The sequence below is a fragment of the Onychomys torridus genome, chromosome 9 (genome assembly GCF_903995425.1).
Source record: "Onychomys torridus chromosome 9, mOncTor1.1, whole genome shotgun sequence".
In the NCBI taxonomy this organism is placed as follows: domain Eukaryota; kingdom Metazoa; phylum Chordata; class Mammalia; order Rodentia; family Cricetidae; genus Onychomys; species Onychomys torridus.
The window spans coordinates 51,712,806-51,854,914 of NC_050451.1; the positions used below are offsets into that span (position 1 = coordinate 51,712,806).

General features: G+C 47.5%; 4 protein-coding genes across 7 annotated transcripts; 1 reads left to right on the forward strand and 3 right to left on the reverse strand.

The window, feature by feature from the left end:
• The first annotated feature begins 17,952 nt into the window (after positions 1-17,952).
• Positions 17,953-41,359, forward strand: Ctsb (cathepsin B). Of its 2 annotated transcripts, XM_036199179.1 has the most exons (10): positions 17,953-18,077; positions 31,362-31,512; positions 32,021-32,106; positions 33,501-33,615; positions 34,329-34,447; positions 36,435-36,520; positions 36,770-36,913; positions 37,396-37,512; positions 39,861-39,989; positions 40,438-41,359. In XM_036199179.1, exons 2-10 carry the CDS (start codon positions 31,387-31,389, stop codon positions 40,533-40,535), a joined length of 1,020 nt encoding a protein of 339 aa, XP_036055072.1. In that variant the 5' UTR covers positions 17,953-18,077; positions 31,362-31,386; the 3' UTR covers positions 40,536-41,359. The 2 variants fall into 2 exon arrangements, with proteins under 2 accessions (XP_036055072.1, XP_036055073.1); XM_036199180.1 differs by lacking the exons at positions 17,953-18,077; positions 31,362-31,512; positions 32,021-32,106; positions 34,329-34,447 and having other exon boundaries at positions 33,542-33,615.
• A 2,629-nt stretch (positions 41,360-43,988) lies between these two features.
• Fdft1 (farnesyl-diphosphate farnesyltransferase 1) lies at positions 43,989-68,463 on the reverse strand. The gene is made up of 8 exons (XM_036199515.1): positions 68,243-68,463; positions 59,304-59,401; positions 58,084-58,267; positions 54,325-54,453; positions 52,999-53,190; positions 50,795-50,971; positions 49,638-49,790; positions 43,989-44,566 (listed from the first exon to the last, which is right to left on the reverse strand). The coding sequence occupies exons 1-8, from the start codon at positions 68,339-68,341 to the stop codon at positions 44,345-44,347; spliced, it is 1,254 nt and encodes a 417-aa protein (XP_036055408.1). The 5' UTR covers positions 68,342-68,463; the 3' UTR covers positions 43,989-44,344.
• Positions 68,464-72,857: 4,394 nt separating this feature from the next.
• On the reverse strand, positions 72,858-84,560 carry Neil2 (nei like DNA glycosylase 2). Its single transcript, XM_036199574.1, has 6 exons — positions 84,398-84,560; positions 84,035-84,279; positions 82,036-82,175; positions 80,375-80,718; positions 77,377-77,573; positions 72,858-73,812 (listed from the first exon to the last, which is right to left on the reverse strand). The coding sequence occupies exons 3-6, from the start codon at positions 82,171-82,173 to the stop codon at positions 73,517-73,519; spliced, it is 975 nt and encodes a 324-aa protein (XP_036055467.1). The 5' UTR covers positions 82,174-82,175; positions 84,035-84,279; positions 84,398-84,560; the 3' UTR covers positions 72,858-73,516.
• Positions 84,561-90,879: 6,319 nt separating this feature from the next.
• On the reverse strand, positions 90,880-128,200 carry Gata4 (GATA binding protein 4). Of its 3 annotated transcripts, none has more exons than XM_036200073.1 (6): positions 127,588-128,200; positions 96,200-96,366; positions 95,270-95,395; positions 94,088-94,175; positions 92,002-92,156; positions 90,880-91,062 (listed from the first exon to the last, which is right to left on the reverse strand). In XM_036200073.1, exons 1-6 carry the CDS (start codon positions 128,198-128,200, stop codon positions 90,880-90,882), a joined length of 1,332 nt encoding a protein of 443 aa, XP_036055966.1. The 3 variants fall into 3 exon arrangements, with proteins under 3 accessions (XP_036055966.1, XP_036055965.1, XP_036055967.1); XM_036200072.1 differs by having other exon boundaries at positions 96,200-96,369; XM_036200074.1 differs by lacking the exons at positions 95,270-95,395; positions 127,588-128,200 and having other exon boundaries at positions 96,200-96,364.
• Positions 128,201-142,109: the final 13,909 nt, after the last annotated feature.

Consider the following 142,109-nt stretch of genomic DNA (forward strand, 5'->3'; position numbering starts at 1 on the left):
TTTTTCTAGTTTATGTGTGAGGTGGATCTGTGACTCAACTTCTGGGCAGTGAAGCAACAAGAACGAGTTTGCATCTTTTCCCATGAGTCAGTGGCTGTGCGGATTAGGCTTTCTTTTTAATTCCGTTGACCATTGAGGGAATAGGAACCACCCTGTCTAGACCCTGCTGACCTCTGTCCCACTGACCCACTTAGAAAAGGGGTTAGGAAGGCAATAAGGGCTTCTGGGGGGAAGGGCTCTATAACCTGAAAGTTTTCCCTTTTCTCTTCTACTTAAAACTATACCCAAACATCCTGTCGTAGTCTTACTTACTATGTTTAATATGGCTTTTAAAACATAAGAACATCAAGGCAAGCTGAGTGTGGTGGAGCATATCTGTAATCTCGGTGCCTTGGGAGGTAGAGGCAGGATTACCAGGAGGGGTTCTAGATAATCCTTAACTATAGACTGAGTTCAAGTTTGGCGTGGGGTATATGAGGCTTTGTTAATGATGACAATGAGTATTTAAGAAAAAATAAACACAGGCTGGAGAAATGGCTTAGCAGTTAAAAGCATTTCCTGCTCCTCCAGAGTTTAGCTCCCACCCACATTGGATGGCTCATACTGCCTGTAGCTCCAACTCCAGGGGGTCTGTGGCCTTCTTCTGGCATCTGAGGGCACCCACCCAAACATAGCATGCATGCACTCAAGCACAAATACACACACACACATGCGTTTTGTAAATAAATGAATAAATCTTTTAAAAAATAAATGAAAAATTAGACGCCTTGCGAATGGATGGCTTCTGCCCATTTCACCTAGAAGAAGGCCTAGTCTCAAGCGAATTACCACAGGTCTGTGTCTATGCCAAGTCAGCCTCCTGCCTCTGCCTCCATACCTACACCAGCCCGGCTCCACACCAGGGCATGCTGGAACCTCTCCAGATCACCTTGCCTCTGTTATTGGAGACATCTTTGAAGGATTTACTTGCCTACAACCCCAGCCAACCTTCCCTGTACTCCTGTGGGCTCTGGAGAGCACTCCTAGGTGACTGACTAGTAGAACTCCCAGGTGACTGACTAGTAGAACAGAACACAAAGTGAAAGGCTGATGTGAAGGACATTTCCTGCACCCATCTGCCATCCAAGCCCTGCCCAACTTCTATTTCGAAATCCACCAGTTTCTGACGTGTCCCGATGACTGATCTACTACGCCCTACACAGACCCAAGTGAGATGGTTAACAACAAGAAAATGCTTTATATATGCAGTCACAGACATTGCAATTAGCGGAAATCATCTTGCCTACACAGTGCTTTAGATAAACAAACAAGGATGGAAGGGCTCCCGGCAGGCAAACAGCTGGCGAAACAAATGATTTCATGTCTCCACATAGACTTCTAAAATCCAAACATATCCATCCGAATGCTGCGGTTTATAAATGATAAAAGACCAGTAAAATAATTTCTTTTTGCTGTTGTCCTGGGAATAAAGCTCAGAGCATGAGCTTTACTGATGGTCTACAAACCTATTTCCTTAAAATGAATAAATTATTGAAAATTGCTTATTGGCCATCTTCGGCATGCCTGTATGTTTCTAAAATGGATACAGTACTCAGAGCATTCTTCAAGACCGAGGGCGTAGGCGCCAGAAGAAATACTACATAATAAAATGGGGACCACTTTTTCTTATTGTTTCAGTTTTGTTTTGCTTTGAGATCTCAAACACCCCTGACTGGTCTCAAACTCACTGATGATGACCTTGAACTCCTAATCTTCCTGCCTCCACCTCCCCAGTGCTGGCACTATAGGGGTACACCACCATAGCTAGGTTTTGAAATGGGACAGTTAACTTCTTACCTTCCCTAAACAAGGTGGACCTCAGTCAAACCATTTCTGCTGGCCTGCAACCAAGAAAATTCTCCCCCATCTGCCCTGTGAGCTGGTCCGAAGTGACAAGAAACCACAGTAGATAGTCCCCTCTTGTCATCCTCTCTGGTCACAGAAGTTGCTGAAAGGACAAAGCTGTTTTTCAGAGAGCTAAGTCAATAGATCTGTCCCTAGGGGAAATTACAACCCAGGACAAAAACACTCTGGAACATTCTATATGAGCTCCAGCTAGAGGACCAAAGAAACCAGCTCAGTTCCTGTAACTCAAAACTTCCCTGCCAGCTTCTCTGAGGCCTTGGAGAGTGTCCAAAGAGCACATCATGGTAAGGTGCTGACTGTGACCTCAGCAAAAGACAGAAGAGCCAGGCTGAATCAGCAGGCCTGGCTGCTAAGAGCCTCGTGACTGGCAGCCTCTCAGCCTCTCTGGTTTTCTCATCTGTAAAGTGCCTACCTCCCGGGGATGCTAAGAAGCACAAATTAAACTGATTATGAAGATGACACTGTGTTGTAAACATTGAGGAGTTGCCTGAATGTAAGCATTCTCTCGAGGAGTTTCAGGATGGGCGGCAGCCCTCAGTATCCACAGGCTCCAAACCTCCAGATTCAACTCACCACCGATGGAAACATTCTAAAAAGCTGAGTATGCGTGCCTCAACATTTGCAAGCTAGAACAGGAGGATATCATGTTCAAGGCCAGCCTGGGCTTCATATGACCCTGTCTTTAAAAGAAAGAAGAAGGAAGGGAGAGAGAGAGGGAGGGAGGGAAGAAGAGATGGGAGAGAAGAAAGGAGGGAAGTGTAAGTCAAGCACTATAGTATACACCAATAATCCCAGCACTTGGGAGGTGGAGGCAGTGAGATCAGGAGTTCAAGGCTAGCCTCAGCTATGAGACCCAAGAAAGAAAGGAAGGAAGAAGGAAGGAAAGAAGAGAGGGAGGGAAGAAGGGAGAAAGGAAGGAAGGAAGGAGTAAGGAAAGACGAAAGGAAGGAAGGGAGGGAGGGAGGGAGGAAGGAAGGAAGGAAAGAAGGAAGGAAAGTCAACAAATCCAGCTCTATCCCTGGACAATACAGAATAGTGACCACTGATAGCATGCACAGTGAGCTCTAGTAATCTAAAACTGGTTTAAAGTCTCTGGGAGGAGCTGGGGACATGTCTCAGTGATAGAGCATAGGGCTATAGGAGACCCTGTCCCAAGAAAAGAAAAAAAGGGTGGTGGTGGCTCAGAGGTTAAGAGCACTGACTGCTCTTCCAGAGGACCTGAGTTCAATTCCCAGCACCCCCCCCCCCCCATGGAAGCTCACAACTGTCTGTAACTCCAATTCCAAGGGACCTGAGACCCTTTCTGGCCTTTTCAGGTACTGTATACATGCAAGTAAAACACATAAAAATAAAAATAAATGAATAAATAAATCTAAAAAAAAAATTAAGGGAAAAGAGTTGACAACTTCCCTAAGAGGCTGGCCTCATCACCACTATCACATTGTCAGTGAATAACATGGGCCTGGAGTTCATAAATTTGTCCAAGGCACCAAGCGAAAAGTGATGTGATCAGGATCATAAGCCTGAGGGACAGGCCAGCTAGGGGTCCCGAAGCCATGTCTTTTTTTCCTAAGCTGTAGTGAAGCCTTGTTCCCCTGCCCTGTAACATCCAAACAGATTCCAACAATGGAATGAAGCAGGAGCTTTGTAGATTCCATCTGCATCCCAGAGCAGATGATAGGGCAGGATGCTTTCCTACCCACCCTCTGCTACTGGTTTAGACCTTGTAGATAGATGTATGGCAAGAGCTGGGAAAGCAGCCTGAATCCCTCATAGACATGGAAGAGCCGAGCATCTGCAGGCTCACAGGTCTTCAGGTGAACGAGCAATTACCTGTTGTGAGGTTAAGGGTGCGGCTCAGCAGCACAACGCTTACCCTGCGTGTGAGAGGCATTGGGTGTATCTGTAGCAAAGAAAGCAAGAGGGAAAGAAGGGAGGGATTGGTATAGCAGGCCTATCATCACAACTACTAGAAAGGTTAATGCAGAAGGATCACAAGTCCAAGGGCAGTCCAGGAAACTTAGTGAGCCCCTGTCTCAAAAGAAAAAGTGAAGAAAAGAAAAAAAAAAAAAAAAAGCAGCTAAGGATATAGGTCAGTGTTAGAGTGCTTGACTGGTATATGCAAGGCCCTGACTCCAGCAGAGACAGAGAGAGACAAAGAGACAGGAGACAGAGAGAGGAGAGACTTACAAGGATTCTCGGTGGTAGAGCATTTGCCTTGCATGTAAATAGCCCTGAGTTTAGGCCCTAGTCCCCCCCCCCACCCCCCCCCATGCACATTCTATTGGGCTTGTTTGTTACACATGGTCATCACCCTTAAAAGGGACTATTGAGCCCTCTCTTGACAACAGCCACAGGCACCAGGTACTCGGGGGTGCTGTAGGAGTATGAAGTCAGCTTTAGACATCGGTGTCAAACAGGGAGCCAAAAGGCATTCTCGCTATAAAACACTCCCATAGGCTCTCTAATGATAAACCCAGAAACAACACAGCAGTACCTGCAGAGTGAGGCAGGAAAGACCACTGTGACTGCTGGTTTCCTCCAGGAGACTCCCTTTGATGTCTAAGGCCTAATCACGGGTGAGCTGCAGCAAAGTTCTCTCCTGAGCGCCCGCCCGCCACCGGTACCCAAGGCAGCGCATGTCACATGGTGGATGTTCAGTAAATATTTGTTGAAGGACTAGCAGGCCTTTGCCCCATGTGTTCCCCTCCCTGATGTAGTAAGATGTTTGCAGCCAGGAGCACCTCCTACGCCATTTTTTCTCTGGGCTATCCAAAGTCATGTTATAGACTCAACTATTATCCCTCTCAAATTCAGATGCCAAAGCCTGGCCCCCAGCACCTCAAAATGTGACTTTATTGAAGATGGGGACCCTGAAGAGGTGGTTAAAACGAAATGATGGCGGGTCCAGTGGGCTCTGATCTGATGCAACAGAGACATCCTTCTGTTTTATTTTATTATTGTGAGACAGTGTCTTACGTAGCCCAGGTTGGCCTCAAACTCCTTGGATATCTAAGGATGATCTTGAACTTCTGATTCTCTTGTATCTATCTCCTGGGTGCTGGGATTACAGATGTGAGTCACCATGCCCAGTTTACATGGCTTTGGGGATTGAACCAGGGCTTTGTGCGTGCTAGGCAAGCACTCTGCTGACTGAGCTACATCCCCAGCCCCTGGCTGGTATCTTAACACAGAGAGAAAATTCAAGCTAGGACTGGTGGCCCTAGTCTATAATGTCAGCTCCTCCAGATCCTGAGGCAAGAAGACAGCAAATTCAATGTCTGTCTGGCCTGCAGAACAAACTCCAGGCCAGCCTGGGTAGAGGGCTTGCTTAGCTTGTACAAAACCCTGTGTTTAATCCCCAGTACCACAAAAGAAGGAGGAGATAAAAGGTCCAGATGCTGTGACACCCCAGGGATCCACAAGTAGAAAAGCCTCCACCCACACGCCAAGGAGAGAGGTCTCCCTTGGAAGCAGTCACTCCTACCAGCCCCTGACTCTGGGCCTTCTGGCCTTCTGAACTTCTGAAGTTTGACATAATGAATTTGGTTGTTTCTACCCTACAGTTTATGCTATCTTGCTGTGAAAACCTGAGTGGATTAATACAGTCAGACTTACTTCACGGCTCACTTGGGGACCCAGCTGACCCTCTGCAAGCCCTGCTGAGCAACTGTGCCTCCTCAACACTTCCCAGAGAAGCATCTTTCCAAACTTAAACTGTCTCCAAAGTGCTGTACCTGAGTGTGGAAGGAAGACTCACCCAGAGCCTCAAGAATACTGGGTGCATGTGTGCCTGTGCTCTGACCAGCTAGGAGAAGTATGCCACTGACTGGAATTTGCAGAGAAAACAGCTGAGGGGCTGAGACAGCAAAACACAACACAGCCTGTGTGTATGTATGCGAGTGTGCGTGGGTCCGAGTGTGTTATGCACATGCATGCATGTGTGTGTGCTTCCCAGTGCTAAGGGGAAGGAAGGAGCTATGGAGGCCAGAGGTTGACATTAGAATGTCCTCCCCTCTTTCTTTGGCAGGATTCTCTTCACTGACCCAGAAACTTGCTGTTTCAGTCAGATTGGCTGGCTAGTGAGCCCCAAGATCCACTTGTCATCCAGGGTAATGTACTTGCCAGAGTGACATGCCCATCCTCTAAGAACAAAGCCAGAGCCCCCAGCCTTCCTGAGGTAACGCGATCCTTACTTTGTTTTTCTGTGCTTAGAGCATCCTTTTTTGGGTCAGTTCATAGCCACTGGAAGAGTTCCCCAGAGATGGATTCATCAGCTTGAGGACACTCTGGATCACAGTGGGTGACTGTGGCTGGGCAAACTTTGAGATGCACATCATATACCAACGCAGCCTGTCTTCTCAGTGGAGAAGGCTGGGGGCCTAGCCCCTGAGGATATTCAGGATAGACCTTCACACTCCAGCCCACCAGCCTTGGGTGACCTCCTGTCCATGCAGAAGCCTAAACTTGTGGCTTCAGTGCTCCACAATTCCACTTACAGACTAGGAACTTCTAAAAGCCGGCAGGCCTCCAAGAGTCACTTGAAGCTGTGTTCTTTCTTATTGTCCCACGTTTGTTTAACACAAAGTCTCACTCTGCAGTCCTGACTAGCCTGGAACTTCCTGTGCAGACGAGTGTGTGCTGGGGTGTGGTACTGCGTACCTATTGTCCTACTGGAGGTACCCAGGAAGTAAAGGTTCTCATACATACACCACACCCAGGAGAGAGCAATGGTTTGATTCTCAAAGCCCACATGAGAGCTTAGTCCAGAAGTTCAAGACTAGTCTAGATAACTGTCTCAAAAATAGAATTTTTAAAGCCATGCATGGCAGTGTATATGTGTAATCCTAGCACTTGGGAAGCTGAGGCAGGAGGATCAGGAGTTCAAAATCATCCTTGGAAAGCCCTACAGTGAATCTAAGAACAGCCTGGACTACATGAGACACTCGTCTCACCCCCCCCCCCCGAATTATTAATATAAAAATTAGAAAGCATTGCAGCTGAGTCAAAGGATACTATGAAGAGCAAGCACATTTATAAGGTAGTAACATAGCCACTCGTGAGCCAATGGCAACAGGAAGGTGCCGTGTCCCGGTGCGAGGAAAGGTACTGGGCTTAACCAGTGGTGGGGCCATGTTTAGCTGATAGGAGCCACTCTGAGTGGCTATCACTTATCTACAAATGACAGGGCTCCAGCATGGTCACAGGAATTAGAACCACACCCTGGGAGGAGGTGTTGAGGAGGCAGGGCCCTGCTCCCAGACATCTTATAGGGTAATGAGAACAGGATGGAGGGTATGATAAACACTATGGTAGTATGGATGACAAATGGGCCACAGGCCCCTAACAAGTGCCTGCCACTGTGTAATTGGACAGCTAGTCCATTGGGAGCGCAGGGGCAGGAATAACTATTAGATAACTGTCTGGGTAAAGTTTTTGGGAAAAGAGAAATTAGAGCCTACCCCCCCACCACCCCCAAGAGTAGTTTTTGTACTAACACTTCTATCCAGCACGTGCTGACCCTGAGTTCAATCTCCAGCCTGTAGTGAGGGAAAAAAGTGTGTGTGGGGGGGAGGGGGCATCAATAGATGTAAAAAACAAACACGCTAAATACACTAGTTCATCCTCTTGACCCCATCATTTGGAAGACTGAGGCAGGAGGATTTCCATGAGTATTTTATTTTATTATCGCTCTCTCGCTCTCTTTTTTTTTTCTTCTTGAAACAGATCTCATGTAGGCCTGGAACTCACAATATAGCCCAAAATGGCCTTGATCCTCTGATCCTCTTGCCATCTCCCAGATGCTAGGATTACATACATGCCAGCACATCTTGTTTATGTGGTCCTTTGGGTCAATGCCAGGGTCTCATGCATGCTAAGCAAGAACTCTATCAGCAGAGCTGCATCCCTACCCAGGTTTTATTTTAGAGTATGTTTTTGTGTCACATGCTTGTAGAATGAGACCATTATTCCGATATGATGTTATGCAATTCTTCCAAATAATGTCCCTTTGTATTCATGGAAAACTGGTCCCAAGATACCATCTTCCCCAAGGATACATGAATCCTCCAATGCAAAAGTCCCTCATGTGGTGTTTTCATAGAGCCTACATACTTCCTCCCGTATGTGTTAAATCACCTCTGAACTGCTTGTTATACCTAATGATGTGATGCTATATACGTATTTGTCATATTGCATTGTTATCAGAACACTGACATGAAAACGTTCTGTATGTGTTCAGCACAGACACATGTACTTGTGTGTGTGTGTGTGTGTGTGTGTGTGTGTGTGTATGTGTGTGTGTGTGTGGTATATGTGGGGGGTGGTGGTGTATGTGCCCATGTAGAAGTCAGAGGAGGGCTGGGTGATGGTGGCACATGCCTTTAATTCCAGCACTCAGGAGGCAGAGGCAGGCAGCTCTCTATGAGTTCGAGGTCAGCCTGGTCTACAGAGCTAGATCCAGGACAGCCAGTGCTACACATAGAGAAACTCTGTCTCAAAACAAACAAACAAAAAAAAAAAAAAATAGAAGTCAGAGGAGGATGTTGGGTCTCTTGTTCTACTAATCTCCTCCTTAATTCCTGAGACAGACTCCCTAACTAAACCTGGAGTCTGGCTGGGGGCCAGCAGGCCTCGGTAATCCCCCTGTCTCCCTCCATGGCAGTGCGGTGATTCCATGCACTATTGCAGCCAAGCCTAGCTTTTTATGTGGAAGCTGGGCATTCAAACTCGGGGGTTGGTACTTGCAGAGCGAGCATCATACCCACGGATTCATCTCCCCAGCACCAAATAGATACTTTTTTGTTGTTGTTATAGTGGGTGTGTGTGGTGTGGTGTGTGCGGCATGCATGCCCCACAGCGTTCCTGTCGAGATCAGAGGGCAACTTTCATGAGTCAGTTCTCTCCTGCCATCTTGTTGAGGCAGAATCTCACTCCTTTCGACCTTGCGGGGGTACTCCATGTTAGCTGACCTGCTGTAAAATGCATCTGTGACAAGTGTCTGTCCCACATGTACTGACATGTGTACACCTGAGGCCAGGCATAGGACATACCTGTACTCTCAGCACCTGGAAGCCTGAGGCAGGAAGATCATGAGTTTGAGACCAACTTAGGCTGTATGAAGAACTCGAGGCAGCTTGAACTAGAACAGAGATGCTGTAAACACACAAATGTGAAAAAAGAAAACATACCTAAACACCCAAGGAAGCCAAACCCTGTGGAGAAACAGCACATGAGCATCACTCTGGGAGTTTCTCTTGAGTCTGCATGTGTTCAGGTCATTCTTACTATCCTCCTCAGAGGTACCAGGGCTAGAATACCTGCTGCATCCTCAGTGAGTTTTACCTGTTCTGGAAATTCATTTGAAAGGAATCATATCATATTCTCTCTCTTTCTTCCCCTCCCCCTTTGCATTTAAAAAAGTTTTTTTAACACACACACACGTGTGTGTGTGTGTGTGTGTGTGTGTGTGTGTGTGTGTGTGTTAAATTTAATTGGTAGAATATTTCTTTGCTTTTTTTTAAAACTGTAGTTCTCAGGAAAGGCTAATTTTCATTATTAAATTATGGTGTCTCTGAAGGAAGTAGATATGTGTATGTCATCTTCTTAAAAACAACATTTGTATTTATTCTTTGAAAGTGTAGCATGTATTCCATGTAGTTTGGTTTTATCCATCTGTCCCCAGGACCTCCATCTCTACTCTGAACCTACCAGCTCCCTCCTTCCCACTTCATATTCTCTTTTTGTTGTGTGTCGATAGTTCCTTGAGTTTAGTTAAAGCTGATCACGTGCAAATGGGTTATTCTTGCTACTGGGGCCTGGAATGCCTCCTAGCAGCCACACACTCCCATAAGGGACTCTCCTTCCATTGGCTAGCCATCATCAGCCAGTAGCTCCCCAGCTAAGGATGCAAAGCGTTTTTTGTTTTGTTTTTGTTTTTGTTTTTGTTTTTGTTTGTTTGTTTGTTTTGGTTTTTCAAGACAGGGTTTCTCTGTGTAGCTTTGTACCTTTCCTGGAACTCACTTGGTAGCCCAGGCTGGCCTCGAACTCACAGAGATCCTCCTGGCTCTGCCTCCCGAGTGCTGGGATTAAAGGCATGCACCACCACTGCCCAGCTAAAGGTCAGTTCTCACTCTGAGGAAGTGAGCGTTTCTTAAAATACAGTGACTGTCCCAACAACCATCTGCAAGAGCCCCCATAGTTCCCATCTCGGCCAACATTTGGTGCATGAATGGTTTTCCCCCCAGTTCTTTAGAGAGTTATTATTCTTTATATGTTTATATGTGCCTGCATGTATGTATCAACACATGTGTGAGTATTCTTGGAGGCCGGAAGAGGTGTCAGATCCTCTGGAGCTGGAGTTGCAGGCAGTTGTGACCCACCAGACCCGAGTGCTGGGAACTGAACTCCTGGCCTCTTCAAGAGCAGCAAGCCCTCTTAACCGCGGAGTCTCTCTCCAGTCCCTGTCTTCAGTGTTTTATCTGAACAGGATTCCCAGTGCCCTGGGTTCTGGCCCATGCCTGGCCTAGGGTGTCTACCTGAAGGTTCCTTACACACCCTGTTCAGACTCTGGGAGAGTAAATGTACAAGCAGGGTTCAATTTCTGTTTTTCTCGGGCCATGCTTTGTGTTCGGTGGTTGGTTGTTGTGAGATTTCCACCCCCCCCCCCATTTGGAGAATCCTGGAAAGGGAGGCCCCTGTGTGAGGGAGTGGTGAGGAAGAGTCTTCGGAGTGTAGGTTATGGGGATGATGGTTCCTACTCGATCTGGAGTTGCTGACAAGTGAGTTTGAGTGAGTTAGGAGATGAGATAAAGGAGTGCCAAGGACAAAAAAAAAGGAAAGAAAGAAAGGAGAGAGAGAGAGAGAGAGAGAAGTCACAGCTTAAAAATCTTGGAATTGGTTTTTGTTTGTTTTTGTTTTGGTATCTTTGCTTTTGTTTTGCTGTTTTGTTTGGGGACAGGGCGTCTCTTTGTAGTCCATGAAGGCCTTGAACTTCTGATCTTCCTGCCTCAGCCTCTGGCTCTGAGATTACAGGTAGAGGATGCCTTAATTGGCTTTATTCTGTACTTCTAGAATTGGGCAGCACTTCATTTCATAAAATGAGTTGAGCAGAAACCAAAAAAGATGACTCCTGGTGAGGCCAGATCAGGTAAACTGAACAATAGGTCAACAATGGCAGTTTGAGAGCTGGCCTGTTCAGGTTACCCTTCTGTGGGAGGGTTAAGTCAGGGTCAACTTCATTATCAGTTCAATTAAACTGGCTCTTTGAGAAACATCTCAGGTCAGTTCAACAGCTTTGTTTCAGCTTGGTGATATGGAACCGTGTTTTGTTGTGGGGAATCCACCAGAAAAGACTACTTGCTCAGACATAGGCTAAGCCAATAGAAAGTCTTCATAAGCCAGCTGGTCACTACACAGGGTGTTCCGGATCCCAGTGTAGCCCTGAGCCTTTCCCAGGGAGAGCTTTTAAGCACAAAAAACATGTTCTGGGTTGACAAACTTTAGTTAACAAGAACAGTTATCCAGAAGTAGAAATACAGAAACCAAAAGGCAAAGTTAGTACATTTAGAGACTTTCCCAGATGAGTTAGGTCTCTGTTCCCATTTTGGCAGGTGGTTCTGTCTACATGCTGAGTTTTATGGCCTGAGTGGTACTTCCATCATGGAGTCAGTTGTGCTAGGGTATGGGGGCCCATCACACAAGAATCCAAGCAAATAGCCTAGAAAAGTAGCATAGGGTCCCCCTGCTAAGAATGTATCTGTCCCTTTGCTTGTGGGTCTTTTGTTCTCAGTGTCCTCTTCAGGGGCTCTGTTTTAGGACGGCTTCAAAGACTCATGTTCCAACTAGACCCACAGATGTCACATCCCACCTTAGAAGAGGTCTGCAGGGTAAAACAAAGCTGCCCCATTGAAAATATAGCTGTGTCTGGGTTCTCACAGGAAAGCATCTTGTGAGATGAAAAGTTCTGAATACCAGGCTCCAAGTAACCCCATAGCCTTGGGTCAGTTTTCTCCATCAAGAGCTGGGTAACGCTTAGAGCCCTGGCTGGCCTGGAGCTCACTATGTATACTGGACTGGCCTCGAACTTCCAAAGATCTGCCTACTTCTGACGCCAAGCCCTACTCTTCACAGTTTTTCCTTACTTCCTTTTATTGCTGTTTGGTTGTTAGCTCATTTATGGTCCAGGATGGCCTTGAACTTTTGATCCTCCTATACACTTCCAAGTGCTGGGATTATAGGCACCCACTTGGTTTATGTGGTGCTGGACACTGAACCCAGGGTTTCCTGAATACTAGGCAGAACTCTACAAACTGAGCTAGCCCAGGAGTACTTGTTTCTTAGGCTGTTGTGTGATATTTTGTGTTCTGACAAATAAAGCTTGCTTGGAGATCAGAGGGCAGAGCTAGCCACTAGTTAACCATAGAGGTCAGGTGGTGGTGGCTCACACCTTAAATTCCAGCACAATCAGGAGGTAGAGACAGGAATATAAGGCGGGTGGAGACAGGAGTCTGAGGATTTGTAGAGGTACGAAGTCTCTGGTAGCTGCTGCTCTGCGTCTCTGATCTTTCAGGTTATTACCCCCATATCTGACTCCTGGTTTTTATTAATAAGACTAATTAGGATCACACTTCATTATGTTGCATTGGTCCTCATGTTAGGGCAAAAGCAATGGATGTTCAGCATGTAGACAGAACCACCTGTCAAAATGAATAGAGACCTAATCCATCAAAGTCCATAGTTCTGGGAAAGTCTCCAAGTGTTCTAACCTTGCCTGTTGGCTTCTGTAGTTCTGCTTCTGGCTAACGGTTCTTGTTAACTGAATTATGTTGACCCAGGACATGGTTTTTGTGCTTAAAAGCTCAACCCCAAGAAGGGCTCAGGGCTACACGGGGATCCCGAACACCCCATGTAGTCACCGGCTGGTTCATAAAGACTTTCTATTGGCTTAGCCCATGTCTGACCAAGCAGTCTTCTCTGGTGGACACCCCACAACAGTTTGTTCATCTGTTTTCTTGTGGTCCTGAAGATCAACCCAGAACCTTGGGCAGGCTGAGACGTCTCCACTCCTAAGCTGTCTTTCCATCCCTCACTTTACTTTCTATTTTGCATTTGGGCCCCACTAAGCCTCAGGCTGGCCTTGACATCTCTCTTCAGTGCAGGAGGGACAGACAGCGGCACTTCAAATTTCGCCCCATGAAGATACACATGTGCTCCACGTTGTAAAATGGACCATCACACACAAGAAACAGTTTGTTCTGTGTTTGCCTAAGCCCAAACACCTACAGACGAGATGACTTGAAGAGAGAGACAGGAGGGCTGCAAGAACCTCAGTTTCACACCAATGACGCTGAGTGGGGACTTGCTGGGATTTCACCGGTGTTAATGTTGTCGTCTTTGGGGGATGGTGACAGTCTTTCCCTGTCACCTGTGCTGTTGCCCTTTTTTTGTCTTGTGGCTGTCCCCTCATCATTATTAATATTATTTCATCATTACATCCACTCTTTGCTAAAACAATTATCATTATTGTGATTATTATTATTTGCTGTATTGGGGGTCTGTAGCAAGAATCTTAAAAGATCTTATTAATTAAATCAAACCTGAGGCCAGTTATTGAGGTGAATGCTGGAAGATTAGAGAAGCAAAACAAGCCACAGACACCTCACCTTGCCAATTTCTCAGCTGTTTCCTCAGTCTGGAAGCCTCTGAGTCCTCATCCAGAATGAGTCTCATCTGAACTGCTGCTCCAAAGCCTAAAAGCTTAACCAGCCAAATGCTTCTAGTTTCTGGTCTTCACGCCTTATATATCTTTCTGCTTTCTGCCACCACTCCCTGGGATTAAAGGCGTGTGTCACCATGCCTGGCTGTTTCCAATATGGCCTTGAATTCAGGGTTCCAGACGGATCTCTGCCTCTGGAATGCTAGGATTAAAGGCGTGAGTGCCACCATTTTCTAGCCTCTGTATCTAGTGGCTGTTCTGTTCTCTGATGTCAGATAAGTTTATTAGGATGTACACTATTTTGGGGAACACAATACCACCACAGGGGTCAAACCCAGGGCCTCCTTATATAGACTGGGCAGATGTTTGTTCAAAGATCTATAGCCTCACCTCTGGAGCTTTCCTCTCCTCCTCCTATTTCCTCTTTTAATAGAGACAGGGTCTCATAATAGCCTACTCTGGCTTTGAATCCACTATGTAACCAAGGTTGGCCCTGAATTTCTGCCTCAGACTCCTCAGTGCTGAGATTACAAGCATGCACCACCACAACTAGCTATTTTTATTGTTGGGATCATGCTGGCCCCAAGTCTTGCGATCCTCCAGCCTCAGTCTCCTGAGTGCTGGGATTCCTCTTGTCTTAAGGAGTCACCTTGTGGAGTTCATACCTGTGAGACAGAACTGGCCAAAGCTAAAGCCATCAGATGCCACTGTCAACCTATGGAATAGTCTTTTGTTGTTGTTTGTTTTTTTTTGTTTGTTTGTTTTGAGATGGGATCTCACTATGTAGCAGTGGCCTGCCTGGAACCTGCTATGTAGATTAGGCTAGCTTCAAATTCACAGAGATCCATCTGTCTCTGCCTCCCAGTTGGGTGTGGTGGCACATGCCTTTAATCTCAGCAGTAGGGAGGCAGGAACAGGTGGATCTCTCTGAATTGAAGGCTAGCCTATTCTACATAGTAAGCTCCAGGACAGCCAGGACTACACATAGAGCCTTGTCTCAGAAACAACAAACAAATCCCCAAAATACTAAAAAGAAAATGAAATGTATGGGTCTATAGTTCTCAACACTACACAAGGCTGTGCAGCCCTCGCCAAGGTCTTAGAGAATTCTTATAATTGCACTAGGGTCCCTTTCCAGACTCAGATTTCTTCTCCCAAGGCTGAGGCACTACTGGTCCACTTGCTAATCTACCTGTATACTGGCTTTCTCCGGACACTTGCTATAAGTGGAAAGATACAAATGTGGTCCTTCCCCTCATTTAGCAGTCTTTGGAAGGTTTGTCCACGGTGCATTTAGCAGCACTTCATTTTGTTATGGTTGAGTAAGTCCCTGCTTTGCCATTACATGACATCTGTTTATCCAGGCATCAGTTGATGACCACGAGCTGCGTCCTCCACCTCTAGGCTCCTGTGAACAATGCTGCTGTGCACGTTTGGTAATGTTTATATGGGACCTGTGTTTTCATTTCTTCAGGGTGTGTGTCTAGTTTTCTGTCCACCTGTTCAGCAGGAAGAGACTTTTACACACTCAGGTCAAGATCCCTCTGAACATTCAGAGAACAAATCCTGAGCCCAGACATGGCAGGTGAAGCTGAAACTGTACTCCACCTTGAAGGCCCACTTCATTCTTATGAACTCTCTTTTTGTTTGTTTGTTTGTTTGTTTGTTTATTCGATACAGGGTTTCTCTGTGTAGCTTTGTGCCCTTTTCCTGGAACTCACAGAATCCGCCTGGCTCTGCTTTCCGAGTGCTGGGACTAAAGGCGTGCACCACCACTGCTCGGCTTCTTATGAACACTCTTACCCTTTAGAAGGCTGAAGATTCAATGTGGGCAATAAGGGAATTAAATATGCTGGTACAACTTCCTCTCTGAAGCTCCCCACAGCCTCCCAAGAAGGGCCAAACTCTACTCTGGTAGTATTCACTTCTTAATTTGGTTATTTGTTTGAAACATGGTCTCTTGCAACCCATGCTGGCCACAAATCACTATGGAGCTTTGAACTTCTAAAATTATTATTATTAAAGTGTGTGTGTGCTACGGCATGAGAGTGGAGGTCAGAGGTCAACTATTTGGAATGTGTTCTCTCCTTCCACTGTAGGTTGTTCCAGGGGTCAAACTGAGGTCATCAGGCTGTGTTGGAATCACTTTTAGCAGCTGAGCCATCTAACTGGTGCTGTGTGGCCTTGAATTTCTGACTTTTCTGCTTCCACCTCTGGAGTGTGTGTGCCACCATGCCAGGTTTATTTGGGGCTAGGGATGGAACCCAGGACTTCACAGAAATTAATTAGTCAAGCACTCTACCAACTGAACTATATCCATAGCCCTGTATATTGGTCATTCGAGACCGGGTCTCATGCAGCCCAGGCTGTCTTTGAATGTGCGGTATAGTTCAGACTGACCTTAAATTCTTGACCCTCTCTAGCCTGTCAACTTTCCAAGTGCCGGCACTACAGGCTTATATCATATTTGTTATTGTTTTGCATCAAAATAACTTCTCTACTAACACCCTGTGATAATGCACATACAGCCCCGGGCACATCTGAAGTACTACTCCAGAGGAAGGATTTGCTATGGTCTATGTGGCCTCCCATTTGCGCCCATGTGAAGGGTGACATGTCAAAACACTGGCTTGCAGTCTGGTGTCCTCAGTTCTCAGGACACACTCACCTGAGCAGGCAGCAGTAACATGGGAATATCTTAATGTTCTGACAGCAATCGAACCTTTTCCAGCTCCAGTAAGGTCACCCAAGCCAGAAGCTTTGGGGTTCTTGTCTCTCAACTTCAAGAAATGAAATTCATGGACCACAGAAGGTGAGTTTTAGAGGAGGGTAGGTACAAGTAGGGAGCTGAGGGAGGAAAAGAAGGCCAGCTCCTGGGCAGTGGAGGGGTCTGTGGGAGGGAGAGGGATTGCATTGTGCTTCCCTGCCTGGGAGTTAATGGGGCTTTAGTGGATGGAGAAGGGAGGGGATGAGCTGGTCAGTTTTCATTCCAGGGGTTGAGGTCACGGCAGTTAGGGTCATGTCCATCCTTAGTATGGCTTCCCTGAAAGGGGCACTGCTTTGGGGGCATCTCCAAAGAGACCCTTGGCATCTCCAGCCTTTGGCCATGGTAAAACCAGAGACACTTTTGGCTTAGACACTTCAAGAATCTCTCACCTCTGGCAAGTACAAGGCTGTGGACATGGCCAAGGACATTTTTGGTTTTTAGCCAAGAAAGACTTTTTTATTCAGGCTCTTTCCCAAAACTAGACTGCCTAGCTAGTTTTCACCTGTTATCAGCAGCTGAGACAGCTTGCCTTGGCCTTGCCTCTCCCATAAGTTTCCTGAGTTCCTGGGCATTCCACTCAGCTGGGGTTCAGTGACCACACTTCCACTCCCCTCCTTCACTTGGAGCCTACCAGCAGAGGCCTGGAATCTACCAGAGCCATAGCTTTCTTATAGTCACAGCCTGGCTATGAAATACCATGATGTCATGGGGCCATTCCTAAATTACAATGTAGACCTAAGGATTGGAGAGATCTGAAGGTGCTTGAAGGAGACCCTGGGGTGGGGGTGGGGCGATGCTATGACCTGTCAGACCAACTAGGACAATTTCTTTATTGGCTAGCTTACTCCACAGGGAGACTGATGGCCTGGCTGGTGTTTGGAATTTCATAACACACCTTGGACAAGAATTCAAGGGTTTTCAACTGGGCGGTGGTGGTGCATGCCTTTAATCCCAGCACTTCGGAGGCGGAGGCAGGAGGATCTTTGTGAATTCAAGGCCAGTCTGGTCTACAGAGTGAGATCCAGGAAAGGCGCAAAGCTATGCTGAGAAACCCTGTCTTGAAAAACGGAAAAAAATAAAATAAAATAAAATAAAATAAAGAATTCAAGGGTTTGTTGTTGTTGTTTACTTGGGATTGAACCCAGGGCCTTGGTTTTGGTAAAATAGAGCTCTACCACTGGGCTACAGCCCCATCTCAGTTCTAGTTTTAATTAACTTCCTTGGGCTGAGTATTCCTAAACCTAAGCACTAAGCCAGGATGCTCCGAGGTTCAGAATATGAGGCCAGGAGGCTCCACTGGGACGCCAGCCATTTCCAGGTCCCCGATCCCGCCGGGCCTTTCCGATGAATACGGTAGGCGATGTCACTTCTTCCCGGGTGCCAGGCTCCAGCGGGGGTCCCTGGAGAGCATCTCTGGTCCAGTGGAGAGATCAGACAGACCCACCGTCGTTTTCTTCCGGGATTACCCCAGTTGCGCGTTGCGGACCTAGGAGAAGCAGCTTGGGGAGTCCCGGGACGAAGGGGAGGAGCCAGCGACGGCGCGGGGGCGGGGGCGCGGCCGGCGGGTCACGTGGCGAATCAGCCCAGTTGCGGGCGGAGCTGCGCGGGTACTTAGTGGTGTGCCCGAGAGGCCAGGTGCGGCTCGCTTCGGCTCGGCAGCTGCAGGCCCAGGCCGTAGCGCTGCGCTCGGTGAGTGTGCCCGGGGCGCAGTGACCCCGCGAAGTCACCTTGGCTGGGGTCGGGAAGCGGGAGGCTCGCGGGTGGCGGCCACAGGCCCCTAGCTCGCCCAGGGCGCAGGCGCGGTTCCTCCGCGGCCCTGGATGCTGCGCACCGAGAGTGGTCGCGATCGGCGGTAAGAGGATTCCTGAGCTCCGGCACTGCAGGAGAGCAGCACGGGCGGCCTGCAAGCTCTTACGGCGGGACCTAGTGACCCCGCGCCGGTCGGCTTCCCTCCCGTGGCCTTGGCGCACTCTAAGGGCGGAGCTGCGGACTTCGGGGAGCTCTGAGGGAGGAGCCTGCAGGGAAGGGTTCGGTCCTGGCTCTCCTGCCAGCCGGCAGGCTCCGGGTCTCAGTAGTGCTTAGGGCGAGTATTGACCTGCATCTAGTGCAGGTTTGTGGCTTATTCTAAAGAATCTGCCCCGGCAACTTGCCACACACAAGCCCACGCAGTGCCTGGCACCCTAAAAGACCGGTCCTATTGAAAACAGAAACCTGGTAGTGGGCGGCTGGGGTGGAACCTGCATGGAGAGTTAAACCGAGAAACAGGAAGAGAAGCAGAGTGAAGTGGAGGATAGGGGTGTTTGGGGCTGCACACCCTTTCTCTGGAGGGGGATGGCCAAGATGATGGGAATGTAGAGGGGGAGAGGTAAATGCAGGGCAATCTCCTTCAGTCAGAGCCCTGCTGGCCTCGAAGAGGTGTGGGGTCAGTCTGCACGGGCAGGGTGTTGGGCATGCGGACCAGAAGATAAGTGAATTGGACTTGGTCCCCTAGGAGCCTGGAGTGAATGACTAAGCCCACCCTCACCTTACCTCCACCTGACCAGATCCCCTCAACCGTTGGGAATGGAAGTAGATTGTGGGGTTCAAAGGGAAGATGAGCACGTGGTGTCTCCTCTGGAAGGGAGTGCCGAGGAGGTATGTCCAGCTTCAGTCTCCAGAGTCAGAGGGTAGCATGTGGAAAATGTTGGTGAAGGTGCTCTCATCCTCCCTCGAAGCCAGCCCTTTAGGGGAGAATTGCTTCTCCTAAGTTCTGGCCATGGTGGCCAAAAACTCCAGAGCTTCCAGAGCCAGTCACAACACTTAGAAGGCTGAGGCAGGAGGATCACTGTGCATTGGAAACTAGTCTGGGCTACTAATGAATTCCAGGGCAGTCTGTGAGTCTAGAGAGTGAGGCAGTTTCATCTCCAAACCTTACTTCCTCCCAAAAAAAGGACATGCTTGAAAAAAGGAGGAAAATGACCTCTGCTCCTTTAAAGGCATGTGTCCCGGGCCTGTAGGGACCGCTGGGGCTTGGGGGTGGAGGGTGGGCATGTTGTTTGTGCTTCACCAGTCCAGGTGGCCTCAGGCTTCTTCCGGCACTCCTCTTGATGTGGGCTCAAGTCATCCCGGTTCCAGACTAGTCAGGCAGTGGAGGGTAGGCGCTCTCGGTCCAGGTTGGAACTGCCCCTTGGAGGCGCTGATTCAGCAGTCTAGGCTGAGGCCCTTTGTGGTATGTATGGGTGGGAACCTTTTGACTTTTGATGATCTGTTGTAATGTGTGTGAGTTTGAACTAGCTGCAGTGGAACTTTAGAAAGTCAAAAAGGAAATTAGGGACTTCAGTGTGATTGATATGATGGGAGGTGGTGGGACTGGCCAAGGTGAGGTGGGTGTATAAACGCCTGTGTTGTCTTTGCTCACTTAACAGTCCATATCCCTAGTCCCATCATCCTCTCCGGGAGCTGCCTAAGAAAGAGGAGAGGATCTATCTGGAGCCTTTTGTTGCCATAGTTTATATTCTGTCCTACATTGAGCTTTGGAAGTTCTAGGGTGTAGCCCTGCGGCACGCTGGAAGTGTCTGGTTTATCTGTGGTGCTGAAATCTAACCCAGGGCCTTGTGCATGCTAACCCTGCACTCTGCCCCTGGACTATACCATACCCCGGGTACAGCCAGCTTTAGTTTCCTCCCGTCTCCATCCTCAGCTTTTTGAAACAGGTCTTAGGCTGTAGTTCAGCCAGGCATTGAACTGGACAATCGTGCCTCAGCCCTCCCGCGTGCTAGGGTTATAGTCATGAGCTGCCATTCCTGGTTTTGTCCTTTTCTTTCTTTCTTTCTTTCTTTCTTTCTTTTTTTTTTTTTTGAGAATGGGTGTAGCATGAATCTTAAAGGTACTTATTAATAAAATCAAACCTGAGGCCGGTTATTGGGGTGAATGCTGGAAGATCAGAGAAGCAGAACAAGCTACAGCTTCCTCACCTCGCCAATTCCTCAGCTGTTCCTGTTTCCTCAGACTGGAAGCCTCTGTGTCCTCATCCAAATGGATCTCAGCTGAACTGCTTCTTGAAAGCCTGAATGCTTAACCTAGTTTTCACGCCTTATATATCTTTCTGCTTTCTGCCCTCACTTCCTGGTGTTTCCAATGTGGCCTTGAACTCACAGAGATCCAGACAGATCTCTGCCTTTGGGATGCTAGGATTAAAGGCGTGTATGTGCCACCGTTTTCTGGCCTCTGTATCTAGTGGCTGTTCTTTTCTCTGACCCCAGATAAGTTTATTAGGGTACGCAATATTTTGGGGAACATATTACCACCACAAGTGGGTCTCATCACTCACTGTGTAGTCCAGGCTAGCTTGGAACTAGGTTTGTAGACCAGGATGGACCAAGCTTGACTGAGTACACAAACTCACAGAGATAAACCTGCCACTGCCTCACCAGTGCTGGAATTAAAGGTATAGACCACCATACCTAGAGGTCCTTTTATTTTTAGCTTCAAGTCTGGACTTCCCTTTCTGCAGACCTGATGCCTCCTGGGCTCAGGTTTGGGATAGAGGTGGGTGGCTCCGAGGGGACATGTTTCTTTGTGGTCAGTTTGGCTCCTAGGCTTGCTTTGTATTTCCTGAGGACTTTGGCAGCTGTTCCTCCTTACCATTCTTTCCTGCTTCTGTGCTTGATACAATGTTTCAGTCTGTAAGTATTGTTTTATGTCACTTAATTATACTATGTGTCTTCCCCAACCCCAGCTGAGGACCAAACCCAGGGCCTTGGGCTCGCACTGAGCTAAATCCCCAACCCTGATATACTATGTATCTTGTTCACCCAGTTTCTGAGATTTGCTGATGTTGATGCCATCAGATTTAATGTGTGTGTGACAAGGTAGGTGAGGATTAGTTTGAACACCTGATCCTCCTGCCTACCTCCCAAGTGCTGCGATCCCAGGTGTGCACCCTGTCATGCCCAGGAAGTTTAGTTTATTAGTCTTTTTTTGTTGTTGTTATTTGATACAAGGACTTTCTGTGTAGTCCTGGCGGTCCTGAAACTTACTATGTAAACCAGGCTGGCCTTGGCCTCTGCCTCCTCAGTGCTGAGATTGTAGGCATGCGCCACCACGCCTGGTTTTAAACGTGAGGGATAATTAAAATTTCCTACTTCCGTTTCCCCTCCTGCCTCTTCACTCTGGCTCATAGCGGACGGCACTTTCTCTTGGGCAAGGTAGAGGGAGGATAAATTGCTGGACAGAGGCCCGCACACCTTCTGTTCTGCTTGTAACGATGACGTCCCTTCCCCTCTGTGGCTGTGTTACCTCCTCCTTGCAGTTCAGGAGCTCCTGTGCCTGTCCCGACACTAGCTCTCTCCAGACCCTAACTGTCAGTGTGATGGGTTTCAGATGGTCCCTGTGCCTTCGAAATTCGAGTTTAATTCCTGTCTGAGGAAAGCCGTGCTTGATTAGGGAAATGCTCCCTGGTTTTGCGGTTGGTCACAAGTAGCACTTGTGCTACTAATGTTCATTTTGTTGTTGTTGTTTGTGGTTTTTGTTGTTTAAATATTAGGGTTTTAGCTCAGCATGATAGTGCACTACACTTGTTTGTTTGTTTCTCTGTGTAGCTTTGCGCCTCTCCTGGAACTCACTCTGTAGATAGACCAGGCTGGCCTCGAACTCACAGAGATCCGCCTGCCTCTGCCTCCCAAGTGCTGGGATCAATAAAGGCGTGCACCACCACCGCCCAGCGATAGTGCACTACTTTAATCTCAACACTCTCTGAGTTCAAGGCCAGCCTGGTCTACATAGGGAGTTATAGGTCAGCCAGGAATACATGGCTATCAAAAAAAAAAAAAAAAAAAAAGTAATAAAAAGTTTGAGTTTTTTGGGTTTTGTTTTTGAGACAGGCTCTCATATAGCCCAGGTTAGCTTCAAACTTGATATGTAGCCAAGGATGACCTTGAACTTAAATTTTATTTCTTTGCCTATACCTTTCAGGTGCATCTACAATTGTCTGAGTTCTTTAGGTCACAAATCTGGGTAGCTGAACTTAGCTACAGTTTCTAAATAGTTGTGTGTGTATGTTTTTATGTGTTTGTGGGGGACAGAGGTTGACATTGAGCATCATCCTCAATTGTTGTTCCCTTCCTGAGGCAGGGCTACTTATACCCAGAGCTCACTGTATGACTGGTCTAGCTAGCCAGCTTGCCCCAGGAATCTTTTCTCTGACTCCCAAATGGTGGGATTACAAATGTAGGCCACCAAGTCCTCATAGTGTTTACTTGGGTATTAGGAATTCAACCCCAGGTCATCATGACTGCACAGCAATACTTTCCCCACTGAACCATGCCCTCCAATCCCTAGTTTCTAATTTTTTAAATTTAGGAGGTATGTGAGGTTGGGGGACTCTACAGATGAGAAAGTGAAGTCATCTGCAAGTCTGTAACATGGTTAGAGTCACTTAGGTAATGATGGTGGAAATTGACCTGGGATTTGATCTCCTGAAGGTTATTGATGGCTACTCAGGAATTTCCATTCAGGGCTTCCCTATGGTCTCCTTTCATGCCTTAGTTTCCCTTACCTGTGAAATAGAAGCCTTCTACAAGACAGGAGGGCTCTTTCCAGAATGGGTGTTTCATAAAAGCTGAAGGCTGGGAAGGACCTGTGATCTGTGATCTCAGCTGTTAACCTGTTTTTACTGGGTCAATAACTCTACAGTCTAGTCAAGATAATACAGCTTTTGAGCAGGCAGGGTGGAAGAGAATGGGGCTGATAAATGCCAAGTTAGTCTCCACCGAACACTAGAGAACACTTGGATAATATGTTCTCACAGAAGAGTTGGCTGCTCTCTGACCCGCTGACCCACTGATCTGGCCCAGGCAGGAGGTCCTCATGCACAGGAGTCACATGTCCTCTGGCTTGCCTAAGGTGCTGGCCAGCTTGTGCCAATGAAAAACCATATCAGGATTCAAGCAGCCTGTCACTCATTCTCGATTTACTGATCCCCTCTGGGTTTTGGGCTGTACTTTGTTTTGATAATCACATGGTAGAATATACATCAGCATATAAGGCTTTATTATAAATTGTATGATGGTCATAATTTTTTACCCCAATTAGGAGACCAATTAGGGAGAATAGGTGTTGTGAGACAGTCTCCTGTTCGAGGCTGGCCTGGGTTCACAGTATAGCCAAGGATGGCATTGAACTCATTATCCTGCCTCTTGATGAACTGGTGTTGTAGGCATATACCGTTACCCCTGGATTAATGTGCTGCTGGGGACTGAACCCAGGATGCCAGGCAAGCACTCTGCCAGCTTAAGCACATTCCTGGTCTCAAACTGGGATGCTTTTAAAGATCAAGATAAATTACCCGGGGATAGTGGGTGTTGACTGCTGTGTGCATAGAGAGCTAGATAGTCGGTTTGCAGACACTGGAGGTCATATCTGGTGGCTCTGCCTGCTGCTGGCCCCCAGCCTGGTACAGGGAGGCACTTTCCAAAAGAGTACCTCTGCCTATCATGTCTGTTAGCCATTAGATGGATTCTTCTTCCTGGGGCCCTAAGGAAGGAGAAGACGCTCAGCTCACAGACACAGCGTTTCTGTTGCTTGATTACATGTCTGCTAGGCCTCACCCTGAGCAGCCTGGAACTCAATTTATCCTGCAGATGAATTAGGGAGCAAGCTGAGAAGCATGGAACACGAAACACATTTACATCTCAAGATCTTTAAAAAGCCTTGTATGTACTGTGTATATTTTAGGAGCAGACTTGGGGAATATACTACCCCATGCATCTGGGAAGGGCTTCTGCAGGCCTTGAACAGAGCTGGAGAACAAAAGCTTCTGGGAATGTTGACTGTCAAGTCAAATTGTCTTATTTTCTACTAACAATTAAATGTGTTTCCTCTGAGGGCCTATCCTGGTTAGGGTTGCTATTGCTATGATGAAACACCATGAGCAAAAGCAAGCTGGGGAGTAAAGGGTTTGTTTGGCTTGCGTTTCCACATTGTAGTCATCATTAAAGGAAATGAGGACAGGAACTCATGCAGAGGCCATGGAGGGCTGCTGCTTACTGGCTTGCTCAGCCTGCTTTCTTATAGAACCCAGGACCACCAGCCAGGGGGGGCACCGCCCACAGTCTGATCTTAGGAGGCATTTTCTCAGTTGCCCTGGTATGTGTTCTGCTCTGAAATTACATCTGTAGCCTCCCCTTCCAGATGCGCCTTGGGTAGAAGGTAGCTGTGAATAGAACCAAGCTGTTTTTTGTTCTTAAGGATCAGCCGTGAATCAATTACACACTTTCCTAGCAAAGATGTGAAATCTGTAAGTCCACATCAAGGCTATGATTTGTAGCACGAATCTTAAAGAGTCTTATTAATGAAATCAAACCCGAGGCCAGTTATTAGGGTGATTGCTGGAAGATCAGAGACACAGAACAAGCCACAGCTATCTCACCTTGCTAGTTCCTCAGGTGACCCTTTTTCCTCAGGCTGGAAGCTTCTGAGTCCTCCTCCACATGAATCTCAGCTGAACTGTGTTGCTCCAAAGCCTGAACGCTTAACCAACCAAATGCTTAACTAACTACATTCTTTTTCCTTTAGTTCCTGGTCCTCACGCCTTATATACCTTTTTCTTTCTACCCCCACTCCCTGGGATTAAAGGCATGGGTCACCATGCTTAGCTGTTTCTAAAGTGGCCTTGAACTCAGAGATCTGGCTAGCTCTGCCTCCCAAGTGCTGGGATTAAAGGTGAGTACCACCACTGCCCAACTTCTGTTATGGCTTACTCTTCCCATTTTCTAGCCACCATTTTTGGCTTTGTTCTAGTGGCTGTCTGTTCTCTGACCCCAGATATGTTTATTTCGGGGAACACACAATATTTCAGGGAACACAATACCTATCACAGTGATTCAGACTTAGCAAAAGGGGGAGTATCCGGCCTCCTCCAGGTCTACTATGCACACCTTTGAGAGAGGATATCAGCTTCCACTGTAGCTGTCCCAGCCTGGGGAATGACTGGGCAAACTAGTCAAAAGGAAGTGAAATTCGCATGGGCTTGTTCTGTGGGTGGTCAAAGCTTGAGGAGCAGGTGCCCTTAATGATAGGTAAAGCTGAGACAAGTTTGTTTTTATGGAAGTTTTATGGAAGAGAAACTCGTAAGTACAGTGTTGAGGTCCCAGCTGGTCTCCCCATCCTGTTTCCCACCTTCCTAGTGTAAAGCCCCTCTGATGGACGGTCACAATTTGTGGCTATTGGCAAATGAAGATGTTTCATGCTTCTGATAGTTTAGAGCTGATGTGTGAGAGGTCAGTTCCATGTTCCCGGACCACTGTCAGGGAGAGCAGAAGGATACAGACTGTTTGGATGTCTGTGCACTCACCCTGTGCCCGGATGTGGCAGGTGGCCTGCAGGACTTTCAGGTCTACCTATTCTGTCTCCTTACAGCCTTTAGAATATGACGTAGACTAGAGTCTACCTGAGGCAATGCCTACCCAAGAAAGCTTTCTTTGTCAAACTTGTCCCTCCCCCACTTTTTTTTGTTTTGTTTTTGTTTTTGGAGACAGGGTTTCTCTGTGTAGTTTTGGTGCCTGACCTGGATCTTGCTCTGTAGACCAGGCTGGCCTCAAACTCACAGAGATTGCCTGCCTCTGCCTCCTGAGTGCTGGGATTATAGGCATACGCCCCCACCATCTGGCTCCCCCATTTTTCAAGGGTATCATTACATGATGCTTCCTTCACCCTGGTATCAACAACTTCTTGGATTTTCCATTTTCTCCTAGAGTCCCAGGGACTATATTTGTCCAAGGAAAGGCATCCAGCTAGTTTGGGAGATGGTTTTGTTGTTGATGGGATCACCAGTTCCCCACCCATTCTGTGCATGCGACAATGTTGTGTAGAGAGACAGCAAAGCAGGACGTTGAGACATCAACTGCTACATAGGTTTGAAAAGGAAGAGGATGGAACCCAGGACCAGCCAACCTGAGCTAGAAATAAGTTCTGCCCACAACTGCGCTGTACTTCTCCACCTGGAAGAGGAGTCTAGTTAGTGGTGAATGTACTTGTCTGTTCCAGCCCCCTTCTTTTGTGAAATAAAGACTTTCTGTTAACTAAAAATAAAAACGACAGAATTGGGAAATGAAGGGAAGTGCTTGCCAAAGTAGGGGAACTGAAAACCAGGGGCTATTTCAGGCAGAGACATGGAACCCGTGACAGGTTTAGACAGCTTAGCTTATTGTCACGGTTGGCTGTGTCACCAACGGGCCTGTGTGTGTGACCTCCGGGAAGACTGACATCCTTGGGGAATCAGTGCACTAGGTGACGACAGTCTTGGGACCCTCATTTTGGAATTCCTTTTGACAAGGCTTGTGGGTTTTCCTGAGGGTGGAAGCTTGTTTGACTTCAGACTCCTGCCACAGGCAGGCTTTGAGAGTGGGTTTGGAACAACTGGAATTAGCCAGCACAAGCTGGAAGGGAGACTTGCCTGAGGTGAGGGTGGGGCATGTGCACTGATGCAGGGTGTCCCTAACCTCCGCTGCTCCTCACATCACCTGGGAACATGGTGCTTGTTACCACCACAGAGGTACAGGATCTGAGGCTCCGGGAGGGGCAGTGTCCACGGGTAGCAGTGTGGAACCAGGGTCTAGACATTGGTGTCCAGTTTCCAGCAGAACCTGGCCTCCTCAGCAGTTAGTGGCCAAGTGAGGAGTGGAGAATCTGGGGATTTGGGGGTTCATCTTGGTATAAGTGGGGTTAGACATTGAGCCACTGTACCTCAGTTCCTAGGTTTGCAACTGGGCAGAGCCCTGATGGTAGGGAAAATAAGTCCAATGGTCAGGGGTGGGCTGCAGAACCAGTGGAAACTGAGTTTCCCAGAAAGTGTCCTACACCTGCAGTGGCCAGGGGCTGTGGGCCAGGGGACCTGGGAACCCTTGTGGGGCGTGAGAGGACCTGCCAGACAGAAATCAAAGACATCTTGTTTAAAATTTCCAGTTGCCATGGAAATGCGCCTCTCTACTCAGCTTATATTTAACAGCTCAACAGATGCCAAGTCCCTAAGGGTATCTGGGGACACCCCTATTCTCCACATACAGTATAGTGAGACCCCAAGGGGTCAGTACTTCAGCATAGGAGATCCTAACATACTTACAGACCCTTCCTTAGTCCAGACTCCTACCTAGGGAGTGGACATGCCGGTGTTTCTGTAATTGGCCTCCTGTCTTGGAAGAAAGGTTCAGATGCCCGGCTTTGGAGGTGACTTAGTTGGTAAAGGGTTTGCACAAGGGTCTGAATTTGATTCCCAGGACCTGAGTAATCTCCAGAACCACATGAAAGAAGCCAGGCATGTTGGTGCATACTTGTAATCCCAGGACCAGGAAGGCAGAGATAAGCTCTTTGGGTAGCCAGCCCCGCCTGTTTGGTAAGGTCCAAGCATTGAGAGACCTTGTTTGGAAATAAGCTGGATGTTGTCCTGGTTGGTGTCCAGAGGCATGGACATATATTGTACTTGCATACACTTGAACATGCGTGCACACAGAAACGCACAAAAAGGTTAAGATGCCAAATACAAGTCAGGGTGGTTTGGAGGCCATGTGATGGCTGACACATGGTCATGTGAAACAGGCTTCCCGTGAGTCACTGGAAATGGGGGCAGGAAGTGTTGGATAAGTTGTACATATATATATGTGTGGCAGTCCATTTTTCACTATTGTAGTGCGATTCTCAAAGCTGGGCACTGTAAAGAAGGGCTTTATTATAGCTCAGTGTCTGGGAGGCTGAAAGCGCAAGGCCAGGCAGCCCACAGATTTGGCTTCGTGCCGGTGCCATGGCAGAGATGCCTGTGATAGGTAGAAGGGAAAACAAAAATGAGGTGAGGCACACCAAGACCTCCCACCAGGCCCAACCTCTTGAAAGCCCACCTGTTTCAACTGAGAACCGAGTGCTCTCTGCACATAACCTTTGTGGGACGCTCAGATGCATCATAGCCATAGAAGACCGAGAAGGCGTCTTCAAGGTGCGGTCACCACCTTTGTGTGTTCTCCCTACGACAAGACTGCGTCTGTGTGCCTGGCTTGCCTGCTTAGTAGACACAGCCCCTATGTTCCTCGGCCTTCTGCGTTTTCACTTACCTGTGGCCTGCAGGGCCAGTTCCTTCAGCTAGTTTATTTTTGGTGGCTGTTTTGAACTCTTTAGCTACTTGCAATGATTTATCAGTTACTGTGCCATTGGACATTTGTCTCACTTAGGGGCTTGTGTTCATACAAAATGTTTGGTGGACATTGATTCATGGACTTTAGCGGATCCATCACAGTCATCTTTCAGTGTGCTTGTGTCATTGTGTTTTGGGGTCACTGTCTATGGGGGTACATGTCTAGTGTCCAGATGCAGACCCCATGTGGATAGGTTTTAGTTGACAGGTCTAGGCTGGCCTCTGTGGTTCCAAGGCCCCTCTCCCTTCTCTCTTATCGCTCTGAGAAGCAAACTGCTTTGGCCTCTGGATCTGAAGCTTCTCCATTTTACCTGTGCCTCTCTGAGACTGAACACGTTCCTATCTGCATTGGCCATTTGCACTGTTTCTGTAGTCACTGTATATCCATTTTCCCATCCTGCTTTCCCCATGTTTCTGAGAGTGTGTGGTGCTGGGGTTGGAATCCAGAGTCTCATGTATGCTAAACCTGTGTTCTACTGAGCTGCATTTCAGCTCAAGTCTTCTGCCTTTCAAGTCTTTTTTTTTATCGAGGACACACAGTTTTAATGGGAGCACTGTTTTTCATATATCTTGGTTGCTGTTTTTAGTATGAAGACTTGTTTGTTTATTGTGTGTGTGCATGTGGAGGTCAGAGGATAACTTTTAAGAGTCAGTCAGTTTTCTCCTTCATCAGACAGGGGATCGAACTCAGGTCACTGGGCTTGGCAGCAAGCACCTTTACTTACAGAGCCATCCCACCAGTGTAAGACTCCTGATTTTAATGTGACACCTAACAGGTTTTTGTTTATGCCAATTCTAGACTTTCCAGGGAGTTAGTTTTGTTTGGAGCTTTTCACTTGTTTTGTTTCGTGTATCGTAGCGTAGCCCAGGCTAGCCTTGAGCCCTTGCTCCTCAGGTCTCAGCCTCTTGAGCCCTAGCGTGACAACCGTGTCTCACAACCTGCTCAGACTTGCGTGGTTTTGAGGCCTCCTTCCATGAAGCACTTTTGCGTGGGGGAGCCAGGTGTGCAGAGTTGGCTCTCCTCGTCTTCCCAGGACAGGCAGCCAGCTGTGCAAGCACATCTGCAGGAGTGTGTCACTTCCTCTTTCCCTGCTCCCCCCCCCCCCACTTTTCCCATACCCAAGATGGGTTTTGTGTGGTCTGACTTTTTTTTTAATTTAAATGGAACTTTTCTGAGCCAGTATCACCAGGCATTTTATCATACATCATGATGTTCCAGGTCTCCCTGGGAGCTTTTCTGGAATAATCTTTCTGTATGGTGATGTTTTATTTGTGCTAAAATGTGATTTTATTTGTATGTTAATAAATAAAGTTGCCTGGGGGTCAGAGCTAATAGCAAGCCAAAGCAGAAGCCAGGCAGTGATGGCACACACCTTTAATCCCGATCACATGACAGGCAGATCTCTGTGTGTTCAAGGATACAGCCAGCATGGAGACACACCTTTAATCCCAGCACCAACCATAGAGACCTAGAGGTCTGTATAGATAGGCAGTGATGAGGAAGTCACGTGGTTGGGTTTACAATCAATGAGAAGGCAGAACAGAAAGTCAATAAAATGACAGATACACAGGAAGTAGGCCTCTTTCTGAGGGGAAGGACGGCAGTGGCAGCGAAGGGTAAGAAAGGGTTTTTAGTATCAGCTCTTAGCTACTGCTCTGACCTTGGGCTTTTAACTCTCATTTGGCTCTGTGTTTCTTATTTAATAAGATTGTTACATCTACGTGTAAGTCTGGGTTCTAGTGTCCTTTGACCCTGACGTGGTGCACTTGCTTCCTAAGCCCTACAGTCAAGACAGGGTCCCAGCTCTACCCATACATACTGCTGTTCCTACTAGGCCCAGCCCCAATTGTCAGCACCTAAAGAAAGACCTGGCCTTTATTAGCTACTTGGCCAGGAGGGTGACTCATGGGTTGAGCTGGAAATGACTGGTCTCCTGACTCTGGAGCCAGTTGACAAGGTCCAGAGGCCAAGGTATTGATGTAATAGTTTTCCTTCCCAGAAGCCGGAAGCAGAGCCCTTGGTTGACAGGAAAAACCAGAGGGGCTCCTGGGAGCCTGGTGCCCCAGGCACATTCAGTGTGGTTCCTTAATTCTCAGCAACTGACATCAGCCCAGCTTCTGTTGGCTTGAAATGTGCCCGGGATGGTGCTCGCAGAACCGGGGAGATGACTCAGGCCTGAAGTAGGAGGAAAGAACTGGTTCCCAGAAGTTGTCCTCTGCACATGGTCGCACATACATACAAACAAAACAATTGAAAATGTTTTTAAAGCCCGGCGGTGGTGGCGCACGCCTTCAATCCCAGCACTTGGGAGGCAGAGCCAGGCAGATCACTGAGTTCAGGGCCAGCCTGGGCTACCAAGTGAGTTCCAGGAAAAGGCGCAAAGCTACACAGAGAAACCCTGTCTCAAAAAAAAAAAAAAAAAAAAAAAAAAAGTTTTTAAGTGAGGCTTATGAACATTACTTCTTTTAGTTTTCTTATCCATACACAGACATCCACAGATTAACTGGGGTTTTTTGAGGCAGGTTGTAGCTACATGGTCAGGCTGAACTCTAACACCCCTGACTTCCCCAGTGCAGGGTTTACACCACATCCAGCTTCAGGCTAACTGTCCTAGAACACTGAACGAATCTCTTAAACCTAGTTCATCAGGTACGTAAGGTTTTAAAATAGCCGGGAGGGGACATGCATACTGTCATGTGTTGTGTTACAGGGTCCCATCAAACCAGGCTTCATATTGGGGCCATAAAGGCAGCCAGGAGGCCTGAGCAGTGTCCTTGTGTGGAAATGGTTTTGATGCCACCTCTGTTCTTTTTAGGTGGGTGCAGGATCCAGCTTCCAGAATGTGGTGGTCCTTGGTCCCTCTCTCTTGCCTGCTGGCACTGGCGAGTGCCCACAGCAAGCCTTCCTTCCACCCCCTGTCGGATGACCTGATCAACTATATCAACAAACAGAATACGACATGGCAGGTGGGCAGTGCTGCTGTTTCCTGTCGTCTGTCTTTGTGGGTCCCTGCTTTGAGTCACCTTGTGCACACTGCTTTTGAGGTGACTAACTAGCCATAGGACATTCTTTTCTGGAAGCTGAAGCTTATGAACCACACCAGCTTCCTCTCTGATCTCCACATTGTGTGCATGGGAGGGAGTACACATATGTGTGAACACTTTGTACATGGAGCTGTGTGGAGGGATAAGAGAGCTCCAACACCAGGTGGACCCCAGGGAAACTGCCATGGAAGGTGAGGTGGTTCCTTCCTGAGTGCTTCTTACCATCATTTCCTCTGTGTCCGGCAGGTCTCCTGCTAACAGCTGACAGCAGACCAGAGAATGCATGATGGTCTGAGAGCTATGCTCTGACCTGAATCCCTCTGCCTGTTCCCCTAGCTCCTAGCATTGGGCAGGGCCCTTGGCCTACCCATCCCTTTCCTGGGAAATCCCTTGGTCAGTGGCTGACTGTCCTGCTGTGACCCTCTTCCAGGCTGGACGAAACTTCTACAATGTTGACATAAGCTATCTGAAGAGGCTGTGTGGTACCATCCTGGGTGGACCCAAGCTGCCTGAAAGGTGAGTGGAGCAGTAGTGCTAGTGTTGGGGTGGAGGTGGAGGTGGAGGACCTTCTCCTTATTTTTCTGTAAAACTGCAGTGGACATACTCATGCAGAAATTGTTCTTAGCAAGGATTAGGGGTGTCTGTCCAAGGATGAGGTAATCAAGTGTTGATACATGATGGTGGTGATGTTGTCTGACTCAAGTCAGGCTGTAGGCAAGGCACAGTTTAATGTTTTTAAAATTCCAGGTCAGAAAGGTGGAGAAAGATTAAAAGCATTGGTTTAGAATCTGGCAAGATACATACAGGATCAAAGCCCATACTACAGCACTGTGCTTGGCTCTCTTCTGATGATAGCCCTACAGGATGTCAGATGCACTGTGCCCTGGGGGGTCTTGCTGTGGCCTTGAACTTATGATCTTTCTGCAGATGAGCACCTCTATATCCAGCCATGACACCAGTCCTGGCCATCAAGCTGAGGACTTACACATGCTTGACAGGTGCTCAGCTGCTGAGCTACATCTGCAGATTTAGTGAGAGAATTTAAATGTTTTCTGTAGGTGGCTGTAGTGCATTGCTAAATGTCTCTTCAAGGAAAATAAAATAAAGTCCCAGGGCTGAATCTCAGGGCTGGAGAGATGGCTTGGCAGTTAAGAACACTTGTTGGTCTTGCGGAGGATCTGGGTTCAAATCCTAGCGTCCATATGGTGGCTCAGATGCATCTGTAACTCCAGTTCTAGGGGATCTGATGCCTTCTGACCTCTGAGAGCACCAGGCATGCATGGGCACCTGGAATGCACAGACATACATGTAGGCAAACCAGTTGTACACTAAATAAATCAAAGAAAAGGCTGAATCAAAGATGCTCTCCCTGCATATCTACTACACCAACATAAAAATAAACCTGAAGGATTATTCTTGTCTAAGTGGTTTGAATGAGACACGATGGGGTATGTTTGTAATTCCAGCATTCACTAAGGACTTGGTCAAGGTAGGAGGATGAAGAGTTCCAGGCTAGCCTGGGCTACATAGTCAGACCTTATCTTTAAAAAAAAAAAAAAAAAAAAGACTGGAGGTACCAGGGCATGTATCTGTGACGGGGGCAAAAACAACAACAAAACCAAACAAAAAAAGTATCCCGTGTGTAGAATGTTTGAAAAAAATACCCATTAAATAAGTGTGTGTGTGTGTGTGTGTGTGTGTGTGTGTGTGTGTGTATGTGTATGTACACGCACGCGCGCACAATGCTGAACCAATCACACTGAACAGTGTAAAGTGGTAAAGGATACCTCCTGCCTGTGTCTCGCCACCTCTCTAGGAAGTACAGCCCAGTCCAGAGCCAGCTGCTCTTTACCAGCCCTTTGAAGGGTAGGGGAGTGAATTGTAGTTTGTAACAGAGTCCTTTTACTCAGGGTTGGGTTCGCTGAGGACATGGATCTACCTGAAACTTTTGATGCACGGGAACAGTGGCCCAACTGCCCAACTATCAAACAGATTAGAGACCAGGGGTCCTGCGGCTCTTGTTGGGTAAGACCTTGCTGGTGGGGAGGGCTTCCTGAAGAAGTCTGGTTGGGATGTGATCGGAGTATCTAGGGAGCGGCCAGATGGGACAAGGCAAATGAGGAAAGGTTTGGAGTCCGTTTCTTTCATACGACAGTGTATGATCCTTGTGGTTGGGAATTGCTGCAAGGGTGAAGTGGATGATGGACATACAATGGTGGACACACGGTGGGTCCTGTAGATCAAGGTCCATGTATAGGCTGTGGAGCCATTTTCCCGCAGTAAACACAGCAGCTCTGATGCTACACAGCCTCAGGAGCGTTCTGTGTCTGTTAGTGAGTGATTCTGTGGTTTTTGAATTGTGGCAAAATACAAATGACAGAGAATGCAACCTTCTCAACTAAGTATGTAGTGGCATCAAGTATGTTCCCAGTGTTGGGTGGCCATTCCTCCTACCTGTCCACACAGTCCTTTCCTCCCCCTCAGATGAACCAATTCAGTCACACTGACTCCCTGTGGCTTTCCTGTGCCCATGGTGGCTCCTGTCTGCTCTCTGCCTTTGAATTTGCTCCTTGTGAGCTAAGGCCCTAGGTAGAAGCTTGGATCGGTCTCTTTATCGCTAAACATGAGCACAGAAGCTTCACCTGCCATCGAAAGGGTCTACCCATTTAGAAGGTCCAGGGCCCTGTCTGCTTCAGGTAAGGTAGGCTCCTCACCAGTGGGACTTACTATTCCTACAGGCATTTGGAGCAACGGAAGCCATGTCTGACCGACTCTGCATCCACACCCATGGCCATGTCAATGTGGAGGTGTCTGCTGAGGACCTGCTTACCTGCTGTGGTATCCAGTGTGGGGATGGGTAAGTGCTGGCACCTCTTCCTGGAGAGCCTAGCCCCTTCCTCCTTTGTACTTAGTAACTCAGGCTCCCCGGGGAAGGGAAAGCTGCTTTCATGGCTGAGACAGAGTGACATGGGAGTCTGCAGGCAGTGTAACTGCTCGGGACCAGGCTGGCCTCAGCTCAGTGGGGATAGAGTCTTGGTAGAACATGGTCTCCCAAAGTTTTGCTTACTTTCTGTTCCCTGTCTGGCTTTTGCCCGACTTGTCCCCCCATCACTTCCCCCACCCCCACCCCCAACTCAGGGAAATATGCTGTCTGCTCTATAAGGGTGACAGATCCCAACTTGGGTGGGGGAGGGGTCACCTGGCCCTTAGTCTATCACAGTGGTGCAGGTTAGACATTTCTGAGAGTTTCAGAAGAGATGTTGTGGGTCCCACACCAATAGTGTAGGAGCAGCAGGAAGAAGAAAGGTACTTCCTGCCTCTTCCCAGATAGAGCCCCACACTTCCACATTCTGCCTAGTGAGTTGGAGCTGCACCACACCTCATTTTACAAGGGGTTCTGCTAAATACAGCTCCCCTCCTCCAGCAGATGCCTTCGGCCAGGGTTATTCACTGTGGCCATAACTCTGTAGACTCCAACGGGTGGCAGCAGAGCCAACCTGAATCCCTCTTTCTTCATAATTTAAGGCGTAGAAGAGTCGTTCTTACTGTACATCTTGGTCGCCTCAGTTTATGATTTTCTTCTTCCCATTAAGTCCAGAACTTTTCACATGAAGAAGGCACTTAGAGCTTCCGTTTGGCACGTCTGAGCTGCTAGCATTACCACTCTTAGAGTTAGCCATCAAGGATTACCTGAACCCACACTGCAGCGTCACAGCTGTTGTTGGCTTTTTACTCTTCGCTCTTTAAGGGCCCGCCGCCGCCTAGCTCCCAAATAAATAGAGACTTATTCATACTTACGAATGCCCGGCCTTAGCTTGGCTTGTTTCTAGTCAGCTTTGCTAACTTAAAATTACCCCTTCTACCTTTTGCTTCTGGGCTTTTACCTTTCTTTATTCTATATCTTTCTTTCCTTTTTACTCCGTGGCTGGCTGTGTTATTGGGTGGCTGGCCCCTGGCATCCTTCTCTTTTCTTGCTCTTGCTATTCATTCTCTCTGCCTGGCAGCCTGGTCTGTCCTTTCGCTCCTGTCTACTTATTGGCCGTTCAGCTCTTTATTAGACCAGTCAGGTGTTTTAGGCAGGCACAGTAAACAGTTAAACAAATGCAGTGTAAGAGAATGCAGCACATCTTTGCATCATAAAACAAATATTCCACGGCATAAACAAATGTAACACATCTTCAACTAATATTCCACAACACATAGCTGTGGATTTGATGACCAAGATGACTCTCAATTGACTAGAGATAGTAGCATATACAGCATGGATACTCTGAATAGAGATGATTGATATTCTATGCTGAATGGACCATAGCGTGTGAGATTTCGTCTTGCTACTCAGAACAGTATACAATTTAAAATTGAGGAATTAATTCTGGAATTTTCTACTTAATGTGTTTGGACCTTAGTTAATGGTATAACTAAAGCCTCAGAAATCAAACTACCCAGGTGTGGTGGTGTGTGTCTTTCTTTAGTCAGGCAGAGGAATCTCAGCCTGGTCTACAGAATGAGTGCCAGGACTACATAGAGACACACTGTCTCAAACAAAAGAGAAAGAAAATCAAGCTACAGATAAGGGAGGGGGGCTACTCTACTCAGGGTTTATAACATACTGTGCAGGTGAGGGCCACTGATCCAGAAAGAGGGGAGCTTTGAAGGTCAATTTGACATGGACATGAAAAAGAGTCCTTGTGGACAGAGAGGGGGCTGGGTTGAGTCCCTGGTGGGGAGACAGTGGGGAGAGGATTCTTGTGAGGATGGTGTATTCCCAGGGGTGACCTTGGTATTTGTAGCCATGTGTGGGAACAGCTGGGGTTAGCTCAACATTGATAGAAGTGTTTTTCCAGCTGTAACGGTGGCTATCCCTCTGGAGCATGGAACTTCTGGGTAAAAAAAGGCCTGGTTTCTGGTGGACTCTACAACTCCCATGTCGGTGAGTGTGTGCCCACAACCCTGTCTCACAATACTTTCATGGGCAAGTATTGGTGGCTTCCTTTTCTATTGTAAAGGGAAGGTCAATGGTAGAGGCCAGCTGACCACCTTCAATACAGGAACAGCCGCCACAGGAAGTAGACATAGTCTGGCTGCATCCCAGCTCTACCTAGTGGTGGCAGGGTGGGGGAGTGTCTTGCATTGGGGGTCCGTAGGCTGATGATGTCATCTTGTCCCCTCCATCTGTCAGGCTGCTTACCGTACACCATCCCTCCCTGTGAACACCATGTCAATGGTTCCCGACCCCAGTGCAGTGGAGAGGGAGACACTCCCAGGTGTACCAAGAGCTGTGAGCCTGGCTATTCCCCATCCTACAAAGAAGATAAGCACTACGGTAAGCTGGGGCCTGCTGAGGGAGGAAGAAGCCAGTGTCCTTGAGTGTTAAGGAGCCTAGCACCGGGTGGTGATAGTTAGTGCACCTTTTAATCCCAACACTTGGGAGACAGAGGCGGGTGGATTTATGAGTCCAAGGCCAGCCTGGTGTACAGACAGAGTTCCAGGACAGCCAGAACCACACAGAGAAACCACAGGAGCAGCAGGAAGAAAGGAAGCTGAGTAATTCACACCTGTCTCACTGGACCGAGCTGCACACACCATACTCTATCTGGCCCACGCTCTGTCCTGCCTCAGCCCATTTGGGCTCCAGGGGACCAGACAGACCATTGTTTTGCAAGGGGTTAAAACCTGGTTTTAAACCTTAGGGTCTTCTTGGCCTCTTCTAGGACTGTAGCTCTGCTCCCTTCTTACTTAGGGAAGCCTTCCTTGGCCTCTTCTGGAGGCCCCTTCTCACCCTGCCCAGCTTTGTTCCTTCTGCAGGGTATACTTCCTACAGCGTGTCTAACAGTGAGAAGGAGATCATGGCGGAAATCTACAAAAATGGCCCAGTGGAGGGTGCCTTCACCGTGTTTTCAGACTTCTTGACTTACAAATCAGGTACCTATTGACTCCAATGGCAGCCAGGGTTGTAAAGTCAGAGCTCACGGGCCCAGGGTCTTCATAAGCCAGCAGGTCTCACTGGGAAGAAGGCAGAGGCTTTGGAGAGCAGAGCACTGGGGACTCAACCTCCTTGCCCACACTCTCTCCTCTGGGCAGATATCAGCCTGTGGTGCTGGTCCCAGCTTCCCACCTGCTGTGCTCACTGGCTCCCTCTCAGCGTGGTCTCCAGAGCCTCTCCTAGGGGTTCCCTTTTCAACCCTGCCAACCCAGCTCAGCTCCCTGTTCTGCGGATTTTTCTTCCTTAGCAATCACCCTCATCCTCATTTGACAATGGTTGTTCTTTATCTTTACAAAGGCCTGGATCACCTCAGCCTTCCACTCAGTTGTGACTTGTGATTAGCAAGCAGCTCATAGTATCTGTATAGTCAGGGTCCGGTAGAGCAGTGGTTCTCAACATGGGTCATGGACCCCTTTGGGTCAGTTTGTAACAATCAATGAAAATGCATCCTTCATATCAGATATTTATATTGTGATTTGTAACAGCAAAATTACACTTAAGTAGAAACAAAAATAATTTATGGTTGGGGTCACCACAACATGAGGGAACTGTATTAAATAAGGATTGCAGCATTAGGAAGGCTGAGGACCACTGCTCCAGAGGAACAGAACTTAAAGAATGAAATCTGTCTGTCTATCTGCCTACCTACCTATCGTCCATCCATCCATCCATCCATCCACCCACCCACCCTCCTTTCTTCCTTCCTTCCTTCCTATCTATCTATCAATCTATCTAATCTATCTAACCTATCTAATCTATCTAATGGGGATTTATTAGAATGGCTTATAGGCTGTGGTCTACATAGTCCAACAATGGCTGCCTATCAACGGAAGGTCCAAGAATCCAGTAGTTGTTCAGTCCACAAAACTGGATGTCTCAGTTGGTCTCAGTATTCACTGACTCCCAAAGAAGTAGGTTGTAATTCGTGAAGGATGGACTTGCTGTTGAGTGCAGGCTGGCAGAGAGAGAGAGAGAGAGAGAGAGAGAGAGAGAGAGAGAGAGAGAGAGAGAGAGAGAGCTTTCTTTTTTCATGTCCTTTATAAAGGCTGCGAGCAGATTAAAGGTGGATTTTCCCACTTCAGAAGATCAGAATTAAAGGTCTGTCTTCCCACTTCAAAGATCCAGAGTAGAGGTGGATCATCCCACTTGCAGTGATTTAGCTAACAGCCCTCACAGGTGTGCCTCGCCTTTGGGTTTGATTCCAGATGTAGTCAAGTCAAGTCGACAACCAAGAATAGCCACCACAGCACTTGTACACACATCACCTGAGGATGCATTTCAGTTTGAAAAAGGAGTCACCCTCAAGTGGAAGGCCTGGTATTTAATCACTTAAGTATTAAATATTTAAGTGTGGTGGGCTTCCAAAATATTTTTACAGTGCCAGGCATGGCGGTACACACCATTAATTCCAGCATTCCGAAGGTAGAGGCAGGCCTCTTGAGTTTGAGATTAGCTTGGTCTACACAGTGGGTTTCAAGCCAGCTAGGGCTATTTAAGACCCTTTCTCAAACGCGCGCGCGCGCACACACACACACACACACACACACACACACACACACACACACACACACAATGTCTCCCTTAGTCAGGTATACTGGTATCCATATACAATCCCAGCGTTCAGGAAGCAGAGGCAGGATTGTGAGTTTGAGATCAACTCAGGCCTCTTAATCCCTTGCTCAAACACACGCACACACACACTTCCATACATATATCCACATGCATACACATGTGTATAGTTACATAATCTCCTAACACTGTGGCTCCCCCTTGTCGCAGTCACTGCTCTACTGCTGTGAAGAGACTCTACTTTTCTTAGGAAAGAAAGCATTTAATGGGAGCTTGCTTACAGCTTTAGAGGCTTTGTCCATTATTATGGCAGGCAGGGAGCTTGGTGGCACACATGCTGGAGCTGAGAGCTTCATCTTGGTCCACAGGCAGACAGGGGGGAGTGAGAGTGTGGGACAGGCTAGAGACAGACAGACAGACAGACAGACAGACTAGGCCTGGCTTTTGAAACCTCAGTCTCCATCCCCACTGACACATAAGGCCACATCCCTCATCCTTCTGATCCCTTCAGATAGTGCTATTCCCTGGTACTCCATGGCCTTGCTGTGCTAAAAAGTGCTCATCCTGAGCCCTTCTCTAGCCTTCTAGAGATTTCTGTGTAGGAGAGTAGTTGGTTCCTGTCAGCCTGTTGCCTCTGACTGGGTGGCTAGCTGTCTTAGGGGACTTTCTGGGCAGGCAGTGGCCAGTGTCTAGTTAGAACTGCCTTTTTCTTCCTCAGGAGTATACAAGCATGAGGCCGGTGACATGATGGGTGGTCACGCCATCCGCATACTGGGCTGGGGAGTAGAGAACGGAGTCCCCTACTGGCTGGTAGCCAACTCTTGGAACGTTGACTGGGGTGACAATGGTGAGTAGCAGTCCCCTTCCTCAGCTTGCATAAGGAGCGGTGAGCCAGAGCATCATGGCCCCTTTGCTCCACTGTGGACTGAGGCGTGGTCCTGACTGCCTCAGTGTATAGATACTTTGGTCTAGAGCCGTCTCTGAGCCCTAGAGCTCTACATGGTTGTGTATACAGTTCCCATTGTATGGGCAGCATGTGTCTCAGATGATGCTGGGGGTCACATGACTTACCCTTAGGTTTAGATGAATCTGAGTACACACAAGGTTCAAGGCTGAAGGCCACTGGACATGGAGGGAGGCTCTAACCCTGCACACCTGTAGCCGTAGCACTCAGGATGCTGAGGCTGAAGTTGGTGGCCAGCCTTGGTTACAGAGTGGAACACCATCTAAAAACAAGGGTTAGACCAAACCCAGAGCATACTTTGAAAGAACCTTTTTTTTTTTTTTCTCCTCAGGTCTCTTTAAAATCCTCAGAGGAGAGGACCACTGTGGAATTGAATCAGAAATTGTGGCTGGAATCCCTCGCACTGACCAGTACTGGGGAAAGTTCTAATGTGCTGTGGCCTGGTTGGCCAGTCCTTAGGGAATCTTTCCCTAAATTCAGCTACCCAGGCTGGGAGTGAGGCAGACAGGAAAGTTTTTGATTCTTTGAATTCACCTAAGATACACGAAGCATTCAGCAAGGCTTGAGTGATTGGACCAGAGCTGCCCGCCCTCAGAGCCGTCCTCCATTTTCTCCTTCCCTGGCTCCCTCGCAGCCTATTCCAGCAGTGATCACAGCCTGCATCCTAGCCTCCCTTAGACTAGTGCTGTTTGTAGTGTCTGCTGCTGCTGCTGCGGCTCTGCCTGCCACCCCATCTCCAGAGCAGGAGAGACCCAAGGGCTTTAGCTGCAGGTTTTCCAAAAGAACGGAGCGCCAACTTCATGATGAGGACAAATGCCAGCTGTCAGCTGCACCTTGAAGCCAGTCACTTCCTAGGTCTGTGGCAGGCACTGATGGCCCAGTGCAGTTCTCTGGAGAAACCTACCTTTTTCCAAGGTACCTACATCCATCGCCCTTGGTAACGTGGCAAGCCCTGCCTGGTCTTGTCCTCAGCCAATGCTTTTTCAATAGTTTTATTTTTTTGTGCACCTCAACTGAATATGTGAAATGAACAGGTCTGATTAGCTGAAGTTCTGTACTGGTTTTACAGATTGTCTCCTAAGTGTATGGCTTCAAACAAGCTAAGTGGTCCTGCTTTGCTGGGTGACCTACTGACCTCAGACACCACAGTGAAGCTAGTCTGGGAAAAAGCCTCTTATGTTGTAGACACCACTTCACCCTGTTAGTTTAACAAGGAATGACTGTGCCAATAAACCAGTTCTCCCTCTGCTCGATGTCTGCTCTCATGGCCTCCTGGAGGCAGGGTGAACAATCTCGTGCTGCATTTTCAAGCCCCCTGTAGTGCCTCTCCCTAGTTTTCTGAAACCCTTCTCTAAGCCATGCCCAGGACTGTGCTCAGAGATAAGGGAGCTGCACATTAACCAAGCCCGTTTGCCTGTGTGTATTTCTTTCATATAAAAGTAGGCTGTGGGCTGGGGATTTGGATTTGGCTCAATGGTAGAGCACTTGCCTAGCAAGCGTAAAGTCCTGGGTTTGATCCTCAGCTTAAAAAAAAAAAAAAAGAGTAGGCTGTTACCTTCTTAGAGGGCCACATCTCCCTTGGGTGGAGCCAAAGCTTGTGTACTATGTTTTAAGTTTTCTTGGTCACTGAATTACTGGCTGGTCAAGAGATTCATTTATAAAAATCATATATAATGAATAGTTGGTAGGGAATAGCAGACCTTACTAATCAGCACTCACTTTATTGGCCTATTGATCTATTACTTTCCTTCCTGCTAAATGGGAAGGGGGCTGGTTCTAGAAGTTGAGGAAGCTTACCTTCCCATAAGTTGGAATCAGAACTCTATCAAGCTCTTTTAAAGCCTGGTGAGTGCTGGAAATATAACTCAGAGGTTAAGGCAACCTGGCTTGGGTACCGGGGCTTCAGTACTGCAAGGCATCTCTTGTTACTAAACTACATCAAATAGTTCCCCCCTCAACTGCCTTTTTTGCCTCACCTCATGCCCACCTGCAACTCCCTAGAGCTAGTGGAGATGGCTAAATTAAGAGAAGGACCTGGGGCATCCTCACAGTTGCTGGGATTAATGTAAGCATTAAGACCTTTGTGCTTCTATGAGAACACAAGTTAACCATGTAACCTGGTACTTTGACTGGTTTCAACAGGGTGATATTTGCCCAAAGCAAGGCTGAGTTGCAAATGACCAATTAAATGAAGGCTCCCTGCCCCCCCCCTCCCCGTGGTCCCCGGTAGTCACAGTGAGGAAATCTGCTTGCATACAATGCTGCATGGACCGCCATGCTGGCTGAAGTACCTCAGGGATGAAGTCAGCATACCCAGTAGGCTGGACAGGGGAGCAGACTGCACTCTACGTGTCTCTGTGGTTTGAGTGTCCCTCAAAGGTTCATACGCTGGAAGCTTGGGCCACAGTTGGCAGTGAGGTGGCTGGGGCCCAGTGCAAGGTGATTAGGTTCTGGAGGCACTGTCCTCAAAGCAGCGCAATGCTTGTCTTCCAGAGTTAGTTCTTCTGAGACCAAGCTCCAAGGACAAGAATGGAATGGCTCATGTCTGTAACCCTTGCACTCAGAAGGCTGAGGCAGGGGGACTGCCATTAAGTTCAAGGCTATAGACTTCCAGGCCAGCCTGAGCTAGTTTAAGACTGTCAGCATGCCTGGGTTTTGACCCTCTTGCTTCCTGTCACATGTGCTCGCTCCTACATGTTCTCTTACCAGTGTGCCGTCATTACCCATGAGGCCCCCCGGAGGCTAAAGACGGGGGGGGGGGGGGGGGGGAATCTCAGGTCTTCATCCTCCTAGGTTGTAAAAGAAATAAACCTCTTTTCTTGGTAAAGCAGTTGGCCTCAGGTATCGTGTTCTAATGGGAAACATCAGCATGTTGCCTAGAGCCTATCCACTGCCTCAACCGCTGGCTTTCAGATACATGGGTAGCCAGGGGCCATCACGACAACATAGCAGACCAGCCATGCTAGAAATACCAAGAGGAGAGCTCATCTTCCTGCCCGCCATCCTTTGACTTGAGATATGAGCATAAAAATGTGGAGGGAAAGCCAGAACAGATGGCTATAGAGGTGGCTGGTAGGGTAAATGCAAGGTGATGCCGCTGCCTGCCACGCTCCAGCAGCAGCACCGGGCAGCCATCAAGCCTTTCCCAGTGCTTACTAACTGGCTTCGTTGCGGTGACAGGTGACCGCATCTTAGGATCACTATACCTGGCTTTCAGGTAAATTGCTGTTGACAAATTCGGTCATTATGAGGGATTTTTAAGTTTGTTGCCTTGTGGTGCTGGGGAACAAATCTAGGGCCTTATGGTAGTTTGAATGTAATTGGCCCCTTAATCCCAAAGGGAGTGGTACTAATAGGTATGGCCTTGATGGAGGAGGAATGTCACTGGGTGGGGTGGGGTCTCTTGCTCTAGTTTCACTCAGTGTCACAGTCCACCTTCTGTTGCCTTCTGATCAAGATGTAGCCAGCACCATGTCTGCGTGCATGCTGCCAGGCTCCCTGCCATGCTAATGAACTGAGCCTCTAAACTGTAAGCAGCTGCCTCAATTGAGTGTTTTCCTTTATAAGAGTTGCTGTGGTCATGGTGCCTCTTCACAGCAACAGAACCCTAACTAAAACAAGCCTTGTGCGTATTAGGCAAATGTTCTACCACCAGTTCTATTCCAGCCCTTACATGCTATTATAAAACCCCAAGATCAAAAGCTTTTACTGGAGGCCACGCTCCTGACAAGAACAAAGGTACCAATGACTACTTAAGCTCCCTTTGAGTGAGAAAGACACACCTGCACTCTTGGGAGGCTTGGCAGCGTGACCTAGAAATGATGATGATGATGAACACTTTCCACAGTCAGACTGATGGGAAAAGCAGGAAGGAGACGGAAGGAAAAGTCACCTCATGTTCTATTATGATAGGTATTCAAAGGTTGTTTCAAATTAAATAAGTTCAATTATAACTCTAGCCGGGTTCACTAGGATCTTGTGACCATCCCATGTGGTCACCCCTTCTAAAGGGCAGCAGTAAGCATGCTGCCAATGGCTACAAGAGGCAGAGGAATCCCACACGACCCAACAAGCACCAGGCTGCTGACGGCAAAGTGTCCTTTCCTCTGCACGGTTTCTAAAGGTCCCACACAGTTCTCCGAGAGATAAAAGTAGGAAAAACGAAGGGGAAGTCAAAATCCACCTGGAGGAAAAGGTAAACCCATTTCATGTGAACTTCGGCTTCCAGCCAAATCCAATCAGTGTTCTCCTGTCTGTACATAGTCTTCTGTGACCTGGGACAGGGTGCTCAGGCACTGCCAGCTCAGGGCGGCCAGGAGCATGACAAATGACAGGTAGATGGGGGAGTAGTGGCTTCGGGAGATGAGCTGACAGTTGGGAAGGTTCTGTGTCCGGATGGTGGAGATGACCTGCTTGGTTTCGCTAGAAGACGGGTCTGAGTTGGGGATCCGGTGATAAATCTGTTAGGGAAAGAACAAAAGCTACTTAGTACTGTCTTGAGGACGCCACTTGCAGACATTTTCCATGGTTGGTTCTACTTGTTCTCAACATGTCGCCATGGAGAAGGAGAAAGCTGAAGTTCTGAGAACAGGAGTGACTTGCTACTCTGATAAAGCAGAAGTGCCACCTAGGCGTGTCCTGTTGACGAGGAAGCACAGTGCAGTGCACACCCCACCAAGGAGCACTAAGTGCCTGGAGAGCGGCCACTGCACCACTTCAGATCCCCATACCTCACGGTGCCCGCATGTTAGGATGATGCAGTCACACCGACCAAAGGCATGGTTTGGATGGGGAGACTCTAATTAGCCCAGCAGCAGGGCAAAAGTAGCTCAGGCAAATAGGGCCTAACGTAGCAGGACCAGCAGGGATCGCCATGCAGTCCTGCCAGGACCTCCTCAGCGCTGTTCCTTACAGGAACCTCCTGCACATCTGCAGAGTCCTACTCTCCTTCCACACCCATGCCACCACTGACGAGTCATGCCCTTGGTGACTCATATCTGAGCCCCAAATCCACTCACCTGTTCACAAGGTCAACAGAGATGGACAACCTCTTTTCAGTAACTCCTGTGCCCTCCCCATTACCTGCAGACTATCTGAGCTCCTTGCTGTGGACATGAAGCGACTTGGGCCATACCTTCTCCAACTGCATACATTCTCTTCACACAAGCAACACCACTTCTTTTTCCCCACCACACCTTCCACACTGCACCTCCAGGTACCGTCTCCAGTCTCTTGACTATCCCCCAAGTCTCAACTGAATCCAACTGACAGCTCACCAGCAACAGGGATGGCAATCGGAGCCAGAACTGGGGCATGAGGTGGAGGATGGCATTTATAGATGTTTAGCCAGGCACATGGTGTTCATTTCATCATTTAAGCACTCGGGAAGATGTGAGTTGAGCACAGCCTGGGCTATAGAGTGAGATCATTTAAAAATAAACAGGACCCAGGGCTGGAGAGATGGCTCAGCAGTTAAGAGATCTGTTCACATCATCCATATGGAGGCTCACAGCCCCCTGCAACCCTAGTTCCAGAGTTCCTGGTAATGCAGGATTACCTCTAACCCAGTAATGCAGGACTTCATTCTACAGAAGAAGGGTGAATGCAGGTTGTAAGCATTTTGTTTTGACAGCTCATTGGCAGACATAGCAGCTTTCCATCACTATAATGGACTATCCAAATTAACTTTCAAAGAGAATGGGTTATTTTGGCTGAGTGTTGGAGGTTCCAGGCCATGACTGACCACCCCACTATTTGGGGCCTGTGGCAAGGCAACACCATGCAAGTGCATAGTGATGTAAATCCTCTATATCCTGAACTGGAGTAAAATGGAGACCGGCCCTGTCCTCTTCAAGGCACACCCTTGCCATGCATTCCATGTCCTGGCCTTTATGGGCAGGGAGAGAGACCTGGGAGGCCTGGCCCCAGCCTGTGGGTAAGAAGTAGAGCATGTGGGGTTTTTATTCATGTTTTCTAGTGCTGTTATAAGCAGAATATTTTTTTAATCTAAAATAAGTTTTAAATTATTATTTTTTTTGCATATGTGTGTTTATCTGTGTGAGTGTATGACATGTGAATGCAGGTGCCTGCAGAGGCTAGAAGTGAGTGTTTGATCCCCTGGAGCTGGAATCATAGGTGGCTGTGAGCCTCTTCGTGGGGGGCTGAACCCTCAGCTCTCTTCATAAGCCGTAAACATTCTTAACCACTAAGCCCCTACACTTAACTTTAAAAATAATAGATAGGGCCTGGAGAGATGGCTCAGCAATTAAGTACATTTGCTCTTCCAGAGGACCTGGGTTTAGTTCCCAGCACCCACATAGCAGCTCACAACCATCTCTAATTCCAGGACTTGAGATTCAAAATGCTCCCTCTGACCTCCACAGACATCAGGTACACACATAGTGCACATACACACAGGCAAAACATTCATAACACAAAAAAATTAATCTTTAAAAAAAAAGTACAGTATCATATACATATAATCCTAGCATGTGGAAGGCTGAGGTAAAAAGACCAGGCATTCAAGGCCAGCCTGGGCAGCAAAGCCAAGCCGTGGCTTTAAAGAAAAAAATTAAAGAACTAATGATACTAAAAAATTTAGTATCACCTCTTTCTGATTTCTCTGTTATTTCCCTATATTAATTCTATTTGGGTTTCTTTTGAGGGGCAGGGTAAGAGTGGTAAAAACATCCACTATATAATGAAAACTTGAGATAAAATTATTTATTATTACTATTGCTGTTTTATTGATTACATATTTATGTGTGTGAGCACATACATGCCATTGCACAAGTGTTGATTATCTCGTTCCATCAAGTGGGTTCTGTTTTTATAATGAAGACTTGCAGCCTGGAAATGTAACTCGGCAGGTAGTGTTGGCCTATCATGCACAAAGCCCTAGGTTTGATTCCTAACACCCACCATATAAAGTGGCCATGGTGGGACATGGTGGCAGGTGCTTTTTATCCACCAAGATATTTCTCTGGTCCTGTCTACTTATTTATTATGATTATTATTAAAATTATTGTTATTAAATTTTTTAAGATTTATTTGCTTTATGTGTATCAATGCTTTGCCTACGTGCATGCATATGCACCATGTATGTGCCTGTTGGATCCCTTGGAACTGGTGTTACAGATGGTTGTGAGCCACCACATAGGTGCTGGGAATCAAATCTGGGTCCCCTTAATAGCAGCAAGTGCTCCTAACCACTTAGTCACCTCTCCGGCCCCAGTCCTTTGTATTTTTATTTTAAAAGATTTATTTTTATTTTATATGCATGGGTGCTTTGCTTACATGTATGTCTGTGTACCGTGTCTGTGCAGTGCCCATGAAGACCAGAGAGGGTTTGATCTCCCGGTATGTGAGGACTCTGTGATGTCCCAGGGAGTCCATGATTAAGGTAGATGGCAAAGTCATTAACAACTAGAGTGCATGTCCAAGGCATTAGCTGGGTAATAGCCATTAAACATCTACATGATAGGAAAATAAACGAAATCAAGACAGACTGCAAAGCAATCCAACATCTAAAGGATAAGTAGAAGAGGCAGAAAGGCTCAGAGCAGGAAGAGGAGGGGTCAAAGAGGAGACAAGCATCACTGAAGATGGGAAAGCAAAGGGCTCCAAGGAGAAAAGAGTCACTGTGTGACTTGGGGGGTGAGGGGTGGGGGTGGGGAGAGCAGGATTTAAAACAAACTGGTTTTCCAGTTTATCATCAAAGGCCATCAAATTATTTCTTCCTCTTCTAGGTTATACACACCCAAGTGCTAATCTGTACAATTAAGAAGGACCCAAGAGCAGCCACACGGAGGCACAGAAACATGAAAACAATGGCCCTTGCCAAGGAATTCAGTTGGTAGAGTAGGGGATGGAAGTTTCCAGGTGTTTGCCTACACATTACTTCTCAAAATAGCAGGAAGAGTTCCCTGGCTGACAGGTTCGCAGGTTGCTCTGAGCCAGGCTGCTCTGGCTACTTCTGATCTGTCTGTCCACTTGCTCAGGAGGACATGGGCCATCACTGCACCTCTCTGTAGGCATTAGTGGCCTCTGGGAAGCCTTTCTCTGGTACATTCTCAGTACAACTGAGGAGACAGACAGCAGAAGAGACATGCCTTCCTTCCTACAAGGGCAGAAGCGAACTGTGAGGAGAAACAGGATCGGCCGCAGCTGGCATCTAGACACCAGCAGGTCAGCCTACCTGTAGACCTCATCTAAGTCTTAACTGACTGATTTTGAGACAGTCTCTTGTAGCTCAGGCTGGCCTCAAACCTGCGATGAAGGTGAGGATGACCTTGAACTCCTGATCCTCCTGCCTCCACCTCCCTAGTTCTGAGATTATAGCCATGCCCCACCATGGCCACTTTATATGGTGGGTGCTGGGAATCAAACATATGGCTTTGTGCATGATAGGCCAACACTACCTGCTGAGTTACATTTCCAGGCTGCAAGTCTTCATTATAAAAACAGCATTGGGAAATTTTCCATAAGGCTGACATAAGAGCTCAGATTTTAATGTCTGAACTATACAATTTAAATTTTTTTTCTGTATCAAATCAACTTAAATACTAATACAGACTTTACTTTGCATTTCATTGGAATAACTTTACAGAACATTAGAAAACCTAGATTAGAGGTCAGCAAGCTTTCTGTTACAGGCCCAGAGCTATTTTTAGCTATCTGGGCTCTTCTGTTGTAACTACTCAACTCTGCCCTGAAGTTGCAAAAGCAGTCAACAAGGAGGGAACACAGTGGCTGAGTTACAGCTGTGGTGTTCACAAAAGCAACTGTGCCACCTTTGGCCACAAACTCAACCCACCAGCAGTATTGAATCCTAATAGTCAATAAAAACACAAAATAAAAAAATGAATTTTAGTGCCCGTGAAAGTTTTCAAAAATGATTTTCTAAAATTAGTAATCAGTGAACCAGGTAATTCCCAAATCACACCCAGCACTTGGGGAGTTGAGGAGGGAGGGATTAGAGTGAGTTCAAGACCAGCCTGAGCAGACACTATGCTCCAGTCACATATTGCCTGCTATGCATGCTGGCACAGCCCGGCGAGGTATGATTTGCTGAATAAAGTGGTTTTGGCATTTGAAATGAGAGTTGCACAAACTAACAAACAAAATACTTAACAATTGATTGCAAATAACAGTCTTACTTTGTCTACATCCCTACTGGAGATTTTCAAGTAAGACCCGTGATATGATAAAACATACTATACTGAGTGTCAGGACATGAGCATTTCAAACATGAAATTCACTCAGCCATGCTCTACATTAGCTTCCACCTCATATCCTTCACCCATCTCTCACAGCCTTCAGAGTACAGCCTTGATTCTTCTATGTCATCATAGGAACTGCAGGGCGGGCTCTGTGTGTGTTTTCTGGTAAGGGATACCAACGACTCTCTTTAGGCTGTAACACTAAGTAGTGAGGACCATCTACTATCTAAATATGATCTGGTTCATCAGTGACATGATTTAATGCATAAAAACAGCCTCAAATTACCTAGGAAACTGACTAAAAACCCACCTCTTCTATATACTGGTGTATGATAGCTTTGACAGCTGGCATGTTGGTGGCATCCATCATAAGGGTAACTGCTTGCCCCTTCCGAATCTTCACTACCCCTTTGAAAACCTGCTGATTGTTGTAACAGGCAGCCAGTGTAGCAATGGCCATTACCTACAGGTAACAGGAGAGGGAGGAATCTCAGTTCATGAAGATATAACAAAAGGCACTATATGCACTCAGAGAGTTATTATAACAGAAATATATTTCAAAATAGTATCTGGAAAGAATGTTCTAGTTTATCCTATTACAAATATAATCATTATCCATTAAAAACTGTGAGATGAAAACAAGGGGAGGGTATGTGATCAAAAGTAAATGATTCTTATCCTGATGGAAACCTAAGCTGGGTATACAGACTTAGCTGAGCACCATTCAGAGCTATCAGTACCACATAAAACCAAGCTTTTGAGAAATTATAGAAATAACTGGTAAAGGAAATTAATAAATGTAAGAAAATAGAGGCTGGGCTGGACAGATGGCTCCGTGGTTAAGAGCACTAGCTGCTCTTCCAGAGGACCTGGGTTCAATTCCCAGCACCCACATGGCAGCTCACAACTGTAACTCCAGTTCCAGGGGATCTGGTACTCTTACACAGACATACATGAAGGCAAAGCACCAATGCACATAAAAGAAAAACAAACTTTAAAAAATATACAGAGGCTAGATCTATATTGCTATCTTGAGTACAGAAAAGGATAAAAATACTTAGGTATTTAATAAAGAAGTTAATACATTTATTTATTCTTTTCATGTATGTAGGCAATGTGGGATGCTAGGAATCTAACTCAGGTGGTCACTTAGTGGCAAGCGCCATGACCTCCTAAGATGCCTCATGTAACAGCCTTACTGGGTTTTAACAGCATGCTGGCCATGTAGGCTGAGGCAAATTCTTACTTATTAACATAATGATCTAGCTAGTTTAGAACAGATAATGGTAAAAGGGTAAAATCTAGATAGAAGGAAGGTTCTGGAAAAGTTGACTTTGTTCTTGAATGCTGTAACTCACTACTCCTGAGCAAAAAAGAACCCACCAGAGTCACTTACTTAAGAAACCATGACCCTGAAGAGCAAGACAGAACCTGTGTTCTACTCAGCCCAAGCACGACACTCCGTACCTGTGGAATGGCACAGAAGTTAAACACGCTTTGGTTCCGGAGCCTTGACAGGTAGGTGATGACGTGGGGGATGTGGTGCAGGGTGTTGGTTATGAGTTCATTCAAGCACTGCACGGCCACATCTATGTTTTCTGGCTTAGCAAAGTCTTCCAGCTTCTTAACATATCTGCTCCACACCTAATCAGTCAAGAAAGTACAGAACAAGTCAAGAGGGGCACAAGTAGAGAATTTACATGTCTTAGGTTTCCCCGGGGGTTGGAAGGGGCTCAGCATAGACCATTTAGCATGCAATGGGTGAGACCTGGGGCAGGCTTCTTGCTATCTGTTCTTATATCTTAAATGAACCCATTTCTATAAATCTGTATCTTGCTACGTAGCTTGTGGCTTATCGGTATCTTACATCATGTTTCTCATGGTGGTGGCTGGCAGCGTCTCCTCTGCCTCAGCCTTCCACTTCCCAGAATTCTCCCCTCTCTTTGTCCCACCTATACTTCCTGCCTGGCTACTGGCCAATCAGCATTTTATTTATTAACCAATCAGAGCAACACATTCACAGCACAGAGAACATACCACAGCACTTCCCCCCACCTTTTTTTTCAAAAAGGAAGGTTTTAACTTTTACATAGTAAAATTACATATAACAAAACAAATGTAGATGGAATTCTAAACAGTCTTATTAAATAAGAAACACAGAGCCAAATAAAGAGTTAAAAGCCCAGAGATGAGAGCAGTAGCCAAGAGCTAAGACCACCTTATCTTACCATTTTGCTGCTGTCCTTCCCCTCAAAGAGAGACCTTCTCCTGTGTGACCCGTCTTTTTATTGCCTTTCTGTTCTACCTTCTCATTGGCTTTAAACCCAACCACATGATTTCCTCGTCACTGCCTATCTATACAGACCTCCAGGTCTCTATGGTTGGTACTGAGATTAAAGGTTCAGGTCACTGCTTGGCTGTGTCCTTGAACACACAGACTCTGTCTGCCAAGAGATCAGATTAAGGGCGTGTGCCATCAGCAGACTTCTGCTAAATGGCTTGCTGCTAGCTCTGACCCCCAGGCAACTTTATTTATTAACATACAAATAAAATCACATTTCAGCACAAATAAAATAACACCATAGTTCCCCCTTCTATTCTAATAAAAAGAAAAAAGGAAAAAAGTTATAACTAATATAAGAAAAACCATATACAATAAGTACACTAACTATATACAATATATAGAACAGAAAGGCAATAAAGACAGGACACAGGACGAAGGTCTCTCTCTGAGGGGAAGGACAGCAGCAAGTGGTATAAGATAAGGTGGTCTCAGCTCTTGGCTACTGCTCTGATCTCTGCTTTTAACTCTGCATTTGGCTCTGTGTTTCTTATTTATTTAATAAGACCGTTTAGAATTTCATCTACAACCAAAGGACAGAGCTAGGCAGGAGCCTTTCTCAAGTCTGTCTGCCCAAGTATAAATACCCTACAGGCTCATTTTTCCACAAGATGGCTGGTCTCTTTGTTGCAACCCCAGCACCCTCAAGGCTGGGCTGGAAAATCCTGAGTTCAAGGCTAGCCTGGGCAAATACTCAAACTTTAGACTTCGAGATTTTTAATAAAATAGTTCCTTAGAATATTAGAATATAAATTTTTGCATCTGTTATATGCATTGCAAATGCATTTTCCTCACTTTGTGACATCCTTTTATTTTTATTCTAAAAGCACTTGGCTTTAGAACATTTTATGAAAAGTAGGAAGAAAATCCTGGAGGGATCTCAATAGTCACTGAATTTTCAAGCTTTTGTTCAAGGTTTAATTAAATCAGGTCTTGTATAGTAGACATTCTGTAGTTTTTTTTTTCCACCCAGCACCCCCTGGGTCCAATCCATCCCACTTGTGTTGGCAAACCTACTGAAGGTCTGCAGTCAGAGAGCTCAGGTTGTGGCTACAGGACTACATTCAGGGGAAAGTCCAGCCCTGAGAGCTTGAGTTGGTTTGCCCAGGATGTATCTATGATTTGGAGGAAGTCTGCCAGAGACAGAAAAGGGTCAAAGCTATTCATTCATAAAGCCTGAGTTCCCCGGATGCAGCCAGTCTAGCCAAAGCAAATAACCTAATGGACTCCATCCATTCTGATGCTGCCAGGGTTATTTTGACTTAGTCAGTTGCAACCATTGGATTCAATGATTCATTTTTCAGAGTCTAAAACATCTCATATCAGTTACCTCTTGAGGCCAAAACTCTCTTCCTTCATGTTGGTCTTCCAGATAATCACGAATGATATTTGTTTTCTGCAGGAACAGACCCATTGAGTTGGCACACTCTGTGTCCTCACCAACTAAGGGGTCTTCAAACTCTGAGGCCGAGAACAGACGAGAAAGGCCAATTCCTACCAGCCCAGCAACGTAGTGGCAATACTGCAAAAGATTACAGTGTAAAGACTTTAATGACACAGAAACGTCTTGCCAGGCATCACTAGCCACGACAGAGGGAGTCCGGAGCACAATGTCTGAGCTGTCCTTTTGATTAAAACCCAAGCACATGAAAAGACAATCAAGATGTAACTACACCGTGTTCCTGACTCCTTGTGAGCACTCTGCATGCCTTCAATCCACAAACACACAAGACCTACTATTAGCCCCCCATTGCATAGATGACAAAACTCAGAAAGAGGTCAGTTACCTTGCCCATGGTGACTCATCTGCAAAGCCTAGGGCCACGACCCAGAGGTGTGTGTGTGTTTTAAAATATTTATTTATTTATTATTATGTATACAGTGTTCTGTCTGCACATATCCCTGCAGGCCAGAAGAGAGTGCCAGATCTCATTATAGATGGTTGTGAGCCACCATGTGGTGGCTGAGAATTGAACTCAGGACCTTTGGAAGAGCAAGCAGTGCTCTTAACCTCTGAGCTATCTCTCCAGCACCCCTCCAGGTGTTTATTTTTATTTTATTTCTTCTCTTTTCGTATTAGGGTTTGAACTGCAGAGCTTTGCTTTTTGTTTTGTTTTTCTGAGACAGGGTTTTTCTGTGTAGCTCTAGCTGTCCTGGAACTTCCTATGTAGCCCAGGCTGGCCTTAAACTCACAGAGATCCACCTGCCTCTGCCTCCTGAGGGCTAGGATTAAAGGCATGCGTCAGGCAGGATCTTACTCCCTTTATTTTTGCCATATTCTGTAGACCAGGAAGGCCTCAACCTTGTGACCCCCCCCCCCTCACCATCCAACAAGCATTGTTTTTAAAATCTGAAAAGCACTGTTACTTCTGCATTATAGAAAATGATTTGGTCATTTACCTAAAATTTCACAGCATCTCAGGGATAATGTTACAATTCCCTTTGGCAACAGTAAGCCCCCTAGGGTATGCATTGTCATTGACAAGAGGATTCAACTTTAAGCTAAGTGGGTATGAGGACAGTCAACTGCAACAGATGTTGGTTAACCCAGAAAACCCAGATCTGGAGGCTATGCTGTCCTTGCTCTGAGCTTCACCATGGTGACAGCTGGCTATCTAACTTAGCAGATGTGGACCCTGCTTACAGAGACACTGACCTTGTCCCAGTCCTTCTTGGAGGTTACATGCTTGTCCACAAATTCTGCCATCCCACATCCCATTTTCTGGCAGATGTCAGCAATCACTGTTTGATATTTCTCAGCCAAATTTCTAAACTCCAGGGAGATCTGAAATGGAGGCCATAAAAAAAACAAAACACAAGATTACACACTTCATGCTACCAAACAGCAATGCACAACCCCGTAGAGCTCACAAGCCAGATCAGACAGCTACTTCCCTTCATCAGGCAGGTTCCCCAAGTACTTCTTTCTTGAGGCTAGTGTCTTTAATTCAAGCAAATGAAAACAAAAAGTATCCAGTAAAACAAGGAAGAATTCTGTCTTTCTGGAAACCTGAGGGAAGGTCTGCATTTTTCTTCAGGCTCTACTGTGGGACACACCCAGGAGGGCTTCTCCCACCCTTAGGGAACCAAGTCACAGCTATGGCACACTCCCAGGTCCCAGTATCACTTGCTGGCCATTCCAAGGGCATGAAGGCACATTATGGTGATAAGTCTCCTGGGACAATAAACGCAAATCCCAAACAGGGCCAGAGGCTCATGGCACTTTTAACTTTCAAAGATAAACTCCTCCCCTTATAAGTGGCCTTGGACAGATTACGATTAAGACACTGGCTGATTTGTTTTTCTAAGCCCCACCCTCCTTTTGAGACAGGTTCTCATGATATTCAGAACTGACTTAAACTCTTGTCCCCCTACCTTAGCTTCTCTGGAATTACTGATGTGTGCTGACATGCCTGGCTGTTTTAACCTTTTCTTGTCATTTGGGTTTTTGTTGTTTTTCAGACAAGTTTACATATAATCTGGCCTCAAACTCACTATGTAGCTGAGGCTAGTCTTGAGCTCCTAATCCTCCTGCCTCCACTGCCCTCACCTCACCCAGCTACAAAAAGGCAGCAGAAAAGATGCAGAGTCAGCACTGGGGTTCTGGGGCCAGGTACCCTAGGTTCCAATCTTGACTCCCAGTTAGGCAAGGGACTTTAATTTCTCCATACCTCAGTTTCCTCATATGCAAAAATGTAGAAAGGACAGATACACCACAGATGGTATAATATAAGCCAGGAGTGGTGGCACATTGCAAAGGCTGAGGCAAACGTGGTGGTGATAGCATACTCCCATAACGCAGGCAGATCTCTCTGAGTTCAAGGCCAGCCTGGTCTATACAGCAAATTCCAGAATAGCCTAGGCTACACAGAAAAACCCTGTCTTGAAAAAACAAAACCAACCAAACAAAAAACCCTAAAGGCTGAGGCAGACAAACACGAGGCAGCATGCTCATACACACACTGTGTATCAAGTAAAGAGAGTTCACTTGGCTTATTCGCAGAACAAGAATGTACGCAAATGGAGGTCTGCACAGCATATGTAGCAAAAACTTTTAAATTTATCAACTGAGCTAAGAAATTGATCTTTAAAGTACATTCTATCTACCCTGCCTTGATAAGCATATTTTATAAGGACTAGAACCTTTTAGATTTGAATTTAAAATGCCTGATACCTTACAGGTTTTTCAAACCCAACACCACCTTACTCTGCTCCTTTCCCTCCCTGCCACAGCTCTGTCCAGCTCTGGGACAGCACCTTTACTCCTAAAGAAAGGTGTCCCAGGGCCAGACTTCCTCTACAGCCCTTCTGAACACACCTTTGCCACGCATTCCTGTCCTAAGCTGATTCCCAGAAATGAGAGGGTCTCCCATTCAGATAAAAACATGGCTTCACGTCCACCAGGATATCAACAGCTCACAATCACAAGCGACTTCTTTCTTTCTGGCCTATACTTTCAGCTCCCTTTTTTTCTACCTGGGACAATTCGCTGTTTCCTAACCTTCCTGTTCAAACAGGAAAAGATCAATTTGCCAATTTGCCGCTCACCTTTGAAGCCTTCTAAAGCCAAACATACCCTTCCCGTAGGACTGCCACATGCATCAAGGAAGACACTGGGGCTGGGGATTTAGCTCAGAGGTAGAGCGCTTGCCTAGCAAACACAGGGCCCTGGGTTTGATCCTCAGCTCCGGGGGGTGGGGGGAAAGACATGGACTTTCCAAATGTACTAGATGAGGATCTGAAAATTATCTATCTCCCCTAAATTACTTTAACATTCTCACATTTTTGTATTCTTTCTGCTGGGCAGATGAGGCTATACTAAATTTGTATGATCCATATAAGAAAATTATCCCACAACCAGAAAGCATTTAAAGGTTATAATGTCCCAGCATGAAAAGTAGTTTGGGCTGGGTATGGTAGCCCTTAATCCCAGCACCAGGGAAACAGAGGCAGGTAGGTCTCTGTGAGCTCCAAACCAACCTAGTCTACACAGCCACCTCCAGGCCAGCCAAGGCAACACAGTAAAATCCTGCTTCAAAAAAAAAAAAAAAAAAAAAAAAAAAAAGCAAAATGAATTTTGGGAGGCAAGTTGTGTTCCTCAGGAGGTTGGGGTAGGAGGGTTACAAGTTCAAGGGCAGCTTAAAACACAAAGTGAATTCATGGTCAGCCTGGGCAAATTATTGAGAAACTATCTGAGTGGGGGTGGGGGGTTGGGGTTGGCTGAGGATCTAGAGTAGTAATAAATAAGAGTAGCTAATGATCGTAGATTCCTGGGTTCCATACCTAGTATAAAGAGAAAAACAAAACCCATTTCTGTTACTAAAAAGGTGCAACCAGGTGACTCACAGCATTTCATCCCTGTTAAGCAAGGCTCAAAGGCTCACAGTAAGTTTCAGAGGAAACACATTCACTGGCTGTCAGGTACCTGAAGGACACCAATGCCCCAGGTCCTTCCCTATGTCAGAGCTCTAACAGCTCACTCATTTCTCCAGACTTTCTCAGAGTCAGAGTACAGCATACCATATTTTGGGCTTTGGCCCTGAAAACATGATCTCAGTAAGTGGGAACAGACCTTTCCCAAAAGGAGTCTTTCTCACACCTGGCTGCACTCCTCTCTATTTACCTGACTCTCTCTCACTAGATTTCTTCACTGTCAAAGTCATATAAGGACTGTTCTCCAAAACTCTAGCAAATATGCACAAAATGAATATGCTCATTGGGGTATCAGGAACCCCATGACTTTGCTAAACACGAAAATTCTAGAAAAAGAAGTGAGGTCCATGGACAACATGAACTTTAGGACTCCTAAAGCTTAGGGCTTTAACTATAATCCACCTCAAGAGCTAATACCTACAGAACACTTAGTATGCATCAGGCACGCCTAAGAACTTTATACCTAAGAAACTACCTAACTCTTGCAGCTCTACCCATGCAGATTGGGATACTGAGTCACAACTCAGGGAAAGTGCCAAGGATCTCACCCCGGCTGCTGCAGGAGCCCAGACCCCACCCACAGGTGAAACCCATGCTAAACAGCAATCTCAGAATTCCAGCCTCACTACAGGCAACAAGTCTGTGTGAGCCAGTCTGGAAATTCATTTTTTTAAAAAATATTTTGAGAGTCTATTTTTTAGAAGCCTGAAATGTGAATGCATCTTTCTGTAAGAACAGACTAGGGACTTCTCAACAACACCCTGTAGTATAGAATTGGAGAGCTGTTATCGTCTCTACCATACAGAGAGAAATCGAGGTAGGGAGGGGGTATACATCTCATTACCAGTTAGTAAACTGGGATTCTAACCAGAAAGGTCTGCCTCTGGACTCTCAGCTGCCAGAGGTCTTAGCCATCCCATCCGGCTGCCCTCCAGCTGTCCTACCAATTGTCACCATAGGTACCCAGAGGAGAGTCCACTACCGTGGGGAAGTCCTCCAGCACTTGGCGGTCCTTCTCCTTGCTCTCCATGAACCGCCACTCTGGCACGTAGAGGAAAGTGTGGAAGTTGCGCAGTATCGGGATCTTCTTCTCCACACTGATGGTCATGTCATCCTCCACAGTGTCCAGAGCTCGGAGAACCAGGTAAAACACACATACTGCGTGGCTGTGACAAAGGAAAGGCTGTTAGCAAGGCAACAAGCATGTGCTTTTCAACATTTATCTATTTTGAGTGTGTGTGTCGATGTGTCTGTGAACATGAATATACCTCAGCACATGTGTGATACCACCTCAGGGAATCAGTCCTCCCTTAGCACCATGTGAGTTCTGGGGACAGAATTCAGGTCACCAGGCTTGGCAGCAGGTGCCTTTACCTGCTAAACTATTTCATCAGCCTCTTTTCGAAAACATTTATTTTTAAATAACATTTAAAGCAGAACGGCACTTCATGCCTGTAATCTCAGCTCTGGGGAGGCTGAGACAAGAGGATCTTGAGTTCAGGACAACCAGGGCTACAAAGTGAGACCCTCTCTCAATAACTGTCATTTAACTTGTTCCAAGCCATTTTCTAAGGTGTCTTACCAGTAGCTTTCCAGAGCTAGAAAGTGATCTCCAAAGCCTAGCATAGTTCCCCTGTCTGAATGGGAGAAATGAACTCTACAGTCTGTTTATTAAAAAGTAAAATGAAATGCTAAGCAGGTGGATGCCATACCACCCCTAGAATGCTTTATGTTTAACCAATGCACGTCAGGGACCAACAGGCAAATGTTTAGAGGGAACGAGTATTTTGCAGACACAAAACTTTTCAGCATGAACGCTGTCACAGTAACTGGTGTAAACTTGTGTGCTATGTGCACAAGAGGAAGCTTCTGAAGACTCAGTATATTTAAAATGTAAGGTGACAAGCAGGCCAAGAAAAACACCGGGCCTGCTCACTGACAGATGCAGGTGCCAGGACTGAAAGTAATAAACATGGCTGCCCCACCCCCTTCTCTGAAAGGGCTGGCCAGAAAGGACGTTGGTACATGGCCAGGTGCCTGGAAGGGCATTTGCAAGTAAACACGTGGGCGTAGTGGAGGGGGGTTAGTCCTGCCTAAGCCACAACAAGGAGCCCATAATTCTAAGCAGCGAGTCACCGTGGCTGCAGTGACTCAAAGTCCCCTGGAAAAGCGGACCTCCCCCAGTCAGGGCTCTCCACTAACCGCATTTCCCCATCCAGCGCCTGGATGACGGCAGCAAAGCTGCGACTGGTTTGATTCAGATACTTGTAGCAGGTCTTCAAGCTGCTGCTGAGGGAGTCCTGTGGGCAGAGAAGACACACCGTGGTGACAGACGTGCAGCAGGAGTGGGGCTGGGGCAGGCAGCTGGCAGCTGGGCTCCGTGCCCGGGACCAATCCTTGCAAGGCCAGGAGGTCGGGGGCCAGGAGCAGCCCCGGGAGGGCGAGCCCGGAGTCCTGGGCGCGGCGACCGGGCTAAGTACCAAGGTGCGCTTGACCAGGGCCATGGCCTTGGTGCTGCCGGTGGCTGCCATGGGGAGTGCTGCGGAGCCCTTCCTCCATAGGCGCCCACCTCAGAGCGGGGATCCGACAGGGCTAGCTCTGGCCAGAGTGGAGGAGCCTCACTGAACAACACGACACGACACGTGCAAGTCCTGGCCACGCCCCCTGCCGCCTCTGACCACGCCCCCACCGGCGCGAACCCCTAGCCCACCCTTACTCTGTGCCTCTCTCCTCTACAAACTTGTCCGGAGAAGGAGGCGCGGACCTGGTGCGTCTTGGAGAGGCTTGATTTCCCTCCTTGTGACCGGGGTTTTTCCTAGACAAAACTGTCAATGCAGGCTCCTCTGAATCCTCTTAACTAGGCTGGCCTTTGGTAAACTGAAGTGCTCTGTGTTTGAGGCCAGTCTTACTACCCAGCTCTGACTGGCTCGGAAATCACTATGTAGACCAAGCTGGCCTCGAACTTGATTGTGCAACCCTTCTACCTCTAAGTGAGTGCTGGGATTACACGTATGGACCACCAAACCCAGTGTCTGTCTTTGCACTGCCCAGTTTCAGTTGAAATTGCCCAACCTAAACTAAACACGTGACCACACTGGCCCACCTGAACAATAACCCGTTACCCTCTGAGTTTCTCTTAATAATCAGGACTGAGCCCATTTCTACCCCAGGCTTCTTTACCCCCACTGCAATCGCTTTCTTCTGCAGAGAATCTGGCATTCCACAACTGCTGCACTGCTTTCCTGCCCCCCCCCCCCCCCCCCCCCCAGTTAAGACCGCCAGAAACCTTACAATCGCTGCTCTTAGAAGCTTAGAGATGTGCTGGTCTTCGCAAAGAAAAACAAGGAAGGACTATAAACACTTTGCAAAGAACTAGAGTTTTGGAAGATGCCTTACTTACAAATGCCAACACAAAACTGCTGTACTGTGTGTGCGTTTTATATGAACGTTTATGATCAGTAAAACCGAGCTGAAGGTACAGAATTTCCCTGTGCCCCTTGCATACAATCTAAGAAATGGGAAACACAATTACCTCATGAGGGAGTCATTTTTGAAATACAGCATATCTGCTAGTAGGCAATCCACAGTTGCACTGGAATGTTAGAGAACCTTGGACCCTGGTGGGTCTGTGAGCTATGTCCTTTTTTATTTGTATTTCCTACATTTCCTAATATAGATACACATTATTTTGTCCAAAGAGTAAGGCTTTCTTTTAAAGAAATAAAAAGATATATAACCCTGAGTTTCATTTTATTGCCATTTCCAATAACATATATTAGTGAAAAACAATACTTAATGATCAGCATATTTAAGTAAAATTCATAGTCAAGTACATGAAAATAACCCATAGTTTCCATGAATAAAGCAATACATTCACGGACAATTTTAAAACAATACACTCTTTCAAAATGTAGAAAGATAAAATTTCATAGGGAAAAAACTAAATAACTGCTCTCTTTTGAGACACTGTCTTATTATTCTTGTAGCCCAGGAAGGCATGGAATTCATGGCAATCCTCCTGCCTCAGCCTCTTCACTGCTCTCACATTACAGCTGTGATCCACACTCAGGACCAGCAGCAGCTCTTTGCGCAGTTCACTGTCATCACGCTCCATGAGTTTCACCTGCAGTGATAATGGTCTGGGGGTGCCTCTCACCAGGACTTGCAGTGAATACAAAGGGACAGTGCCACTGGCTTTGCAGAGCAATCTTAGGGACACAAGCCATAGGCCTTGCTTCCTTTGTTCCCTCCACATCCCTTCTGTTTTTGTTTCTGGTTTCAGTCCATCACCCTGAACAATAAGCCCATGAAATGACCAAGAATAATCTTATTAAGAACTGTACTGCTCTCTGAACATTGGGCAAGACCTCATGGCTGTGGACTTCTGGTTAAGTATGCCATAGCTACTGTCCCTGCTGCTTGAGGCTAAGTACACACCCAGAACTCTCCAATGAGGGAAACAGTGCTCAAGGGCATTCAGGACAAGGGTGCCCAGACGACTAAGGACGGCTGAACTCCCAAGACTTAGGCTCTAGTTGACAGCTACCAGCACCACCCCTACTTCCCCACCCCTGCCATAGCCTCCTCCCTACCCCTTTTTTTGGGTTTTTCGAGATCCGGTTTCTCTGTGTGGTCCTGGCTGTCCTTGAACTCAATCTGTAGGCTGGCCTCGAACTCAGAGAGTCGCCTGCCTCTGACTCCCTAGTGCTAGGATTAAAGACACGCACCACCACTGCCCAGCCTTCTTCCCTTATTTTTAAGATTTATTTATGTATTATGTACACAGAAGAGGGCACCAGATCTCATTACAGATGGTTGTAAGCCACCATGTGGGTGGCTGGGAATTGAACTCAGGACCTCTAGAAAAGTAGTCGGTGCTCTTAACCTCTGAGCCATCTCTCCAGCCCCATCTTCCCTTATTTGTAGTAAGACATATTTGCTTAAGACAAGAAAAACAAAACCTCAAAATCCCATGAACCTCAGAACTGGACTCAACAGCAAGATTAACAACTGCCATTTAATAGGCACCTACCGCATGCCAAACACAATACAAACATTACCTTTAACCCTTCCAAAATGTTTAAGGAAGATGTAACAGGCTTCAGTCCATGCCACACAGGTAGCAGAGATCATACTTTTTAGTGTTTTATAAAACCATAAAGTGTGCGTATAGCCAATAATGTTGAGTTGTTTTGTTTTGTTTTGTTTTGTTTTTCGAGACAGGGTTTCTCCATGTAGTTTTGCGCCTTCTCGCTCTGTAGCACAGGATGGCCTCGAACTCACAGAGATCCGCCTGCCTCTGCCCCCCAAGTGCTGGGATTACAGGCATGTGCCACCACCACCCAGCTAATGTTGAGTCTTAAGAAAAAAAAAAACTTTCAGTTAGCCAGGCATGGTGGGCATAGCTGTGACTTAGTACTTGGAAGGCTGGGGTGAAGGGTTAAAAAGTAGGAGCCATCTGGGCTACACCCCAAGACCTCTTGGCATAAAGGAAAACAACAAAAAATAAAACAAAACCCTTTCATTGCCAGCCTGGAGCTGGCAGGCTGTGGCTAAGGCACTGTACCTCTGTGTACTATCTTACTGATGATAAAGAAACATGGAGATTAAGTTACTGACAAGAACATGTATGTCTAAAGAGTAAGAGTTAGACTCGACAGAAGCCAGATCTTAGAAAACGTTGGCTTCTTCTACTGTGTGGCCTCTGAGTAATGTCATACAATCTGCATATGGGAGAATGCATTTAGATGCACTAATATGCTCAGTGGAAGACCAATTATTTGAACTTAATTTTTTTTTAAGGGTACTGTCTCAATGTGTAGCCCTGGCTGGCCTGGAACTCTCAGGGATCTGCCTCCCTGTTCAAAGATTAAAAGCAGGCACCACTATGTCTGGCCTAAACCACATTTATTCTTTGTTGCCGAAATAATCAGCCCTCAATATTGTTCAGGGTACATTTCCCTCAGGGTTTTCTTATTGTTGTTACTTAAGAAAGAAAGAAATGTTAAATAAATGAAGGGAATTTAATTTTCCTGTTTGTTTCCCCTAATTAAAGGTACATTCAACTACCCCTATTTACTTATGTATCGACTTGAGATATTACTATGGCATTTGGGGGGGCCTTTAAAATTCTGGGCTCACATGAGCCCCCTGCCTCCACTTCTGGAATAGCATCCACCACAGCATGCACTTCAGTGGTAGCACTTGGCGAGCATGCATGAAGCTTTGGGTTCAATTCTCAACACTGGGGGGCTGAGGGGGGCTACAAAGTGCTCAGCAAACACACTGGTCCTCAAAATCCTTGAAGGAAAAGGGATAGCCCACACCTCACTTTCTTTGCCCCTGACCATGGACACCCACAGTGTTCAAGAGTCTCCTTTTATAGAGGAGAGAGAGAAACAGTCCCTTGCTTCAGATCACAACCCTAAAATCTGCCATCCCCTGACCTCACCCCTCCGACCTCTTGCGACTATGCTTTTTGATAATTTCTGCTTGAAACTCTGGGTATTTGTCCTACCTCCCTCTCCCACCAGAACAAGTTTGACAAAAGCCAAGTCTCTGCCTAGATTTTTTGTTTTGTTTTTAAATTACATATACCAGTCTGGCCTGCTAACTGGGTAACTGAGCTTTTCAAGCTGACTAGCCTCCAAGCTAGAAAGAAGCAGAGGTGCCTGTGTGACCAGGCCTGGCTGGGTATTGCAGAGACACCTGTAATCTGCAAAATGGCAGCAACAGTATTTGTCCCTTTCAGATTAAGACTGACAAAGTGCACTACATTGTAAACATGGCCACAAAAGTTAGTGAATCTTCCCATCACAAGGGATTCTTTTTTTCTCTTCCCTCATACCTGGCTCCTCTGGTGACATTTGGGGTCTGACTGGACAGTAACAGATGTGACACATGCAGAAGTCTGAAAAGTGTGTGGGTATTGTGGTCTGCTCCCTGCAGGCTGGTGAGATGGGTGTCTCCCCTATCCTGGCTGTACCCTGCTACCCACCCCTTCTTACAGCCACAAGCTGCCTGTCAGCTGAGCAGGCCATGGAGAAATGGACACAGCTGTCCCAAACCAGAAGCCCCAGCTGTCCCAGACAACTGTGAACTAAGTAACAGTTGTTCCTTTAAATCACTAAGGTTGACTTCCTAAAATTAGGACAAATATACACATAGCATATTTCACACTTAGCCATCTTTTAGTCGTTCACTAGCATTAGGAAGCAGTACATGTTTCTACAATCCCAGCCCTAAGCTTTGGGATGGTTTGCCTTCAGTAAAAGCTAAATGAAAAGCTGGCAAGATGTCTCAGAGGATCAGGATGCTTGCTGAACAAGACTGGCGACCTGAGTTCAATTCCTGGAACCCACATAAAGACAGATGGTGGAGAGAACCAACTCCACAAAGCTGTCCTGTGTGTGTGCAGTGGTATATGCTAGAACTCACAGAAATCCACCTGCCTCTGCCTCCCAAGCGCTGCGATTAAAGTCTTTACAGGGTTTCTCTGTAGCTTTGGAGCCTGTCCTGGAACTTACTTTGTAGACCATGCTGGTCTTGAACTCATAGAAATCTGCCTGCCTCTGCCTCCTAAGTGTTGGATTAAAGGCGTGTGCCACCACCGCCCATCAGGATTAAAGTCTTGTCAGAAAAAAAAAAAATTCTTTTACTATTTATTTACTTACTTATTTTTGTAGAGGGTAGTGTGTGCCACAGCAGGTATGTGGAGGTCAGAGCTATGCTCTGTTTCTACCATGTGGGGCTGGGGAATTGAACTCCGGTTGTTAGGCTTGATGGCCGCTGCCCACTGCTGTGCTACCTTGCCAGTCAGGCTACATGGTAGTTCCTAAGTTCCTTTACTTTGTAAAGCCTCTGAACCACTTAGGATTGGCATTCGTGTGCATCAAGCTGGTGTGTCCACCTCTTAGCTGGCCTTGGACGGGCTGCTTCATGTACCTCTGTGCTTCATTACCCTAAGCATATCTGGGGAAAGAGAGCTCTGGAAGGGATGGAGAGACAACTCAGTGGTTAAGAGCAAGTACTGCTCTTGCAGAGGACTGTAGTTCAGTTCCCAGAATTGGTATCAGACAGTTCACAACCACCCCTAACTCTAGCTCCAGGAGAATTGATGCTCTCTTCTGGACTCCACAGGTACTGTGCTCACCTCCACAAAGCCGCACAGACACTGTCACAGACACAATTAAAAAATAAAAGTGAATCTGTTGTAAGAGAGAGTGAACAAGCTCTGTACTCAGACTGAGTCAAAACCCAGCTTCCACGCCATAGCTACAGCTAACTTACTAACCTCTCTGAGCCCCACCTACAGAACAGGAAAACAGTAGATCGGCAAAGGGAGGCTGGATGTTTATGTAACAACAGATAGGAGGTATGTAAAATAGTGTTTGGCACATACCAAGAGCTAAATAAACTCTCTAACTAAAAGGCACACATTTCAGATTCAAAAGTCTTTCAGCAAGGTACAATGATGGAGAAAAAAGTGCCAGACAAGTGTCATTACAGATCTGGGGTGTTCACAGTTGTAAGCCCACAGCGTGAGGAGACTGCCTGAAACAGCAGGTGAACACTGGCAAGGGGTGAAGATCAGACGCAGAAGCGCCTTGTCTGCAGGTATGGTCCACTTCCTGCTGTCAACAAGTGTGTTCAGCTCTGAGCTAGATCTGGACAGCCTACTGCTTTAGTTGTTGCTGAATATTTAATTTCTTAATAAAAATAAATGAAGAGAATGAAGTAAATATGACAAAAAGAATACATGTTGAACCTCAGGTACAGTTTGATATATACTTTTGGTATTTTTTTTTTTGCATGAACTATCTTGTAATGAAAATGAATTTTTAATTGGGCTTGGAGGCTCACACCTGCAATCCCAGCACTCTGGAGGCTCAGAGTTCAAAGCCAGCCTGAGTGAGTTCCAGATCAGCTTACACACTGTCTCAAAAAACAAAAAGCCCAGAGTGTTATCAGTTAATGCCATCTTAAGGTATGAGAACTAGAAAGAACGGTATCAATAAGAAAGAAATGTAAAGTTCTGAAGCAGCCAGACCAAAACTGCCCAAGTACCGTGTAATCATGGAAACTGAACTTTAAGGGAAAAGGAGGAGCTGGGACATGGCCTGGGAAGAGTACCATCCTATAAGTAACTAAAAGGACACAGCTTTGTAGTAATACTTTTTGGTCTGTTGTTGTTCAAAACGCTCTCACTATGTATCCACGGCTAGCCACGGAACTCAATATGCAGATCAGGCTGACCGTGATCTCCTAGAGATCCACCTTCATCTTCTTCCTTTATGGTGGGCTTAAAGGCATGTGTACCACCACCCCTGGCTGTGAATCAGTATTCTTAGAGACCATGAGAGAGTTTCTTAATACTTCAAGGTCTGTATTCCAAATCAAAGATGAATCTCCCTTTGGCTCTAAAAGCAGAGCAAAGGGTAGAAGTTCAGTCTAAGAGTTTCTAACACTTGAACTTCCTGGAACAGAGGAGGTAGTGAATACACCTCCCCAGAGGGTGAATTACCATCACCAGAGGTGTCAGGAGACCAAACAACCTGGACTGTAAGCAGACATTCTTTATCTTAGGTTCCAGATCCCTGTGACTACAAGGCCAGCCTGGTCTACACAGTAAGTTCCAAGGCAGCAACAACTACACAGTGACAAGGGTAGATCAAAGAGAGAATCTTACATCCCAACGAGGCTAAAATATAGACTCTTACATCTGAAAGTGAGTTTGAGAGCTAACTACTAGACTACAGGATCTCTGTAAGTTAGACAGTACTAGAGACAGCAGGTAAGTGAACTTCACGTCAGAAAGCCGTCTTCAGATTTCTACAATACAAAACAATGTGTGACACTTTATAAAGGTCCTGACAAGATGAAACTGGCAGTGACTGGAAAAGGCAGAAGTGAACTGCCTGTCACTGGAGCTGTCACAGACCAAGTGTGTGTGTGTGTGTGTGTGTGTGTGTGTGTGTGTGTGACAAAGCAGAGAAGCTTTGCTTTTGGTCACTTATCCTTGCAAGAATCTAACAACTGTGTATCCTTCTCTTTGCATTTACTTCTTCAACGGTATTACCTGTCTATACTGTTGACTACACTGCCATCCATGCTTTACCCAACACAGCACCTACTTATCACAGTGCAGGTGTCCCCTAAATAAATGTCTGCAGAATGGCAGAGAGGTGGCACTTGTCCGAGGTAAATCTTTTTTTTTCTTTTTGGCGGGGGTGGGGAGGTGGTTTTGAGACAGGGTTTCTCTGTGTAGCTTTGCGCCTTTCCTGGATCTCACTATGTAGCCCAGGCTGGCCTCAAACTCACAGAGATGTGCCTCCCGAGTGCTGGGATTAAAGACATGGGCCACCACTGCCCGGCCAGAGCTAATCTTACAAACTGAGGAGTCTGCGTTATGAGAAAAACCAAAGCGTTTTAACAAAGGACACCAATCAAGAATCTCTTTAAATAAAATACAGAGTCTGTGATGATTCCAATGGAGGGGAAATTTTTAAAGTTTTTGATGTAACCCATTAATTAAAGCAACAGTTATATACATTTCTTAGAGTAAAAATCATCATAAAAGCACGCATTTAACAAAGGGTACAGTGCGATGAAATACAAGCAAAAACCAAGTGCTGTGCTGGCTTTCCGGCAGCCAGTAGCTAGTAAGAACTTGGGGATTATGTGCGCGCACACACACACACACACAAACAACAACAACAACACAGGAAGGACCCAGGATGGAAATAGTGAGGATATGAGGGAGGTGATGTGTCTGAAAACTGGAAGGAGTGGGTAGATGTGGAATTAAGTTTTCATTCCAGAAGAGATAGGCATATAATAATTCCCACAGGGTTCCTTACGTTCACAAAATTTTTCTCAACCCTGTTCTATCTAATCTCAACTCTGGAACGCAGCCGTTGGAGTAAAAATAAACCCCAAGTTTAGGAAAACCAAGTGCGCAGCCAAAGTGCGCACAGGTAAAGTAATGGTTTGGACAAGTAGAAACCTTTGAAAGCAGGCGGCGGGGTAGGGCGGGGCCTGTCAAGAGGACGGGGTCCAGCCGGGATGCGCGACCCAGGGCGTCGGGGCCGCCCTCCCGTGTGGGCCACAGACCCGCGAGGGCACAGGGATGCTCGGCCTACCTGGTCCATCTTGGGTATGAACTTCCGCTGGCCTCCCATGCGGAATCGCAGCAGGTTGTAGAACTCCTCCGGGTGGCCTAGGCACTTCACGAACTCCATCCTGGCGGCTGCCGGACGCGGGGCTCACCTGTCTGGACCTCCAGCTCCCAGCGCTGTCTAAGATACCGGGGACCAGCGAGGGCGAGGAGGCGGGGCCAGCGCTGGACGCCCCGCCCACCTCCCGCCCTCCTCAACCGGCGGCGCCGCTCGCGAAGCCAGCCTAGGGCGAGCGCAGTGGACTGACGGGCGCTGACTGGTCAGAGTCTCTCGCACCAGGAAGACACCGGCCAATCGGAGGCCGGAGGCGCCTGGCGCGATGACCACACCCTAGCGTCTGATTGGAGGGCTAGAAAGAGGCCAGCGAACGCGATTGGTGCCTTTGTTTGCTGGCTGTGTGTCGGAGGTAGGTAGCAAGCGCCGGGCGTGGGTGGGCGTTCGTGGGCGTTCGGGAGTGCGGAGACAGGTCTCGATCCACGCGTTCCCAGGTGCTGGGGGGGAGACGTTCGCTGGCTCCTGCGTGCCACCGCCCCTAGTTAGCATTTACCCCTGGAGACGCCTAAGGGACGGGCTAGCAGAGCGGTGTCGGACTGGGAGGGGGCGGGGATGGCGACCAACGCTGCCACCGGAGCTGCCTGTCACTCTGGCTCTACGCTGTGTGCTAAAGAATATAGGCTTCCAAGAGAAAGTAGGTTTCATGATTTAAAAGGAAAAAGTTACAATAACCTTTATACTCCACCTTCCTGATCTCACACTGAAGTAGTGTGAGGCTTTTGGAGGAAGACAATGAGAATCATTGTATTACTTTTGCAAAATCCATAAAGGGAGAAGCAGGATTTTTGCTACTGTGGTAAGGTTTCATTTTGGATGTTTGTGATGGAGGTGGGATTCTAACAACATTAAACTTAATTGTTTCTAAAAATCAAAGTTGATATAAATTTTGAGGTATGCATGCATGTTTGTGTGTCCATAATATGTATGGAAGGGAAGCTTGAAAACAGGTAAAGCAGAGTCTTGCTTTCCTCCGAGGAGTTTCCTGATCTCTACGTGGGACAGCGCACAGTATTTCCCAGGCTTCCCCCATCCCTCATTTGAGAGACATCATGGTGATGGTTCTTGGATCGAATTTTATTTTATTTTATTTATTTTTGAGCTGGGGAATCGAACCCAGGGCCTTGCGCTTGCTAGGCGAGCACTCTACCACTGAGCTAAATCCCCAACCCCTGGATCGAATTTTAAAAGCTGCTAAAAACAAAGGGAACTGGGCTCTTGATGGACATACCTCTCATGGTCTGGTTAATGTGAACCAGGATCTATGTGGTGCCTGCAAAGTCTGCACAAGATTGGACCCCGTTTGGAGTGAGAGGGACAGCCAACCAGTGAAGGGTTGCAAGGGTCGGGGAAGGGCTCCCTCACTTAAGGTCTGTATGTGGTTAATGGTTGCTAGTGAAATAACTTTTTTAAAAAGTTACTAGCGTAAGCGATACACGAGTTTTATTATGGACTCTACATACATGTGTATATAGTGTATTTTGATTATATTCTGGTGATATTTTATTTGTGCTGAAATGTGATTTTATTTGTATGTTAATAAAGTTGCCTGGGGGATCAGAGCTAAGAGCAAGCCATTAAGCAGAAGTCTGGTAGTGGTCGCACATGCTCTTAATCCAATCACGTGGCAGACAGAATCTCTGTGTGTTCAAGGACACAGCCAGCATGGTGACACACGCCTTTAATCTCAGTACCAACCATAGAGACCTGGAGGTCTGTATAGACAGGCAGTGACGAAGAAGTCAGTTGGTTGGGTTTAGAGCCAATGAGAAGGCAGAACAGAAAGGCAATAAAAAGGACACAAGAAGGTGGTCTCTCGGGAAGGACTGCAGTGAGTGAGTGGTAAGATAAGGTGGGCTCAGCTCTTGGCTACTGCTCGAGACGGTTTATAATTATATCTATAATATTCCCCTTTAAACCTTATATAACGCCTACTCCTGACAATCCTTTCACTCTTTCAACTACCCCCCCCTTCCTATTTACACCTTTTTAAATTGTATTTTGATGTGGGCATAAGTATGATCACACACACACGCCATGTCAGTTCTCTCCTTCCTCCCTGTGAGTCCCGGGAATAGAACTCGGGACCTCAGGTTTGGTGGTGTCCTTGTGTGAACTAATGACAGTTTTCTTAAGTGGTCTGACCACTAGTAAGTTGCCCATGCCTCTGTTAGTATCCCTAATTAAACCTATCGATTGGTCAAGAAGGAAAATGACAATTTCAAAGAGGAAGAGCATGGGAGGGACAAGAGAAAATAGGGGTGAATATGACTAAAATAATTACATACATTATGAAAAATGTCACAATGAAACCCATTACTATATATGGTGAATATATTAATAAAAACACTCTAAAGTATGTGCCTGCTTGGTTCTGAATGCTTGTGTCCCTCCAAAACTCCTGTGTTGAGGCTTTAGTCTAAAATGGGGAACTTCAGAAATGGAAGTTTGGGAGGGATGGTATAGAAACAAGGTCGTAAGGGTAGATCTTAATATGATTCCCATGGTGTTGGTGTCCTTACTGCAAGAGAAAAATATCAGAAGAGCCCCCACCACACACACACTGTGAGGTAACGGTGTTCTAGAACGTGCCATCTGTGATCCAGAAGAGGGATTCTCATCAGGTAACTGAAATCTGTCTTGATTTTAGATTTCCATCTTGCAGAACTGTGAGAAGTGAGATTACCCAATTACTCAGTCTTGGTTTTATTTATTTGTTTGTTTGTTTATTTTTGGTTTTTCAAGACAGGGTTTCTCTTTGTAGCTTTGCACCTTTCCAGGAACTCACTCTGTAAACCAGGCTGGCCTTGAACTCACAGAAATCTGCCTGGCTCTGCCTCTGGAATGCTAGGATTAAAGGCGTGCGCCACCACTGCCTAGCGTTTCCTACTGTTTCTAATAAATTATGTTTTGAATGGAAATTTAAAAAATAAAATCAAGCCGGGCAGTGGTGGTGCACAACTATAATCCCAGCACTCGGGAGGCAGAGCCAGGCAGATCTCTGTGAGTTTGAGGCCAGCCTGGTCTACAGAGTGAGTCCCAGGACAGAGAAACCCTCTCTCGAAAAACAAAAACAAACAAAAAAAATTACACACTGTTCTAGAGGGCCCAAGGTTAGTTCCCAGCACCCAATCAGGTGGCTTATAACCCCTGTAACTCCAGCTTCAGGGGATCTGACCTCCTTGGGCACCTGCACTATTGTGTATACAACCCCACACAAGACACACACATTATTAAACATAAAAATCTTTAAAAAAAAAAAAGGAATCGCTTTGTAGAACAGGATGGCCTTGAACTCAGAGATCTGCCTGCCTCTGCCTCCTGAGTGCTGGGATTAAAGGTGTGAGTCACCACTGCCTGGTGAAAATAAAGCATTTTTTTTTTTAAATGATAAAACCATTTTCATAGTTTAACCATCTCCATGGATTATCCTGTAGATTCTGAACAAGACCTAGGTGATGAGTGTCTGGTAGAGGTCAGCATACAAGGTGTGCCATGAGCTGGAAATGCAGCTTAGTGGTTAAGAGCTGTTCTTCCAGAGGCTTTTAGTACAATTCCTAGCACCCACACAGACCAGATCAAAACTGCCTGTGAATCTAAATCCAGGAAATTCTGACACCCTCTTCTGGCTTCCAATGGACGGACACACACACACACACACACACACACCCACACACACACCCTCCCTCCCTCCCTCCAGAGGTCAACAGAAGCCAAGGTATGGTGATATTGTGTTTTCCAAAAATATTGTGCACTCTAATAAACTTATTTGGGGTCAGAGAAAAGAACAGCCACTAGATACAGAGACCAGAAAATGGTGGCACTCACACCTTTAATCCTAGCATTCCAAAGGCAGAGATCTGTCTGGATCTCTGTGAAATCAAAGCCACACTGGAAACAGCCAGGCATGGTGACTCACACCTTTAATCCCAGGAAGTGATGGCAGAACGCAGAAAGGTATTTAAGGCGTGAGGACCAGGAAACTAGTGCTGGATAAGCTTTTAGACTTTGGAGCAGCAGTTCAGCTGAGATCCATTTGGATGAGGACTCAGAGGCTTCCAGTCTGAGGAAACAGGATCAGCTGAGAAATTGGTGAGGTGAGGTAGCTGTGGCTTGTTCTGCTTCTCTGATCTTCCAGCATTTACCCCAATACCCAGCTCCAGGTTTGATTTTATTAATAAGACCTGTTAAGGCTCGTGGTACACCAAGGTCCATCTAGTTCTCCAAGGCAGAAGGGCAGATTCGTACTTTTCCTCCCATCCTGCTCCTAAGTGGATTCTTAGGCCAACCCTGCAAGCCTGGGAGGAGGCCACCTTCACACAGGCTGAGAGCTGAACATAACATAGCTCAGTGGCACAGTCCTTGCTTAGCGTAAGAGAGGCCCCAGGTTTCATCTTAGCACCACAAAACAAATCAAATAACACACATACACACACACACACACACACACACACACACACACACACAAATTTCTGCCTAATGAAGACAACATAGAGAACATCACACTGTTTTATTTTCAGTTGCTACCCCAGTTCCATGAAGTTGTTCCTAACAAGCTGATGGGTTGTTTCTCTACATCCCTGGACACCCAAACTGTTCAAACATCCACCGTCACAAATGCCCATCTTAAACCAGCAGCTTTTCTCACAGTCCCTGGGCACATCTGCTGTCTACCCTGGAGTCTCCAGCCACCGGGAAGGCACCAGGCAGACTGACCAGCAGTACCTGCCTGTGGCTTTGCCCTCATCCCTGACCCCTCCCAGGGAAAGAAGAAAGAAAACAGAGGGACTCAAAACCAACCAGTTCCCAAAACACAGTATAACACGCCATTATCAAAGCAGTCTGGGAGTACAGTGTGCCCAACAGCTGCCCTCCACCCCCCAGATGTACCCTCTTTTTCAGACTCACTGCTGTTCCAGGCAGTCTCCCCAGCCCTCTGTCAGGATTTTGACAGTATGGTGGGATTACACAGAATTAACCAGAAAAGGAAACCATCTATCCCTATGAAAGCCATGGCTGAGGCATAATCCAATGAAACAACAACAATAGTGACCCTCTGGACCCTGTCCCTGATCTGTCTGTCACACAATTCCTGACTACACCCTTCTCTCAGGACACATGGTATCTGGATCTTCAAGGCTACAAGTTCCATGAAGAAGGCCAAGTGTTTTAGGAGGACAGCACATTCTATGGCTTCTCAGATGACAGCTGGGGCTGGCACTGAGGGCACCACCAGGTGAGCCTCTGGAATCCACCCGGGGGCCCAAAGGTGTCCTTCATAACCTGGTGACCGGAAGGACACTGCTGCTTCTGGTAGATCTGTGTGTGCTGTTCCTTGCCTTGGAATTTGTCCCGAAGCCAATCTGAACTGAACTCCACCACATGATCCACAAGGGCCTCCAGAGAGGAGGAACTCAGGAGCGAACCCAGAGAGAGGGGATGGATCCCTGCTCTGTACAAGGCTTCATTCTTTATAATGTTTCCTGCAAACAAAGAGAGACAGGAGGATAGGAAACACTGTTTACATAACCTCTACCTCACTATGGGGGCCCAGGCTAACCTCCTGATCTTCCTGCCTCGATCTTCTAAGTGTTGAGTTAGAGATTTGTGCCGCCACGCTAGCTCGAAATCTATCATAAGTTAGGATGAGTGGAGTCCAGCTTGCTGGGCCACTGAGCCATGACCTTGCTAAGGAGAAGAGAGTAAGCTAGATACACAAGATGGCAATAGATGTAATAGTTGTGTGTTTTTTTCCCCAAGAGTTTCATAACTGCACTTCCACAGGTTCTTTGCAGACTTGAGGGGCAGGCTACCTGGACTCAGCTGCACCCTCACCAGCAAGGTGCCCTTTGCTTTAGTATGGTGATATTTTATTTGTGCTGAAATGTGATTTTATTTGTATGTTAATAAAGTTGCCTGGGGGTCAGAGCTAATAGCAAGCCATTAAGCAGAAGTCTGGTAGTGGTAGCACATGCCCTTAATCCAATCACATGGCAGGCAGAGTCTGTGTGTTCAAGAACACAGCCAGCATGGTGACACACGCCTTTAATCTCAATACCAACCATAGAGACCTGGAGGTCTGTATAGACAGGGAGTGACAAAGAAGTCATGTGGTTGGGTTTAGAACCAATGAGAAGGCAGAACAGAAAGGCAATAAAAATACAGACACACAGGAGGTAGGTCTCTTTTCTTAGGGGAAGGATGGGCAGTGGCTGGTAAGCTAAAGGTTATTCACTAGTCCTCTGACCTCTTGGGCTTTTAACTCTTTATTTGGCTCTGTGTCTCTTATTTAATAAGACTGTTTAGAATTACATCTACACTTTAGTTTCCTCATCTGAATAAAAGGGAAAGCTAACAAGTGATTATCCCTGGAGCAGTATGAGGTCAGGACCATGTGCCTGGGTGGCTGGAGTCACGTAAGTCACGCTGGCTGTCGCTGGTATCAATGTGCAGTCAGCTCTCTATATACATCCAAAAGCCGTTTCTGGAAGCCTTGTTGCTCCTCTGGCATAGCAGTAGACTCCATTGGTTCTCATGAAAGTACAAGGCTTTCCCACCTTCCTGGAGTGAGCCATGCCTGTGGTAGGCAGTCACACTTTCTATAAGGACTCAGCATTGCTAATACCAACTGCTGTGATGGCCAGCTGTGGTTGACAGGAAGTCACAACACGCCCACACGGTTGGGCTTGCCTGGCGGACCACCTAGTTATTTCTGGTTCAAAATAGCCATTTCCGGGTCAAAACGTCTGGAGTGACTAGGACTCCGTGGCTCTGCATGGTTGCGTAAAGCGCGCAGCCATGTAATCTACGCGCATGCGTGGAGTAGCCACATGCGTTCCTTTACGCATGTGCGGCCCACTCTTTAAAAAGCCGGCGCCATTCTAGCACCTGTCTCTTCTTCTCCTCTCTTCCTGTCCTCTTAATCACGTGTGTTTCACACAGGCCTGTCATGTCTGTCTCTTCCTATCCTGTATTAATAAACAACTCTTCCGTGGATTTGTCGTGTTTGGGATGTGTTCCTTGTGGGGTAAGAGCGCCAAAATAACTAACAGTGGTGGCACTTACTATTCTCCCGTGGCAGCAAGCAAGCTGCCCTCCCTGGTACCAAGAACTACACACACTCCTTGTCTCAACTGGAAATGCTCACAGTTTCACCACTCAGTTTGAAAGGACCAAGTAGATGCTGTAACAGGTTGCTCAGTCTTCTCTCAGAGATCAGGTCTCATTTTCAGTTTCCTGAGACTTGAGCAAAGTTTCTGGGAGGGCCATGAACAAAAGACAATCACTGATGCCCCTGGGAGCAGGGACAGGGAGATAGGACACACCAAGCTTGGGCCTCTGAGCCAGCCCCCACAGTCAGTACGTACTAGGCCAGCCAGCCTCCACAGCAGCTCTAGGACAAAGCCTGGGACTTGTCTAGGCCTGCCCCAAAATGGATAACTGTAACCCCGAACTAATGCTAGCCAACTAAAAGTTACTAACATGATTGCCACTCACATAAACCAATCCTGAGTCTGTTCCTATGTAGTCTAAAAACCCCAATGTAGTTAGAGTTTTCCTGCCTGGCCCAGTCAGGACAAATCTCTCTTACCCGCCAGTCCCACAGTCTCTCAGACCCAACCAAGAAAGCACACAGAAACTTACATTGTTTAGAATCTGTATGGCTGTGGCAGGCTTCTTGTTATCTACTTCTTCTCTCTTAAATTAACCCACTTCTGTTAGTCTATACTTTGCCACATGGCTTGTGCCTTACCAGTGTCTTTACATGTTGCTTTCCATGGCGGCGGCTGGCGGTGTCCTTCCCCAGCCTTCCACTTCCCAGAATTCTCTTCTCTCTTATCCCGCCTATACTTCCTGCCTGGCCACTGGCCAATCAGAACTTTATTTACACAGAGCGATATCCACAGCACCCCAAGACTCCCCTTACTTTATTTACTATAAATACCCCGCCCCCCTTGCTACTTGGGGTCTCACCTGCTCTGCTGCTGCATCAGACAGACAGACAGGCCCAAGTTAACTCTCGATAAAAAAGACTCTTTGCTTTTGCATAGGATTTGGTCTCTTGATGGTCTTTGGGGGACTTTGGGTACAAGGTCTCCAGAGCAGAAACCTTCTTTCTCATGGCTTCTAGGAGCCTGGAGCTGATCTGATGTCTGCCTCTGCTCTGACAGCAGGGGGCTCCACTGCCCAAGAGCACTACCTATTGTAGGAACACACCTTCCTCTCTTCTAATAGCCTTCAGGACAACCATTCACAGCATGCCATGACCCAGAACCTTCTATATGCTCCATGGGTCACCAGCCTTTAGAGGATGCCAAGACATTATACCTCCGTTAGGCATTACACTAATAGACACCATCAGGAGGCTCACAATTGAGAGTCTTATCATGTCAGAACACAGCTGAAGAAGAGTATTAGAATTCTGAGTGCTTGAGAACACACACACACACACACACACACACACACACACACACACAGAAATGAAGAAAGACAGGGTCTTGCAGCCTCCCTTTCTTCAAAACTGTTCTTGGGATGTGTTTCTGTGCTCCCCCAGGGGAGGTGGAATGGGAGTGTGCTTCCTTGTTCTTTACAGCTGGCTGTTACTTGTTTATGCCTCTGTGGGGAAACATGGTTTGGGCATCTATGGCTTGTCCTTGTTGTTGGATACAGCTTGAACTCATGAGAACTTTACTTGGGTGACCTCTCTCAACCCCCGGTATATAAACTGCCTTGATGCTCTGAATAAAGTTGGCTATGGCATGAGACTTTAGTCTGCCTCATTTATCAGCTCCATTTTCCCTGGCCCCACACCGCCTCTAGAGTGGTAAACACTATCATGATGTGAGTGCTGTACCAGACAGAAGTGAGGACCTGCCGAATCCAACCTCTGAGTCTAATTAAAATCAGGGATGCTAAGCCAACCTCCAAACCAGGAATGTTGGCACAACTGGGTTAGGAGTACTCAAGTCCTGACTGCCCTACAGATGTGTGACTTTGCCATTAATCGATTCTGTGGGACTCTTCCCCATTGCATGAGGCACACTTACCTAATCCTGAAAAGTACCTCTGGTCCAATAGCGTATAGCACACAGGCTGACCCTGCCTTAGAGCTTCCAAGGCTTGTCCTCGATGGAACTTTTCAGACAAGATGTCGCAAGTGGGCTCAACCATTGGGGGAGGACTCCATGACATCTGGCAATTATAAAATGCCAGGAAGCCACCGCCATCAAAATGGAGTACCAGCCTGAGAAGACAGAAGAGATCACACATACAGCATTCTCAAATACAATGAGATCATACATACATCCACCAAGGTACAGTCAATTCATAATACATAAACAGACCCCTGTAGAGTCAGTTTACATGTATATATAGTTACCACAATATAATTAGCTCACACATGCAACTATCAATGTACATCACCATATAGTTACCACATGAGCATACAATGAACACTATGTAGGTCACATTTGTACACAGTGTAGTGGATAGCCATCCCAGCATTGGCCTGGAAGTTCCAACCCCCATTGAGGCTTTGGTAATAGTCACGTCCACAAGGCAGGGCGGAGGAGGAAGCGGAAGACCAAGGATCGAGAGGAGGTCTCTCTTGGTTCTGGGACCCTGGACACTGGAGGTAGACTGAGCAGAGTTCTCCAGAGAACACCGCCGGACTGCGCTATACCTTTGCCAGACCCTGCAACCTACCCCTTCATTTGTAAGTTACCCCACAAAATAAACCTCCTTTTTAACTACGTGGAGTGGCCTTAATAATTTCACCAATAACACAGTTACCATTGGACAGATCACACATATACACAGTTTCTACTCTACAGGTAGACTGTGCATTAAGCTTCTATACTAGTCTGGATCAAACTGGGACATTAAGGTCCCATGGTCAGAATCATAAACATCTCAGGGCTAAGTGGAATAAAGTAAAACATACTATACATTGTTCTCTAATTACACTGTAGCAATACATGTTCACAGACAGAAACATGAAAAGCTGTAAATATACATTGTTTTCTAATTACAATGTAGCAATACATGCTGACAGATAGAAACATGAAAAACTGTAAGTCTGAATCCAGGTTAGCGGCAAACTGAACAGAGGTGGGCAGGCTCACTAGGGAGAAGATGAAATGGTGGCAAAGATGGCACCACTTCCAGTGCCAGGCCAGATTAACCTGTGTGTGTGTGTGTGTGTGTGTGTGTGTGTGTGTGTGTGTGTTCCTACATATATGCGTCCCTGAGCCTTTTGGATGTTAGGACAGAAAGTGTTAGGACATACTTTGGTGAGGAAATAACGTAGGGATAAAACTTTGTAGGGATAGCTAATCCAACTAAAAGCAGCCTCCACACGGGAAGTAGGAGAACCTGAGTCCATGTCTGACCTAGTTAGTGTTCTTGGAAAGGGCAGAGGCAACTTCAAAAAGCTAAGAGCTGGGCACTGTGGTGCATGCCTGTAATCCCAGCACTCAGACTGAGACAGGAGAATTATGAATTTGAGACTAGCCTAGGCTATACAGGAAGAATCTTGCCATAAGATAACCCAGCTATATTTCTTGTTTTTAATTGTCAAGAGTCTACAGATGGCTCAGAGGGTAGAGGTGCTTTCCATCAACCCTGATTGACTTTGATCTTCCAGGACCACATGCTCCAGAACCCACAGAACCAACCTGTTGCAAATTGTCCTCTGATCTCAACATATGTACCATGGTATAGGCATACACATACACATACACACATACATACACACACACACACACACACACACACACACTGAATAAATGTAGTAAAAAATATTTTCTCAAGGATTGGAAGTGAGGCTCAGAGGATTTGCTTAGCGACAATGCATAGCACCACAAAACAATATCAAACTTAGAGAGTACCTGTGTCATTTCACTAGAAGGGGACTCCTTTGCTAAAAGGGAAAGTCACACATGACCACTGACCACAAAAAAAACCTAAAAACCCAAAATGGCCAAAATGCTTTATAAACACACTCAAAGGATGCACATGAGCCTGGAAACGATCCTGACAACACAGGTTAGCAAAGCCTGAAATATGTCAGCGTGAGGCTACTGAGTTGACCTAGCTTGTTATGAAGCCCTGACCTGAGTTTGACCTCCAGGATCCACAATGAGTGGAGAGAATCAACTTCCGGAAGTTGTCCTCTGACCTCCACACAGGGGTGCACGCATGCATGCATATAATCATGCAATAATAATGAAATAGATACTTTTCGTTGCTAGCATGTATACTGATAACCCAGTGCAGGTAAGAATTGACCAAATCCAGCCATAAGTACATTCATTCCCTTCCAGAAGCAACTGGGAACTGACTAAGGAAATAACCCTACATTGTTCTTAGTGCTCACAAACTGAGTAAGAAGGAAAACCATGTCCCTAAATTTAGAGCACAAGAGTCTAGACATACGCTTTTCTTCTGAGACAGTTCATTCTCAAGTGTCATGTTGGCTGGAAACCTCACTCTGTTCTCTCAGTGACCCAGGGAGTTACAATCTTCTGGAGGACAGACCACAGTCCAGTTCTTATGGGTAAACATGCACCTCTTTCTTGCTGTGGAATAACCCTTTGGACACTCTAAAGATTTGTCAAATCGGTTTAATAAAAAGCTGACTGGCCAGTACTCAGGCAGGAAGTACAGGTGGGACAAACTGAGAAAGCTGGGAAAAGAAAGGCAGAGAGGAGTCACCAGCCAAACAGAGAGTAAGCAAGACATGCTGGAGAGGTAAATGCCACAAGCCTCGGGGCAGCACATAGATTAATAGAAATGAGTTAATTTTAGTTGTAAGAGCTAGTTAGTCATAAGCCTGAGCTATCAGCCGAACAATTATAATTAAGATGCTGAGTGGTTATGTGGGAGCTGGCAGTCAGGACAGGAAAACTCCACCTACACTTTCTGCCTCCAGGATAGCAAGGTCTGGTCATTCCCAAGTGTGACCGTTCAGCCATGCCTTGCCACAGAGAGGACCACATAAACACTGCAGACCCTACCAGGACCCCTGTACACATCACACTTTACCTGGGCACAGGGTCGCTCCAGTCACCTCTCTTGTTAGCTTTCTTTGCTCTGGAGAAGTCATTTGCCCAGATACTGCCAAATAAACCAAACCTGACCTCTAGCCACCTCTGGGCAACTGCTAAACGGCTGTGTCCCCCAAGACCATAGGGACCATTGGATCCACTAGGAACAGGCTCCTCAGATCCAGAGGGGCCTGCAGAAGTTTCCTGAGCATTTGGCCCCAGGGCCAGCTCTGGGTCCATGGCCTCTTTCTGCCACACTCCTTGTCCAGGCTGTGGGCTGCTGCCGAGTAGCTCCATCTCCTCTTCTGGATCAAACCGAAGGAATAATTTTTTCCCATGTACCTAGCAAAACAAAATAATAACAACAATGAACATGTATTTATCCTTTAGAGCCCTACACAGGGGCCAAAGCTTCATGAGCAGCTAGCTGCCAACAGTCTGGCTCCTTTCCCTTACTCAAAGTAAAGGCGCTTGCTTAAAGTTAATCTATGATCATCATGGCAGGAAGCAGGCAGGCATGGTGCTGGAGCAGCAGTATTGGAGAGCTTTAGATCCTGACTGACAGGCAGTAGGCAGAGAGAGAGAGAGAGAGAGAGAGAGAGAGAGAGAGAGAGGAGACTGAGACTGACTGGGCCTGGCATGGGCTTTTGAAACCTCAAAGCCCTCATCTCCAACAAGGCCACAATTCCTAATCTTTCCCAAGAGTTCTATTCTCTGACGACGAAGTATTTAAATATCTGAGCCTATGGGGATCCTTCTCATTTAACCACCACCAAGTGTTTTATGGCCATATCCAGTTGAAGAAATTAGAGCAAAGAAATCAAGAACTTGCTTCAGCTCACATAGCTAAGCAGCAGTACAGCCCAAGTGTTACTGTACAAAATCCACCCCATGTCCTATGCTCAGATGCTCATAGCTAAGCAAGAAGAATATAAGACTGACGAGAATACAGCCTCGCCCCGTTTCTGTCTCACTACACACCACGAAGGACAGATGAGGCGTTAAGTGTGTAATAGGAGGAAGTAGAGGGTGTCCCAGAGAGACGGAGGGGGCATCTCTCAGCTTGTGCAAAGTAGACAGAATGGCATGGCCAAGTGGAATCTGAAGAGAGACTAAAATTACCATGGTAATCTGAAGAGGTGGGCGTGGAAACAGTAGAGGGGAAAAGAAGATGTGCCCAAGCTGGGGGCAACATGTCTACACTGTGGGCAAGAACTAACTGAGCTGCAGGCAGCTTGTACGAGCAAAGAATGACTTGGGGCTAGGTGCAGAGGCCAGAGAGACAGACATGGAGGGGTCAGTCCACAGGGAGTCCCTGAGCCCCATGAAGGAATTCTGACTCCCACTCAGGATGGGAAGGTCTGAATCCAGATCTTCCAAAGAGCTCATTCCTTACTTTACAGTTGGCCTATGAGGGCCGGTGCCACCACACCAAAGATGCAGGTGAGACAAGGCAAAGTTCTCTAGATGTTGCATGGGGTCTTCAGGGCCCAGACTACTGTGACAGGAAACACCACACTGAAAGAACAGGGCCACATGCAGTCCTAGCATGGCTGTCCAAAGCTTAAAGAAAAGCTGTCACAAGACATCCTGGCTAGATGTCTTCGGGGGAGGTGGGCGGAGCCAGCACACTTGAGCCCTGGGGAAAGCAAAACTCACCTGGGCATCCTGGAGCCACAGAGCCTGGAAGGAGGCAGGGTGGAGCTTCTTACTGCTGCCTCCTGTCTTGACCACCTTCTGGCCCACGAAAGGGGAGACAAGGTGGTGAAACTTCCTCACAGATGGCCCTTCTGGCATCTCTGCAGGTAGAAAGCGGCAAAGGAGACCACACTGACTTAGCTCGGTCCTCCCCAGCATGTCTGATGGAGTGGTACCCCAAGGAGCCAGTCTGGATCACCCACTTTAAGAGTGCATGTGCCAAAAAACGGAGCCTGACTGAGGTGGGGGAATCAGATCTCAGAAAAGACAGAGCTGCGGCAGGGTAAGGGCCAGCTTTGCAGCAATGGTTTCTCTTGTGGGTCTCTCACACTTATCCATGCAGCAAATGTAAGCAACATAGTGTGCTTGGCCTACTACTGTCTACTTCAATGGAACTGCCACCTCAGTCAGTGGTCAGCCGCTCATTTGCTTGGTTTCTTGAGACAGAGTCTTGGTGTGTCTCTATAGGGGAGCCAGTACTACGTATTTCTAGCTGTCCTCAAGACTCAACAGCTCTCCCAGTGCCTCAGGCTCCCTCAGGCTGGGATGACAGGCATTGCAACACCTCCTTGTTCCTTTTTGCTGGGTATATTAGACCTCTAACTCATCTTCATGCTTTCTCTATCCTCCTTCCCAACCCCACCTGCAAAGCAATCATTCCAATTATCCTCTGCTCACTTATCCATACTTGGATCGGGCTTTCTCAGGGCCACCTCAGGGAAGGGAGATATGCACTAGTTATGAGATCTCTAAAAGTGGTTCTCTAGCTGTGACCACAGTGCTGGCTAGCAGAGCTCAGAATGGTGACAAGTAGACACCAGCCAGGCAAGGAGGCTACCAACCAGCTTAACTCCTGGTAATATGCCTGATGGATGAAACGCTGCAGTCAAAGCAAGGCAGGACTTCCTGTCACCATCTCCCTGTGCTCAATCATCCAGGGTCACCGAGAGCCACCAGGATGAGTGAGAGAGCCTGAGTAGCCTATACCCAGAGTAGGAGTTGAGCCCCAACCCCCCAAGGGTCCACCTAACCTTATCGACCACTCACCAGCACCAGGCTCTGTAAAGTAAGGTGAGAACTAGCAAAGGCACATGGCTGTTTTGCACACATGGTGGAGTTTTTAAAGTCTCACTCTGTAACCCAGGCTGGTCTTGAACTCTGAACAATCCTCCTGCCTGAGTCCCCCAAGTGTGAGTACTGGAATTATAAGTGTGAGCCACATACAACCCCCTCCCTACTAAGACACTTAAAACTTACATTTTAATGGGAGAATTGGGATACCTAGACCTAATCCCATGAATTTTCATAGCTTTGTAAGCAACACATTCAATAATGCTATTTTTTGTCTCGGGACAGGTTTGCCTATATTCCAGATGCCAAGCTGGCCTGTAGCCCCTGTGTATGGCTGGCCTCCACCCTCATAGTACTGTTATTACAGGGCTGCCATTACCGCTCCTGGTTTATGCCCAAACTCAGGGCACCTTGCAAGCTAGGCAACCCCTCTATCAACTGTGCTAAATCCCAGGCTTCAATAATGCTTACTTAAATTCGTCCACAATTGGGATTCCCACCCACACTCTTGGAAATGGGGTAAAAAGTTCATCTACTAAGACCTTCAGGGGAAACCGCTGGGCTGGAAGGTAGCTTGCCAGGCACTGGCGCCCTCACCACCTCTCAGTTCAGTCCCCTGGCCTCCGTCAGAGAAAGTTCTGGAAAAGCCCGCCCGTCCAATGCACCATCATCTTAAATCTCTACAGCCCGATATGGTGGCACAAGCCTTTAATCCCAGCACCCCCAAAGGCAGAGGCAGAGAGGCAGGAGGATTTCGGGGAATTGCAGGCCAGCCTGGTCTACATTTCGAACCCTGGCTACGCCCGAGACCCTGTCTCAAAACAAACAACTCCCCGCCGGTGGGCATGCTTTGATGGTCAGGAAAGGGATGAGATGAGAAAACGAGAACCTTGGGCTTCGCTGCTACAGCAAGGTGACCTGGCTAGCAGGACGCGGTCCCTGTTCCCCAGTGGCCAGGCAGAGTCTCAGGCGGCGGCGTTTCTCAACTCTTCAGAGCGACAGAAGAGGGAGTGAGTGCACAGGTGAAGGTCACGAGGGCTCGGGAAGGCGGAAGGCACCGCGATCAACAACAACAAACACACGATCCCGCTGCGCGTGTCCGGAAAAGACGCTGCTTAGTTTTTCTGTAATTGACTTTTCACCAAAGATTAAAAAGGAAAGAAAAAAAAAAAGTGTTGACAACGTGCACGTGGGTGGCCCCGGGAGGGTGGGGAGAGGCCGAGGCGCCCTGGCGGGTCCCACAGAACCGTACTCTCCAGGATCCGGGTGGCAGGCTGCAGGCTTCTTTCCCGGGGAGCTCTGACCCTCCGCGATGGAGAAGCTACAAGCTTTTCCCCTGGAGGTGCTGGAGGTGGGGTGCATCCGGAAAAGGAGAGCTGCGGGCTTCTCTCCTGGAGATGTTGGAGCTGCGGTTCTCCTCGGGAGGGGGGCTGCAAGCTCCTCCCACAGATGAGAGGGATGCTGCGGTCTCCTCCCGGCGGTGACCACAGGAGACGCAGCCCTCGTCCCTGGGCCAAGGTGCAAGCTCTCCTCCTAGCTAGAGGCACCCTGGGAGCATATTTGCCCGTCCCCCAGTTTCCCCGCCCCACACCTACCATCCCCCCCCCCCTCAACCCCTTCATACTTCCCCACTCCCCGCAAGCTTGCCAACGCCTTAGGGTCTGGGAGAGTGGACTGGTACCAAGTAAAGGCAAGCGCTCGAAATCCAGTGGTCTTGAGTGGTTCAGGTCAAGACAGACGTTTCAGGTGTTCCGAACTCTTTGCGAAGTTTTTGGGTGTTTTGAGACAAAGCCTCACAGTACAATGCGGGCTGGCTTGGAGCTCACAGTGTAACCCTGGCTACCCTTGAACTCCTGGGTGATCCTCCAGTTTTAGTCTTTAAAGTGCTGGAATTTTCTTTGCGAAGTTTTTGGGTGTTTTGAGACAAAGCCTCACAGTACAATGCGGGCTGGCTTGGAGCTCACAGTGTAACCCTGGCTACCCTTGAACTCCTGGGTGATCCTCCAGTTTTAGTCTTTAAAGTGCTGGAATTTTAAACACAGCTAACACGCCCGGCCTGTTAAAGCTTTTAAAGAGTGAGATTTGTTTTTGTTTTTTTTTTAAACATATTTTAATAGTGTTTGAATTTTTACTATACACTTTAAAAATGTTTTTATTGCGTATTGAAATTTTTACTTGGAAGAATAAAGACGGTAGCAGGTTGTTCAAAGTTAGCTAGGACTCCAAGGAGGGTGGGAGCCAGCACTTTCCAGGAAGTTAAGAGACCTTTGGCGAACTCTGAGCAGGCCTGCAGGAGACAGCTAGGGTGTAAGTCCCTGGACCTTGCAACTGAGGGCCCAGGAGGACTTGGCCAGCTCAAGAAAACAGCCCGGCCCCGGGGTAGCAGTTCAGCTAACCTTCCACCATAGCGCCTGTTATAGGGAGAGAGCAGAAGAGGTCTCTGACGCCTGAGGAGCACAGGTCCTCTGGAGGCAGAGGGTGAGCTTGAGGGCTTGAATTTGCAGGAGGGAGTCCCTCCTTTATGGATAAGTGTTGGAGTATGCTTTCCCACTCTGCATCTGGCCTCTTCGGAGAATCGCACCAAGGAACACTACCGCTGAGGAAATGAACGGTTCACAGTTGGCCGCTGTCATTTCACATCGCAATTTTAGTTTACTGAGCACATCCATGTGTAAGCCACCCTGGAAAATCTTTACCTAGACTGCCTCGTTATTAGCTGTGGGAAAACAAGCCAGCCACACCTAAATCTAGTCTTTACATGGTGCGGGGCGGCTACCCACCAACCCCACAGCTCCCCAGAGTTTTCTTGAGTGCCAGCAGCAGGAAATATTAGGTAGAAGGATTTAGAGTGTGGGGATAAACAGATAAAAAATACAGGATAGCCTCGAGAGGGTCTGGAACCTATTCCAATGGGCCCTGACTGTCTCTGCCCTAGGGAGCAAAAGACCTCGCCTCCCCTTTTCCCCAGCACAACCAAGTGCAGACCATCTCAGACACCTACACTCAGGCCCGTGGTCCAATCATCCTCTCAATGCAGACCTGCTGGGTAAAGCCACTAGGAACCTGAAAATGGGCTCCCACAATATGGGACATCTATGCCATGGCTTTATAGACATAAAGCCATATTTCATAAACTCTGATATGTATCTGAGTCACTTGAAAACGTTTAAGGGTAGATTATGAGGAATCTGTAGCAGGGCTAGAAATAAATGTGCCTTTCTGACAAGCGCTGCTTGCCCAGGGACCACACACACTTCTGGCTTGGAGAGTAGTGCTAGAAGTTCTCATTCATTGAGGGAATGCTTGAGATATTGGTTATGCTCACAAGCTAAAGATTGCTCATCTCAGGCTCTGCAGGGCGCCCCAGCCTGAAAGTTTCTTGTTCTATGGAAGTGGGATTCTGGAATCCAGTAGTCAGGTTTTATATCTTGGTTCTATAGTAGTTCTGTGACTTTTGACGAGTGACTTGAAATCTGTATCTTTGTGTGCAAATCATGATTGCAAAGATGTACAAATGTTTTCCTGAGGCTAAAGCTATCAGTGTCTAGCAGGTAGTAAGGCTCAATAAGCAATAATGCTTTTGAGTAGCAGAATTTGGTTGAGGATAATCTTAAATTAACTGATTATAATCTGGATTATAAACTGATTATAAATTATAAATAATTATAAACTGATTATAGCTGGAGAACCAGCTATAATGGATATGGAAAGGGAGAATGCGTGCGCCCCCACGTGGTGAATGTGTGAACTGCAAGATATTCCTGGATATTCAGTCCTAGGGAGGGAGGTAAGTACTTGTGGTCTTCCACCAGCTGTGACCTTCAGGAAGTTCTCTGGATGGCAGTACTAAAGAATTTGGATCTTCGGATGATCTCTTCAACCTCTATGGTCTGAGTTTCCTTTTTCATAGCTAGATTGTCTTCATTCTCCGGTCTCCCAGGCCAGCTGTTGGAGACCATTGAGACACTAAGTTTCCACATTCTAAACAACTGAACCCCTGTAACCCCACTAAACTCTCATAGGCTTGAACCTCCAGGAAGGGATGGAGAGATTAGCAGAAATTATCCAACCCTCAGTAAGCTACATAAGGCTTTCCTCGGGCTCTATTTGTCCCACCAAGTGCTAGGGCACCCTTGACAGCCCTGGAATGGTTAATCTGACAGCCTTCCAAGCCCAGACTATACCAGAGGCTCAGAACTTAGGCCGGTCTTGAATTTGTGATCCTCCTGCCTCCACCTCATGTAGTGCTGGGATAACAGGTGTATAGCACACCTGGGTTATGTAGTGCTGAGGATCGAACCCAGGGCTTCATGCATGCTACATAAGCACTTTACCAATGAAGGTAAATCCCCAGCCTAAACCTTTCTCTTCTAATTATGTCAAGGTGTTTTGTTACGGCAAGGGAAAGGTGACAAATCCAGCCAGCATGCCAAGCTTTGGGGTCAAGGTTCCTCCTAATAATCCTCCAGCCCCATTTGGTGCATATTCGGTGATAAGAAACTTGTGGCAGTTACCATCCCAGCAAGTCACAGCTAAGCTGCCTCCTGCTCGGAAGCTGGGGCCCATGCATAGCTGACTGCATATGGACTTAACCTGGGTTCCAAACAGTTTCATCAGTCAGAAATGTGACCATAAAGCACATGTATTTCTTTATATATATACATATGTATATATACACAATATATATATATATATATATACATATGTGTATACATACATATATATATATATATATATATTATATAGACTTGTCCCTAGAGAAAGTGATTTATCCCAGTGACATCATTTTGTACCCTCACCTCACCTCTCCCTCCTCCCAACAATGTCCCAACAATTTGGAAATGCATCTTTGTGGTTGCTGATGATGGTTGAGACAGTGTTCACCAACAGGCTCAGCAGCATCTTTCGGAAACAGTGACTCAGGATTCCTGAAGGATTGCTTGATTAGGGGAAGCAACAAGTCTGATGATCAAGGAGGCCAAGTTATCTTAAATGGAGAGGGTACCAGTTGTGATCAGATGCAGAAAGGGGCATCTACTGAGACTATGTAGCATTTTGTTCTGAAATCCATTTCTAAAGAGAAGTGATATAATGTTTTAAATAAAAATGCCCTAACGGGGCTGGAGAGATGGCTCAGCGGTTAAGAGCACTGGCTATTCTTCCAGAGGTCTTGAGTTCAATTCCCAGCAACCACATGGTGGCTCCCAACCATCTGTAATGAGATCTGGTGCCCTCTTCTGGCATGCAGGCAGAACACTGTATACATAATAAATAAATCTTAAAAAAAAAAAAAAAAAAAATGCCCTAACCAAAAACCCTGAACCTCCTCTGGCCAACACTTTGAAATCTCTCTTCTTACAAGGACTCACCTCCCCTGATGGACAATAGCTCTCGGTTTAATGAGTTTGGCTATTCTTTTAAGAGTTGAGAAGTTTTTCTTGGGCCAAAAAGATGGGTCCCTTGAGCACAGCACTTGCCACACAAGCCTGACGACCTGAATTTGATCCCTGGAACCTGTGTGGAGGTGGAAAAGAGAGAACCGACTCCTAGATGATCTCCACTGGTGTGCTGTGGCACGTGTGCCCCTTCACACAATTAACTAAATAACTCTGAAAACATTTTTAAAAGTTTTTCTGATTTTACATAGAATGATGAGTCTGTGTGTTATTACTACTAGAAAATCACCAGGATGCCATGAGATCTGAGGCTCTAGATGCCTGGTAGATTTGGCATAAGCTGGTCCTGAAGGTGGATGATAAGCAAGCCCAGCCAATGCCACAGGGACCAAATGAGACATGGCTTTAGGACCAGTGATTGCTCTTGTATCCTCATACTTCTGAGGGGAAGCAGATGGGCAGGTAGGGCCTGAGAAGGGGAAGCCAAAAGAGGTAAAGGAGACAGTTTTGTCTTCATCTCACTGGGGTATTTGTCCCTTGGGGGCCATTCAGGGTTGTGTCCTACACCAGGAGACAGGAGAGATCGTGGACCATCCAGTTAAATGGAGCCACAAGCACTCAGGTAAATGCTCTAAAAATGTCCCCACTCACAGCTTGACATCTATATGAGAAAGTGGGGACAGGAACTTCAGCTAAGGCTGCTCCAATCCTCTCCAGGAAGCTAAACCTGCCTTGAGATCTTCTGCTACCATTTTCTCACCAGCCTCCACCACCAACTCCAAGGTGCCTGCCTGCCAAAACCATGAAGGGGAAACTCCATGGGCAGAGCAAGGCAGCGTTTGGTCCACTAAAAAGAGAATGAGCATCAGTCCTTCTAGAAAAGAATTCTGAGGGAAAGAGGAATACAGATAAATTTATTAGTTAAATACTGATTTTACAGCCATTTCACCTTAAGACAATGTTAACAGGTTGTGGAGGTGGGGGGAGGCATGGGAGGGCAGCCTTGAGGAAGAACACAGTGTAAATGATGATTACAACAGAATCTTGGTTCAAAGCTATTCTCTGCTACGGCCAGTAAGGTTTAGGGGCAGGGGCCGGGGGTTGGGGGAACAATGGGGTCATGCCATAGTTGGCTACAGCTCTGTGGGTGATGAAGACAAGGAAGAATCTTTGGGGGCCCCAGTAATGGGAGAGGGAGAAGGCCAATTCTAGACAGTTATAAGCATGGCAATCCCATCAGGCCCCGAGACATCTTCCATCCATCACCTTTGTCCTTTCACAGATTTCTTTTTGTTGTTTTCGCTTTGAATTTATGGTGCAAACACTCTGTATTTCCTAGACAAAGGATCTGTGCTGGAGAAAGGCCCAGATCCAGGTAACTGACTTGAGAGGCCATCGCTTGGCAGGCTCAGAGCAAGCAAGCTGGAGTCCTGGGAACAGGATTGTGCTGTAGACACAACATTCAGAGGGACCCAAGGCGCAGATGAGTGCAGTCACCAACCTGCTTCGGTGGCAGGCTTTGTCCCTCCGTGGAACCCCTGTGTGTGGCGGGGTGAAAGGGGACACTAGGAGCAGTACCAAGGGGTACTAGCCTGCTACACAACTGAGCTCTAGCTTTGCAGAGGGTAGGAGATGTTCAGGCTGGAAAGCAAGGGGTTTAATGTTGGAGTTCCTGGGAGAAGGAAGGGAAGGCACCGCTGCTGCTGGGCTGTGACTGGATGAACGTCCTGTGTGATGGGCCTTCTCCACCATCTCCCCCAGGGAGCACTCAGTAACATCTGCATCGCATCCAGCACTTTTGGAGTCAGATCTGGTATGGGGCATGCAGGGACACACCATGCCTCAAGGGGAGTGTTGGACAAGGGCAGGGCTGCCGCATCCAGTCCACATCAAGTAGACACCCTGCTCAGGCTGTAGACAGTGTCTTGAAGCCCGGGGCCCCTACAGCCGCCCTAGGAGCACAAAGAAAAACCCACTACCTAGAACCACCGGGGTGAAGGGTTGGGTGAAGGAGATTATGTCTCTGTCCTGGACAGGCAGGTGGAGAATGAGGAAGAAGTCTCGTACTACATTGAAGAGCCTCACTGTGCTGCACTCACAATGAAGGTGGGCTCATCTCTACAAATGTAGGCTCTTTCCAGTGCTCCACCTGGAAAAGGTGTTTGAAGAAACCCAGCACCCACATCCCTAAGCAATTGTCAACAACTTCAAGTTCTACCCAGTTGTTCTTCGGGAGTTGTTCCCAGACAAAGGGGCTAGCCAAGGTGCCCCAGCCTCAGACTTTGCTGGCCCCCAGGTCCCAAGTCCGAGCAGGAATTTGAAGAGGGAGAGGGGATGATTACGCAGTAATTATGTCCCCATGACTGTCAGCCAGGACCAGGCTGTTCCAAGAGTCCTGCTTGGAGCTGGCCTGTGATGTCTGAGTGACTGGAGATGCATAGCCTTGTGGGGAGAGCTTCAGAGCCGACAGCACTGGATGGATGGAGGGTCCATGGCCGGACACAGTACTGACAGAGAATGCCTGGAAGGCAGAAAGCACAGTGAGCCAGTAGGCTGCTCCTAGGGGACTAAAGACCAGGGCTCGGGAGAGGATGAGGGAGTAAGCACTCAGCTGCTTCCCTAGGCCCTAGGGCCCAGCTGTAGGGGTCTGTGCGCTTCCATAGTGGCTCCTGAGCACAGTGTAAGGACAGCCATAACCCAGGAGTTTTGTGCTGCTGTGTTTTTTTAAGGCTCTGACAGCCATAGGAGACACTCTCATCACCACTTCCGGGTCAAATAGAGGTCTTCCTGGTCAGATTGAGGTCATCCTCTCAATCCTGAAAGGGTCCTGGCACTTTCGTTTCTGTGGAACCAGGCTCTCTCTGGTTCACTCTGATGGTAGAATGCTCAACCAGCCTCTCACAATTAGAGGTAGTGGGGCTGGAAAAAAATGACTTCCTTGTCCCCAGAGAGGCAGAGGAATGGCACCATCATACTTTCAAGAGGGCACAGTCCCCTGCTGGGCCATCCTGGAAGGCTCTCAGGAAGCTTATGAAAATAGCTTCCTGCCCACCACTCACTCACCCACCCTGCCCTCTGTGGTTCCCAAGCCTGTGCCATGCTAACAGGGTTCCTCCTGGCTTCTCCTCTGAAAAGCCATCAAGGATGAGGTCAAAGCGCTTTAATCTCTAGAGTCCAAGCTTGCTTCCAACCTCAACACCCAAGTCTGACTCAGGGAGTAGTTGTGCACATGTATCCTGGGTGAAGTCCCTCTTCTTCCCAGGGGCCACAGCACAGGGAAGATGCTAAACATTCTTTGTGTCCAAATCATCACCGTTGATGGACAAGAGGTACCAAGGACTCAGAGGCTGGGCTCCAAAGAGCTCAGCAGCTCAGGGTCAGGCTACAGCTCACCTCCCAAGGCTGACCTAGCCACTAGGAATCTAGAACCTATTTTCCATTAGCCCTGTCACACACCCACCTGGGATATGGAGGTACTGTGCCCGTAGTGAGAGGACAGCCCGGGCTCTGTCTTGATGGGGCGCATCTCTTCACTGCTGCTGCTGCTGCTGGTGGTGGCGTTGCTGGAGTTGCTGGAGGCACTGCTAGTGGGAGGGAGGCTCTCCCCAGGAGGACCTGCAAGGAGGCAGAGTCAGGAAACCCAGTCCAGCTGCAGGGACAGAGGCCCTATTTACATTGGCTGGGGACAGAAGCAGGGATCCTTATGGTGAAGAACAGCGGTTCTCAAAAGTCGCACAGAAGCATCAAAATTCCAAGGAGACGATTTTACCTACTTAAAACAGTGTCTGATGTAGTCCAGGCTGGTCTCAAACTCACTATGTAGTCAAGGGTGCCATTGAACTGGTTTTCCTGCCTCCATCTCCTGAGTGCTGGGATTACAGGCCTATGCTACCACTCCCAGTTTATGAGGTGCTAGAGATTGAAGCCAGGGGCTTCGTGTGTGCTAAGTACTCACTAAGCTACATCCCCAGCCCCAAGGGAACTTTTTCAAAAGACTCGTGGCTCTAGATCCATAGGCTCCAGAGGCCACATTTTGTTTGGGGATTCCACACTCTCAGTGTTGTTTTTAAATGTAAACACTATCTATTTCAGGATACTGCCAGAGGGCTCTCAGAAAACAACCTATAATGAACTATATTAATTTCTCTGTAGCAGAATGTGAACAATCACACTGCTCCCAAGAGATTACAAATGGCCTGTGCCACTCCAGAACAGGTCCTGCTACAGAATTTATTTTTCCTGGATTCTGACTTAGAGGTTGAGAGCTACACACCTGAACCCAGGGGCTCTGCTGCAGCCACAGTCCAGGAGGCAGAAGAGGGTAGGACAGGACCCCTGGGGGAGTAGCAGAAGGTTCAGGTAGGAAATACTTCTTCCAGAAGCCCCTGTTTAATGTAGGAACCTAGAATGCTGGCCATGCCTTTGGTGGTGAAAATGGGCAGCTTTGTGAATCTGCCTGCTTGGCACCTGTGAGCAGGTGAACTGTCCATATCACATCAGCCAGTTCATTTCTTCTGCTGAAGCCAGTCACATCCTAGTTTAGTAGTGTGGAGCACAGGAGGTTCTGGGGAGGGAACATTAGTGACCCTCCTCTCTCCTCTCTCTCTCTCATAAATAAATAAATAAATATATATATATATATGTATATGTATATGTATATATATATATGTGTGTGTGTGTGTGTGTGTATATGTATATATGTGCACATATGTATATACACACACACACACACATATATACACACATATATATGTTAATTTATTTTCATTTTATGTTCATTGGTGTTTTGCTTACATGTATATCTGTGTGAGGGTATCAGAAGCCCTGGAACTGGAGTTATAGACAGGTGTGAGCCGCCATGTGGTGTGACCAGCCAGTGCTCTTTACCACCGAGCCATCTCTCCAGCCTTGTAACACTCTTATTAATCTAGAAATTAAGAAGGCATTGCCAGGTGTGTCAGCTCATGCCTATAATCCGAGCACTTAGGAGGCTGAGGCTGGAGGGTCATGAGTTCAAGGTTACTCTGAGTCACATAGAAACTAGAAAGACAGAACAGCATATTGAACAAACTATTGATCCCGGAGTGAACATTCCAGATCCCGGTCAATAGCAATGTGATTTTAAGTCATTGCACTTGAGCCCCAGTTTGTTTATTAGGAAGAGAGACTAACAGACTGCTTCTGTGGGGTCTTGAGGAGATCCCTGAAGGAATGTGTGCAGGTTCAGAGCACTATGTGACATTAATGTACCCCGATTATAGATCACTCTGTCAGGAGCATGGCTAATGGGAACTTGTCTGAGTTGATCACAGCATCAAAGATGGGACCAAGGAGCAACATTACTCTCTCAGGCCCCACACTGGTCCAACCAGCCTATTGTAAGGTACTGCCTTCTTTGCTGGGTTATCTTTCTGTCCTGAGAGAAGAGGCTGGAGGAGGAGGAGGTTACCACCCTACCCTGGCAGCCTACCAGAGCAGACATGGTTCTTGAATGCTCTGGGAATGCTTGACTTGTTCACATACTCACACACAGACCTATTCCTCACCTGCTGTTGTCTTAGATTTATTCAGGTTCTTGGGCTTTCGTTTTCTGGTTTGAATTCCCTCCTTCCGCATTGCAAGAGGCCTGGGTACCTGAAAGGGTGGAAGTTAATATATGAATTTCCATTGCAGATGTCTGGTATGGTATTGAATCTCTTTCTTTCCTTCCCTCCCTTTCTCCCCCGCCCCCCCCCCACACACACTAAATGAAGGTCTGTAAAAGCAGCAGCATGTGGATTCTATTCTTGAGGGAAGAGAAATGAAACCTTGTTGTAGATTATTGTTTTAAGATATGTTGCATTCATTTATGCTGTGAAACATTTGTTTAACGATGTGAAGATATGTTGTATTCTTTTATGTTGCATTTAGCTCTGTGAAGCTGTGTTACTTTGCCTGTCTACACCACCTGATGGTCTAATAAAGATCTGAATGGCCAATAGCAAGGCAGGAGAAAGCATAAGTGGGGCTGGCAGGCAGAGAGGATAAATAGAAGGAGATGCTGGGGCGGTGGTGGAGCACACCTTTAATCCCAGCACTCGGGAGACAGAGGCAGGCGGATCTCTGTGAGTTTGAGGCCAGCCTGGTCTACAAAGTGAGATCCAGGAAAGGTGCAAAACTACACAGAGAAACCCTGTCTTGGGGGGGGGGGGGAAGGGAGACATCTGAGGGGGAAAGAAGGAAGATCAAAGAGAGGTCAGAGAGAAAGGAGGAGGACTTCAGAGGCCAGCCACCAGCCACCAGCCACCCAGCCACCCAGCCACCAGCCACCCAGCCACCAGCCACCAGCCACCCAGCCACCCAGCCACCAGCCACCCAGCCACCAGCCACCAGCCACCCAGCCACCCAGCCACCCAGCCACCCAGCCATATCGTCAGACACAGAGTAAGAAGTAAAAAGGTATATAGGAATAGAGAAAGATAAAAATAAAAGCTCCAAGGCCACAGATAGACAGGATTATTTAAAGTTAAGGAAAGCTGGCTAGAAGCAAGCCAAGCTAAGGCCAGGCATTTATAATTAAGAATAAGCCTCTATATGTGATTTATTTGGGAGTTGGGTGGTAGACCCCCCCAAAAGAGCAAAAACAACCAATGAGAGACCTGCAGAATGGAAATAGAGGAGACTCCCATCAGGCAGAGCTGAGGGCATGAGAGGGGCATAGGCAGGACATAGGCAGGGCATCCACTCACCCCATGGAGCTTCATGTAGAGGCCACAGGCATTGCACACAGGTTCACCCTCGGCATTGCGGCGCCACAGCGTAGTGGTGGTGGTCTGGCAGTTGGCACAGGAAAGGCCTACCCGGCGGGAAGCGGACTACAACATAGATAGAAAGGAAGTGTTTTGTGTCTAGCAGGGCTAAGCCAGAATGGTCTCGTGTGAGCCCTCAGGCCAGTCTTGGCACTGTCTCTGGGTATCTAGACCACTCATAGGAACAGAGCCAAACCAGAGAGGGACCCCAGGGTGTGGCATGAATGACCTGGACACTGTCAACAGAGAATCTCTTCCCCAAGGTGGAGCTCATGGATGCCAGTGTCTGTTAGAGTGAGGAACTTGATGGGTCTCGAAAAGGAAGCTTCAAGATTTATCTCTCTAGCCCCCTTCCCTGTTACACACCAAGGGGGGTTGGTATTGGTCAGAGACAGATGGGTTAAAAAAAAAAAAAAAAAAAAGAGGCACAGATACAGACAGCAAATATCTGGCCCCAGTTCCAGGCCTCCCCAGCCAGGACCCACACCCACTGCTTTGCTTGACTCTGGGTCTTTCTAGGGGATCAACTTCTGGTTTATGTTGACCTTCAAGACAAAGGGACTGGACTGGAGATCGGAAGGCCTGGATCTGGCTCCCTATGGCGGGGGTCACTCACCTCTCTGAGCTCCATTTCCTACTATTGCATGGTGATGGGGTTGTAATAGCTGGGCCTGTGTCTTCAAAGTGAGCCCCAGCTCACTCTAAATGTGTGAGAAGCTCCCTCCTTCCTCCCACCTACCTAACCCCTCAGCTCAGATCCTCCAATTCCAAACTTTAAAGCTGGGCAAGAGAGTCTCAAAGTCAGAGAGGAGGGTCGAAGCTGGGTGCTCTCCGGGCTGGTGGGCCTGAGTCACAGAGGTGCTTGCTTACCAGCCGGCGCTGAGGCTTAATGAGGGGTCGGTTGATGCCATTCATCTTGTGGTAGAGGCCACAGGCATTGCACAGGTAGTGTCCCGTCCCATCTCGCCTCCAGAGTGGGGTGGACATGGCCCCACAATTGACACACTCTCTGCCCTCTGAGAAGTCATCAAACATATCTACTGGGGGAAAACACAGGAGAAATGATACAAATTATTACTTCTTGGTTTTGCTCAGAGATCTTTCTAGAAAGATCTAGAAAGAGACCTAGAAAGCCAGGCTAGAAGTCTCACCAGGAGATTCATTCTTCCTTGGTCAGGACTGCAGAGTGAGCGGGTTCCACTCTGCCATCCAGATGCAGCAGAGCTGCCCGAGGAAGAGTCATCAGCTGCCTAGGCTACAGGGGACACTTGTGAATCCAGATCTTACCTCTAGTGTCTTCTTGGCATCCACCTAACCTACTCAGAGCCTTTTCTTCATTTTCCTTTTCAAAATTATGACTGTGTGATGATTTGAACACAAAATGTCCTCACAGGCTTACGTTTTGCACACCTGTTCCCCAGATGGTGGCACTATTTTGGGAGACTGTGGAACCCAGCTAGGAGGTGGGGCCTGGCTGGCAGAGGTCAATCACTCAAGGTTATACTGGGCCCCTTGTTCCGTTCCTGTTCTGCCTGCCTTCCGGTATACTGCACTCTGAGAAACCTCCACAGTATGCTGTCATTCCCCCCACTCTGCCATGCCTCCCTCACCACAGACGGAATCCCTATGAAATCGTAAGCTAAAATAACTCTGTCTTCTGTTAAGCAGCTTCTCTGAGTTTTGCAGTCATAATAAATGAAAAAAAACAAAAAACAACCCCACCCCACACAGATTATTTTTCCTTTTGGGTAAATGTATTTACATTATAGGATAATTAGTGTTAAAACATGTAAACCAGTGTTGTGAGCATGTTACTTCATTCTGTCCTCTGTAAGACTTTCTATGTTGACACATACTTTTGCCCCATTGAGGTCAAGCAATATGGCCCAGCCTATCTTGCTTTGTTTGCTTAATGTCCTAATATGTTGCCACATTAGAAATGTATTATAAACTCATTTCAGCACAGTGTAATAGCCCATCATTAAAATGCGCCCCCTTTCACTTACACTTTTCAGTAACTGCTTAATCTCGATCTAGTTTCAGATGTTTGTTTTGTAAACACTGGTCTCTTTGTAGGTAAACCTGTGATGAGTTTCTGGCTATCATCACTCTGAGTACTACCCTAGGAGAGTTTCTAGGTCCCAGAGACTAGAGTTCTATTTACATTCTTAAATTTATCGGTCACTGAGTTTTCCTGCTTATGACGGTTAGTATTAACTGTCAACTTGACACCTCAGAACTATTATCAACTAGAATTACCTCAGAAAAGAGTCCCTGTGAGGGACGGCCTACCTGGGATGGGCTGTGAGCATGTGTATTGTCTGAATTAAGTACATTGATATGGAGAGACCCTGCCTAGTGTAGGCAGCACCATTCCCTAGACCAGGACTTCTGAACTGTTCAAGAGTAAAGAAAAGGAGCGCAAGCAAGCAAGCAAGCAAGCAAGCAGCAAGCAAGCAAGCAAGCAAGCAAGCAAGCAAGAAGCAAGCAAGCAAGCAAGCAGCATGTGTGGACACATGCGTTCGTCTCTCTCTGCTCCTGACTGTGGATGTGGCATGGACAGTTGCCTTAAGCTTCTGCTGCTGTGACTCCCTATAATGATGGACTGCAACCTGGAACTGTAACCTAAAATAAACCCCCTCTCTCTTCTCTGTTTCTTTTTTGTCAGAGTATTTTATCACAGCAACAGAAATGAAGCTAGCATACTACTTTTAACATCTATGCATGACCTTATGTTATTGTTTGCTACTTGTCCTTGTAAATGGCAGACAATAAAGACAGCTAATTTAATCCATTGCACCCTGGAGCCCAGCAGGCGGGAGTATCAGCCCTCCACCAGAAGGCTGCTTTCGTCTGTCACCCCTTCATTCGCTAACCCCTTCCTTTCTCTTCTATGTCTGCAGAATTCTACAGTTGGTGAATCCCTCATGTCCCTTCTCACTGCCTGACTGAGAGGGGTAGGGTTGGTTTTCTCACCCCCTTTGACCTCTATAAAGCCTGCTTAAAAACTTCCAGATGTCTCTCTGCCTCCTGCCATCTAAGTTTTCCGTCTCTAAGCAATAGCCACCTTGGTCTCCAGATTGCCCTTGTCCTGATACCAGGCAACACTGAGTTTCTTCTCTGGGGAAGCCATCGGTACCCCTTAGAAGGCAGGATTAAAGGTCCATGCCTCCTTCAGGCCCCAGCCCTGGGGTTTAAGGCTGCACAGTTCGCCAACTTTGCTGTTCAGTAATCAGCTCTAAGGGAATGTTGGCTGGAAGAGGGTAGGGTGCCCTCCCATAACTCTGGGTATACAAACAGTCATTTACACCTGCCAACAGGCAGTAGTGTGTCCGTACCAAGCAAACAATGCTACAGGTGTGAGGGGCTGTTTACTCAGGCCAGGGAGTTAAGGAAAGCCAGCACCGGAGAGGCTATTTTTACAACTGTGTCGCACTGAAGGCCCTTCATCGAGGTCACCTGCCTCCAGAGGTGACTCTTGTCCATGGTTTGCTCTCTGGTGGGCCACCACTATGACCACCATCACCAGCATGTTGCTGGTGGTCTGACAGCCTTGCTTTTTTCTCCCCAAGCCTTCTGAGAGCAGTAGAAAGCCTTCCCAGAGCCAATATCCAGCAGGGCCCGGAACTAGCGGTGGCAGGCCTTTGTTTGCCATGAACACTAGATGGCAGTACAGCCTCAAGATTGAAACAGGACCACAGCCCGAAAGTGAAATCGCACCATGGGAGAGGACTTGATTCTTGTCCAAACCTATGGCCGCCCTTTGATTGTTTTTCTTTGCCTTGAAAAAGTTACACCCGAAAGATGGCAGAGTATAAAACACACTCCTATTTATCCATCAACCTGCTTCTGGTGATTTGTGAACCTCACCTGGACCTCTACTACAGAAGGAAAGCTGAGATCCTGTCATTTCAGCTCAGTAATGTCTCAATGTGTTTCTCCAACGGGTAAAGATGCTCACACCAGTTCCTCTCTCTCTCTGGTTCATTTAAACTCCAGGGTGAACCCCCAAACCCCTCAATCTGTTGCTGTTCCTGAGAAGGAGATCCCCACTTTTCTTCACTCTTAGTAGGACATTACACGTGTGCATATATTATGGAGGGAATTAATAGCATCTGTGGCTACGTCCTCTCCACTACTCACTTACCCTTCCCTGCTCTGAAGCCTCAACACAAAGGTTGACCTGGGAAACTCCTGGAGGTACAGCTCAGGTTATGCATTCTAGCAACTGTTTTCCTACCCAGATAAAGTCACCAGGCATTGGCAAATATGTATTTGTCGCCCACAAATATTTACCAAACACCTGTGATTTAAGCAGGACAACAGATACCACAGGAGCTAAGAGGGTGCCTTGGCTCTCGGAATGCTAATGACCTCATTTAACAAACTGGGCCTGAAAATCAATAAGTGAGTGGCAAGATGACTCATTCCATTTTCAGAACTCTCAAGGGAGTATGGGATTCTTGGCGGGTACCATTGGTCTAGGATAGGCAGTGTGGAAGTCCAACCCAGATAGACCAGTCAGTGTAACCCGGGAGCCAAACGAGGGAACTGGGCAGGAAGCAGAGAGCGTGTTTCCTCAAGACACCTAGCCAGGCATACCTGTGTACATATTCCATCACAAAATTTACTACCCAACCAGTTCAATGACATGGTACATGAAATTCGTATTTTTAAAAAATATTTATTCTCATGTGTATGAGTATTTTGCCTACATGTATGTGTATGTATGTGTATCATGTGTGTGCCTGGTACCGGCAAAGGTGAGAAGGCATTAGACCCCTTGGAACTAGAAGTACTGATGGTTGTGAGCCACCATGTGGGTTCTGGGAACCAGTCCTCTGCAAGAGCAACAAATGCTCTTAGCCACCGAGCCACCCTCCCGCCCTGCATGGAGACCTTCAATGATTAATACAGAGGACATGTAAAGGAAGAGCAAAATGCTGACTCCGGCATGCAAACTGAAAACCAGAACGTGCAGTGCGTCCTGCAGAGTGCTAGCAACAGAGATGACCGAAGACAGCTTTGACTGCACTGATGGTGGGGAACTTTTGCTTCCATGAAACCACTGGTCTACAACATCCTACCTACTCATTTTTGAAATTCTGAGTTCGAAAACAAAGAAACCTGATCCCCAAACAGCTCTTACCACTCCCCTTGGGAGGAGGCGTTTTATGTCTGTCTCACACAGAAATACACTCTCCTTGCCCCTGGGGCTGGGGAATGGAAAGAAAGGTAAAAAAACGCTTAGCACTTACTTTTGGAGAGAAGGGGTGCCGGGCTGTGAGCTCCAAGCCAGCACCCCTTATTCCTTCACAGGAAAAGCACAGGGTGTAACTTCCCGGAGGGCCCAGCCACTGCTCCAGCTGGTGACAACCTGTCTCTCAGTCCCACCCCTCTCCAGTACAGGCACTGGTCCACCCACTGGGGAGCAATGGGAATCCAACCCCGGAGAGTGGGTCAGCATCTCTCCACTCTGAGAGGACAGTCTTGTAATAATAGCTGTAAAGTACTTTGCAAATAAGAGGAAAAACTCCCAACAATGGCTGTGGAGTGCTCTGCAAACACCCAGTGAGATAACGATGATGGATTATTGTTCTGAGGCTGGAGAAGAGGGGCAGAGGGGCAGAGGGAGCAGGAGGGACCAGGGACGAGGAAGACAATCAGGGAGAAGTTGAGAGAAGACTTGGGAAGCTAGTGCTTTCAGGCATGGATGAGGGCAGACTCATCCACCAGGTTCCCGATTCAAGTCTGAGGCTGCAAACACCGGAAGAGAAAAGTTCACACTCTAGACCTGGGGGTTCTCAGAATTGCTGCTCATGGGAAATGGAACGGTTTCCTGATCCCAAAGATGGGCACCTAACTCCTCACTACCATCCCATGTCTTACTTTAAACATGTCTCTTTTAAACAGGAATACATGATGGATATTCCTAGAAGTCATGGCAAGCTACACCCATCCAAGGGCGTGGAAGGAAAATGGGGCCCTGACTTCCCTCAGGCTGATGCAATCAAAGGTCGGGACTCAACCTACCCCTGACCTGCTCCATTCCTCCCTCGGAACTCACCCATGTGGCTCTGCAAATCACAGGAAGCAAATGTGGGCTGGGAGGAGAGGAGGAGCTGAAAGGTAGAGAGAAAGGAGCAAGGCCAGGCCGAGGCTAGCAGCGCCCCTCTGGGCACTGTGGAGAGCCCCAGAGCAGCGCTGCCCCTTGACCTTTGGGAAACAATCCCAGGTGGTTGGTTGATGCTGCATTGCCGGTTTGCACTTGAGTGTCACCCAGGCCCTGACCTGCTTTGGAGGTGCCCTTCGGCCTCCCAGCTGCTGTTGGAGAACTGAGTCTTGAGCCAGAGCCCATGCTGGAAGAACTCTTGCTCTCCGTTTGGGTATCAACGTGATGCAGCTTCTCCTGGATTCCTGCAGCTCCAACTCCCACCCCGTGTCTATTATATACTGACCCCTGTGACAAGTGCTGAACACACAGGCCTGGCAGAAAACCTGGAGCAAAATCTCTGTCCCCAGGTGCATTGGCCTAGCCGAGAAGTCACAGCCCGAAGCAGAGAATTCCATTCAGTGTGGCACAGTGCAGTGAATCTGGCCCTCAGTAACCTCTCTCCACTTCCACTGTCCTAGATCATCATGTCGTCTCTTCAGAGAAGGGTGACACACCACACAGTGAAAATGCCCATGCTCAGAGCCACTAGCCATCAGGGTTAGGAAAGGGGCCAGAAGGAGAAGTCAAAAAGAAGAATCTTTGGGGCTAAACAAGATACAGTCTAGGCAGAGCGCAAAGGGACCTTTCTCAGGGACCAAGGGACTTCAGGAGAGAAGTCTGCAGCCCCACCCAAATGTCCCATGTTGAACCCCAACGGCACACACATCCAAGGCTCATCAGATTGGGCCTGGGCTTCCTGACAGGCCTCAATTCATCCCCCTGTGGCTGGCGCCTGGGTCTGGGGCACAAGAAACAAACAAACCCCAGGATTTTTCTGGCAGCTGCTGAGCTTCTCTCTGGGCTTCGTCAGGCTGCAGCAGGAGCCTGTGACAGGAAGCTGGCTGGCCGTGAGGGCCACAGCTCCCATGGTGCTCAGATAGGGTTGAAGCATCTCTTTTAGAAACCCTGGGACTCTGAAACAGAAGTGGTTACATAGCCAGGCCTTGGGGGGTGGGGGGTGGGGGGTGGAGTCTGTGAAGACCACCCTAGCCTCTGCTTCTGCAGCTGAGAAGCATAATGCCAATGTCCGTGTGAGGACTCTAAAATGTGACTAGGGTCCTGAAACATCGTATACAGGCAAGGACATTCTCGAACGAGGCAGAGGAGGAGGGAGGGGAAAAACCTCACCAAAGTGAAGAGGAAGGAGAGAAGACGGGAGGTGAGGGGGAGCTGGACAGGAGCGGAAATTGAAGCACAAATGACCACAGAGACCATTTCAGCCATTGCTAAGAGCTCATACTCAGAGTCCTCATACACCACAGGCAGGCAGCAGGCAATCCTGTCACTGCAGTGATGGAGGCAGGAAGGAGAAAGCAACTTTTGGGGGGTGGGGTTCGAGACAGGGTTTCTCTGTGTAGCTTTGTGCCTTTTTCCTGGAACTCACTCGGTAGCCCAGGCTGGCCTCGAACTCACAGAGATCCGCCTGGCTCTGCCTCCCAGTGCTGGGATTAAAGGCATGCGCCACCACCGCCCAGCTGAAAGCAACTATTTTTCCTCCAAGGACCAACAGCTCTTCCCTCAGAAAGTCCAACAATCCCAACTACCTACTCCTGCTCCTACCTGGCCTGTCACTGTTGGGTCAGGGTTAGAGGTCAGCCCAGGGCAGAGAGCAACTGAGGAATGATCTATAGCTGTGGCTGAGAAAACAGAGGCATCATTTGCTCCCTACTGATCTTGTGGCTTTTCTGCCTGTCCCAACCCTCTCTGCCCAGAGTCTATAGATGGCTGTTTGTCCAAAACTCGGTCTCAAGAAGATGTGTTAGCAGGAGGGCCTAGAGAAGTCCAGGACCCAAATATAATGTCTCAGAGGCTTTCAGAGGCAGATTCCTGTCACTGCCCTGCAATGTGCCCACTAGAAGAAGGCTTCCCCACCTCTACCACTGGACCTCCAGGAACAGGACAGGAAAAGGCGTCCCTGTGGAGTGCAGGATCTGCTACAAAGCTTCAGGAGACTGGAGAGGTCCTGAGACTGTGCATGTGTGCCTCAGTGGTGATTCTGTTCTGGACACCTGTGCACTGCAGAGCTGGGCCCATGCAGGACACAGGAAGCACTGTGGTATCAATACAACGTCCTTTGTCTCAGCCAGACCCTTCCAGATAAGGTGCTCAGAGGACACCAAACACATGGCTCACAAAATGCTGCCATCACTGTTTCTCTGGTGAGTGGTGACACCCCAGAGCCCTCCAGGCTTCAGGGTAACAGCCATCAGTTCCACTACACCCACAGAGTCCTGATGAATGAACAAGCAAAAGGTTTCCTGGACTCGGCCCAAGGTGCCCCCTTTTCCTGGCCCTGGCCATCTGACAGCCATGCAGCTCCTACACCTTCCCCCCCGCTGGCTCATGTCAGATTGCAAGGCTCCTGCAGAGTGCTATGGCGAAGGTGGTCCTAACACCAGGAAGTGGGGTGCTTGCATTTTCATGAATCTTCAGAGGAAATCAAGGTCCAGAGAGGGCAGGTGACCTGAGAGGGAATGCCACTCCCAGAAAAGTCGGTGACCTGATCCTGCCCTCCCCCACGCTACTGTCCTCTGGGTCACTCCACCTGCACACGACATGAGCTCAGTGTACACTGACCCATGGGACTCGAGAGAGAGCTGAACCTCCAAGTGTCTCACAGAGCTGAAGATCCCCAGGAGGGAGATGCAGATTTGAGTGACACTCTGTCCTTGGCCATACTCATACTGGTCTGGGAGGCTGTCTATGCAGCAGAGGTTTGCAAGTACCCAGCTGCACATGTATAACTGTGTTTAATGGATATGTGTCTGTAGAAAAGAACACCACACCGCACTAACCACCACTCCAACCATTCACTGGAATATTCTCCAAAGGGGCAAATTTTTATTTTAAATATTTTCATGGCAAAATGCTGGAAATGAGCCAAGTGCTCAATGATCAGGAGCAAGAAAGAAAAACACGTTTAAGTCAAGAAATAAAAATTTGGAGATTTTTTTTAAAAGTTACATTAAAAATATTGAGATGTCCTTCCTCAAACATGACTTAAAGTAATTAACTAGGCAATCAATCAAACAAGTAAGTCTCCTTAGTATGGGAAGGATGGGGGAATGTCTACTCCCCTCCCACTTTAATTCTTTGGATATTCACATCTCAAAATAGAGGGAAAGATCCAGTCACGGTGGTGCACATCAATAATCCCAGCACTTGGGAGGTGGAGGCAGGAGGAATGGGTGTTCAAGGCCACCCAAAGCTCTATTGCAATTGTGTCTTCCTAAGACACATGAGACTGTCTCAAAAGACAAGTAAGCAGGGGTCTGTGAGAGGGCTCAGCCAGTAAAGTCACTTGCTGACAAGCCTGATGCCCTGAGTTTGATCCCTGGGACCCACACAATGGGAGAAAACCAATTCCTGAAAGCTGTCCTCTGACTTCCACAGGAGAGCCACGGCATGCCCGTGAGGGGCCACAAAAATAAATAAATAAATGGGTGAATAACTGCTTCCCACAAAGTACCGTCCTCCTCAGGACCAGGAGTCTCCTGTCCAGAACAGTAAACTCATCCAGCTCAAGTATCCACCACGGCATCGTGTTTTCTGCAGAGGGAAAGGGAATGCTCTCCCTCCTACAGAGGACAATCCCAGCAAGTGTGAGAATGGACGTACAGCTTATCAAAGGATGCTGCCAACCACACTGTGGATAAAGTCCAGCACTGGTCCCATCTCCTCCAGCCACTGGGTGTGTGCCAATGTCCCTTCCCAGCCTACCTCCATCTTTTCATGGTGCCCTGGGGATGGGGTGAGAAACAAGCATCCCAGGCATGCTGAAGAGTGTGACAGGAAGGATGGTGACTTGGCAATGTCATATTACAAGTATACACGCTGTGTCCAATTCGATCCAACCATGCCACTTCTGTGAGTGCTGTGAGCACACGGACCCTCGTGCAAGTGGCTTCTGAGGAGGAGAGTCCTTTTCTGCAATAGCAGAAGACTGGGAAGATAACACAAATATCCTTCCCTATGCAAATGGTTGATTCAGTGAGCACACACATACCATAGCCAGGAAGCCTGAAGAACTCTGCATGGATTCAGAAGCCTTGCCTGTTTATGTAATAAAACATCAGAAGCAAAGTACAGGGCAACACATCCAATGCCTCTTACCAAAGGGAGAGAGAGCCTAGAGGTGTGTCTGTATTCGCAGTGCAGACTCTGGAAGAATGGAGCAGGCACAGCAGTAAAAAGTCACTTCCTGACAGTCATCTTGGTGGCTCAGGGAGACTTCTCACTTAATGCACGTTTCTGTACTGTGAATGTATTCCCAAGGAGCAGTAAATAATTGTTTTGCATGGTCAGGAACGTGACTACATATGCCATCATCCCTGCTCTGTGTAGTAGTAACATTTTGAAGTCAGGGAGGTTTCATGTTCTGATTTTTTCCATAAAAGCATCTTCCCATTTCACAAGTGAGAAAAGAAAATCCCTTCTTGAAGTGCTTCTCTGCCCTGCTGTCCTGTTGCCTTTCTCTGTCCCCTCATTCCATACCAGAGCCCCAACACAAACTCCACGGGCCCCTGTTTCTAACAGCTCTCCTCGCCTGTGCACGGCACAGTCCCATGAGTGCATGTGGCCCCCAGCGCTGGTGGCGCCTCTCGACATCTCAAGCTCAGTTACACACATGCACAGGACCCTGGCTCCTTTACCAGGAAGCCTGAGACAGGGCTTTCCTAGGCGAGGAGGCTTCAGCCAGGCCACCGTCACCATTTGCCTCTGAACCCGTCAGGAGTACCGTAGGCTGCCAGTCTAGACGGAAATACTGAACAAATTGCCCGGGTCGGTCCCCTGGGGATGAGACAATGGGTCTTGGGGGAAAGCCTTTTCCTTCCAGGCTGGCAGCCACTGTCAGAAGGAAAACAACTTCCTCTCTTGGACAGAATGGCAGCAGCCAGCCAGCCAGAGGGGAGATTTATGGAGATATAATGTGACCTCTTTATTGCCCTGGATGCTAGGGAGGTGTTTCAGGGGAGATTTACGCCTTTTCGGAGGGGAGGGGAGCCAGGGTGCTGAAATATATCCACCAAGTCTGTTTTCCCCTGTCGGAGGTTTTTCGGGGATTACTTAATCAAACCAAGGTTAAGCCCCAATCGCCTGCACTTAACATCTTCTCCTGCTAATGTACCTAGTCACCCTGAAAAGCTGCAAGCTTTCTGCATGAAATATGGAGTCTTATGTGAGTCGGCAAGGTTGTTCTGTTCAGTTCTGAGTATAGTTAACAGAAAACAAAACAAAAAGATCAACTGCCGATCTTCTATAGGGTCAGAAGACTGCCCCCCCCCCCATATAAAAGAGGGTGTTATATAGAGGACTAAGTTTGGGGCTGGGGAGGTGGCCCAGCTGTGAAGAGTACTCGTTTGATTCCCAGCAGCACAGGGAACTGGTGTCTGTAACTGCAGTTCCAGGGAATTTAACCCTCTCTTCTGGCTTCCAAGGGCACCAGGCATACAGGCAGTGTGTAGACCTACATGCAGGTAAAACAATCCATACACATGAAATAAATAAATAATCTATGACTAAGGTTCTCCCTGCTAACAATTATTCAGGTTAAATAGATCAAATGCTGTCTGCACATTACTCTTTCTGGAATGAGGTGGGGTTTTTGTGTTTGTTTATTTTTTCATTTTTAAGCTGTAGAGCCTTTCTTTAAGGAAAATTAAAATTAAAATAACTTCAAAAGACAGAGCCACAGCCGGTTGGCAGAAGGGTTCCCAGTCTCTTACTGGACACTTTCTAACATCCACCTGACATGCCCCTGAGGAAGGTCCTCTAACTCGTAGAGGGCACCTTGGGCAGCAGAGCACCACCGTGGGCAGCAGAGCGCCACTGTTCTGTAGCATTAAGGCGAGACTAACAAACACCAGCCAGTTTCAGTATCGGAAACTTCATTTACCAGACTGAAAGATGAGGGTCACGGAAACCAATTGCAGAAGCAGCCGGAGGTGGGAATGCTCGACACAGTGGTTTACCTCTCTTCACCTGGACTCCACAAGCTGAAAACGAAGTCTGTAGAAAAGCCGGTTTCTGACTTCCTGCTTGCCAAACCACCTGATTTGGCACTCCATTATAATGCTCTGGATTAATATACTTCTAGGTTTTCTTCTCCTGACTTATAGCTAAAATTTTGTACTTAAGCTAAATAAAAATTGCTATAAAAATTCAAACTATGCTTTAAGAGAGAGCATCACATTTTTTAAAAGCTCCTTACCAGTTGGATATTATTACCATTATCCAACCCTAGTAATGGTGACTGGCCAGTTTCTAGTTTTCAATATGTCTATTTTCTTAATTATAATTTTTATTTTTAGGAATTTTTTTTTTCAGAGCTGAGGACCGAACCCAGGGCCTTGCGCTTGCTAGGCAAGCTCTCTACTACTGAGCTAAATCCCCAACCCCGGAAAAATTTAAATTATAGAAAATGACAAAAAAATTACTTTTCTTTTTCTTCTTCTCTGAGCCAGTCTTTTGAACTTAATACATAAATACTCTGGCTCACTTTTACACTCATAAATATATCTCTGAACAATGTAAATATTATCTCGTGCTTTTTAAATTTTTTAACAGGAGTGCTTCATGCTGTACAGGGAATTTACAGTTACTATTAAAAAAAAAAAAAGAACCATTTCAAACACTGAATAAATGAGAATGGAGCCCACCACCTGGCTTTGTCAAATCTCAGTGGTTTTGCCATATTTGTGTATGCATCATAATTCTTTTGTCAACATTGGGGACTGAACTCGGACCTCCTACATACTAAGTACATGCCATGCTGCTCAGCTACCTCAGGTTCTGCTTCAGATATTTGTAAATGACAAAGCACTTCCGATGTAGCCCCTTCCCCTTTATAATTCTGTCTCTCTCATCCACTCTCACAACATGTCTGCGCCACGCTATATTTTCATAGATTAATCCAGCAGCTTTCCTTAGCCAGTGTCTCATGACAGCTGCTGTTCCTCCAGCCTGCAATTTGTCTAAGATCCTAAACCCAACATGGTGACATGGGGCTCTCCAGAGGTCATTGTGTCATGAGAATCATGGCATGGATGGAATAGAGAGCACCTCGCTCAATATACCAGCACCTTGATCTTGAGCATCCCTGATTCCAGAATTAATGGGTGCTCTTCAGCTACCTGGTCTCAGGTATTCTACAGCAGCCAAGACTAAGACAGATTGGCTGTGTTTTGGTTATCTCCAAGTTTTGTTTTAGTAGCGATGTCTCAAGCAAGCATCCTTGTACATATCTCTTTAAAGGAGAAAAGGTGTTTGTTTTGTTTTGTTTTGTATCACAATAATGGACCTGTTATAGCCATGCCAAGATGTATTTGCATAAGTGACTTCTGCATAGTTTTGTCGGTGTTCAGTAATGCACCAGTCACTTATTGTTAGGTTATATGGTAATAAATGGCCCTCAAATCTCAACAAAACTTACAATTAGCTTATAATAATATTCAGTACTCATTTTCTGTTTGCATTACATGTCACAGCTGCAAATTAGTCAGAGTTCTGATATGTATGTGTCCTTCATTCTGGGATTTTAATCTTTAATTATGGTTTTGTTTATTGGGAGGCATGCATGTGCCATGGGGTGTGTAGGGAAGTCAGAGAACAATTGTCAGGAGTTGGTTCTCGCTTCAGCGTCAGGCTTGGCAGCAAGTGCCTTTACCTGCTGGGCTGGCTGTCTTGCTGGCATTTAGGCTGAAGGGGAATCATTCCTTCCATGTAGTAGAGTATGAAAATGATGACGGAGAAACACAAAGGCCCTCTGCTAGACGGCTGCAAGGTGACTTCAAGGTAAGTCCCATTTCCAAGCCCCTATCTTGAAGATGACAGAAGAGAGAATTGCACACTAATCTTGGGGCAGGGGCAGCATACCATACACATTCTTCTATAGCTCAGTTTCTTCATGAAAGTGTGTGTCCTGGGGCATTTTCCACATCTGCACAGATGAGCTTCACTCTTTTAAACATATTTCTTAGATTCACTTTATGTGTATGAGTGTTTTGCCTTGTATGTGTGTCTGTGCACCACATGCATGCAATGCCTGTAGATACCAGAAGAGGGCATCAGATCCCCTGGACTTGGAGTTACAGCTGGTTTATGAGCCTCCCTATGGGTGCTCGAAACAGAACCTTTGTCCTCTGGAAGAGCACTCGGTTCTCTTAACTGCTGAGCCATCTCTCCAGTTCCCCAACCACTCTTTTAAGAGAGCTTTTTAGTTTTATATTATAAAGGTACATAACATTTACATCTGCCTCCCAGTCCCCACTGTTACTCAGCTGTTCCTGATGCCTGAAAAAGAATGCTGTGCTAATACCAGTCACTCTGCGCTTGCCTCCGGGACCTAACGCGTTGGCTGACTTCCAATAGGTAATTTTTCACTTCCACTCACAACAGGGCTGTAATGAACGTCGCTGCGTGCGTTTCTGTGCCAGGACCTTTTTGGTTTGTTTTGATTTCTGATAAGGAAAGTTCCCTTTTTAAAAAAGTCTTTGTTTTAAAAATTATCTTGCCTATTCTCATACAATAACTCTTGCACAGAAATTCTATAATCAACTTGACAAGTCCCATTTAAGAAATCCTATTGGGCTGTTTCCTGGGACTGTAATAAATTTGTAGACTTGTTGAGGGGGGGAGGCTGGAATAGAAAATATTTCTGTGCTTCCTACTCCAGGATTTTGGTGTCTTTCCCACTCTTGTGTCTTCTTTTATGCCTTTCCATGTTTTATGGGCATTCCCTAGGCACATCTTACTTATTTACTGAGTTGACAATCTTTCAACTATGGAACTAAAGCATCCACATTTCATTTCCAAATACATTTGTTTCATTGTTAACAGGGAAACTGACTCCCAGCTGGAGTTCCGAGATGGCTCCCAGCCTTTCCCTCAGCGTGTCCTGCATTTCCACCACATTTGGCAAAAAATCCCCAGCATGGGGCATGGGCTGCCCTCTAAATTCGCTGGTGATGAAACTTATTTGTTTGTTTTTAATTGATGGGTGAGCCACCTGACATGGGTGATGGGAATGAAACTTTGGTCCTCTGGAAAAGCAGTTCACACTCTGAGCTATCTCTCCAGCCTTCCCTAGGCATACCTTAACCCAATAAAATTGTCAATCAACATTAGCAGTCACAACTATATTTTGGTTCAAAACTAAAACATAAATATGTAGATACTGAATTCTTCATACTTTGATTGGATTTATTTTCTTTATCCTTTGTCTTTAGCCTCATAATTCTTCAGCCCAGCAATCATCTACAAATCAAATATAAAGTAGATGGAGTGACGCCTCTCCACAATGCTATGGGGGTAATGCCTCTCCACAACGCTGAGGGAGGGCACGCAGAACCCATCCAGCTCAGCAGCTCTGGACTCTTGAGGTCAGGCACCTGGACTGTCCCACTGGGACAGCTTGATGGTGAAAGGCCTCTGAGCTCAATCCATCCCTTTACATCCTAGGGAAAGTATGGAGCAGTTACAGCTACCAGGGGCTGGGAAGTACCTCAGTTAGCAGAAGGCTTACCTAGTATACACCAGGTTCAATCCCCAGCACCACATTTGAAAAGGGGAGGACATGGTATCTTATTCATATAACCAGCCCTTGAAAGGCTGAGTCAGGAGGATCAGAAGTTCAAGGCCATCCTTGGCTACTTAGTGAGTTCCAGGGCAGTCTGGGATACATAAGACCCTGCCTCCAAAAAAAAAAAAAGTAACCATGTAGACAAATTCAAATTTGGAGTTGAGTTCTACCAGCTCCTCACTCTCCACCTTTGGGGAAGGAAAGAGAACAGGGTGTTGGGGAGAGAAGCCATGCTCTCCACAAATGACACTTTCCCCATTTTCTATCTTTCTATATTTTTAATTATGATAAAATGTATCATCTTGGGCATTTCTAAAGACAGAGTATGTTAGAATTTAAAATATACCACTGTGCAAACAATCTCCAGAGACTTTAAAAACGTTTTTTTTTTTTTTTTTCAGAGCCCAAGCTCTGCACCTACTAACACCCCAACTCCCCCTCCCTCAGGAATCCCCAATCTCTGCCTCTGAGACTTAACTTCTCTTCTTGTCTCAAACAAGGGCAATTATACAACAGTTGGGGTTTGTGTGATGGGCTCATTTCACTTAACATAATGTCCTTAGGATTTATCCCTGGTGTGGCATATTGCAGGTCCTTCCTTTTCAAGGCTGAATAGCAGTGTATTTGCATATTGCCCACCCACTCACTGTCCCATTAGTGGACACTGAGTGACTGCCACCTTTGGGCAGTGTGTTTCTATCCTCCTGTCAGTGATGTCACATCTTGATGACTGTGGCATCCCTTTGTTGACTCAGCCAAGGAGACCCTTGGGGCAGCTAACATGGGCAATGGGAAGTCAGGCTGCTCCTGGTCCTGGCAGGTCGTCTTGTGTCATCAGGTCCCATAACTGTGATTTCTTTATCTATCCTTGGACACTGCAGCTCCTGCCCACAGGAGTGACTGAAAAAAAAAAATGCCACGAGGAAGTAAGGAACAGTGAGTGCTGGGTCTAATGCTACCACATGTCACAGCTTCCCCAAACTGCTCAGGCTGCCCAAGGCGGGGGGTGGGGGGGTGGGGAATGGGGGACGGACATGGGCGATATTATCTCTTTTGCCTCTGCCTACCTGCTATCTTCAACCCTCAAAGATGGCCAGACAAAACACCTGCTCCTGAGAGCAACCGCACGCATAAGCGTCACCCACTTTTCTCATTTTCCATATTCTGTTGGTTTTTTGTTGTTGTTTTTAATTTTATTTATTTATTTTTTTAAGGGTCTCTATCTCAGGCTATTCTCAAACTCCCTATACAGCTAAGTGTGGCCTTGAACTTCTGATCCTCTTGCCTCCATATCCCAAGTGGGGTTACAAGTGTGTCCCCATGCACAGTTTATGTAATGATGGCGTTCAAACCCAAGGCTTTATGCATGCTAGCTAAGACTCCACCAACTGAGCTAGATCCCTAGCTCTGTTCCTCTGCCCCACTCCATAGTCATTATAACAGCCCAAGACTACACTCCATAACTTCAGGATTCCAGGTCTAGAAAAACCCACATACTTAGGAGGCTCCATTCATTTTCACCAAGGACTAGAAGCCTAGGCTGGTCCACCTACTCTTCAAGACAGGCAGCAAGTCCCCCTCCACTCCTGTAGGCAAGTGCCTTTCAACTGAACCACACCCCTAGCCATGTCCGTGCTGGAGATGTGAAAACTGGAAGCCCTTGTAAAGAATAAAGCCAGGATTTTTCAATCAGATGTCATTCTCCAAACTAGCTCCCTACCCACAAGACTCTGCCTCTCATTCCTCACCTGTCAAATAATAGAAAGCTGCAAGTTCCCAGTAAGGAATATAAGCAAAAAGTTCTAAAAACGAAGGCAGAAAGTTTGACAACAGGGCTCCCCCTTCATGCACACAGCTGGTTACACTATCCATGTGGCCAGCTCTCGCCTTCTTCCTCACCTCACCACTATCCCTCTGTTCTGTCCAGTGAACAGGTCTCCATTATTAATGCCATTTCTGGAGGTGTGTTTACACAGGGCAGGAAACTTAATATCAACATTCCCCGAAGGAAAGTGTCTTGTCACCTCTGAGAAGCACTTGCAGGCAGGCAGAGCTCTCCTCCAAAATCAACAGGCACTTACAGGCTTTAAACAGAGTCTGACGGGGAGTTAGTGTCTACAGAGGGTCTCGGAGCTCAGCCCTTTGTTAGGATGAGGCTGAGAGGTGCCCTTTACATACGCCTCCCTCCCCTCGGCCTCTCCAAGGAGGAACCTGGACTCCACTCAGCAGAGGAAGACTGCAAAGAATGGACTCAGCAATGGGAAATGACAAACTGTGGGCCCAAATCCCAGATCTTGATGCAGGTGGCACCCTGTAAAACCTAAATGGGTGCCACTGGGCCCTCCCAGAACACTATGGGACCAAGGTATGAGCCCGGGTATGTTTTTCAAGGTATAATTTGGAGAGCACTTGAGTTTGAGGCTCCCTGTCTGCCACCATATGTTACTGTGGACCCCATCTACCTCCCCAGCCACCATCTCGGTGGATGGCTCCTCTTGACTCTTCCCTGCTTCCCTGCGACTCCCCTTCTGTTATGAAGGTTTCAAATGGAGGCAATGACTAGCAATGACCAATGCATGGCCAACTGCCTCTTGGACATCTTCACTTGGATGCCCTTACACGCTGGCCTCAAATTCACCTCTTCTGAAATGCTGCTCACTTCCCCTTTGAGATGTACCACAGGAGTCCTGTACAATTCTTCAACCTCTCAGCCTCTAGGTGTTAGCTGCTTTCACAAGGCCTCACAGCTCCCTGTCTTCCAGGGCCTGTTCTGGAAGACTGAGCATGAATAGGAGGAGGTTCATCTTGAGACCTCTGCTCCTAAGGGCCCCTGTACAAGGATGGCCCTCTACTCCCTGGAGTAATCTCAGTAAGGCTGCTCGTGTGGCATAAATGTGGAATGGGGTGTGTGTGTCAACTTTAGGCTGAATTCTACACTCTGCCTCATGAATGAACATTTACCTGGACATGACTAGGTTACAAACACAAAATAAAGCGTTAATTCTTGCCCTAGAGACATCTTCAGACACCTTCAGTCCAATATACACCAAATAAACCACAGCAGCAGGGAGGAGACGTGGCTTAGTTGTTAGAGTGTTTGCCTAGGATGCATGGAACCCTTTATTCATGAAACCCCAGCACAGCAGTAACTGGGTATGGTACACACCCACAATCCCAGGAGGAGGCACGGGGATCAGAAGTTCAAGGCTGTCCTCTGTTACATGGCATGTTTGTTCAAGGCTACACAGGGCTACACAAGACTCTGTCTCAAAAACAACCACCAAACAAAACAACAACAACAAAAGGCCAAACCCAGTAGCATAAGGTACAGAAAGGCAGAACACAGGCCATGTACCAATTCTTGAGAACTCTGTCTGGAGATCTCTCTCTCTCTCTCTCTCTCTCTCTCTCTCTCTCTCTCTCTTTCATACACACACACACACACACACACACACACACACACACACACACACACTGTCCTGAGTATATTTTCCAATTTACTGTCTCACCTGCTCTGCATTCATTAAAGCCTAAGTTTCCTCTATCTGATTTTGTTTGTTTGTTTGTTTGTTTGTTTGTTTGTTTGTTTTTTCCAAGACAGGGTTTCTCTGTGTAGCTTTGCGCCTTTCCTGGAACTCACTTGGTAGCCCAGGCTGGCCTGGAACTCACAGAGATCTGCCTGCCTCTGCCTCCTGAGTGCTGGGACCACCGCCAGCACTATCTGATTTTTAAGGCCCTCTTTGTCTAGCGCCTCCATGGCTACCTTGCTACTCCTTCAGGGGACAGTGAGAATACCTAAGATCTGTGTGATGATATCCATAACGCTCAGGTAGAGCTGCCCAGTGAGGGAGACAGGTGCGTATGGCTATGTATGAGCAGCTCATACGGTCACAATGGACCCCAAAGCTAAGGGCTAGAAACACTTGAGGCAAATCAGGGCTGCAACCCAGATGTGGAACACTTGCCTGGTACACACAAGGCCCTGGGTCCTGCCTTTCTCCATCACTGCAAAAGAAAACTAAATAAAAAAAGGAAAATGAAAGTAAAGGCAAGCATGAACTGAAACAGGCATGTGGGGGGTGGGGAGTTTCCCCAGTGGGGGTGCGGGTGACATTATTATGAGAGTGTGTGGATGTTAATGAATACTTATGCTCCCGTTCTCAAGAATGGGATTCTGGGACCCCTACAATGGCTCATCAGATAAAAGGCACGTCCATCAAGCCTGATGACATGAGTTCCACCTCCAGGACCCACAGTTGGGTGGAGGATTGGGGGCTGAAACTGACTGACCTGGGGTTTGGTTCCCTTTTGGAACCCCTTAGCCTTAACAGCTGGCCACTGTGTGTGTCCCCCGGTGTTGCTGCCTTTACCCTACAGCTAAAGATTACCCATGTAGTTTGCCAGTATGCCCAACCATGAAGCGCCCCCCCCCATCCTGTGGGTTGTAGATGCAGAACAGAGAGAGGCAGCTATCACTTTGCAGAACTGATGTAGACACAAAAGCAGGACCCTTTTCAGCATCAAAATCAAAGTGCTAAGTCTCAAATGTCACTCAAGCCCTGCTCTATTTCCATGTCTATTGACTCCCTCCAGGACATCCATGTCTCCACTCTTTCAATACCTCTGCTTGGGATCCAGCCTTTACGTGAAACTGTTCAGCCAGACCAACACCAGCCTTAGCCAGTACTGACCCTCCCCACCCCCACCCAACACCCATCTGGCCTTTAGGACTCCATAGGCTCTCTTCTCCAGCCTGCTTGGTCTCTACTTCCTGTACCGGACGGGTGGAAGTATCACATGGGCTCCTGCATGATGGAAATTTCCCTTTTACAACTCTTGGATTGCACACTTGCTGATTAACACACTGTGAGTTGCTGTCATTTAGAGACCTTCATGCTCATGTTTTTATCTCCAAAACACAGCTGTGAGGCTCACAAAGAGTGTGCAGAGATACTTCTTGGCTTGGTGGCCTAGGAAGAAAGGATGTGTCTGGCACCTACTCTCAACCTTCTATGAATCTCTGAGCTTCCTAGAACTTCTGACAGTGGATAGGTTTATTAATATACCAAAGCAACAACACATTGACACTGAGGTCACGACCCCCCAGCCTCCCCGAGCCCATTTTACATTTTAGTGGCTTGTGTTGCCCCTTATTATGTATAAGAAAGAAAAAAAAAAACGAATCATGGCATCTAATGTGTGATTTCAAATATACTGTTGTTTAGTGAGGAAGGCAGTCATGAAAACCTTCTTGACTCTGGCAGAGTAATGTACATCTGCTGCCATGGAGGTCAATGGTATGGTACCTATGGCCTGCACAGACATGGTCTGAGTTATTCATATGAGGCATGTTGAATTTTAAAAGTCTCTGTTGAGTGGGGTGGTGGTGGCGCACGCCTTTAATCCCAGCAGTCAGGAGGCAGAGGCAGGCGGATCTCAGTGAGTTCCAGGCCAGCCTGGGCTACCAAGTGAGTTCCAGGAAAGGCGCAAAGCTACACAGGGAAACCCTGTCTCGAAAAAACAAACAAACAAACAAACAAACAAACAAAAGTCTCCGCTGGAACTGAAGAGATGGCTTAGTGGTTAAGAGCATATACTGCTTTTGCAGAGGACCCATATCAATTGGCTCACAACTCCCTGTAACTCCACCTCCAAGGGAACAACACCCTCTCCTGGATGCTGCAGGCACCCACACTGACATGCACCACCCATATATGTGTATAATTAAGAATTGAATTAAATATTTTTCAAGATATATTTATTTATTATATATACAGAAGAGGGCGCCAGATCTCATTACAGATGGTTGTGAGCCACCATGTGGTTGCTGGGAATTGAACTCAGGACCTCTGGAAGAGCAGTCTCTTAACCTCTGAGCCATCTCTCCAGCCCTGAATTAACTATTTTTTAAAAATCCTCCAAGGGTTGTAAGGCAGTTCCTTGAACCATTTCTTTGCCTGATTTCCTTATTGTTGTGCTAGCGAAGAGAAACTTTGTAAGCTGCCCTAAGTTGTCCAGCAGGGAAACAAAAGGGTACATCCACACACCCGACAGATCCACAGATCCAGGACCAGACCCATGAACCCCTGAACTCCCTCTAGCTGCTGGGCTCCAGGAGTCCTTTTTAGCTGCAAGTTGACAACTGTGGCTCACATTTCCCAGCCAGCGGAGCCTCATAAATCAACACATCCTGCAAGATGGGACTTCATTTCAAAGGGTCCAATTAAGAACTTAAATAAGCTGAAAGGATGGCTGTGTTAGAATATGTGCTTAGCAGGCTCAGGGGCCCGGGGCCAATCCCTAGCACAAAAAAATAATTAACAAATAAAGCAACTCTGCCTCCGCTTTACACTGGCTGGCACTCAGCTACAGTAGGAGCCACAACATCTCTTTACATAAATGTTCTCACATTTGATGGCTCTTATTGCCAGTTTGTGAGACTAACCCTCTAACTTTGCTTTATTGAGGGACCAGTCCTTAGGAGCCAGTCTGGCTCACTAATCCTAAAGAAACTGTCTCCAGTGCAGGGTGATGTGTAACTTCTAGGACACTTTACAAACAGATCTATTCATGCCTATATATGCACAGCAACTGAAAAGCCAGGGATTGCTGCCTGGCGCTGCCTAACTTGGTGTGGTAAGATTTCGGACAACTTGCACACTGGACATTTTTCACTTTGCCATATTCTCATACATTACGTTTTACAGAAGAAAGATAATTGAAGTTTTCCTGAGACAGAAAAAAAATTGTTTTTCTGAAGCCGTCATCACCTGGAAAACATCTTTTTCTTTCTTTCTTTTTTTCCCTAGATCAGCAGGATTTTCCTGCTAACTGTGCAATCATGGGAACCACATTCTTCATGCAGGGTCAAGTTAAGTTCTTACAAGCTAGGGAAAGGTCGTATTTGTTGTTTGTTTTTCCACCTACTCAATTTTGAGGGGCGACTTGCGTTATTGCCTCTCTCCACCCAGTGTGATTTATGACCTTGGAAGTCAGGTCATTTCTTTCCCGGGTCAAAGGAAGAAAGAAGAGGGGGTGCTCTCCTTGAGCTAATACTTGATAAAATACCTGAAATGGTCCCTGTAGACCTTGACAGAGACACAGAACTATTTCTGCCTAATCTGATAAAACAATCAGAAACCTTTATCGGAGGAAAATGTAGCCTGCCATGTCCCAGCTCAATGGATGAGCCTCTTTATCTGAAGTGACGGGACTTCATTCGATAGAGAAAGCTGCAGATAAGAACCAAATGGAATTGTCCCAAATCAGACCCGATTGTCTGCCCCTGCTTCAAACTGCCACACCTGCTCCGGTGGGTCAATGAGCACCTCTTGGCATGGTCCCTGAGGGGGCTGAAAACATTGCAAAGTGGTGAACTTTGAGACTTCTGCGTTTATTCTGCGATTATAATTAACCTGCTCACCAGTTGCTATCGATCAGTTCTGAGTGGAGACGATAAAATTTGACTGGATTTCTGGAAGTAGAAAAGGAAGTTTAAATGGAGAGGAAAAAAAAGGAAGCTAAGTTTATCCACAGTTGGGAGACCCCATAGAACACAGCTTATAACCTATAAAAATCCCCACCCATCCTGGATGTGTGATTTCTTCATTTCTCATCAAAAATAAAGTATGTCTGTGGCTGTAAGACAACAACAAACACCATTGCAGAGGTATTTTTATGACTGTAGACATGGGCTGGCTTACCTGCTTAGGTTAGATTTGTGGGAAAGTATATTTTAAATACAGTAAGTCATGCATTGGGCTCCTGCAAAAATGCCCAAAGCCAGAAAACCAAATGCTCTTCACTGAGATAAGAAGTTTGAATATCCTGGTCAATTTCTGATTAGAGAGCAGCAATAGATAAAACCACAGGCCACCTGCCAGCCCCAAGAAAGCCGTCACTGGCAGCTGGGTTCCATGCAGAACAACCTTTCCCAGCTGCATTCCCAGTCTGCTTCCATATCCCACAATGTCTTTATTAAAAACATACCCACTTTGTTTCCCCCCTCTCCTTCTCTGCCTCCCACAGGTACATCTGAGACCGTCAGTGAAGTTGGAGAAGAGGTAACAGATCTCTCTTGAAAGGAGTTTTTGAGAGAGCCACGGGGGTTTTGATTTCCTAAACAGACAACAGTCCCTTCTGAAGTTAGGAGCACACCTAGCTCTGAATTTGGGAGATCTCTTTCATGATCTGCAGACCAACTTCAGGAAGCTGAGAAGGGTGTGCAAGGCTGGGGTTCCTATTGATGTGCCCACCCCTTGCCAGCTCTGTAGATGGGAATGGGCAGGATGGGGATTCAGGAAAAGCCAGGCCCTGAAGAGACACTAGTCCATTGGAAAGCAAGGAGGCCTAGCTGGGCAGCTACCTTGCAGAAGGGAGTCTTCAGCCGCCATGAACCTATAGTTCTAAAGGGCTCAATGTGACAGAGTGTGTGAGAAAAGGAATCCTAAACTTAGAGAGGTTTATCTTTGTCCTAAGCGGGAGCTCCTGCTTGCTCATGCGGTGGGGTGGGGAGCACAAGACTCACTGAGCATCAGTTTCTTTCCAGCAAAACAGAGACCAGCACCCACCCCAGGGAAGATTTGGCAATCCCAGTCAGTGGCAGCCTTCCAACTTCCTATTCACCATGGGCTGTTGTATAGTATAAGGCTACCATCTCTAAAAGGCTGCTAGTGTATGCATGTCCACAAACCAAGATTATAAACCTATTTTACATAGATTATAATAGAGTCAAGATTAATTCCTAGTGTCTCTGCTTATATTATCTTCCTGTTTTCTTTAAAGGTGACAAAGGAGCAGCTGCATAGATAGCCAATAAAATGTGTGAGTAATCCATCCAGAGAATGCTTAACGTGGCCTCTGCATGATCTACCAAAGGTCAACCAGTTCCCTGGAAGTTCTTAGAGCAGCAGGCCAGCCTCAAAGAATCAGGCTTCTAGAAAGACAAGAAAACCTCAACAGCCACCTCTCTCTCTCTCCCTCTTCCCCCCCTCTCTCCCTCTCTCCCTCCCTCCCTGTCTGTCTGTCTATCTATCTATCTATCTCTCAGCAGAAGCAACAACCTTTGCAGCGGCCTCTGTTCTAAATATAGCACAACTCCTTAACTGTAGAGTGTGTCTGTCCATGTGAGAGAGAGACAGATAGACAGACAGCAGAGACAGACAGACAGACAGACAGAGACAGAGAAGTCAGAGGGTGACTTCAGGAGTCTGCCTAAGTCACTCTCAACCTAATTTTTTTTTAAATTTCATTTTATTTGGGGAGGGGATGCACATGCCACAGTGTATATGTGCAAGTCACAGGACAACATGGGGAAGTTGGTTCTCTCTTTCCATCATGCGGGTTTTGGGGATTGAGCTCAGGTTATCAGGCTTGGCAGCAAGTACCATCTTGCTGACCCTCACTTTCAAAATGGAGTCTTCCACTAAACCTGGAGCTCACTGATTTGACTAGACTGACCAGTGAATTACTGGATCTACTTGGTGACCAGTTTAAAAGGTTAGTGGTTTTCCAGCAGGTTCTGGTCCTAATATCACCTGAAGAACTGCCCATCAGAAGTGGTCACTAACTACCACGTTTAAGTGTTTGTGCCCAGGAAGGGACTTAGGGGTGGGATGTCTCACCACTGCTGACTTGCCTGCCATAGCATGAGATCTGTCCTCAGTAAAGGAACAAAGTCAAAAGCCAGATTCAGGGTGCAGGTTAGGGATGGATAAGCTGTTTGACAGCAGCTTAAAACAGGGCATGGGGAAATCTCAGAAGTTTACAAAGGAATAATTCAGGCAAAAAGAAAACAATCAAAATCAAAGTCAACGTGCTTTTCTTGTGTATCTGTCAACACTACTAAAATTTTTTGGTGAATAATGTGTCTGCTTTTAAAAGCTTAATTAGTTTAATTTTTTTTTCTTCATTATTATTGGGTGGTGTGCACATGCCAAGATATGTGTGGAGTCTTAGGACAACTTTGGAGTCAATTCTCTGCTTCCATCTTCGTGTGTGTTCTAGGTATCGAACTCAGGTTGTCAGGATTGCATTGTCCAACAGCAAAGACATTTATCCAGTGAGCAATCTTGCCCATCCAGTTTAATAGCATTTAAAAGTGGATAACATCATTCTGTTTTTCAAAATTCACAAGGCTCTGTTGCATACCCATAGCAAAAGGACATTCAGCATGTGGAAGCCAGTCAGGTGTGCTCCCATGTGTGAATGGGTGCACAGAATGTGGTCATACAGTAAAACACTCCTTAACTTAAAGAAGGAAACCGCCATATGCTACAGCTTAGGTAACCCTGGAAGACACTATATTGAGCAAAATACACCCTATACAAAAGACAAAAGTGCTGTGTAATTTGCTCATAGAATGTAGGAAAAGGCAATCAAATTCACAGCCACAGAAAGCAGAATGAAGGGCCCTAGTGGCTAGGAAGAGTGAGGACTGAGAAACTGTTGCCCTTTGCAAGATGAAAAACATTCTCAAGATCCATTGCACAGCAATGCTGAGACCTAACACTGAACTGCATATGTAAAACTTGTTATGATGAAAAAGAAAATCCTGTCAGGGCCAGTAAGAGGGCTCAGTGAGTAAAGGCACTCTCCTCCAAACCTTGACAACCTGAGCTCAAACCCCAGAACTCACACAGAGGAAGGAGATGACAGAGGCCGTGAACAAGTTGTTTTTTGACTGTCAGGTGTGCATACACACAGACACACAGACAGACACGGGGCGGGGGGGGGGGCACACAGACATATAAACCAGATATGTATATGAGCAAATACAATTTTAATGTTTAAAAATTATATAAAACTCAAGTTCCCCCAGAGTTGAAATGTACTTTTTAAGATTTTTATTTTATTTTATTTATTTACTGTATGTGTGTTTGTGAGCATGCATTCCTGTACCACGGTGCACGTGTAGAGGTCAGAGAGCAGCCTTCAGGAACCAGTTCTCCCTTGTACAATGTGGATCCAGGGATCAAACTCAGGTTGTCAGGCTTTGAGGCAAGCCCCTTTGCCCACAGAACCATCTTGCCAGACATGTGTGGTTTTATCATTTGGTAGAATTATGAAGCAAAAATGACGACAAAAAATGGTTAAGCTGATCAAAAGTGTGTTTTCAGTTCTACAGCACCCAGGACTATGCGAGCTACTTCCTTCCCAGCTTCATATTTCTACTACCCTCTGGGCTCCCGGACAATCAGTGTTACAAATTCTTTACCTAGGTCCCCAGCAAAGCTTCCAGAGATAATCTGCCCATTCTCAAATGAACACATGTATTTCCCTATTTTTGTTACCAAGAATATAATGCTACACACACCTCTACTACTTCCAAGTGGCTTGGAAAAGATCTTAATTGGGTCCAATAATGACCTCCATCATCTATGCACCAGTGTGTGTGTGTGTGTGTGTGTGTGTGTGTGTGTGTGTGCACAGCATATAAAGACAATCCTCTGAAGGTGTGCATTTATGTTACTTCTGGATTTTGTTATTATGGATGACAGTGTGGCAAATATGTACCCCAGAATTAGTTGTTGAAAGTCAAAAGTTCAGTGTCAAGGCTATCTGCTCTGTAATTTAACTGGTTTACCAAGGACTCTCTGCAAAGGTTATACCAACAAACATTCCCACCTGAAGGTATGAGAGTTCCGGTGCCCCACATCTCACAGTATGTTTGTTTTCTTAGTGCATTTAAAGAATATGGGGGGGGGGATAAAAAGGAGGGGAACAGAAGAAAGCGTTATCTAAGACTGTCTCCTGAACATCATTCCACCAGCAAATGTGGCCTGACCTTTTCATGGGACACAATTGGGCAAGTGACAAGTGTCACTAGAGGCAGAGACACACCCCAGGCCACTCCAGCACACCTTCCTTATTTAATTGGTCCTCCACTTAGCACCACAAACCAGTCCCCACTCTGATTGACCTGCTCAGGGTGGTAACCGGAAAATTAAACAACTTTGCTTTTCTCGAAGACTGACAGATTGTTCTTGAGCCGCACAGGCTACTTCAGAGATCACAGCACTCCCTGTTTAAGCAAACTGGCTCTGAAAGCAACTGGCCCAATTGATAAAGCAGTCCCCCAAAGACCCAGCAAACACCACAGCATATTCTGCTGACCTAACACCTTGGGTGCCCCACCCCAGGTGAAATGGAACAACGCTTTTCACTTGTTTCAAAAGCACTGAGCAAAACACACATTTATTTCCTTCAGTTAGCCTTATTGGGCCCTCTAAGGGCTCCATTTTTTTTAGATTCTTTAAGCACAATAGGATTGCTTATTTCCCTAAGACACAAAAGAATTACTCTTCCTTAGAAAGTTACATTTCTTAGATATCCCAGTAACAGCTACAAGCATGGCATGTCTTTCAAGGTCTATTTATGTCTAATTTCTCTTTCAGTCTCTTTTTCGGCTTAAAGGTCCATACAAGCCTTAACGGGTACAAGAACCTACTAGGCTGTGGTGTGTTGTACACACACACACACACACACACACACACACACACACACACACACACAGAGTCTCTGACTTTAAGAATATATCTCAGGATGAAGAGATGGGTCAGCAGTTTAGAGTACTTGTTGCTCATGCAGAGGAACTGGGTTTGAGTCCCAGCACCCACACGATGGCTCACAACCATACTTAACTCTAGTTCCAGGGCATCTGATACCCTCTTTCAGCCTCCACCCTTCACTTCTGGCACCAGGCACAGAGCTCAGCTTTCTCCAGTGGCCCTAGATTCTCAGTGTTCCCCCATCCTGCTCCCTTCTTCTCTGAGACGCTCCAGTTCTGTTTTTTTTTTTTTTTTTTTAAGAAGGGGATTGCTATATAGCTCATACTAGCCTCAAGTACTCAATTCTCCTGCCTCAGCCTCCTGAGTGCTGGGGTCACAGGTGTGTGCCACCACACCCAGCTCAAGTTTGCTTCTTAAAGGACACAGGTAGCCATTCTGTGGGGGTTGACCAGGGCAGGGCAGAGTCCTGGGGCAATTACCTCCCAGATCTCTACTCAAATATTTGCTACTTGCCCAGCATGTGCCAGGCACTTCTATATGAGTAAGACTCTGTACCTGCCTCAGTAAGGTCACAGAATTCCATTATTGTGTCTAATTAATGCTTCCAACAATTGCTTCAGGGACCTGGGTCTATTGAACTTGGAATGAATTAAAGTTCACATATGTTACAGTCAGGGTGCAATAAGTTCTTTCTTGCCAAGGTCGTCTTTTCACATGCCCTATTGGTTTTTTTTTTTTATCATTTTGATTTTTGCCTTATTCCAATATCCAACACAAAAACTTGCTAGATGTTAACTGTTAATAACAAAACAGACCAATTTCCAATCTCAGAGAAGAGAGTAATAAGCGCACGCCTTTAATCCCAGCACTCGGGAGGCAGAGGCAGGCGGATCTCTGTGAGTTTGAGGCCAGCCTGGTCTACAGAGTGAGATCCAGGAAAGGCGCAAAGCTACACAGAGAAACCCTGTCTTGAAAACAAAAACAAAAACAAAAACAAAAACAAAAAAAAAAAAGAAAGAAAGAAAGAAAGAAGAGAAAAGAGTATTTGCTTATTTCTCCTCAATGCAAATTAAAAACTTTTCAGGCTGAGGAATTAGTCCCTGAGCTTTAGGTTTGGAGATGAATCTATTATGAAGCAAAGCACAAGCTGTATTGTGTTATTATTCCACAGTTCCACATATGCGAATAAGTGAATGCATACCTCTTTCTTTCTTCCTTTTTTTAAACTACAGGTTCAGGTTCCTTTCCTGGCAAGCCTCTTTTGATAGACAAGCCCCAGGGCAGAGGGTACCACCCAGGTGAAGACTTCCAGGTTTGAGAGGGAAGTTCCTTTCCTGCTTTCTCAGCCTTGCTGTCTGCTCACTTCCCCTGACCCTACCACAACAGTGAGTCATTTAAACATGTTCATGTCTATTTAGGGTAACCAATCATCCCTGCCTATCAGGGACTACCCCAGGCTTGATGCTAAAATTCTCAAGTTCTAGGAACCCCTTTAGTCCTAGGAAAAGTAATAAAGCAGCCGTCATTTATAAAAGATCAATGATTAGACATCACATAGACTACCTAAGTCAGGACAACTCTAAAAGTAGTTGAGCTGAACTGAAGCCGCTCTACAGAATATGAGATGGACAGAGGTAGGCAACTTGCCCAAAGTCATGTGGCACTGAGATCTGGGGGCTCCAAATGAGCTTGGTGGTCATGACATCCATCCAATGAGGCCCTCTCAATAAGTGTCAGAGAATCTGATCTTTTGGCCCTTCCTTCCATCACTTAGTAACATCAGCTAGTCTTATGGTTGACTCCCACTAAAGCTACCAAGTATTTACTAAAGTGCATGTATAGGCAAGGCAGTATACAAAGCATGTTGAGGGACAGTTGGGACTGTCCCTCAGTGGTAGAGCCTTTACCCAGCCTAGGTCAGGGACTGTCTTGGGGTGAGGCTGAAGAGGAAAATATCTTCACAGAGAGCACTTTTAACTGGAGCAATGCCACCAGATCGCCAGATCCCCTGGGGGCTGTGTGAGAAAAAAATGAGTGTATCCCCCCCAAATATATTAAAGCATGACAACAGGTTCTCAAAATGCCTGGTGTTCCCTCGTGGCAATTCTAGCACACCTCTTTAAACACTTAGCTCCAAGCAGTGGCTTTGTGGACTGACTAATAGGGCAGAGATGAGAGCCCAACACACAAGCTCTCAGAGGAGAGACATCCCTGTTGTTTTGTTGGCTGTGGGTGGATCCTGGAATTTGGGAAACCTTCGCCAGCCCCCATGCTCACAAGTACAGATACACGATGCCACTTTGTTTTGCTTTTACATTGAATACCAGAATGTCTTCTTCATCTTTAGATGAGGACTTCATCCTTTGCTGTATCTAAACACCAAATTCTAACTCCAATATATATATATAAATTAGACCAGGTCTGCTATGTAGCCCAGGATATCCCCCTCCTCCCCAACCAGTTCTGGATTTACAATCATAGGTCATTACACTCAGTTTATTCCTTCTTATTTTAAGCTAGGGATTGGGTTGGAGGGAACTCAGCTTCTAGGGATGCAAGCCAAAGCCCCTGCAGGCCCACTTCCAGCCTCCACCACATGGAATGGCCACCACCTTGCTCTGTCTCAAAGGTCTGAGGCACACTGTTGAGCTTAAGCTTATCCTTCTTCCTTGGGGTGCAGTCTACTTGGCCCTGCCTATGGAGGGGGGGGGGCAATGACAATGTCACACACACACACACACACACACACACACACACACACACACACACACACACACACACACACACCCTACATTGGCAGCCACAAACCCAGCCCGGGTGCCACTTCCATAGTTAATCAGTTTACCTGGGATATATATTTGGCTAGACCCCCCTCTTGGAGACCTTCCATGGCCACCCAGGGTCAGAGAATAACTTTAAGCCTCTTCAAAGCCAGAGCCTCTACTTGGGAGACAAACTAGCACCCTAGCACCGGGAGTGGCAAGGGCCAGACTTCACTCTTCAAAGTGGCAGCGGCTGCAGAAGGATTTAGCACTTAGTAGGCAGTCAATAAATGTTAACTTCGTTCCCCAAGAGCCAGCTCCATCCAAAGGCCACCCACCTCCAGTCCCTTCTAGAAATTCTACACGAGCAGGGCCTTTGGCATTTTGCATGAGTGGACAGCCACTTTGCTTCTTCCCCTCTAGCCCAAGTGGCCAGGGCCCCTCTGAAAGATCAGTGTGTAGACTGGTAAGCTAAGCGAGGCGAGTTAGCAGTCCCGTCGGGTCTGGGATGGGAAGACTACTGGCCATCGTTATTGTTAACCAGGCCCTCCTAAGAACAGGCTCTAGGCACTGCAGCCCTACGAAGTAAGTCTCCATTTACTTCAGACGTTATAAAGAAGCTCCTCTGCACTGTTCCCAGGCACTGACCTAAGGTGTCTGACCAGTTGAGTGGCATCATGAGGACCCCCCGCCCCAAGTGTGCCTGAGGAGACTCGCAGGTTAAACTCGTTTAGCCCACTTCTGGCGGGCTCCTTTACTGATCTCTTCATTATTTCCGGGTGTGAAAACCCCCCACCGGAATGTCATCTGCCACCTTGAGGGGGTCCTCCAACCTGGCTGCCAAATGGCGCAGGTCTCGGGTTTGCTGAGGCCTCAGAAGATGGGATGAAGGAAGTGGGGGCTGAACCCCAGGGATCAGATCGCTAGACTGCTCCATCCAGCTGACCCTAGAGAGCCCAACGCGTCTCACTGTCACCAATAGGCTGTGCAAACCAGGCCACCCAGTTACAGAAGGGCATTGCTGGACGTTAGTGGCCCGGCCACTCATCACCATGATGGCCCACCACCACGAGCCTCCTCCGGCTTCCAGGCTGCCTTCCTAGGAGGCTCATTCCATCTAATGCTCCCCAATCTCAACAGAGTTGGGAAAGTTGAAATGCCCCAGACAGGACTCAGAGCCCTTCAGTACTCACCGAGATTGGGGTGTCGCGCAGGGTTGGCCCGTCCGGGCAGGCTGTGCAGGACAGGGCTGTCGAAGGGGCCTGCGGAGGCGGCGGCAGCCGCGGCCCAGGACGCACCCACGTCGGCCATGTAGGCTGGATAGGGGCTAGAGTAGGAGCCCGCGAAGCCGGGACGCCCATACTGCTCTCGGCCGGCCAGGCCGGCTCCCGCAGACCCGCCCCCAGTGCCGTAGGCTGCGGCTTCCCGGGCGGCGGCGGCAGCGGCTGCGGCCGCTAGGGACCCAGTGGTCCCCGGGAAGGAGAAGCGCGGGGACACGGGCGGCGGGGTGTAGGCGGCTCCCTCGGCTCCAGCCTGGCTCCAGCCCGGGCTGCCCTGCTGGGTCCCGGGTCCCGCACCCGACGGGGCGGCCCCGGAGCTGCCACCCGAGGCGGCTCCGGACGCAGCGCCCCCTCCTCCGCCCTGCAGGTACGACAGGCCTAGCACGGAGGACGGCACCCGCGGCGTGGGCACGTAGACGGGCGAGGACGCGGCGCCCGCGCTGTGCATGAAGGCGCCCGGGCCGCCCGTCTCGTAGGCGCCGGGCGGGGGGCCGTGGTTGGCGGCCATGGCCAGGCTTTGGTACATGGCCCCAAGCTCTGCGCGTCGGTGTCCTCTCTTCACTTGCGGGTCAAGGAGCCACGCGGGCACAGCACACCAAAGCCACAAGAATTAGAATGCAGGTGTGCGGAACTGTCACGAAAACGGAGATGAAAAAAATCAATGGGGGAGAGGCCCAACTCCCTCAAAAGATATACGAATTAAATCCAGCATCAGAAGAGCAACCTCTAGGCTCTGGTTTGCTCAGAAAAAAATTCCAAATTGGATTTGTGGTTGTTCCAGCAGACAGTGCAGGAGGGCTGACTCCACTCCAGGGCTGGAGTCCACTCCACCTCCGAGGCTGGAGGTGCTCAGGACGTAGTCGAGGCTGGGCTCGAACCCCCTGAGCAGACTTCGGCTCACCCACCGGCTGCCTAGTCTCTGCGCTCCGCCTGCAGCATGCCCAGGCTGTGCGGCTGCCTCCAGCAGGGCTCCTTCCCTTTACTGCCCTCGCAGCCCTGAAAGAGAAAATAAAACACGTGGGAGAAGTTCGCCCCAGGGCTCTCAGAGACGCGTTCAGCGGTTCCTGTTTTCCGCTGCTTCTCCCGCACAGCGCACAGCGAACGAAAACAACCTTCTCTTAACCCGGCTTCTGAGGTCGCGCGCTACAGCCTCGGCCTTTGTTTAGTCCTTGGTCAGGCTGCTGGTGGCAAGTATCTTGGAGGAAGACCTAAGGGACGTGGCATGCAGTTCTCGGTTGCCTTCTGGGCCAATTATTTTTATATTGTTTACCAGGAAGGACTTTAATTTTGCCTTATTCTCCAAGCACTTTTTTTCCCTTTCCTTTTTTTAAAATTTATTTTATTTTATTTTATTTTTAAATACCAGAGTACAAGGTTCGGGGTTCCGGAAACGCTAGTGACTCAAAAGATCTCCATCGTTTTTTATTTTTCAATTGCTTCCCCACCGTTCCTCAAACATTTTCTTGACCAAACAAGACCTGTAGATTGAGGGAGGGGGGGGGGGGGGCGATGACAAACTTTATAAAAACCAGCAACCTACGATAGTTTTGTTTGTAATCTTAAAAAAAGAGCACCTAGAGGTAGAATCTAAATGTTTATAAATGAGCAAGTGTCGGCGAAACCATAAAAAGGACTGTGAAACTCCTTAATCGTACTGTGCACAGTGTGGGTGTCAAATTGGACAGGCCACACGTTTCTGCAAATAGTTACATTTTAAAACACTTTGCAGACTGTATAGGAGGACCAGAAAAGCAGGAGGGTTGAACAAGGTCACTACAGCACTCAAGCTCACCGGCTGGCTTTTCCCTGTGGAATTGAGATCCACCAAGAGCAGAATTGATTCTTAGAGCTTGACAGCATCCTTCCAGGCAGCCTGTGTTTTGGCATTACCAGAGAATATAGTGTGTGTGTTGGGGTGGGGGTGGGGAGTGTAAACTCGATTTTCCAAACATACCTGTTATGTTTCAAGCCTTTCCCTCTGTGCCTTCGTTAAGTAATGGTATATAAATTTCCTTATTTTTGCTTAAGAGCGAACTGAAGTATAGGCGAGTTCGAAACCTGTTGAAGCTCAGTGTACACTTTGAAGGGAGCTGCTCAAGGGCCTTGAGTATTTGAAATCCCCAATATACATACATTTCCCCTTAAGAGGCGTCTGCTTTTGATTGGTCCTTTTTTTTTTTTTTTAGTGCAACAATGCATTTGCAAGAGTATTAAATGTACAAGACACAAGCCCAGGTCAGCCACTCCCTGAATACATAACTTTAGAAACCTCAGCTCCTCATCTGTAAAGTGCAAATATTAAAGGTACCCGTGTCTTATAGTCATTGGAGGATTATGGGTAGCAACTATAATTTAATACACACAGAACATTCATGACCAGACCTTAGAAGCCTATTACAGCAGGCATCCAGAAGATTCTACATTACAGCTATTACTACAGATCTCTAATACATTGCACATTGCAAGAGAGCACCTGGAATGTAGTTTATACTCACAATAAATGATCATCCTTATTACTGTAAAAGTTCTGGAATGGGCTGTTTAATATACACACTAATTTTTCACCATCTTTGCATTATCTCTAGCAAAAATGGAATCATGACAAAGTACGCAGTTACACTGATAAATTGTTTAGTGTTTAGTTTTTCAAAATATTCAATTAGCTATTGGCTTGATGGTTGGACATTTCCTTCTAGCAAGTTTGGCTGGAGGATGTATGCACGAAATTTGACCTGAGGTCACCAATTCTTCCTTTAAAAAGAAAGACAACACGTTTAAAACTTCCTAGAAATCTCGAGGCTTTGATAAACAAATATGTAGATTTACATTGATAAAAATAGTCATTATTCCATTTTTTTAAATCAAGTAGTTGGCCTAATTAATTGTACTTTCTGCAATTTCAGCTCAGGAAGTTGTAAAAAAAAAAAAAGTAAATTTTCTTTTCTCAACTAAAAAGTTAAAGGAAGAGACTTAGAATTCTGTAATCTGATTTACAGTATACTAAGCCGTGTTAACTTGCAAGCTTGAAAAAAATGCAATCACTAAATCAGTTTAGGATCTCGAGCTTATGTTTAGAAGCGCTCTGCAGTTTCAAATGGCTGATGCTTTAACCTGAAGTTGGATTACTAGAACAATAGAAGGTGGAGAAAATACTCTTTCTCTTTCTGGAAAGGTCAGAAACTGTTCCCTTAGGTGGATTCCCGCCTGTCTGTGATCGGCCCGGTGACCTCCAGATTCTCTCGGTAGTCCAGCCCGGCCCAGGGTTTTCTCTGTCTTTCGAATCACTCCACAAACTTCCCCCCAAGTTCTCAAGCAAAAACAAAATGCCCTTTCTTCTCATAATTTAGCCCACATTGCTTTTTGGAGCCTGTTTTGGAGAGTTGGAAAATGCAACACGCCATACTGTGTCCCTTTACAGATGTTCCCGTGTGGATCGCGCTCGTGCGGTCGCTCCAGTCCTGCCACACTGAGAATTGTCGCCAATCAACAACTTACACACTGGCCTCAGAAACGAAGCTCGGCGGTCCTCACTATGCAGCTTTTTTCTTTCTTTCTTTCTTTCTTTCTTTCTTTGGACGTCCGAAATGTCATTCCTGTCTGCCTTCCTTTTCCAAAGGTACAGGAAATAAATTCCCAAGGTGCTTCCCAGCAGCGCGGCCTTGTTGTCCTAGCTCCGCCAATGGCCTGGGTCCCTCACCACCTTCTTCCTTTGAACTGAAAAGCCCCCTTTCCTTCCACCTGGTGAAGGTTCACCACCTAGACATCTCTCTCCCAAAGGTAGCAACTGCCCACTCACTCTTCAGGCCAAGCGATATAATATATGGACGAGGGAGCTAGGGGTGGCTAGCCAGGACCGTCCCTGTAGTCTGCTGGGGGCTCCCAGAAGCAGTGAGCGTGGGCAATAGTCAGCAGTGCACAGCACACACAATTCCTGGACCCTAGACCCTAATCTGGAGTTTGAGGAGGCCTGCTGGAAAGCAGCAGAAAGAAAAACAGGTCGGGAGGCCGCCGAGCCTACCTCCCGGTGCCTCCAGGCCTCCCCCAGGTCCCTCTGCTGCCCTGCTACGGCCTCTCCGCATTCCCCGCGTCGCAGACTGGAGACACTCCTCTGTCTGCGCCCCAAAGTGTGGGGGCTATGCGGCCTGTCCCAGGTCAGTCGGTCAGAGAGATTACACGGGCCCTGGCCTGTGGGGTGCAAAGCAGAACTGGAGAATCTGCACAGAGGACCGATTAAAAGTGTTCAAGTTTCCCCCCCCCCAAAAAAAAACAATCCAAACGCACCTCGGGAGCACCCATGATTAGGTTGTTGCTCCTAATCAGTCTCATTCCATTTAAAATCCTTGCTAGGCCAAAGTCAAAAGCGGAGCCGGCTTTAGCCAATCTGGGGGCCCTGGAGTGACCAGCGTCTCCTTTCCCACTTACTAGCTGCTTCCCTCCGGGTTCCAGACAAACCAGGGCAGCGGACTGGGGAGTTTCGCCTGCCCCGGAAAAGAGCAGGGGGGTGGGGGAGCCCTACCTGCCCAGCTCGAGCTTCTCCGAGAGCTGGCGCGATCCCCCAGCGCCCGCGGAGTTGCGGCGGCGGCAGAGCCTCGGGCGGCCACTCTGCCGGCCTCCCGTTTGTCCCTTGCTCCCGGAGCGGTTCTCCGGGCCCCCGCGCTGGGCTCGCCGGCGCTGACTGGCCTAAGGGAGTCACGTGCAAGGGCGGGGGGCGGGGGTGCGCGACGGTGGCTGCACCTCCGCCCGGCGTCTTCCAGCCGGGCTGTTCCCAAAGCTCCCCCAGCAGGCAAAGTCCATGCGCGCGGATCTTGGAGAACTAAAGCGCTCAGTACGGGCGCCGGGCTCTGCACTGCCCGAAGTTCTGGCCGTGTGCTGCTCCGCCCAGGATTGTTTTATTCACTAGTTCTTTCTCTTTCTTCCCACCCTCAGTGGTCCACGTCCAGCCGCGGTGGGCAAGGGGCGGGGCTGGTAGAGGGGAAGGTGACCTCGCGGGCTGGGCTCGTGGTCGCTGGTGGGGCACTGGGTCACCAGGGAGGGGTACCTGGCTGGCCTCAGATCTACCAGGCCCCTGAAAAGCACACGGGAGAGGGTCAGGAGGTACTAAAACCTGAACTGGACCTTAAGGTCGGCGCCCAGAGACCCAAGCGTCCTTTTCTCCTTCCCACCAGCCCGTGGAGACTGCAAGGCGCCGAGAACCCGCCACCAGCCCAGGAGTTTATGTATTTATACAAAGTGCGCACCCCTCGCCACACTGCTTCCAACGCCTGTGGCCTCCAGTCCCTTCTCATCTGTCTCTGTTCTCTCAGCAGCCCTCAGCGGCCGGGGTCCAATCAAAAGGACCAAGTGGGGGTTGAGGAGACTGTCTCCAACGTTAAAGCCCATCTAGGGGCTTCAGTCTCCCCCCCTCCCCAAGTGGGGGCAGGGAGGGTGTCAGACCTGAGTTTGGAGTTGGCGTCAGGGCCTGTAGGCCCTGGCGCAGCGGGGCCGTGAGGGGAGAGTCCCTCAAACAGGTCTAAAGGTTAATAGAGCAATCACAGGGCCCTATTACCGCGTAAAAATAACCCATCGATTACCACAGCCTTCAGCCGCAGATAACAACTCGCTGGTGGCTCTCACGCTTTGGGCTACACTTTTTTTTTTTTTTTTTTTTTTAAGGCCGCCTTTCTCTCCCAAGCACAGGTTTCTCATACAAGATTAGAGGGGTCAGGAGGGGGGCTGGAGTACCACCCGGTAAGAAACCTGCGCCGCCTGAGAAAGCTCGGGATGGCACCCGCTCCCGTGGCTGGAGACCGACAGCAGATTGCAGTAGCCGCCGGTGCACAGGCACCCCAGGCGTTAGGGACAGGCTGGGACGCTGAGCGGATTGAAAGGAAAAACCCCGTGGGACCTTGGCCAAACTGTGGGGATCTCAGGAAAATCCCAGAGGAAGGACTGAGCGCGGCTGCGCCGGGGGAATTCTCTTTTTCAAACCAAAGGGGCCGAGGTCCAGAGCGGCTGGAGAGGAGGAGAGGAAACTGAGGCCGTCAGGGTTGCTGAGCTGGTCTGATTCACCGACTTCGCCCGCCCGCCCGGGGTGCCGCCAGGTTGAGCCCTTTCACGCCCCAGAAGCTAGGACCCCAGGACTAGGGTCCCTTCTCTAGGCCACCACCACCCCCATCCTAAACAGTGCCTGGAACAGAATCAGGCGCTGCGGGTTCGAGGTCTGGTAAAGTTTTAGGGGCGCTATTCTGGGGATCCCAGAGGCCGTAGCTGGGCATCGGCGAACTCTCCGAGCAAACTCGGATCTGAGCCTCTCAGATACACGAAAAGAAGGGAATGACACTTGCTTTATTTACAAGGAATCCCCAGCCACGCGGTGAGCAAGAGAGACTCACAACCAAAGGCCCACCGCCCACGGAAGAAGAGTCTCTGTCTCTCTCTGTCTCTCTCTCTCCTTCCCTTCCCCTCTCCCACTGGTGGGGCATAGGTCTCGGATCTGCCTTTCTAGTTTCTTTCTTTCTTTCTTTTTTTCCATAGCTGAGAACCGAACCCAGGGCCTTGCACTTGCTAGGCAAGCGCTCTACCACTGAGCTAAATCCCCAACACCAGATCTGGCTTTCTGTAGTGACCCTCATAGATCAAAATGTGCTAAGCTTGGGGACCAGGCCCAGTATTTTTGGTTTTGTTTATCATCACGAAGCTTGAAGCTTGAGGTTTGGTGTCTGGGGGAGCAACCATGTGGCACTCCTCCGGGTCTCCAAGGTCTCTGGTGGCTGCCAGGGACACGTTCTTCTTGGTGTAGCATGGGCCTTAGCGAAGTGGTGTCCTGAAACCTTCACCTCTCCTACCATACGTCAGCCTTCCTGAAACTCAGCTCCTAATGTTGTAGAAGGTGTGTGTGTGTGTGTGTGTGTGTGTGTGTGTGTGTGTGTGCCGCGCTGGTGATGTAGCTGGGTTGGTAGTGTGCTCAGCCTAGCAGGCAGGAAGTCCCGTGTTTGCCTGGAGATGGTTGGAGGCATGCCTTTGATTCCAATAACTCGGGAGGCTGAGGCAGGCGGATCTTTGAGTATGAGGCTGGACAGCCAGGGTTACACGAAGAAACCCTATCTCGAAAAAAAATAAAAAGTAAAAAAAAGGAGAATGCCCTCGAGTTAGGCTGGGGATATTGCTCCCTGTGGTTGTTAAGAGTGGTGTCTCTAAGAGAGTCGCGGGATTCTTAGCTCTTTTGCCAGGGATCTCCTAGACCACTTTTCCCTCCCAAGTTTCCTGCTGGGCTGAGAGCTGTGAGCCTAAGGCCCCCAGGCAATTCTCGGACTCTGCAAGGCGCCTGGGATAGAAACATTTGTTTCAGTTTCCTGTGACTTAACCCCCACACTTTGGGTCCCACACACCAAATTTCTCCTGGTGTGTGGGCTGAGAGTCAGACATGTTTCTTGGGTGCTTTTGGTTTTGCCCTCCTTCCCTCTCTCTCTCCCTCCTTTGCCTCTGACCCTTCAGTCGCTCCCTTCCTGTGCTGGAACCAGGGGAACCAAGGCGACCTCTGTGCGTTGCCAGGAGCGGGGAGCATTTCAAGGCCTTGCATGCTGGAGCTGGAGGAGGGTTATCGGCTGCTTCGAGAGGTTCCCAGGCTCCTCTCAGACTAGGGAGGCCGCTGGGAGGAGGGGGGCTGGGCACTCTGAGGTTCAGACTTGGCTATTTTTAAGGAGGTTGTCCCTGGGATGGCCCGGGGAAGGGTAGCCCAACCCCACTCTCGTCCTACTTTCCGCTTCCCTTTCCCATGATCTATGGGCAGAAACGATCCGGCTCACCTTCCATCTTTTTAGATCTTTTTGTTCATGGGGGAGGTGGCGTGTCTGAGATTTTCCATAATAAGACGGACTTAGGAGGTTTTCCATAATAAGACGGACTTAGGTGAGCTATACTCTTCAATTATTCTTGCAGCACCAAAGAATAAATCTATTTCTTGCTCTGTGAAGGATCCCGAGACTTAAAAGCCCATCTATCTCTGAGCTAGCAGAAAAGAAACTATAGAATAGACTGAACACGAACGAACAGAGGAATTGGGACTCAAATTCCCTTGAAGAAAAAAATAAACAGCAGATGTTGGACTTCACACAGAGACCAAGGGCGGTCCCTCTCCTCACCCTCCCAGCCCAGAGCCCGGCACCAGTGCGTGCTCTCTGGGACCCTTGTAGTTTGGGTTAAACCGTGGGTGTCGAGTCCAGCACCACAGTGTCCGTGTTTCTGGAGGCGGATGCCTCCTCGAATTCGGCGGGAATCGAGTCACAATCCATGCAGTAAGAGAAAAACGAGTTCCGGAAGGAATCTGAAGCTTGTCCGGTTTCCAGTGTCTTGCAATCGGAAACGAAAGCCTACAGAAGTCCACCTTGGTTCCACAGAACGTACACCCCAGATGTAGATGTGCCTCTGCAAAGGCGCTGGGTTCGATGTGCAAAGTGACCCGCGCCAAACGAAAGCTGTGTCCTGTCCTCACACGTCCTGGAATTCCCCAATTCCCCAGGCGGAGCTTGAAGCCACAGACCTCATCTCCCTCCCCTCTGTGACTGTCAGCCCACGCCGAGAGATTGCCCTGAACAAGCGGAAAACTCGAAGTGAGCACCTAGGCGCACCCCACCCGATTCAAGGAAGAATGAAGAGCCAATTGACCAGAAAGGCCACCACGCACTCTTCCCCAAATCCTGGGCCTTCCGCACAGGCGGAAGAGAACCGGACATAAACTCCCAATTCCCACAAACCCCAGAACTAGCCTCACACCCAGGATCGGACCTTGAGGTGCCACCCCAGGAGGAAGTAACCCTTTAGGAACAGTCTCGCTTTCAAAGAATTATTCAGTGTTGCAAGCCGAAGCCGCGCCTTCCTCACAGACCTCGGAAAATGCTTCAAGTACTTCCAATCTGAAGACCAGTTAGTGTCATATTTTACAGTCACTTCTAAATTACAGGACACTCTCCTCTTTTATTCTTCTTTGGGACAACATCTCCAAGCAAGAACGGGAAAGACAAAATTATCCTCGTCCTCTTTAAAACGACCCGGAAAGGTTGGGACTCAAATTCTAGGTGGCTAAGTGTGTGTGTGGAAGCAGCCGGGTCTTCAATCGAGATTATCATCTTACTTCTTAAGATTCTAATAGCAGCTTTAAAATGCTTTTTGTAACAGTCGTTTTACATTTTTAATCTCTAAATTTCCTTTATTGCGCGTGTCTGACATTTAAAAATTCAAAATCAGTTTAGAACAAGACCGTTTGTGTCTCATAGGCTAAGAAAGCCTGAAAAGCTTTGTGCAAAACTTTTTGCTAAGTTTGTGGACCATGCCAGAAGCTTTGTAAATGGGCAGAGTGCTCTTCAGTCTTGGCAAGGTTGCCGTGGGGTCTGGGAGCCCAGAGCTCTAGTCCTGAAATAGACTTGCTGACACCCCCTCCTCCCACAGACTCCTTTCTTCCGACATCTCCTCCCCCCCTAAAGATGCCTTTACCAACTTCCTTGGGGAAGGGCATCCATCCCTTAAGCTGAGAGGGAACTGCAGACACCCACTGGATTCGTTGGCGGTCCCAGTAAGCCTGGTCGCCAGAGACAACCGGCTCTGGCTGTTGTCTGCTAGACCTGGTCTTTTGGCAATCTAAGGTGCCACCTCTTCGATACTTTTGGTGACCTGGCGCCCCAATTCGTTCATGTATGAGATCTCTTTCTTCCTCGTTTATACTTTTGAAGCCGCCCAGGGGTAGTATTATAACCAAAGATGGAGCACCATTAATTCCCTATGATATTAAGCATCCATTCGATTTATCTTTAGGTCTTTCATCCCTAGGGCTAGAAATTCGTTTGTTTCTAGTTGTTGACACACGTGTTTCCATCACCACACTCTCCAGAAAGTAAGCTCTGTGAGGTGAAAACTGAGGTTGATGCACAACAGTAGGTGTTCAATGAGTGTTTAATGAATGGTTGAATTTGAAGGAGGAGGAGGAGGAGAAAAGTTTTGTGGTTTGTTCATTTGTTTTGTTTGAGGCAGAGCCCTGGTGTGTAGACCAGGGTGACCTTAAACTCACAGAGATGTCCCTCTCTCTGGCTCTGCCTTTTCCTGCCTTAAAATCGTGTATCACCAGGCAAGAGGGGATGTTAATAGCATCTCTGATGTTGCTGGGAGAGCACAACTCTTTTTAAAAGCTTTGGTCCTTGAGTAGTACACAGCCTTCCCATCCAGTCCCAGAGGAGGGACCCAAGGACAGATCTGCAGAGGGCTGATTCAGCCCTGGTGGCACAGACTGCCCACCAAAATCTAGGCTATAACTCAGGAAACAATAGAAGCCCTGAGGTGGTTAAGAAGAACGGATGTCTGGGTGTAAATTGGATGCTGGAAGTCCAGTTTAGCCTGGGAAGCTAGCTAGGCACCACCACAGCAGTGACTGGCAGGGAGGTGGTGGGAATCCTAGAGAGGTAACTTGCCAAGGAGGCTGCTGAGTGTCAGAGACTCTGACATCTCAGAAGGTACCGGTTCCATAAGTCCTGGAGGAACAGGGGATTGTCAGACACCAGGGCAGGGGAACATTGAAGGGTGGGGAGGCAAGACACAAGAAGAGGGAGAGAAAGGGAGAGAGACCGAAATAGAGCAGGCAGAGGCCAGGAGTAGGGGGAAGAGAGGAAGGCCTGAGGGCCAGGGCTACAGAATGCCAAAAAAAGAGATGGGGTTCATTTCGTTCATCAAATCTGCCTTTCTCGGATACTGTTGTGTGTACAGAACTTAGAGAGGTGGCAACTTGGTGTTTTCCTGGACAGCTTCTTTCCATAAAACGAAAACAGCCGAGAAACACATCGAATAGGAAGAATGTCAAATGGCAGATACAGTGTGTGGGGGCTTGGGGGTGGAGGCTTGGGACACACAAAGACACAAAACTACCCAGAAGGGGCAGGGTAAGCTAAAAGAGGACAAAGCTACACAGGACAGGCCAACTCCCCTCTTCAGACTCTATAGCTGTACACCAGCACACACACACACACACACCCCAAGGACTCCCAACACGAGGACAACTCTGAGAGCCCCCGGGACCTGATGTTTGCAACCAGCTTGGACCTGCTTCGGAACAGGCGGCCTCCCCTTCACCCTAAGGTGGCCGGAAAGAACGCCTGCCGACCCCAGCACCTTTCACCTCACCCTCGGAGTCAGAGGTGACCCGGAGCCGGAGAAGACGCCCTAGCAGGCGCCGAGACGTGGCGGGCCCGGAGAGACAGGAAAGTGTCAAGGAAGCCCGCAGCCCAAGTGCAAAAACAGCCGCCTGAACCGGCCAGCTTCTGACTCAGGTCCAGTCCCAAGCTGGGGGTGTTGGGGGCGCGAAGGGGGCTGGAGGTAAGGCTGTCTGGGCAATGACCAACCACTCCCGGGGCTGGCCCTTCCCAGCTACGTCTATCTCCTCCCCCACCCCCCCCCCCCAGCCCCGCGGCAGGTGCCCTCTGAGCGGCCATTCCTTCCCCTCCCGGGACTCCTGCGCCTCTCAGCTGGGAATTAATCGTCACCTTGCTTCTACAGAAGGTAGAAAGCGTGGAGTCTGGACGACTAGGGCTACACAGTTACGGGGTTTTGTTTGTTTGTTTGTTTTTTAACTAAGCCAGTACTGACAGATGAGCCTTCCTTACACCACGAGCCTCGCAGTGTTTGGTGGTTGGTTTCAACTTTTCCTCCCTTGGTTAGATGAAGGACAGGGTGTACTCTCTGAGTTCTCTCGCAGAGATGCTAAAGAATAACAAATTGCTCAGACACAAGGGTTTGAAGGGGAAAGAGCCAGGGAGCAGAGAAATGGATTGATGGGTACCGAGGTACCAGGGCCTGACAGAGCCCCTAGAAAGATGCCCAGCTCCAGGCAGCGGCCTCTCCTTCCCACTTCATGAACACAGAGAGTAGGACCTTTCCTTGGGGAGAGGGGCAGGGTCCAGACTCCCAGGAAGTCTCCAGAGAGGCCCACTTCCCGATGCCACACTGCTTTCCAGTGGGTGGGGCAGAGGAGCGCAGCGCAGGTAAGGACTTTCTTAAGCCACCTGCCGTCTGTCAGTCAAGAGACTGATTCCTCAGTAAGCATACACAAGACTAGTTTACTCCAAAGCTGATCCCCCATCCTCCTCCACACGCTGCATTTTGTTAGGGACATGCCAGGCTTGCCCTTTCTTTAGCAGACTGTTAAGCCCTTCTACTGTTTGTCATGTACATTGGAATAGGAAGAGCTTTGTTTATTGTGTTGATTTATAAATAACTCATAAATAGATAAATTATATATATATATATGTCTCTCTCTATATATATTTGTGTGTGTGTGTGTGTGTGTGTAGCCCCGGCTGTCCTGGAACTCGTTCTATAGACCAGAATGGCCTGCCTCTGCCTCTCAAAGGCATGTGCCACCACTGCCTGGCATTAAAAAAAAAATTAAAACAAAGTCTTATCCAGGGAGGCCTCAAATTTGCTTTGGAATTGAAGATAGAAGATGACCTTGAGCTTCTGATTCCCTGCCACCCTCCCAGCTTCAGAGTCCTAGAATTACCACACCCGGTTTTATTCTGAGCTGAGTTTGAACCCACAGCTTCATACATGCTAGGAAAACACTCCAATACTAGCTGGGCGGTATGCTCAGCTTCCCAATGTTTTGTTTCATGCACCAAAAAGTATCACTGGTATCTTAAAAACCTCCAGGTTTGTTCATAATTACTCCAAACTGGGAAGCTCAATCCAGAGATAAACAGTACACCCATCCATGCAACAGAACAGCGTTGAGCAGCAAAAATGGATGAGTTGCAACAGCACCCAAGGACATGGATAGCCTGAAACGTGTCCAATGCCACGGAAGAAGACTCAAAGGACTGTATTTTAAGAAGCATTTGTGTAAGACATTCTGAACCAGACAAAACCATAGTGGCTAAAGACAAATCAGAGGCAGCCAGGGCCGCAGAGTAAGACAGAGTTACATGAAGGTGTGGGGCCAGAGCAGAAAATCAGGAGCGGTGCTAGGACTCTTCTGATGTCTTGATTGTGTTGGTGTTTACAGGGCGGTGTGTTTACCAACACACGTGGAACTGTACGATAAAAGGAGGAGGTTTACAATATGGAGAGAAGGTGTCAATAAATCCGACAGTGAAAAGCAGGAGAGAGAGAGAGAGAGAGAGAGAGAGAGAGAGAGAGAGAGAGTGTTGGGGAGGCTAGATAAAATTCTTCAGTGCCCCTCCTCTTTGCCTCTGTCTCAGTCTCCAGGGAGCTTCACACCCCTGGTACATGTTTGACTCCCACTTCCAACTCTCCAGGAGAGTGATTTAGACACACAGAAGCTCTAGGCTTCTTTCTAAGGGATGCTCAGCCTGGCTGCACAGAGCTGGCTCCAGGGTTCCATCCTGGATGTGACACCAACATCCCCCCCCCCCACCAAAGCAAACTGTATAGAGGCTAATATAGGAGCTGGTGTGATCCTGCCTTAGCCCCCTGAGAAGCCTGGAGGCAGACAGCAGAAGCCAGCAAGTGCAGCCTCACTTAGTCTGCAGTCGGGCAACAACCTCTGGGCTACCTGAGTAGACTCTAGAGCTGGAAAGCCTGGGCAGTCAGCAAGACTGTTTTTGTGCCTCTAAGTTCTAAGTAAGCCAAGTTCAAAGCTTGAGGGGATTGCAGGTTTTCCACCTGCCAGCAGCACTGAATAGGTTAAGGAAAACCCCTGGAGACTTAGCATTTCCAACATAAGATAACATTCCACCCCAGAGTGTGCTCTCATGACCTGTCACTGCCATTACACTCAGGTGACATGTATGAGGAATTTTACCCCTCCCCCCAAAAAAACCCATTGTGTTTCCTGTTAGAAATGAAACAGTCTGGCCTGGTCAGTTTCTGGGCTGGGGTAGTTCCTTGTCCAAGCCTCTAGAGGGGTTGCTAACAAAGCCATAGGAAAATAAAAAGGTGAGGTGGGAAAGCAAGACGTGGGTAGCGAAATGGATGCTGAAATTTGCAGTTGGAACACCCTGGCCCAGCCACATTTTGGAGAGAAAAAAAAAAAAAGAAGGACTTCCCGTGGGGCCATACCAGCCTCCACCTTCCCTAGGAAGGCCTGTGCTGTGAGCCTCCCTGGGTGGGGTGAGGCTGACTACAAGGTCTGCATGGGTTTTCAGCCCAAGCTGCATGGTAACAATTCCCTTACAAGAGCTGCTGTACGCTAGACATGACTCAAACTTTGTAGGTGTGATGACAAAGTCAAGTTTCCACTATCGACCTCTACTCATCAGTAAGGAAACGAGTCCTGTAAACAGAATATGGAACAGATAAATGTATGAGGGGCTAGCGCATTCCGTTCTTAGGAGAAAAGGAGTGTGAAACTGGAAATACTAAATAAATTCAAGGCACTCCCCCGTTGCTCTTGAGATTGAGTCTCATGGAGTCCAGGATAGCTTAGAACTGTGGAGCCGTGACTCCAATTGAGTCAAATG

Bases quoted from the DNA above. Each gene is read 5' to 3' on its own strand.
- Fdft1 (XM_036199515.1), bottom strand. From the start codon at position 68,341: ATGGAGTTCGTGAAGTGCCTAGGCCACCCGGAGGAGTTCTACAACCTG. The intron at 59,402-68,242 runs GTAGGCCGAGCA...CTCTGCCCACAG, and splicing joins TCATACCCAAGATGGACCAG to GACTCCCTCAGCAGCAGCTT. The intron at 53,191-54,324 runs GTCAGTGTCTCT...AATCTTTTGCAG, and splicing joins CCAAGAAGGACTGGGACAAG to TATTGCCACTACGTTGCTGG.
- Ctsb (XM_036199179.1), top strand. From the start codon at position 31,387: ATGTGGTGGTCCTTGGTCCCTCTCTCTTGCCTGCTGGCACTGGCGAGT. The intron at 34,448-36,434 runs GTAAGTGCTGGC...GTGTTTTTCCAG, and splicing joins GGTATCCAGTGTGGGGATGG to CTGTAACGGTGGCTATCCCT. The intron at 39,990-40,437 runs GTGAGTAGCAGT...TTTTCTCCTCAG, and splicing joins CGTTGACTGGGGTGACAATG to GTCTCTTTAAAATCCTCAGA.
- Neil2 (XM_036199574.1), bottom strand. From the start codon at position 82,173: ATGCCAGAAGGGCCATCTGTGAGGAAGTTTCACCACCTTGTCTCCCCT. The intron at 77,574-80,374 runs GTAAAGTGTGAT...CTGTCTTCTCAG, and splicing joins TGGAGCGACCCTGTGCCCAG to GCTGGTACTCCATTTTGATG. The intron at 73,813-77,376 runs GTAAGTGTGCCT...CTTTGTTTGCAG, and splicing joins GAGGTACTTTTCAGGATTAG to GAAACATTATAAAGAATGAA.
- Gata4 (XM_036200072.1), bottom strand. From the start codon at position 128,200: ATGTACCAAAGCCTGGCCATGGCCGCCAACCACGGCCCCCCGCCCGGC. The intron at 96,370-127,587 runs GTGAGTACTGAA...GTTTTCCCCCAG, and splicing joins TGCGCGACACCCCAATCTCG to TAGATATGTTTGATGACTTC. The intron at 95,396-96,199 runs GTAAGCAAGCAC...TCTATGTTGTAG, and splicing joins TTAAGCCTCAGCGCCGGCTG to TCCGCTTCCCGCCGGGTAGG.